The sequence below is a fragment of the Lissotriton helveticus genome, chromosome 9, assembly GCF_964261635.1.
Source record: "Lissotriton helveticus chromosome 9, aLisHel1.1, whole genome shotgun sequence".
NCBI classification, from domain to species: domain Eukaryota; kingdom Metazoa; phylum Chordata; class Amphibia; order Caudata; family Salamandridae; genus Lissotriton; species Lissotriton helveticus.
The window spans coordinates 139,409,902-139,554,080 of NC_136070.1; positions in this window are offsets into that span (position 1 = coordinate 139,409,902).

Sequence of the window (144,179 nt, forward strand, 5' to 3'; positions counted from 1 at the left end):
TGGAGCTGCCTCCCAGGATTATACCAGGTAAACATCTCCTGCAGGGGGATAGGACCCTGGCCATGTACTGCCCTGTATACAATGCAGAGAGATTTAAAACAGATTCTCCCCTTAATAGGCAGCCAATGAAGATCTCTCAGAGCCAATGTCGTGGAGGACCTACGCTGTCTGTTTAGCACCAACTTTGCTGCCATAGACTGGACTCTCTGCAACCCCTTCACAATGTATTGTGGTGCCCCCAAATACAGAAGGTTGTAGTAGTCCAGTCTACTCAGGATTATACTTCTCACCTCGAGAGATCGAGTATCTTTTGGAAGTAGCGGAAGAACCTTCCATAACATGCGTAACAGGGAGAGGCAGACACTGGCAGTTTTGTTAGCCCGTGATTCCATTTGGAGATTATCATCCACCATGACCCCCAAATTACGCACCACTTTAGCCACGGTCAGGGGTTCATCCTCAGGGGTGAGTTTGAACACCACCGATAGATATCCAGACATTCTGGTGGCAGGACAGTACACCACCTCTGTTTTCCTCCCATTAAACTGTAGGGAATTTTTCCTGAGCCAGCCAGCAGTCTGGCGCATACACTCCTGGAAGGTGTCCATAGATACCGCTTGTTTCCCCTCCAGGGAAAACACCAGTTGGGTATCATCTGCATAGTTGCCCAGGTCTACCCCATAAGATTTAATAATGGGGAAAAGAGGTCGCAAGTAGATATTAAAAAGAACTGGACTAATCGCAGAGCCCTGTGGCACCCCATGATGTACTGGGGACTTGCCGGAAGTGAACGGCGTCAAAGACACAGCCTGTGTCTTCCTGACAGATAGGATAGTAGCAAGTGCAAGACCCGTCCTTTAACCCCTACCCCTATGCTTTCCAGTCTCTCTGCTAACACTGTATGGCTCACCATGTCGAATGCGCCGTGACATGTCCAATAACACTAGGACAGAGGAATTCCCATTGTCAGCACGCATTCGTAGATTATCCATTACGGTTGCCAGGGCTGTCTCAGTGCCGTGTCCCGGATATGGCAGGAGGGAGATTTGTCTACAATTTGCTGGATTAGTAGGGGCCAGAGATGGTTTTTTAAGCAAGGGAGTCACTACTGCTTGCTTCCATACCTCTGGTACCTCTCCTTCCTCCAACGACTGACAACAGATCTTCCATAGCTAGGGGAAGGTTTCTTGACCAAATGCTTTCCAGATTTTATGTGGAAGAGGATCTAACGGGGAACCCAAAGACACACTTTGGGCAAGCTGGTTAAAAGAGTCCTCCATGGGGACTTGAAAGGTTTCCAGAGAGGTATCTACCTGAGATTCTACATCTAATTTCCAGGCAAAATTATCTGGACCACTGGGATGTAGTTCTCCAACAATTTTAATTATTTTTCCTTAGAAAAAAGTGGCAATCTCATCGCAGAGTTTCTGCGATGCGACCACCTTATTGCTCGTGCAAGCAGGACTAGATAGATCCCTAAAAATATTAAAAAGCGATTTTGTGCTGTTTGGAGCTTGTAAAATAGATTTGGCATAGAAATCTGCTTTGGCCCTTGCAATAGACTCCTTGTATTGGGCCTGTACTAATTTCAAAGCTTTCTTATCTGATTCTAAATAGGCCCTCCTCCATTTTCTCTCAGCCTTTTTGCATGCTACCCGTAACTGTTTTGACTCATCATTATACCAGGGGGCAGAATTTTTTTTCATGTTTTTGAGTCGTTTTACTGGAGCTATTAAATCGAGGGTTCCTGCTATATAATTACTATAAGTCTGATCATTTTCGCCTACAGAGACAGATATCTGGGAGTAATAATTGAAGCTATCTATAGGTAGTAAAGAAAGGATGGCAGCAGGAGGGGAGGTGGGGAGGAGTGGAATCCTGCACTATATTGTATTACTTACATGTGAAATAAGAGGACTACACTGGAAAACGAAAAATGTGTGCAGCATGCTTGTTATTGGTTGTACTGGAATTTGAATAAAAATAGAATTAAAACAATAAAATTCATGCATTGTTATGACTTGGGTTTTGTTGATTGGTGGTTTTACCCTGGTGATTCATGGCCACTGCAGCCTAAAGTGCACTTTTAAACTGCATATTGACTTTGCAAGATAAAACATTTTTTGCTGAGCAAAAAAATGATGAAGTTAAGCCCAGATCTCTGTACTGGGGGTGAGTGTTTGACATTGTTCAGCATTCCCTCCTTCAATTAGTTTTTTTGCATTTGTCACCCTAAGTGGGACGGGAATGCCCAAACGTGGGCCCTGTGCTCGCCATGCCATTGGATTCAAGCTATCCTGGCAGATGGGGGGTGAGACTCCAAAACTGGCCCTAGGATGCTGTTTCCGGTCCAGAGAGGGCATGGCCTGGCAGTTCTGACTGGATTGTTACTATGGGGCGCAGGTTCAAGACTGATTTGCATATGGTTATGTCCACACTGGGGTGGCATGGTGAGGGGGAAAAATATGGATTTAGGCCAAGATCTCTGTACTGGGGGTGAGTGTTTGACATTGTTCAGCATTCCATCCATCAATTGTTTTTATTTTTACTTTTATAAAGTTGGTATTTCCATGCCTAAAGTTTCTGGGGCCTTTTGTGATGACCAGCTGCCCCTGGACTGTTGAGGGCTCCCCACTGAGAAATGTATATGGTAATCAGACATTGGACAAAGGAGCTGGGTGTACAGGGCAGTAGGTCCTCCTGACAAGATGGTTGGGAAGGAGCTGTACTCTGCCATGATTACACATTAAAGGGATCTGCCCCTGCACACACAAAGGAACCTGATACCCAGCCTGCCTCTGCCTTTTTTTCAGTAGCCAGGAAGAATCCAAATCCTGTGAAAAGGGAAGAACTGACCAGAACCATTTTAGGGGTAGACAAATGGTTTGTCCCCCACCTACAGGAATTTTATTTTAATACTCAAAACTTAAAGAAAGGGCCCTGAGCTGAGAACATCTGGATGTGACTTACTCATCTAACTGATGTGTGATTCCACAAATAGCCTCTCGTGCGGTGCTTATTTTGTAAAATAATAAAAATAATATTAATGAATAAATAAATGCAAGGGCCCAAAATCTGCTTAGTAGGCGACTGCTTATGGTGCAAAATGCCAGGATTGGCGAATATCAGGGTTAACTTTTATTGATTCTCCCCCTCATGCTGCTTTCTTCTATTACCCTACATTTCCGGTTTCGCAATCTCACTCGAGCCTGTTCTTTTTCAGTCACAAAAAATGAGTGCCATGCATCCCACCAGCAACCACTAAACCACCAGCACAAATTAAGTTCTGGTTTTAAGTCACAGTAGTCCATTAATCTGAATGGACTAATTACGAGTTTAGGCATTGTTTTATGTAATTGCAAATTAGAGGCATGTTTTCCTATAGGTGGAAACATGATTATTATTAAATTAATTTATAATGCACATGAATCACCCCGGGAGGGTTATCTCGGTGTAGAGAAGGTTGAAGGCAACTGGAATCTGAGCATTAAAACAGCACTGTTTTGAGTAAGTGCCTAAACCTAAAATGATTAATGCACAAGCAAACTGCAATGGCAACTCATTCCAGTAGAGCGGGGCAAGGTATGAGAAAGACCTGCCCCCTGTTTGAGACTTTCTGACCATGGAAGGGTAAGTAGGGATTTGTCACTAGATCGTAGAAGTTTTACTGGGCTATAATTAATATGTTTAGCAAATAAATAGCTGGGACCTTTCCTCATCAGAGATTTATGAGTGAAGCAACAGATTCGCGAAAAAAGTTATTTTCTGAACTGGCAGCCAATGTGGTGAGCGCAAGAGGGTAAAAGACGCTGCCCCGGAAGGAAGATTACAAATGAGACAGGCTGCAGTGTTCTGAGCAACTTGCAGCTTGGATAGCAATGTCTCATTTGCTGAGGCCAAAAGTACATTGTCGTAATCAGACGGTTAATAACAAGAGCCTGGACCAAGGTTTTCCTTGCTTAAAGTGGGAAAAAAGAAAGGCTCTCCTCAGCAAGCATATCATATGAAAGCAGGTAACTATAATAGACAGAACCTGTTCTTTCATGGAGAGAGATTAATCAAATCAGATTCCCAAGTTCTTGACTACCTGTTTGGGAGTCGGGCCTAATTCTATGGGCCACAAATCGGGCGCCCAGAGCTGTTGGGCCTTACCAAACAACATCATCTCTGTTTTGCTGGTGTTCAGCTAGAGGCAATTCTCCGTGTTCTAAGCAGTTATAGCTTTCATCCTGGCAGAAAAGCTATCTTTCACTTTGGTCAGATCTTTGTCAAAGGAGATTATAAACTGTGTATTGTCAGCATAAGACTGTTTTTCGAAGTCGAAGACTATGACAATCTTGACAAGGGGAGCAACATTCACAATAATACATTTAAAAATCGGTTTATCACAGGCAATGTGAAAAGCAAACGTAATGTTTTCGGACTGAAGCAGCTCGTCACCACCCCCACTCACAGAGCAGGACACACCCTCGACCCCATCATCGCAGGAGGGACAAACATCAATTTCAGCCACCCCACGCAGCCCCTCTGGATGGACCACCACTGCTTACACTTCACCTTCAACACCACCAACGCCCCCAGTCGCGCCCTGCGCCCCCCACGTAGGAACTGGAACAAGATCACAGAGGAACACATCAATACCACCCTCCTCCTAAACCCCCCCTGCGCCACGACCAACGCCAACTCCGCAGCCAAAGAACTCCACCGCTGAATCTCCAGCTGCGCCGACAAGCTTGCACCCCTCTGCCAACCTGGCAAACAATGCCCCCTGATTGCCGCCTGGTACACCACCGAACTCCAAGAAGCCAAGCGCTTCTGCAGATGCCTCGATAAAACCTGGCGGAACCGGAACACCCACGGAGAACATGCACAGCTACAGTAACGCCCTGAAGGGATACCACCAGCGGATAAGAGACACCAAGCGAACTTTCATCGGAAACAAAATCCACACCAATGCAAAAACACTTTTCGACCTCATACAGCAGTTCACCAAACCTCCCAGTGAAGCCACAGACATCACACCATCCCAAAAACTCTGCAACAAACTCAGCTTCTACTTCCATCTGAAAATCAAGGCCCACGCTCTTCAACATCTACATGGCCTCCCTTGTCGCCATCGTCCGACAGCATGGGCTCAGCATAGTATCATACGCCGACGACACCCAGCTCATCCTCTCCCTCACGAAGAACCCCGAAGACACCAGACTCTGCTTCCAGGAAGGAATGAAGGATGTCGCAGCCTGCATGAAAAATAGCTGCCTGAAGCCTAACTCGGAGAAGACTGAGGTCCTCATCCTTGGACCCTCTACCTCTGCCTGGGACAACACGTGGTGGCCCTCCGCCCTCTGGAGCCCACCCACCCCTACCGACCACACACAGAACCTCAGCATGATCCTGGACTCCTCCCTCACCATGACTTACCAGATCAACTCTATCGCCTCCACCAGCTTCAACTGCCTTCTCATCCTCTGCTAGACCTTCAAATGGATACCCCCCGATTGCAGAAAGGCCATCACCCATGCACTCATAACCAGCCTACTGGAATACGGCAACGCACTCTATGCCGGAATCAACAGAACTCTCCTACACAAGCTCCAAACTATCCAGAACACCGCAGCCAGACTTGTCCTTGGGACCCCACTGCACGTACAAATGACCCAACACCTACGAGACCTCCACTGGCTCCCAGTCGAGAAGAGAGTAACCTTCAAACTGCTCACCCACGCCTACAAGTCCCTCCACAACATCGGACCCAAATACCTCAACGAGAGAGTCTCCTTCCACGTACCCGAAAGGAACCTCCGTTCCGCCGACTCGGCCATGGCAGAGACCCCCTGGATCCGCAGAAACAGAATAGGTGGAAGAGCCTTCTCCTACGGCACAGCCAAGGCCTGGAAGGGGCTCCCAGTTAACATCAGACGCTTCCCCAACCTGCACACCTTCAGGAGGAACCTCAATACCTAGCTCTTCAAATGATCCAGAGCTGCATTCCCACACACCCTGCCCCAGCGCCTTCAGACCCTCACGGGTGATTAGCACGCTTTACAAACCCCTGATTGGTTGATTGATTGTTCTCCTGCCAGATTCCTTTTAGGGTCTATCATTGCCAGATGCACAGCTCCCGAATATTCTTGTAGGCTGAACTTTGCCTTTTATAAAAGATAAAGCTGTCCCAGGGTCGACAGCATGTTTTTGTTGAACTCCCTTTTACTCCTTTCAGAATCTCCCAATAATTCTCTGCCAACCCAGATGTCTTGCTTAGCCAGGTTTAAAGATGCTACATAATGATTTAAGGTTTTCTGTCTTCTCTGGTTTGCAAGGTTGAAAACATTGGCTAGGGAATGGCTTCTAATTGCCCAATTTGGTCTGAGCAGAAAATAACGCAGCCTCACCCATTTCTGGGATCTTACAACAAAGGTGCAACAAGTTGACTTGATCTTTGTAAACACTGTCAGCATCAGACATAAAGAAAGAAAACCATCTTAAATTGTCCTCCTGCCATCCTTTTGTTACTGCCCCCATCCGAGAAGGTTGGAACCACTTGGAGGTGAGGCCAAGATATTTCTCGTTTTCTGTGGTGACAAAGTTATGTTATGTTATGTTAAGTGCGTTTTGTAAAGCGCGCTGACACCGAAGCTTCCTGGCGCTGATAGACAGAATAGATGAGGGGGGAGCAGAGTTGGCGAGATCTAACCAGAGGTGGGGAAGAGGTGGGTTTTCAACATTTTCCTAAAGGTCAGGAGGGAAAGGGAGGATTTAATGGGGAGAGGGAGAAGGTTCCAGAGTGCGGGAGCCAGGTGAGAAAAGCGGCGACCGCCGAATCTCTTGGTTTTGCTCTTGGGGGTGATCAGCAGATCTCGGTGAGCTGATCGAAGATTGCGTGTGGGACAGTGAGGGCGAATGAGGGATTTTAAGAAAGCGGGACCAGGGCAGTGAAGTGCTTTAAAGGTGAGGCATGCCACCTTGAAGGCAACCCTACGATCGACTGGGAGCCAATGAAGGCACGTAAGCAGAGGCTTAGCTGATTGCCATCTGGGAGTGCCATGAATCAGGCGGGCCGCCTGGTTCTGGACAACTTGGAGGCGTTGCATAAGATACTGCGGTAGGCCGTGGTAGATGGCATTAGAAAAATCCAAGCGGGAGAGTACCAATGAGATGACAGTTTGGGTGAGTGCCGCCGGGGGAAGAAGGTAGCGGACTTTGCGGATCCTCCGGAGTTGGTACATACAGGAGGAAACCACCGCTCCAACTTGAGCTCTGAGGGAGAGTTCGGTGTCAATGATGACACCCAAACTCTTTACTGTTTTTACAGGGGTGGGGGGGGGTCCAAACTCTGGCAGCCAGAACTGTGGACCCCAGTAAGCTTGACTGAGCCCAGGAAGGAGAGCTCAGTTTTACCGGGGTTCAACTTCAGTTGGTTCTGGTTCATCCAGAGTTGGATGTGAATCATGGCTCCGTGAAAGGTTTTAACAGCGTGTGGTGAGTTGAGGGAGAAAATAATTTGCAGATCGTCAGCATAATTATAGGTGACGATGTCCCATTTCGAGAGTGACTGAATGAGTGGCCGGAGATAAATATTGAAGAGGAGTGGGGAAAGGGAAGATCCCTGGGGGACACCACAGGACGTGGGGGTTTGTTTAGCGGTGTAGGGGCCCAGATGGACCGCCTGTGTTCTTCCCGTAAGGAAGGATTTGATCCATTCAAGAGCAACGCCCCGGATGCCTGCCTGCTCGACACAGTGGAGAAGGATGTTATGATCCACCGTGTCGAACGCGGCCGACAAATCCAGTAGGACGAGGGCCTGGGGAATTCCCGCGTCCGCGCCGCTCCTGAGTGTATCAAGGACTGCCAGAATAACGGCTTCAGTGGAATGAGCAGGTCTGAAGCCGGCCTGATTCGGCTCGAGATAGCAGGAGGTTTCTATGAAGCTGGACAGGCAGCGGGTAACATGGGCTTCCATGAGTTTGGAAAAATAAGGAAGGAGTGAAATGGGGCGATAATTTGACGGCTCCGACATGTCCGCCCCTGGTTTTTTTAGGAGAGGTACCAGAATGGCATCCTTAAAGGCAGTAGGACAGATGCCACTGCAGAGAGATCTGTTCATTAGATGTAAAACACTATCTGGTAGGTTGAGACAGATACTCCGCAGGACAGAAGGTGGGCAGCAATCATTCGGAGAACCAGATTTCACACGAATGGCTAATTCTGACAAGGAGGTGGAATCTAGAGCAGGGAAGGAAGTGAGGGTCAAAGGGTTGTGAGAGGAATTATCCGGTAGTGGCGGTTGGGGAAGTGGAGGGATAGATTTTTGATTTTTGAGATTTTTTCTACGAAAAAGGAGTTCAGAGTATCATAGGCCTCCTGAGTGGGGGTCTGGGCAGGAAGGGTTCTGTCATCTGTGGTTAACTCATTCAGAACTCTGAATACCTCCTTAGATTTATCAGTTGCCTGGGAGATCCTGTTGGCGAAGTGTTCCATTTTGGCAGAACGGATAGCTGTTTTGAAATCTTTACGTGCGGCCAGATAGGATTGTTTGGCTGAGTCCGAATAGTCATGTCTCCAGGTGCGTTCTAACTGGCGTGTTTTTAATTTCCGGGCTTTAAGATCGTCGGAGAACCACCTGTGAGAATTCCGATGTCTAGTACAGGGGAATTTGACTAGGGGGGCAAATCGGTCGCTAGCCGACTCTAGCCAGGAGGCAGTATCTCGTTCTAGTCCGTCGATGTCGTTAAAATCGTGGATGACTGGGCATGAGTCAGCCAGGGCGATGAGGAAGCCCTGGGAGTCGTATGAGCTCCATTTACGGGAAAAGCCACCAGCCATCAGAGGGACAGGAGTCTGACCGTCAACTGTGATGATGGTATCCACTAAGTAGTGATCAGACCAGGCACATGGAGATATGTCTGGTGGGGACAGTGCCAGATTGCAGGTCCAGATCTGGTCCAAAATGTGTCCCTTGATATGGGTGGGTTGAGAGACCTGTTGGACGAGGTTCAAATCTCTCAGAATCTCAAACAGCTCGGTGGCATGAGGGCCAGCATTGGTGTCACCAAACCAGTAGTTTAGGTCCCCAAAGATAGCGAAGCGGGAGTGCAATGTGAGGAGAGAAGACAATTGATCATTCATAGTGGAGGAAAAGGATGGCATAGGGTGTGGGGGCCGATATAGTAGGAGGAAGGTAAGAGGGCCAGTATTCGTTTGCACACTAATGAGGAGATTCTCCACCTCAGGGAGGGGGAGAGAATAGGAGGAAATGGAATTAAGGCGTTTGGATATGATGGCCGCTACCCCACCACCGGGCCGGTCGCCAGGTCGGTCGGCGTGGAGAATGTAGTAGTCAGGGGGGAGAGCCGCCAAAATATCTGGTAAAGATTCTGGAGTAAGCCACGTCTCCGTGAGTAGGAGGATATCGGGATTGGAGCTGGAGAGCAGAATGAAAATGTCCTCAGAATGTTTTATTAGCGAGCGAGTATTCAGGTATGATACCCTAATAGATGTGGAGTTCCTAGTCGACGTGGTTAAAGATGGGCATCCGCCGACAAGGGATTGGTCAAGACGCGAGATACCAGCAGCAGAGATGTGCTGCAAGACCATAGAAGATGGTAGTGTGGCAGAACTCTGTAAATCTCTAAGTGCTTGGGGGGAGTATCTGATGAAATGGTCAGCATGGCGTGCCCTATGGCCCGTCCTGGCGCGGACGGGCGCAGACGGGCTTGCCTTTGGCGCGCCACCGGCGCGCCGCCGCGTGGAAGGCACATGATATAAGTAGGAAGAAGCAGAAGGGGGTGTGGCCTAATTGTCGAGGGGGTGTGGCCTGACCAGGCTTCCCCACAGTGATGATGTCACCAGGAATGGCGGCCCGCGACAGCGTTTAGATCGGCTGTGCAGGGGAAGTGCTAGCGAGGGTAGGTGAAAACAGTTAAAATCACAAAAAGAAATACAATTTTAAAATAAAACTCGTTGCTCCCGGCTTTCCGCCTCAGGAGTTCTTTCTATCTGTAAGCGCTCAGTGTCCATCAACAGTGTTTCCCAGGTGTGAAATAAGCTATGCACATTTGTCCCTCGCCCACTAAGGGCCTGGTCGTAAGCTTCTGCTGACATTTTCTGCTGTACTACTTTTTAACTCCAGGATTATGAACCTTATGTTTCAACACTCATTTCCATAATTCACAGGAGTCTGAGGAGAGCTCCTGAGAGCTACCTCTTTCTCCCTGTTTGTGGATCTACAATGTGGTGGTCATGGCATTGACCCTCTTGATGAGAACTTGTGTCCCTCAAATCAACAAAATGAAAGAAGTCAATGTGCAACTGTGATAGTTGCACAGGTTGTGGGGATAAGAGATCATTCATGTTCAAGGGTTTCCAGGTGAGTGACCCAACCTCAAAGGGGGCATCCATTATGATGAATTGTTCATGGTTCGCAATTAATTGACATCTTTTTAGGATCCTGTCTACAGGCAGTGCTTAATTTTAACCAGTGGTTTACGGTGCTAAATTGTCAATGAGGTGCACTTCTGACAGTCAGCCACATGGTGGCGCTGTCTCTCTAATTTAGAGATGAGCACAATAGTTTTTTATTAATTCAATTTACATTAAAAATGACTTAAACATGCTGCACAAGGCATTCTTATAGCTTTGGTGGCCTGAAATAGTCTGAATTGCCACACTTGTGGGAGTGTGATGGTTAGTTCTTGTGTTGGTACCATCAGTGGCAGCGCTTGCATGGGCAATGGGTGGTGCTACTGTAGAGGGCTCCTGACGAGGGCGCTGGCTCTTTTTCCCCCCCACAAATTCAGTACTGCCTAAAAGCCCATTATTTGTGAACAGCTTTCATGCTTAAAGTGTTGATGATGAACCTTCCCATTCACCTGTGGTTTGCATCTATTGACTAGTTGAAGTTCTTGTAGAGCAATCATGCAGATGACAATCTGAAATCATAACTGCATTGAGTTATAGCTGCATTTATATAGCGCTTAGTTGATAAGTTCCTCCGGTTATGGCAGACGCAGGTAGGTGAGAATGCCTAACGCTCCCATGGGCCACTGTTACCTATAGCGTATGCCTGCGTACTTCCATAGAGGCCCTTCCCTCCACTACTTAAGGATGGATTTATGCCCAGATCTCTGGATTGGGGTGAATCTATGGCATTGATTGGCACTCTGTCCATCAAATTGATATTTTTCCATTTGTCACCCTGAGTGGGACGGATACACCCAGACGTGGGTCCTGTGCTCTCCATGCCACTGGAGTCAAGCTATCCTGGCTGAAGAGGGGTGAAACCCCTAAACCGGTCCTAGGATGCTTCTTTCCAGTCCAGGTAGGACCTGGCCTGGCAGTTCGGGCTGGACTGTTCCCATTGGGCACAGGGTCAAGACTGATTTGCATATGGCTGGGTTCAAACTGGAATGGCATGGTGAGCAATAAACGATGGATTTAGGGCCCAGATACCTGTATTGGGGTGAATGTATGACATTGTTCTGCATTCTGTCAATCAATTCTTATTTTTACATTTGTCACCCCGTGTGGGATGGGTATGCCCAGACGTGTGTCCCGTGCTCTCCATGCCACTGGAGTCAAGCTATCCTGGCTTAAGAAGGGTGAAACCCCGAAACCGGTCCTAGGATGCTTGTTTCCAGTCCAGGGAGGACCTGGCCTGGAAGTTCTGGCTGGACTGTTCACATTGGGCACAGGGTCAAGACTGATTTGCATATGGCTGAGTTCAAACTGGAATGGCATGGTGAGCAAAAAAACGATGGATTTAGGCCTAGATCGCTGTACTGGGGTGAATGTATGACATTGTTCTGCATTCTGCCCATCAATTGGTATTTTGTGCACGAGTAGAGATAGAAGGCATGCTTTGCAAATGAGCCTGTTTCACCCAGAGGCATCAGAGAGGAAGCTCACAATAAATTCTGGATAAAGCTGTTGAGGCAGATGATCTATAAAGTCACCCCAGGAATGATGGGTGAGTGACCTACAGGCATGCAGCCTGGGAAAAATCTTTATAGAGTCCACCCTAGAGCTGCAGGTCAGCAAACTACAGGTTTGCAGAAGTTACAGACAACCAAATTACATTTTCTACAGTGTCCACCAAGAGCAGAAGATGAGCAACCAACAGGCAGACAGACAAGGCAAATTATTGAAAGAGTCCTTCCATGAGAGTCACAGATTAAGCAATAGTCATGCACAGGAGAAGAGTAGCCTTACTGCAGGCTCTATAGACTCTACCAAGAGGGAAAGAGTAACAACCCACAGTCATACAGTTGTTACATGCATTAATAGTATTCCATTCAGGAGTGATGGAAGAGTAACCAACCACCAGCATACAAAGAGAAAGCCAAGCCATGGTAAATGCTCTGGGAGGCTATCAAAGAGTGACAGAGGAGCTGCCCATGAAATGCACTGGATACAAGCAGTCACAGCAGAAGATCCAACTATCTCCACCAAGAGCAGCAGGTGAGCGACCCTCGGCCATGTACTAGATGCAGGCAACGTGGGTAGCATGCTCTACAACATCCCACCAGGAGCAAACCTAAGAGGTAATTGGGGTCCTGAGTGACAGTGCTGGTAGAAGGTAATACTGTGGGTATATACCAGTAGGTTAAAAGAACTGAAGAGGAGAAAGGGTTTTGAGAAGGATTGTGTTGGGGGAAGTGAGGATGCAAGGGTACTGGTCCCATGTCCAAACTGTCTCTTACTGGCCAAAATGGGAAGATACCACAAGAAGACACCCAAACCTCTCAGTCTTCACATAGATGTACAGGCTGTAAACCCTGGGAGGAGGGATTAAGTAGGTCATGAACATTAACAAGGAGCCAGGTCACCAGCACCCTTATGTCACCAGGAAGGGAAGATTCACATAGCGGTGGAACAACTCTAAGAAAAAGTGTGAGAAAACGGGTACCCTTTGAGGGAGAGAAAGGGGTATTCAGCAAGCCTACACATTGACCATCAAAGCAGAAAAATAAACACAATTGTACAAAGCAATAAACATTGATAGTGCAGATGGAGCTGCCCTTAAGAGCTTAACAACTCTAAGAAAAAGTGTGAGAAAACGGGTACCCTTTGAGGGAGAGAAAGGGGTATTCAGCAAGCCTACACATTGACCATCAAAGCAGAAAAATAAACACAATTGTACAAAGCAATAAACATTGATAGTGCAGATGGAGCTGCCCTTAAGAGCAATTTTTACCTAACAGGCAAGGGGAAAGGTGTCCAAATCATGGATACAGGGCCTCCTGAAAACCTGTTACCTTGTCCTCTGGTGTGTCCTCGGTCACGGCACACCAATCGGCTCCATGATATCATGAGATCTAGAATTTCCTTGTGGCTCCTCCCTGTGCAGTGGCGCGGTCCAGTGAATTCAGACCTACTTTTGTTGTTGTTGCTGCTCCAGTGTTAGGATGCTCTTCTCCTTGGCCTATGTTCTATTTTGGACAGAGAAGTGCACTTTACTCTTTGACTGGCCTATTACTGCTCCTCTGGGCTAGATTGTATAAAGTGATACGTCGCTGTGTGGGATTGGGCCGGACTCTGCCTCACACGATGGTGTCAATGAGTCTGAGGATTCTGCCTGGTCATTTTTAATTACTCAAGTAGTCTCATGTGCATGTTTGCTAAAAAATAAATCACCTCTGTCAGATGAAATGTCCGTAATACTTGGTCATAATTGAGACATGCCACTAAAGGAGGACCATCTTTTTGTTGATCTGATGAAATCATCCAGTGTGCAGTATGTTCAGGCCTGACCTGGGGCCATGGTTCGCTGCAAGCTTACTGCCTTAGAAGCTGTTCTCTGCCCTTTGTTGCTAGTCGTAGGTTAAGAATGCAAGAAAATTGCTCAGTTTGTTCTACAGCTCCATTTCACATTTCAACAAGCTGTCTGTCAGCTTGACCACCTTGATGGTAGGGAAGATCTTTTTCATCACTTTCTTTTTGAACCATCTACTTGATTCCCGGTCAGGAGGAAGTGATCATGATGCTGTTGAGGTCACTTAGCAGAGTGTGACAATCATGGCCAAAATGGCTTGTGACTTGACATAGATTTCTGAATCTGGGCTTACTATTCACTTTTTATAAAGTGCTGCTAGCAAGCCACAGAAGTTATGGAGGTCAACACATTAAGATTCGTTCACAAGACTTTATCATGACAGGAGGAATTTAGCTGCTTTTGCAAATGGGTATTGCTGACTATAACAAGTAGGTGAGCCTTAAGAAAGCGCTCTTTTTTTTTTATTGAAATTTTTTGTCAGCACTTAGAGCACACAAAATACAATTTAAATACATCAACTGCAGTACATATAAATACAAATGAACATACCGGAAGGGACGAAGGCAGCCGACACAAATAGAAATAATAATATGGGATCCTAAATCATTCAAATTTATACAATCGTAAGTCTTATCATATATTATTGCAAATAATTACATTAACGACTACTAAGATCCCAGCCATATAGCAATTGGTTGCCATAACTGGCTTCCTTGTTTCTTTTTCCGGTTGCCCTTGGTTCTATAAAGCGCCATCTCCAAACGATATGTTGAAAGTAGCCTAGTTTGCCAGATAACGAAGGATGGAGGATTGGCATCGAGCCTCTGTGATGTAATACACAAACGATACAGAGCCATACAAACCCTCCTCTGCAGCCGTCAGCACATTTATTTTATTTTTATTTTATTTACAAACTTATACCGCGCTAGGACTCGACTCCCGAAGGAGTATCTCCGCGCCTCTGGCATCATCTGTGAGCAAAGAAACCCAAACATGTAGCAGTCCTCCCTAAATGGATGACCTAGTACTGAAAGAGAAAAGTTTTTAATTTTTTCCTAAAAGGAAGGCGTTCTCTGCATAGTCTGATTTCCATGGGGAGATCATTCCACAACTTCGGGCCAGCCACTGACAAGGCCCTACCCCCTTGTCTTGTCTTCTTAAACCTGGGAACACATAGCAATTGTTGATCTCCTGATCTAAGAGATCTGGAGGGGACATATAAATTAAACTTTTTGGTCAGGTAGTCGGGGCCTTTCCCTGTGAGACATTTGTGAATGACACAGCATATTTTAAACATCACCCTTTGTTTCACTGAAAGCCAGTGAAGTTTGGTTAACAAAGGTTTAGATGGAGTACGAGCAGGGACATTAAGAACAAGGCGTGCAGCGGTGTTTTGCACAACTTGTAATCTCGCAATAATCCCCTCGTTGGCGGCTAGCAGCAATCCATTACAATAATCTAATCTACTCAACACGAGCGACTGTACCAGAGTTCTTCTGGTGGTTTCAGGGAGCAGGGGGAACACTTTCCGGAGAAGCCCAATAACATGGAAACAGGAGCCGACCACTTGATTTCCATGTTGTTTCAAGGCAAGCTCCTGATCCAATTTTACTCCAAGATCTTTTACAACCTGTTTGGGCTCAGGGACTGGGCCAAGGTCTTGAGGCCACCAGTCAGGAGTCCACAGGCGTTTAGCTTCCCCGAAGAGCATCACCTCCGTTTTAGAAACATTGCACTGCAAGAAGTTTGATGCCATCCAGTGGGCCACCTCTTTCATCCCCCTAGCAAAGGAGTTTCGCACTTCAGGTGTCAGTGTTTTAAACGGAAAGAGGAGTTGAGTATCGTCCGCGTACGATACCGGGATGAAGCCGTGGGATCTCATGATGTTAACCAGGGGGGCCACGTAGATGTTAAATAACGTGGGGCACAAACAGGAGCCCTGTGGCACCCCCTTTGAGATCTCCACCTCCTCCGACCGATACGGACCCAAGATGACACTTTGGGTACGCTTTGTGAGAAAACTCCTTAGCCAGGCCAGCGCCTTGCCTTCCAGCCTGATGTCAATTAATCTGGAGGTCATGATGTCATATGACACAGTGTCAAACGCCGCTGACAGATCTAAAAGCACCAGCATAACGGAAAAACCTCTATCGTGTAGCATGTGAAGATCGTCAGCGACGGACAGCAAGGCAGTCTCGGTGCTGTGCCTCGGCCTAAACCCAGACTGGGAGGGATCTAGCCCCCCTGCACCTTCGATATAATTTGACAAGTGCCGATTAACAAACTTCTCAGTAAGCTTCCCTAATAGAGGGAGAAGTGAGATTGGTCTCAGGTTTGTCAATTCAGTCAAAGGGATGGTGTTGTTTTTCCTCAGAGGTCTCACCAGTGCATGCTTCCAATCCGGGGGAACTTCCCCTGTACTCAAGGACAGGTTAACTATGTGTCGAATTCCGGCACCCAAATCATTAGCCAATAATGGCATGATGCGTGCCGGGATGATATCTGAAGGGCACCCGCTCTTTATTTGAGTAGTTAAGGCAATTGCCTCCTCCGTTGATATGGGAGGAAATTCTGCAAGCTTACTAACGCAGTTCATTTGTACTCCAATGGGTGACTGAGCAATGTTGTCAGCTGTGGCCATGTTATTACTATTGTTCTTGGAGGCTAATATGTTATCATATATACCCTCAATCTTTCTAGTGAAGAACTGAGAGATATTGTTGCAAAGTTCCTGGGATGCTATCTCCACGGTCTCACAAGCAGCAGGCTTAGTAAAGGTTTGTAGTACTTGATATAAACTTTTGCATTTTTACCTGCTGCTAATAGTTGGGCTGCTATATGATGTTTTCGTGCAGCCCGAATGGCTTTATGATAGCTTTTTAGGGAAATCCTATGGTTTTCCTTGTCCTCAGTCTTGCGAGTAACCCTCCATAGTTTTTCTAACTTTCTCATAGTTAGTTTTAATTGTCTCAAGTCATCCGTATACCAGACTTCTTGTTTGGGAGCGGGTCGGGGTTTAAATGTTCTCAAGGGTACAACATAGTTTATAGCCACTGTCACCGCTTCATCAAACTTACGCAGTGCAGTGGTAACATTGCCCCCACATTCATCCCAACTGGGTTCAATGTATTTGCCCCTAAAACCCTCTGGTGTTAGTTTGTGCCAGGGTCTCCTGATGTCTGCCATCACCCTCTGAGTAGCCTTTGGTTTATAGTTGGTGCGAGTGTAGAAACTAATGATGAAATGGTCTGTCCATTCCACCTGGGTAGGAGGCATACATTTTATAGCAGTTGAATTGATAAACACTAAGTCCAGTGTGTGGCCTGCAGAGTGTGTGGGCCCCTGATTTATCTTTTTTAGCCCCAGTGTACCCAGGTCGGTTAATAAAGTCTGAGCCTCAGCACAATTGGCAATTTCACTGTGGACGTTAAAATCCCCTACGAGGATGAAATCCGAGTTCGCCTGCACATGGGGTGCCAAAGCTTCAACAAGTTGAATAGAAAAATTCTCACTCGGGCCTGGGGGGCGATAAACTAAGGCCCCCTTCCTGGTTTCCCTTGAACTAGGATTAATTGTAAAAATCAGGAGCTCCATCTGGGGAGTACACATTGTCTCAGTAATGATAACATCCATCTCCTGTTTGAACACAATGGCTATCCCCCCTCCTGTTTTAATTGGGCGGTCCATCCTCACCATTTTATACCCTAGCGGTACCCCCAGTGTTATGGCCGAGACAGTATGTGGCTTCAGCCATGTCTCAGTGAGAAAGCATAGAAGTGGTCTCTCAGATGTTATGAGATCCCATACCTGAGTTGCATGTCTAGCTAAAGAGCAGATGTTACACAATAAGCTCTTACAGTTTAGGGTGGGCCCTTAGGTGGAGTGTCAATCGGTCCTGCAGGATGTATAATAGGGACCAGCAACCGAGACCCTAGCTGACTTGGTCCGGTTTCAGCGCAGATGGAAAATTGCTCATGACACACCCAGCAAGAAAAAGGCCCCTCTAGGTTATTTCCCACCTTGTGAGTGCATAGTATAGGAGTGTACCTACCAATATCCAATAGTGTCTGGCTGGTATATGTAAGTCTGCTACAGGAGGATATCTCCTGACGAGAGATGCAGTCCGCCATAGCCCTCTGCCCCTGGTCCCGTCCGGTCACGGACGGGCGCAGACGGGCTAGTCTTCGGCTCGTCTTAGGCGCTGGATTAGGCGCCACACTGCGCGTCAACACTGCGCGTTGTAGCCGACGACTTGCTTTATACCCCTCGAGTAGGGGAGAGCTAGAGCGCTAACCACTCGCCTACCTGAATGTGCCTGGCTCTGCCCCGCCTTCCGCACCCGTGATTGGATGGAGGGTCGGACCGGGCGTGCAGGCACAGGTCGAGCTACCGTAGGAGCTGGTCCCTCAATGCGTTTCCTTGCCATCCTTGCCATCCGAAAATAACCAGTGTAGGGGAAAGTTGTACTGGGATTCCCAGACTACCCGAAATAAAAGTCTGTATGTCACTTACAAAATTAATTAATTTAGGGCAGTTAAAGAACATATGGACGGCATCAGCAGCGTACTGACCACATCGATTACAGCTGTTACCCCTTCCCGTATTCCATTTTGCTAGTTTCCCCGGCGTATAGTAAAGCTCAAAAATTGCCATATAGTGCTGGCTCTTCAAAGGGCCATTAAACAATACAGTGATTGAGATTTCTATACTTCTAGTCAAGTTAGCCCCTTCAATACCTAATTTGTTAGCCCATTTTATCTCCTGAAGTTCTAAATCATCTTTGAGCATATTTATAAATAAATGATAAAGGGGAGACATTTTACATCTAGATTTGAGTAACTCAACAATCTCTATTTTTTGTAGAGTGATTGCTTTTTGATTTTTTTTCCACTCGCAGTAGCTACGCAACTGTAGATATTTGAAAAAGTCCCCTCGGGGTACCTTATATTTACTCTCTATATTTTCAAAAGAAACAAATTGTGATCCTGAGAATAAATCCCCTAGAAAACAAATTCCTAAATTAAACCATCTTTTCATCACAGAATCACTAAAAATTATTGGTAAAAAAGTACAATCCTGAAGTGGGGTGTAGATGTTCAAATTCGGGCCAATACCCAACCTCTTTTTCGTTTTCCTCCAAATTACATATGCGGCTAATACCGGCTTGAACCTAGTTTTTTTGAAGTAGCTGGGCTCGATAATACGATTTATACACTGCTTAGATTCTTGTCCCAGAAGCATCTCATAGATTGAAGGTGCGGCGTAGTCAGGAGTTGGGTCTATAGGTAGCAGTAATACCCCCATATTTTGTAGAATTGAAATCCAATGATATAATTGAAAATCTGGTATCCCCCAACCTCCTCTTTCACGAGGCAAAGTACATCTATTAATGGCACGCCGGGCACGATGATAGCTCCTGAGAAACCTTGAACACATTCTCTCAATACGAGAGAAAAAAGCAGAAGGTATTAAAAAAGGAATGGCTCGAAAAATATATAAAAATTTCGGAAAAATAAGCATTTTAATAACATTGCTACGGCCAAACCGAGAGAGATAAAGATTGTTAATTCTTTGCAATGTTTTATTAGAAGACGAAATAATCGGGTCAAGATTTTTAGCAACTATATCCTCAACGTTTGCTGTAATTTTTATACCTAAATATGTAGCCTCTGAGCAAAAAACCGCATTCACAGGTCGACCAGCCGATGAATGGATCACCTGGGTTTTTGCAACGTTTAATTTGTACCCAGAACAGCGCCCAAAAATTTCAGCCGCTTGAGCAATTCGAGGGAGGGCCTCTGAAAAATTTGCAGTAACGATGGCAATATCGTCCGCGTATGCGTAGACTTTATAACATAATGTTCTAATCTGAACCGGTTTAGTACAATTATCTGCCTCCATTATAGTAAAATAAGGGTCAATATATAACGCAAACAAAAGCGGAGAGCAGGGGCACCCCTGTCTCGTCCCCCTAGCTATCACGACCTGCTTAGAAACCTCACCCCCTACCCGGATTGTCGCTGTCGGGTGATTGTATAACGTTTGTATTGCCTTTATAAACTCAGCAGGAAACCCCTTCCAGGCCAAAACTGCCCATAAAAACCGCCAGGTGACCCTGTCGAATGCCTTTTCGGCATCCAACAGGGACACTCCAACGGATGAATTGCTGCTCTGAGCCCAATCCAAAATAGTAATTATTCTACGAATATGATCCGTAGTATCTCTACGTTGAATAAACCCGTGTTGACGGGGTGACACTAATCCAGAAATCAAATCATTAAGCCAGTTAGCAAGAATTTTGGAATATATCTTATTATCTGCGTTTAGTAATGAAATGGGCCGATATGAGCCCATTTCTGTTGCACTTTTCCCTTTCTTTTTAAAATTAACTATGGTGGCCTCAGACCATGAATCAGGTGCCCTACCAAAAAAAGCCTGTTGACAGACTGCCAACAACTCCTTCTGAATTACGTTCCGAAACGTCCTATAAAATTCTAAAGGGATGGAGTCCGGACCCATCGCCTTCCCCTGTGCTAATCCCAAAAGCGCGGACTCGACTTCATCCCAATCCGGGGGTATGGATAAAAGTACCCGATGATGTTCTGACAAAATGTTAGTAACTAGAGGAGAGAGATATTCTGACTCCTCCTCCCCTGTCCTACCGACTTGCGCTCATTATATAGCGACTGATAACTTTCATGAAATGCGTGAAGTATCCCTGGTTTGGCCTCTTGTAGCCTACCATTCATATCTATGATTTTAACAATATCGCTATACATAGCCTTCTCCCTCAACCTCTTTGCCAAAAATCTCCCAGTATTTTCACTATACTCATATGCCTCTTCCTTATATTGTGTGTATTTCTCCGCTATTTGTTGTGCAATATTAGCATAAACCAAAGTCCGCGTAACTGTAAGGTCTTGCTGTGCCTTTTGGATTAACTCTAAATCTCCACCCTGAGATATTGCATCAGCTAATTTATGTTCTTCCAAAACAACCTCAGCAAAATCCTGTTGGTATTTGATCATCCTTTGTTTATATTTGAATTTAGAGTAGCCGAGCGATTTAAAAGTATCCCAAACTACCTCTTGAGAGGCCGTACCTTCGTTTATATAAAAAAATTCACGTATACGTTTTCCCATTAGTTGACAATAATCTTCATCACTCAATAGTTTTCTATCAAAAGTCCACGTCCTTGGGGAAGCCCTCTGAACCGACTCCAAAGTTAATTCTAAAATCATAGGATTGTGGTCAGAGACCAGTTTCGGATAAATAACTAAATTAACCTTGGTCAACAAACCGGCAGAAATAAGAAAATAATCTAAGCGAACGAACTTAGTATGTGGAGCAGGAAAAAACGTATATCCAGGGCTTTAAGGATATAAAACGTGCCAAGCATCATAAAGGCCTTGTTCTACCATTAACCCCCGCAGGGCACCATACGTTAATGTCTTTCTTCCAGTATACCTATGGTTTGATCTAATATTTAGGTCTGCTGGGATATTTATATTCAAATCGCCACATAGTATCACAGGTTGCAGTCTTTGAGCTAATTCAACATTTATGAAATAAAACAATTCCGCGTCGTCCAGATTTGGACCATAAATATTACACAGAGTGAACGTGCTGAGATCAACCTTAATCGTACCTATTACCCAGCGCCCCCATTTATCTGCAGCAAAGTCTCTACATGTACCTAATCCACGTTTCATCAGTATGGCAACCCCTCTTTTTATCCCAGTTTGCCTAGAACAAACAACCAGTTGCATGCCCAAATTCTTCAAAATATCCCTCTTTAGCCATGGCACATGTGTCTCTTGGAGACATAATATATCAATTTGCATTATTTGTACAATTTTTGCCAACATTTGTTGCTTTTTAACATTATTCAAGCCGGATATATTCAACGAACAAATTGTAATCTTTTTATCCATCATAGAAATGACAGTTCACCTCTGAATTAACAACGATAAATAATACCTCATCCAATCTTAGAACTTGAAAATCTACAAAATCTACAAAATACCAACAAATGTTACTCATCTGTGTCTCCACACACTGCTTGTGCTCTAGTGCTGACTTTTCGGCCACCCACCACCAATCCCCACCCCCCCCCCACCCTTCCCACCGACTCCCTCCCAGCAACCCCAAACCCCCCACTCTTGAACCCCCCCCCACACATGAGGTCCAGGGAACAATAGTCCCTGCATAATATGGAATACCGTGCCTCCTCCATCCGGATCCGTCCGGAAAGCCTAATCCATTTCTCACAGAATAACTCTTACAGAAAAGCAACAAGGTAGATACACCAAGATAAAAAAGAATAGAAAATAGGAAGCAGATATAGGGTATAAGACACTTAATTCTTCTAGAATGTGACTCTAAAGTGTAGTTTGTTGATCATTCCTATCATGACCCACTACGAATAGATTGCAGAAATTCTTTGGCCTTAACCTCTGAAAAAAAAAATTTGTTTGCCCTTTATACAATACTTTCAGTTTAGCCGGGTTCTGCAAATATACCGCAGCCCCTTTACTCTGAAATTCAGGCATCAATTGACGGAGATGCCAACGTTTAGACACCGTTGCTGCACAGAAATCAGGTCTTACAAAAAAGCTACAGCCTTTAGCCGAAGCTTTCTTGTCTGGGCGAGCACGAGCATAAATATCTTCCCTTGCCAAGAAATTATTAAAGCAGACTAAGATGGCACGAGGAAGAATTTCTCCTGACTGTTGACCTTGTTTCTTAACAAAGGGAAAACGATGGGCCCTTTGGATTTCTTTTGACCAATCCCATGTTTTTAACTCAGGGAATGCCTCCTGTAAGAGTTCAGCCACAAATTTCCGTGTGTCCAAGCCTTCTTTCTTTTCAGGCACCCCCAAAAATCGCAAGTTGTTCCGGCGGCTATAATTTTCCAGTTCCATGATTTTATTAGTAAGATTATCCCTGTGACCCTTAACTAAGTCCAATTCCGCTTTCTGGGCATCTAGCTCGTCTTCCAAGACGGAGATTCTAGTCTCCGTTTCCGTTACCCTGTCCGCCGTCTCTGCACAGGTCTTGATTACCTTCCTTACAGCATTTTTTACTTTACAGCAAGTAGCCTGTGTCCGTAAGTTCTCGGCCTTACTTTCTTCCCTATGTATCATCATGGTTTCATATATCGTTGCTAATGTTATCTCTTGTGGGACGTTTCTATCCAAATTAGTATCCTGAGGATCTGCGGCCCTAGCCGTAGCTTTATCTTTAGATTTCCCAACAGGATCACCTCCTTTACCACTATGAAGCTGGTGGGGTCGCTTCACTCGCTTCTTAACGGTTGCGCTACTTAAGTTCAAGGAGGTCAGACTTGGCCGTGAATCCTCAGGTGAAGAGCTTCCCTCACAAGAATCCGCCTAATCTTTATTGATATTCAGACACTCATCTGAGGAATGATCCGACATAGAATAAAACTTTTCTCCGGGTTCGACACTTTTTTTTTTCCAAAACCGTATTTATTAGAAGTTCAAGCAAATCAAGTGTACAGCTCTCCAAGAGCAGGAGAGCACGTCAATATGCAAATTACAGCAGAATATACGTATGGCTCAAACCTTTGACTAACCCCTACCCGCCCCATTATCCCCCCCACAACTGCAACAGTCCCAACTACCCACCCCTTATCCCACCCTAACCCGACGCACGTGATCACAATCAGCTGCAGTATACAAGAGGAAACACACTAGGTGTCTTGGAACTTTCCTGGCCCGAGGTCTCAATCATCGGACAGAGCATCATCCGTGTCAGCGGGAGGATCCAATGTCAGGTCTCTATAGTCCGCCCACCGCTTCCAGATCTTGTAATGTTTCCGAGGGCAGCCCCTGGCTTCAAACACTGGCTTTTCCAGCCCCATGAGGAAGTCTAAGCCCGCCTTCCAAGCGTTAAGCGGGGGGGTGCGGTCACTCTTCCAGGCCCTCGCCAGATCCCTCTTGGCCACAACAAGGCCTAACAGAAGGAGATGGCGCTTATAAATGTTACCACCCACTTGATCCAGGATATGAAGAAGACCCAACCTAGGTGTACGAGGTAGCTCCCATCCCAGCACCTCCGACAGGCAGTCCCACACTCCACCCCAGAACCGGACCAGGCCCACACACGACCACACAGTATGCACCAATGTGCCTCTCTCAGCCCCACAGCGCAGGCAATCAGGGGAAGCAATCAGGCCCGCCCTCCACAGTCTCTCTCTAGTGTAATAGGCCCGATGTAAGTATTTATATTGTATGAATCGCAGCCGCACTGCTATAGCTGCGCCCCGGGGGGACTCCAACGCCTCTCTCCAGTCATCCTCATCCAGCGGACCAACATCCACCTCCCAAGAGGCCTTCAGCGACACCAGGGAAGAGGAGCAGTGAGCGACCAGTGTTTGGTAGATTTGAGACTTTTTTATCCCCTAGGTCTCCCATGAAAAGCTTAGCCTCCACGGGGCTAAAGTCTGGAAGCTGGTCCAGCTCCACCAGACTCGGCGCCAGAGCATGACGAAGCTGTAGGTACTTAAAAAACTGGGTCTTGGGCATCGCAAATTCGGCGCTGAGCGCTTCAAAGGATTTAAGGGTAGTCCCGGTAAGTATATGACCAAGCGACGAGATCCCTATGGAATCCCAGCCACCAAACCCCTGCAGGGAAGCCAGTGCAGGGAGCCGCCCGTTGTTCCACAGCGGAGTTTCGGCCGTCAGCCGTCCCCACCAGCCCATTCGACGCAGTGCCTGCCTCCATATCAGGAAGACCACTTGAGTCGCATGCGGCAGCGACTTCCGCCGCCTTGCCGAATACAAGAGGGTATGGAGCGTGGCATCTCCCATCAGAAAATGTTCTAGGGCATACGCCGGATCGTCACGGCCACCGTACCACCACTCATTTAAGACCAGCAAATGAGAGGCTTGATAGTAGGACAATATGTCAGAGGTCGCGAGACCTCCACAGTATGTGGACAAAAAGCAGGTCCGCAGTGCCACCCTAGAAGCACCCCCGGCCCACAGAAACCGGCCCAATAAGGAGTTTACACGCCGGAACCACTGCGGGTCCACTCTGTACGGATGGTTTTGTAGCTGATACAGCAGTCTAGGGAGGGCCACCATCTTAAAAATAGCAGATCTGCCATAGATATTCAGAGGCATGCGCGACCACGTTTTGACGTCGGATTGAACCCTGTCCCACACCGGTTGTATGTTACGCTCCCACGCAATATCGGCAGACTCCGACAGGAAGACTCCGAGATATTTCAGGCCACCAATCGCCACCTGCAGATCCACTGCCCAAGGAGACACTTCGCGCCGGCCTCCTAGTATCCAGAGAGTCGATTTACGCGGGTTAAGGTAGAGTCCCGAGACGTCCCCGAAAATGCGCATTATCTCCAAAATACGCGGGCCTGAACGATCAAGGACTGTCAAAAAGAAAAGAACATCATCCGCATACAGTGCGATTCTGTCCGTGAGGCTCGCACTCCATACAAAGCCACGAAGCTGCGTGTCAATGCGCACCCAGGCAGCCAGCGGCTCCATGACTAGCGCAAAGAGATACGGGGACAGGGGGCACCCCTGCCGGGTCCCCCTAGCAATCGGGAATTTCTCCGAAATGGCGCCCGAGACACGTACCGAGTCTGTGATGTCGGTGTACAACAGTTTGACATACGAGACAAAAACCGGACCTAAGTTGAGGCGTGGTAACAGAGCAAAGAGGTACGTCCAGCTGACAGAATCAAACGCTCTGTCGATGTCTGCCAGTAGGAGCGCCGCCCGCTCCCCAGTCGCCCCCATCGCACCCACCGCCACCTGTGCCCGTCTGATATTGTGCCTTGTCGCTCTGCCCGGCATAAAGCCCGCCTGATCCGGGTGGACCAGCTCTGCAACATACGGGAGAAGACGATTCGCCAACGCCTTAGCCAATAATTTGGCCTCAAAATTAATAAGGGAAATCGGGCGATACGACTCGTGTCTGTCAGGGGGCCTGCCCGGTTTCAGGAACACCACTATTTCAGCCTGACGCCAGTCATCCGGCAAGCTACCACCCTCCCGCGCCGCCTCCAAAGCCTGCCGATAGTGCGGTCCCAGCTGCAAATGAAATTTCTTGTAGAATTCACTGGGAAAGCCACTCGGTCCAGGCGCCTTGCCCGTGTTAAGTTGCCCTAGCGCGTCGCCCAGTTCCTCCGCCGACAGGGGAAGGTCTAGAGCTGTCCTGGCCTCATCCGATATCACCCGGGGGGGGAGGTCAGCTATGAATTTGTCAATTGCCTCCAGCGGGAGACAATCACGCGAAGCGTATTGTACCCTATAATAGTCGGCAAAACTCGTCGCAAGCGCAGCAGGGTCCGTCATGGCAATCCCCTCCCCGTCGGTAAGGCCCGGCAGAGAGATCGGCTGTTGTCACCCCACTGGTACACCCTACTCCGCGTGGCCAGCCAGGCTTGCCGAGCCTCGTCCAGCAGGATCGAAGCATAGGATCGCTGTGCCTGGAGAAGCAGCCTGAGCGCCACATCGCCTGCATCTCCACTACACTGCCCCTCCAAAGCTCTCACCGCAGCCGCAGCCGCTACAGTGGCCTCCTGACGCTTCCGACGGGCGGCAGCACACCAGGCGATGTCCACGCCCCGCAGCGTGGGTTTCATGGCCTCCCAGACCGTCACGCTGTCCATGCCTTCGGTCAAATTCTCCCGCCAATATTGGGCTATCGCACCGCGCATGTGGGTCGTATATTCTGTCCGTTGGAGATGCCACGAAGACATCCGCCAACGGAACGGCTGATGGGATTTACACAGTGCAATCCGCACTGCGACTGGGGAATGGTCCGACAATCCTCGAGGTTGGATCACGGCCTGCTTCACCCTATCGAGGAAGGCCCCGGGTACAAACACACAGTCCAACCGGGAAAAGGAGCCATGCACTGCCGACACATACGTGTATTCACGTGTCCTGGCATGTAGATGTCGCCATGCATCCACCCAACCTAGCCCATCGCTCATCGCTCTCAGACGTGTAGGGGTAGGCGCCCCCGCGGCCACCTGCATTCTCTGCCTGTCCAGACTCACATCCATCACATCATTCCAGTCACCCCCTATTACAGCCAGGCAGTCCGGGATATCGGCCCACAATTCAAACAGGCGCTCCGCCAGAGACCACTGCAAGGGAGGGGGAGCATACACACTGCCGAACACCACAGGTTCCACACCAATCATGCCCCTGACAAACACAAACCGACCCTGGGGATCAAGCCAATGGCGCTCGTGAGTATAAGACAAGCGTCGATGAATGAGGACAGCCACCCCTCTCGACCCTCTGGTAAAGCCTGCATGGAACACCTGGGTATAACCAAAACGTTGTAGACTCAGTACCTTCGTCCCTAACATGTGTGTTTCCTGCAACAACATGACATCCGCCGAGTCCCTCTTACCCCAGCGCAGTACTGCTCCCCTTTTAATTTTGTCCAGCATTCCCCTAACATTCCAACTAAGAATCCTCATGGAGCCACTAACAGGCGCCGTCTCCGGGGAATCACCCATAGTCTCGGTGGGAGAGCATCTGGAAACCCTCGGACCTAGCCCAAGCACCTTGCAGCACAAAAATCACAGCAGCAAAAATCACGTGCATCCCCACCCAACTACCCTGCACCCCCCCCACTCCGTTCCCCAGCACAACATCCCCAACTACCAAACCCCCGCCTATCCCCCCTCCCCCACCCCTATACCTCATGAAACAGTGAAGTACCTGTCGCGGCATAGAGAGCCCCGGGCCCAAAACAGAGCGCCCAAGGCCCCCCAGGCCAATGGATCCCCTCACACACCCCAACTAACTGTACCTCCCCTTAGGGCCCCCCTCGAACACGGGAGGAGTAGGCCGCCCATGAGTCAGCACCCCGAACCCCATTACTCACATGTGGCCCACCGCTTAAGCGCAGCGGGACAGAACTACTACAAACATCACGCCCCCCCCTGTGTGTCCAGCCACGGCCTAGGCCACTCCACACCATGCGCCAGCCCATCAAGCAGTAGTGTCACCCCTATGGCCACCAGCCAAGGCGAGAGTCGAACGACGCTCAGGAGACAAGAGGGGGCCTTACGATCCTCAGGTCCCAGTCCCAGACTGAGCAGTATCCGACTGTGCACCATCCAGCAGGTCACCCCCGGATTGGGAGCGGCGCCGCGACCTAGACTTCCCGCGTCTCCTGCTCCTGCTGGAGGATTCGCCTCTCTCCGGCGATGACCCACGCGATGCTCCGGAGTTCAGGCCCGGCTGGGCATTCGGTCGGATCCTGACAGTCTCATCCGTCCAGTTAAACACCGCCTCCGGGGTGTCAAAGAAGTGGGTCTTGGAATGAAATACAACACGCAGACGAGCAGGGTACAACAGTGAATACTGAATTTTCAGTCCACGTAACTTGGCTTTCGCATCTTGGAAGGATCGGCGCTGCTGCTGCACCAGCCTGGTATAGTCCGGGAAAATCATAATCCTGTGACCCTCGAACGACAAGTCCTCCTTCGCTCTTGCTTCCCTAAGAATAACGTCCCGGTCATGAAAGTTGAGGATCTTGGCGATGACTGGACGTGGTCGCTCTCCCGCCGGCGGTTTCTGCGCCAGGGCCCTATGGGCGCGTTCCACTACAAAGCAGCGTGATAGAACGTCCGGGGGAAGCCAACTCTCCAACCAGTGCGTCAAGAACACATCCATGGACCCCTTCTCACAATCCTCTGGAAATCCCACAAAGCGCAGATTGTTCCTTCGCGCCCTCCCTTCCGCATCCTCGACCCGGAGTGCCAGCCCCTTTTGAATCCTGGCCATGTCCTCCACTTTTTTCTTTAGGGTCACCACATCATCTTCCACCCCGGTAATCCGAGTCTCGGTTTCGGTGATGCGGGCCACAGCATTGCGGAGATCTTGACGCAGCAGCATGACATCGGCTCCAACCGCACCTATTTTGGCATCAAGCATGTCTCTGGATTGCGTAATGGCGGCCATTAGGGCCGCATTATCAGGACCTGTGCCCTGGCCACCCCCGGAGGCCCCGGATCCCCCACCGGGTCCCGTGAATTTATCAATCGGCCCATGCTTGGCAGAACCAGTGCCGCCCCCACCTCTCGTCATGGTTAGTGGTAGGGAAGAGGGCCTCTCAGCCACTGCGGTGGGTCCCTCGTCGACAATAATTCAACAGCAGTGTCCACTCTGTGGGCCAAGGAAACACCGTCAGGGCCTGAACGCCGTCCCCAATGAGCACCCCCAGATCACGGGCACCGCAGCCACACTCCGGGCGGCCAGCCCCGGCTGGAGCGCTAACAGGACAGCCCCGTCACTTGCTCAGGGCCTCCAAGATCTCTGTTCGGACCGCACCCAGGACCTGCGAGCCAGTATAGTTTCAAGTATAGTTTCAAGACACTGGGGCGTCCTGGCCACCCCACACCTCACTCGTGACCACAGCAGGAAACGATGCAGGGTAGGCACTCTGGTCTCCAAGCTGGATAGCCCTGATCACCCCTCGGGCCACACGTCTTGTCGCGGCGCCTCAACGCAGGTCCACCAGGGGGGAGGAGGAGAGGGGGGGGCACTCACAGTTCGTCGCGGACCGTCTGTGGAAGACCTCCAGGCACCACTCGGACAGTAGGCTCGTCCCTCCAGGCGTGTACGTGAGCCCCACTGAACAGCACTATGCAGCGTCGTCTATGCACCATCCGTCCACCTCACCAGCCAGCACCGTGAAATCTGTCCCAGCACACCAAAGTGGACGCGGCGCTCGCCACATCACCATTTGTGGGGGGGGGGGGCCACACTCACTGTTCGTCGGGTCCCGCCGCGGGTCGGCACCAGCGCGTGCAAGCCTCGCCCGGGGCACCTCTCCCTTTATGTCAGCTTGCTCCGGTGTATTCCGCGTGCCCCAATGGCAGCCAGGGGATTCCTCCGGTCTGGCAATCCGGGCCGGGCCCCCAAAGACCCCCCCCCGAGCACAGCGTCCCTCAGCAGTCACCACATCACCATTTGTGGGGGGGGGGGCCAACACTCACTGTTCGTCGGGTCCCGCCGCGGGTCGGCACCAGGTCCACTCCGGGTCACCCGGCACCCCCAATGCGGCACAGGCCCCTCCAGGCCAGTCTACAGGGCCCCCGGTCACAGCTCCGGCAACCCCCGGATCGGGGAAGACAGCAGGCCAGGCAGGGCGCACCACTGGCCCCTCGGTCCCCGGGGCCCCCAGGCGCCTGCACCTCCGGGCCAAGGATCTGTGTAGATGACTCCAGGCGGGGGCCGCCAAACTCGAGGCCCCGGCTCCTCCAAGGCCAGGTAGGCCGCAGCTCCTCCGATGCGCTCGCCAGCACAAGCCCTCCTCGTCTGCTCGGCGTGGAAAGGCAGGGGAGCCCGTGGTGGCCCGCCCGCCGCAGGCAGCGCCGGATCGTGGCAAGAAAGCGGCGCCGCGGACCCAGGACGAGCTCTCCGGTCCGGGTGCGCCAAAATCGAGGCCCCGGCTTGACTGACCGGCACTAGGCCGCCCGCTGCTCCAGCTCGCCACACCGCCTGGAAAGGTCACGGCACGCCAGTCCCGGCACCGGATGGCACCCTGAGTCGTCCGCTACCTGTGCCCCAGCCGTGATGTGCTTTTTGGGTCCGGGGGCCAGGAGAAATGTTAGGATAATCGTCGGGCCGGCGGGAGCTCTAGGAAGCCACGTCCGCCATGATCGCCCGCTAAGCCACGCCCCCGGGTTCGACACTTTTACTCATTGGCTGAATAAATGATTCAGGCATGCTGTTTACTAAGTCAGGTTCTTCCATCCCATTATCATTACAAGTTTCCTGAATCTGAGTCTGTGGGAGAGATTGAGCAATTCCTGTAATAGATGTTGATTCCAGCAAAACTACATCTCCCTCGTTTCAATGATAGGTACAGTGTTCGGCTCGATGTCATTTATCCACAATTCTTTCATGGTGTCAACTACTTGAGTTGCTCAGATATAATTATAGCAGAGTCAGCTGTTAGCGTAGAGTCTGGCGTCCTAGCAGCAGGGGTATTATTCGTATTTATATTTAATGAGCCCATAGGGAGTATTCCCTCTGTAGAAATATGCAAGGCAGCGTTCTTAACAGTCTGTCGCTCAAACATTACAACTAAATTTTGTGATGGTATACGTGCAGGGAGATTATTCTTAGACCCAGCATTACTTTTCTGTAAAGTCTTTAAAGAACATACCTGGGCAGTTTCGCGCTCACCTCCGGCGCTGTTAGACACGACAAGTCCCGTATCAATATTCTCAGCAGCAGTGCCAGCCTCGATAGATTTTCCAAACTCCTGACCTATATTGCGCTGATTTCCATTCTTTACACTGCGGGTTAGGACAGTAGTTTGTGTTTTCGCCGGTTTAGGTGGCAGCTCTCAGTGTGGTTTGCGGCCCCCCTGGTGTCTCCCACTTGCTTGTCAGCCACATTGGCCCCCCTCCTGCACTTGTTCTTGCATTCCGGCGGCTGCTCAGAAGACGGGGTCTGTCCAGAGATACCCCATTGTTCCAATCAACGCCAGCACCCTCCTGCAAACATAAGCAGCCTAAGGCTCAAGGATCAAGATCAAGCCTTCAAGTCCCCGGTGAGTGCGTGCGCTCAATACCACAGTTTGCTCCAATTGCTCCAGGGCGGGGAGGCATTTGATCAGCGAGTGCCTCTGAGGCACCACAGGGGCACTGCTGCATATTGCTGCATACTGCCACCCACCGATGAGATCTGAATTGAGGGGGACCTGTCTCCCCCTCAATTAATTACTTCCTACCTCCTGGCCAGGAAGCAGCTAATATGGATAGTAGCTGCCCTGCCATCCCCTACTCCGCTGTGGTGGAGCGTAACAACGTCCACATCCAAGCACATTCAACCCTGCAATGAGGTCAGGGAAAACTAGGAAATTGCAAATTAAACCCCTACTCCAAAATACAAGGCGAGAGTCCTCTTGTGACAACTTGGACATGGCGGAAGCCCCACCCTTGGACACACTTCAGACCAGTGCGATACAAGGACATGCTCAGCTACCACTAATCCATCCCCAGATCCTCCCCGGCATTTATGCCTTACCTACACCGTTGGGGCCATTATCCTCTGTCAGTTCCAATCTTCCTGATCCAAAACCTGGTACAGCAAACCCTGTGGGTACCTCCCCCAAAAGAGTGACATTGAGGGACTTCTTAAAAAATGCTGCAGCAACAAAAAAGTCAGGTCCAACCCCATATATCCCGTATAGTACTGTGTTGGAAACTACTCAGGCCCACCATCCTCCAGACCGGAATCTAAAACGAGTAGATGCCACGATTCAACGATTCACGATGGCCCCCTTAGGTTGGGCCTTAGTCCGCCTCCATCTACACCCCCATTAAATACCTTAACAAAGGACGAATATTCTGCTCTAAATTGTATTGAGTGCTGTTCATCATCACCATCACAGGGATCAGACGTGTTCCACCACGACCAGTTACCAGCTAATGTAGAGACTACCTTAGTCTCGCTCCTAAACACTTCTTTAAGGGAGGATGATCAGCCCTTAACCAACATAAGCTTGCCTCCAACTTTAATACCAATTGTACAGACCATGATCACAGCTATTTATGAGCAAGTTGGGAGCAAACCAGCATTAATCGCCCAAACTGAACAACAGATAGGGTCAACTCTACGTAAGGTCCAATTATCACCCACAAAAACTATACTGGACCAATTCGATCAGTGTAACCGTATGGGCTCCCCAATTAGCAGTCCGAACATCATAAATTCATTTGACCTATCCTTTTTCAATGTCGATCGTAATAAGCCACCTGCCCTTGAGAGTTGCTGTTTGAATAACGAGAACATTCTTGGGTCTCAACCTTTGCAAACCCTCCAATCAACAGTCTCAGCGTCAAATTGTCATTGTGACAAACTGGACCTGCAGGTGGATCTTTTAAACACACTCGCTGTGTTCACAGCCGGGATTAACCAAAAACTAGAGGGTCTTAATACTCTGATCACAAAAGCACAATCTAAAGCACACTTAGCACAGGTGGTATGCTGTTGCTCTTCGATAATCAACAGCCTCTCCTTGTTACCCGAATTTCTCTCGTCAGTTTTAAACGAAGTCAAGAAATTCACGTTATCAGGGCAGACCTGTATTCCATCACAGGATCATTGTTCACCCGTGGTAACTGACTTAGCCGTTCAGAAGTCAAACAACAGGAATCAAGGCCTCAACAGCAACGAAGCCCTATTAGAACTCTCGATGAGAGTCAAGCAAACAGCTCTTGGCGCCTTCAATCCTATACTTGAATTTTAAAATGCCAATACAACAAGCTCCTTAATCCACCAATCTTCAACAGCTAACACGAATCCGAACATCTTAAAATTAGACCAGGTGATCCCGCTAAAGAACACATCCTCAACTGACAAAAAGGGACCCAAGTGTACCCGCATAGCTGCGGGTAAAGTAGTTAACGTGGTACAAACTCACAGGATGAGTAAGCGGGAAAAATAAAGAACCCGGAAAAATCGCAACAGACAAGTAGCCGAAAGCCGAAATACAATAAGTCATAATTTAAGAAAAATACCTCTATTTTATCACTGGACTCGACAAATACAACTAGTACCATTAGCAGCCAGTCTCCGGCTCATCAATCAACCCTTATAAAAAAAAACACATCAACAAACAACCTACAACTTGCATCAAACACTTGGTCCGAGCAAAGTGAAGTTCTTAAGCCTACTCCCCAAACAATGCCAAAGAGAGGCCAACCCCCATCTCACGTGGAGATTGAAGCAGACTAGGTGTGACCGTCATTCACAAATCATAACTCAATGGCTACCCCTGGCGCAAGCACATCTACCCTGATAACAGCAGGCAAGCCGAGATCAGGGAAAAAGCAGCAGGGTTTAGATTACCCTTCAGGTAACCTCAGCCATGATGTAGAGGAAAGGCTTCTATCAACTCCAACTATGATACCGGATCCTGCCACCAAGTGTAAAACCATCCTTAATAAAGCCACCCCAAACTTTTTCAGCAGTAAAACCATCTTTAATAAAGTGACTCTATCTAGGGCCCAAGTTGTGGAACTCCCTTCCTCTGAACATTCGTTCCGAGGACTGCTATGCTCACTTTCGTAAAGCTGTTAAGACCTGGCTTTTTAATCAATAATTGAGTTTTATTTGTGCCTTTGCTAGCTGAAATTTCTTAGCGCCGGGAAACCCTGTCGGGTAGCTGTTGCGCTTTAAAAGCTCAATAAATAAAAATAAATAAATAAATAAACCCTTCCAGCGATGATATAGGCCCTTTGCAAAGATCTTTTGGAAACCAATGGAGACCAGACCACACTTCAAAGTCATCAGAGCTTACCATCACTCCCATAGAGAGACACTTGCCAATTGAAGGGACCCAGACCAAACTGTTGTTAGTCCCAGAGTACATTTCCCAAGGCCCGCACAACATCCTAAATCGTGGGAACATTCTTAGACTCTTTAAATCAATACCAGAACTAAGCAAAATGGAATCTGGTGATATAATATCAATTGAATTTGAACCTATTAGCAGCAACCGATTAATCGAAATAACTTTGATAACTTTGGCAACCGAAGCAATAAAAGAACTGGTACAATCACATATAGAGCAATTTAACAGCTGGGGCATAAACCTAGTAATACCCAGCGACCTCCGGTACCCTTCAATCCTAGCTAGCGCTTCGGCTCCTTCCAGTCAACCAGCAAATCCACCATTTTCAATATTATCAAAGTAGCTCTCCAGCAGAGCTTGGCAAGCCAGCCACAGAGAGCCAATCCACTGTAAAGCCCGACTGTGCCTGGTTGCCAGGGGCCCTGTTCCGAGACTATAAAGACTGAAATATTATTCACTCTAGTCTGTCAATATGCTCCTGGAACATCAATGGCCTTGATATGAAACTTCAATCCCCCGACAGTCTAGAATTCCTGAAAAGATACAACATCACAGTTGTCCAGGAAACCTGGTCAGTAACAAGTACCCCCATAGAAGGTTATCTTGAATTTAGGCCATCAGCAACAAGAGCGCACAAGCACGGTCGACCACGAGGCAGCCTTTTGATCTATGTCGCCTGTAAATTATCTTTAAACATCAATTTGTTAGAATTTAATGAAGATTGGATCACTGGCATTAGAATCGGTAGCTGAAATTCGGCCAGACAATTGCTTTTACTTAACAGTTACGTTGCACCTCACTTCAGCGAGAAAAAGGCCAAATTCGATCGACTGATTGGAATCACGTCCAACCTGATAAGAGAACATGGTACAGTCCCATGATTAATCTCTGGAGAATTTAATACTAATCATATTCAAGCATCCCAGAGGGAGACAATGAAATACTACCTGCCGTACCATCATACCTAGTGCCCCCACTTAAACCAGGGGGCATCAGGCCGAGCAAACTGTGCAAATACGCTGTCTTACAACTTAACAGCTTGGGTTACACCGTATTGAATGGGAGGTTTTCTACGGATTCTCCACCAGCCTGGACATGAACTAATGGTCACACCTATTCATTTCTTGACTACATGTTAAGTAACTTTGAAATGCTCCCCCTTTTTTTTCTTTTTCTTTATTAGTATTTATGTCAGCAGACTGCCAGAAAAGACAAAAGAAGACAATCCAACACGTTAAAATCAGATTATGGCCATGTTCCCCAATCTCTTATTACAGCATTATGCCATTTAAACACAATAAATCATAAATTCATGAATTTAAATCCATTTTGACAGAGGAGACCACAGTTTCTGACCCATAAGCTTCTCGTTCCTTTTGATTTATATACCACAATCTCCAAATGATATGTAGTCAATAATCTAGCTTGACAGTTATTCAAAACTGGTGGATCTATGTCAAGCCACTGAGTTGTTATACGTAATCGAAAGATAGACATTCAAATAAATATAAAGCCTTCCTCTGCTGCGGTCCTAGGTCTAGCTGAGCTTTCTTGTAGACCCAGGATGACCAGTTCCGCCGAGAGTTGCATCCGGATACCTAGACTGACATTCAAAAAATATTCGACATCCTTAACCGCATGCGTGCGGGCGGAATTCCGCCCGTACGCTGGGTTTTGCGGAATCGCACTTTACGTGACGAGCTGGGCTCGTCATGAGCGTGCGAGGAGGCTACGCCATGACGAGCCCAGCTCGTCATGAGCGTCGAAGGGGTTAATAAATTGACTCAATTTAGGACACTGGAAAAACATATGAACAGCATCCGCAGCGATTAACCCACACCGATTGCAATTATTCCCTCTTGTAGATTTCCACTTGGCTAGTTTTGCGGGAGTATAATATAAATCAAATATGTATATAAAGTGTTGGCTCTTTAACGAGCCACTAATTATAACTTTTATGGATAATTCAATTATTCTACCCATGTCTACTTTGTCCACCCCCAATTTTTTTTGCCATTTGTCCTCCCAGGTCGACAAATCATCCCCTAAATTTTCAACCATTAATTGGTAAATGGGACCTATTCTCAATCTTGATCGAATTGCTTCTAGAATCTTAACCTTAGTGAATGAGATTTGATCTTGAATTATTTTCTGCTCTAAAAAGCTACGTAAGTGAAGATATTAAAAAAATTCTGTTCGAGCTAAATCATATTTCTGCTGCAGAAACAAAAAAAGAGGCTATCTGGTTCCCTTGAAATAGATCTCCCAATTGGCGTATACCTGCTCGGTGCCATCTCACCATGACCTGATCTCTAAACACATCTGGTAATAAAGGACAGTTATTTAATGGAGTATAATAATTTAGGTTTGGGTACAGGCCAATTCTCTTTTTATTTTTCTCCAAATTTCAAAAAAGTCAAAATGATTTTAAATTTGGGCTTTTTATAATAACTCGGCTCAATTGTACGCACTAAACATTGTCGGGCCTCTTCGCCCAGTACCATCTCGTATATTGAGGGGCTAACTAACTCTTCAATTCTTACGTCCTGCAAAAGCAAGACGCCCATGTGTTGCAAAAGAGCTGTCCACTAGTATAGACGGAAATTGGGTATCCCCCACCCTCCTCTGGCCCTAGGTAATATACACAATTTCATGGCTCTCCTAGACCTATGGTAACTCCAGAGAAACCTAGAACAAATTCTATCGATTCGGGCAAAAAAAGATGTAGGAAAGAGCAGAGGGATTGTGTGAAATAAATACAAAAATTTTGGAAAAATAAGCATTTTTAAAACATTACTAAGCCCATAAAGAGATAGATGAAGATTGTTCAGCCTTTCTAACGTCGTGTTTACTGAAGCTATAATTGGATCGAGATTCAGCCAGACAATATCATCTATTTTCGCTTAGATTTTAATGCCCAAATATGTGGCTTCCGATTCAAAATTCATATCCTTTGGGCACCCTGCTTCTGAATGGAATAACTGTGTCTTAGTGACATTTAATTTATACCCCGAGTGCCCCCCAAATTTGTTGGCTGCTTCCACTATCTTAGGTAAGGCAGTTTTGATGTCTGACGTTGCAATTGCAATATCATCTGCGTATGCAAATAACTTATACGCTACATTATGAATCCAAACTGGTTTAATTCCAACGTTGTTTTCTAAACTATTTAAAAAGGGCTCAATGTACAAAGCAAATAACAAGGGGGGACAGGGACACCCTTGTATCGTCCCCCTTGTTATTGCTATGTTTCCAGAGAGTTTACCTGAAATGCGGATTGAGGCCTTTGGCTGAATATACAGAGCTTGTATTGCCTTAGTAAATTCCACAGGGAATCCCTTCCAGGCTAAGACTGACCATAACATCCTCCAGGAAACCCTGTCAAATGCTTTTTCTGCATCTAACAGGGCTACCGCAACAGGGGAATTAGTGGCTTGCGACCAGTCCAGCATGGAAATGATTCTTTTGACATGATCAGTTGTATCTCGTTTTATAATAAACCCATGCTGTCTTTTAAAAATTAAACTAGGCATGAGACCATTTAGCCTGTTAGCTATTATCTTTGAATAAATCTTACTGTTGGCGTTTAGGAGCGAAATCGGTCTATACCACCCCATATCAGTATCCTTCTTACCTTTTTTCTTAAAAATTACTATAATTGCTTCAGACCATGAGTCTGGGGGGTTGCCCAAGAAAGATTGTTGACACACTTCTATTAACTCTTTTTTAAGTAGCTTTCTAAAGGTGCGATAAAACTCAAGTGGTATGCTCTCAGGACCCATAGCCTTACCTGAAGCTAGATCTAATAAAGCAGCTTCTAATTCTTCCCAGGTTATAGGTGCAGACAGCATTGTTTTTTGCATATCTGTAAGTTCAACAGTCTCTAAATCTCTCAAGTATTCCCCTTCTCCATAGCCTGATGCCTCATCCGCCGGTTCACTATATAGGGCTTGATAAAACCTTTGAAAGGTTTCTAAGACGCCCTCCTTGATTTCTTGCAACACACCATTTGTGTCAAGGATCTTAGGGATATCATTAAAAACTGCTTTCTGCCTTAGCCTTTTTGCCAAAAATCTACTGTTTTTTTCACTAAATTCATACGATTCTTCTTTATGTTGAATATATTTTAACGCAATTTTATCAGCAATATTAGCATACACTGTAGCTCTTTTGATAGTAAGACCTCTTTGGGCCGCAGCTACATCCTGACCAAGTCTGATCATCTCAGCTAACTTATGCTCAGCTAACATGACCATTTTAGAGTCGTTTCTATGTTTAACCAGTAATTTTTTATGTCGTGCGTTCGAAAAGCTAAGGGTTTCTCCCCTAATTGTAGCTTTTAGGGTATCCCAGAATATCTTATTCGAGGCAGTTCCTTTATTGAATTTAAAAAACTCCTGTATCACCTTAGCCATAAATTGACAGTAATCTTCATCCAATAAAAGATTTCTTTCAAAAGACCATGCCAGATTTCCCTCTCCCATCTGTGAGCCCAGCATAACATCAAGTATTAAGGGATTATGGTCAGATATGAGTTTGGGCAGAATCTCTAAATTAACCTTTCCTATAAATTGCAAAATAATCTAAACAAACAAATGTACTATGCGGGCCAAAAAAAAAGTATAACCTGGCTCATCTGCATGTAATGAGTTCCAAACATCATTGAGCCCATGATCTAAAATTAGCTCTGGTAAAGCATAAATATCTGCTGCTTTCTGCCAATATACAACGTGTTCTTTCTTATGTCCAAATTAACCTCCAGATGGATATTCAAATCGCCACACATGACCACTGGTTGGGGCCATTGGGCCAATTCGATGCTTAAAAGTTTCATGAGCTCAGAATCGTCCAAATTCGGACCATATACAGTACACAGCATAACTCTATGCTGACCAATCTTAAGTTCACTGATTGCCCAACGACCCCATTTATCTTCCAGATGCTTTATGCATAAACCAAGGCCCCGTTTCATAATAGCTACCCCTCTCTTAATCCCTGTTTGTTTAGAACAAGCAACCAGTTCTAACCCTACATTTTTTAAACATCCCCTCTTAGCCCATGCAATGTGAGTTTCCTGCAAGCATAATATATCGATACATGATAGCTGAACAATTTTAGCTAGTACATCCTCTTTTCTTTGAATCATTGAGCCCACAGATATTGAGCGTGCAGATCTTTAATCTCCTATCCATATTTCAAAAATAAAAAATACCCGACAGATAGAAACGAAATAGATAACATATCCTTTAGCATTTTTATATGATCAATCTTTACGTGATACCTTTTGAAAAAAGAGCCAACCTGCATAAACATCATGGCTACTGCTGACTTTTCGCCCCCCCTCCACCCACACCCCACCACCTTCACCGACCTTTCCCCCCCACCCCCCTCCCAATGTCCCCTATCCTCCGCCCTCCCCACCCTCCCCTCCCAACCCACCATATGAGGCACAAGGACTATCAGTCCCTGAAAATATGGAGTGCCGCTGCCCCACCCTTACTGGGTAGGAAAGAGAAAATCATAATTTTCTTAAATCACAAATATAACAAATTCCCCTAAGCAGTTACCCATGCAGCGAGGACAAATAGAGTCATTAGATACTTAAACAATCAATACGTATAAGGACAACAAAAATTCTTTGGCCTCAATCTCAGAAAAGAAAAACCTGGTCTGACCCTTTGCTATAACCTTTAGCTTGGTCGGGTTTTGGAGATATACTGTTACCCCTTTTTCTTGAAACCCAGGTATGAGCTGACGAAGCTGCCAACGCTTAGTTACTGTTGCCTGACAAAAATCAGGCCTAACAAAAAAATTACAATCTTTCGCAGTCTCTTTTTAGCGGGCCTAGCTAATTCAAAAACTGCTTCTCTAGCAAGGAAATTATTAAATCACACGAGAATAGCTCTTGGACGGTCTTCCTCTCCTTGCCTAGCTCTTCTCACAGTGAATGGAAACCTGTGAGCTCTTTGTATTTCAATTGTCCAATCCCAGAGAGTCAATTCTGGGAAAGCCTCAGCAAAAAGTTCGCAGGCAAATTTCCGGACATCCGATTCTTCCTTTTTCTCTGGGATACCTAAAATGCGCAGATTGTTTCATCGTGCTTGGTTCTCCAACTCGGAAAGTTTAGAGCTAACATCATCCCGATGAGCTCTGATAGATTTTATTTCCTTTTTCTGAGCGGCCAAATCGTCTTCTAATGTTGAGATTCTAGACTCTGCTTCGGTTACTCTGAGGGCCGTATCAGAGCAAATTTTGATCACTCGACGAACAGCGTTCTGCACCTTACGGCATGTTGCTTGAGTGCGAGAGTTCTCTGACTTTATTTCTGCTCTGTGCTCCATCATAGTATTATAGATCATAAACAGGGTTATCTCATGAACCGGGGTCTCTTCCACAGGTCTCAACCCAGCATCAAGCCTTGAAGTTTCTTCCGATTCTGGTCTCACCAACGTATTCTCTAGAATCTCTGGAGACTTTAATACTAATCATATTCAAGCATCCCAGAGGGAGACAATGAAATACTACCTTCCGTGCCATCATACCTAGTGCCCCCACTTAAACCAGCGGGCATCAGGCCGAGCAAACTGGGCGAATAAGCTGTCTTACAACTTAACAGCTTGGGTTACACCGTATTGAATGGGAGGTTTTCTACGGATTCTCCACCAGCCTGGACATGAACTAATGGTCACACCTACTCATTTATTGACTACATGTTAAGTATCTTTGAAATGCTCCTCTTAATAGAGAACTTCCATATTGCATCACCGGGCGTCCGCGATTGACGCCCTCAAATAATAGGATTATCCTTTAATGTTACCCATCACATGGCAGTCGTTCCCACTGCAATCGGCACATGTACAGAGAACCTTAAAAGATTGAAATGGACTGGTCATCTAATCCGCACAATAATGGATAAATGCAGAACTCTCCTAGGCGAATGGTGCAGAGCGGAAGTTGTCCCAATAAAAGTATGGAAGCTTCTTGTTCAACAATTACTGGGCCAATTTTGTCCTCAGTACGTATATTTTCAAAACCCGAACAAACACCCATTACAGCTGAGACAAAAAAACAAAAGACCAAACGCAATTCTGCAATACGCCTCGCTAGGAAACACCAGGGAGATGTTCATGCATTCTCTAACTACAAGCAAGCTCAGAAAGCATTTAGAATATCCATCAACAGGGATAAACAAAAAGCAGCCGATCAGTTCAGGTTGAAATTAGTCCACACCAGTAAAAACTCCAATCATAAACCTTTTTGGTCACTGGTGAACTGGAGGACATTAGGCGTAACTGGGCAATGCAGTGCAAATATAAGTGAAGCTGAATGGGCCCTTTTTTAACAGAGCATTTTAAAGACCACAACAATGGAAGGGATCAATTGAATATCATCTCATCATCGGAAACAGCGAGTAATGGCACATTAACCACGCACGATAAACCTGACGCTCCCACTTCCGTTATCAATACCGTAGAAACTGCGATTCAGCAAGACTCTGTTTTCAAAGTCCCAGTTCGTCCATGAAGTCATGCAACAAAATATTGTTCGCTGTATCAGAAATGCCCGGTCGGACGGGGCTCCAGGTCCTAACGGGCTTCTGCAGGCACTGTTTAAAGCCGACTCCATGCTTTGGTCTGAACATCTGGCTCCTTTATTTTTGCACTGCAGACACACCCATAACATACCAGAATCGTGGAAAGGAGCCATAATTCACCCTATTTTTAAAGGAGGCAGGAGAGCCGATCCAAAAAACTACAGGATGATAGCACTCCTAGATGTAGACTCCAAATACTACGCCAGCCTCCTGTTGGAAGACCTGTCGTCCTGGGCGTTAAAACTCAGCGGCTGCCTTTTAATCAGACTGGCTTTGTGGCCAAATCAGGTATTACTAGCAACCTATTGGCCCTATCGGTACTTACGGAGAAAGCAGCATTCTCAAAAAGGTTACTGCATTGCCGTTTTGTTGATTTTAAAGCTCCCTTTGATCGGGTGCCTAGGGACCTGTTATGGCACAAATTACAAAAATGGGGAATACCCAGTGATCTGTTAAAGTCTATAATCCAACTCCATCCAAATAGTTGGATTCGCATCAAGATGGGTAAGGGGGTCACATTTTTCAAGAAAAATACAGACTTCCTGTGGGGTTAAACAAGGATGCATGATGGCCCCCGTACCTATTCAACCTCTTCATTTCAGATCTATCCCATCTATTACACAAAGTCAATTCTCATCCACCCCAACTCGGTGGAGTCCGAATCAGTAATTTGCTTTATGCCGACAACCTTGTTTTATTCAGCCATTCGAAGGTCGGGTTACAGAGACTCCTTGACCAGCTGCTTTCTTTTACATCAAGTAATGCTCTGGAACTAAATCTTTCAAAAACTAACCCCCAGATTCATCATTGTCCCATTTTGCGAGTCCTTAATAGCGATTATTAAGGAATCGCTATTAAAGACTTGCAAAACTGGATTCATGTAGAAATCGCAAAAAAAATCGCGATTTCTACAGCTTCCTTATTTGCGATTAGCAAATTGCTAATCGCAAATAAGTAATAACTCCCCATTCATTCCTATGGGCCCAAGGGTGCCAGGGGCGTCCAAAGGACACCCTGTAGCACCCCTGAAATGCAAATGTAGACTGATGTTGCGCACACACATGTCCAAAGGACATGTGTGTGTGTGTAACATACAACTTACAAAATTGCACTAAAGTGCATTTTTCTAAGTTTTCGCTATTTACCACCAAGTCAGACTTCGCGGTAAATAGCGGCCAAAAATTGCGAATTTGCAAATTTTAAAAGGTTCATGAATAGCATTTAAGGAATCTCAAATTGAGATTCCTTAAATGCGATCGCAATTTGAAAAATCGCAATTATTTGCGATTTTTCAAAATGCGAGTTCATGAACCATTGATGAATCTCAAATGCCATTTTTGCGGGCGCAAACGGCCGAATTTTGCGATTCGCACCATTTGCGCTCGCAAACATGCTTGATGAATCTACCTGTAAAGCTATTATCTTTGGGAATCGAAAGTGGTAAAAATGGCGGGTGGTTCTTCAATGGTAAAAAAATTGAAACTGTGACATCGTACAAATATTTGAGATATTTTGTGGCCATTGTTTGGTAACATTTTTATTTCTTGGATAGTCTACAACCCCTTTTCATAGAAATGTGCAGAAATGACCAAACATCTGATTGTTTTAACAAAATTAATTAAAAAATAGGATCTGCTTTTGAAGCTCATTGGCAGGAATGCAGACAAAGACTATTTCAGGGTTTGGGAAAATATCTTTTAAAAAAGTACCTTATTTTTTCAGTTTCTAACATTCAAAACTGAAAGATAAATGTAATTAAATAAGAACAAACCCTGGAACAAAAACACAGGAGCCTCACAAAGAAGGCATTAGAAGTCTTTACTTAAACTATCTCACAATAGCCATACAGATTAATTTAGTTTTAACAGCGAACCATTAATTTATTCTTAATTAAATATAAAGTGTGTAAATGTTTAAGTGATGAATCATTGGCTTACCAGGAGGATCAAGAACAAATAGTAAGTAATGTGGAATGATGGTCAGGCATTTTGTGGCCATTGTTTGCTTACATTTGTAATGGCTTAGATAGTCTACAATTCCTATTTATAGTAAAGGTGCAAAAGGACCAAACAACTGATTGTTTTAACGAAAATAATTAAAAAAAAACAAGAACCTCTTGATCGGGAATGCAGGCAAAGAATATGTATGGGTTGGGGGAAATATTGGCATAGTATTCTTTCTGTTTCTAACATTCACAACTGAAAGGTAAATGTAATCAAAAAAAGAGAAAACCTGGAATAAAAACACAGGAGTCCCACAAAGAAAGCAAACGCAGGGTCACAACGCCATTTTCATTGCTGGAGTTTTTCCCACTAATTTTAATATGAAACGGAGCTGATAGACACAAATCCAAGAACAGCCTTATTGTCATCAAAGAATGAAGGAGAGGGGCACACGAAGACAGAGATAAACTGGGGGAGGAGGAGGTGGGATAAATGGAGAGATGAAAAGCCTAAATATGTTTTTTTTAAAAAGCAAAGTAAGGAGTGGGCAGGGGGTTTGTTTAAAAAGGGGTATGATATTTAAAGTAAAATGAAGGTGCAAAACAGGAAGATGGTGATCTATTTGCAAACATGGGGGATAATTTCACATAAAAAACGTTTTTGTTTTTTTCGCATTTGCCTGGTTGGGTTCAGCAACGCAGACATTGCAATGTGAAATGTGAACAAAAATGTTGAGAGGTTTGTCAGGCTAGCATTTGTTTGGTCACGTGATCAGTAAGGCAACACAAAAAAAACTGTAAATCAAGTATAATTGGGTTTTAACCTACAAATTGCCAACACGTTTAACCTTAACCACTTTGGATCCAATACATGAAGACAGCAAGCAATCTCATACCAAACTGAAGTTAGAGGGGCAGCTGGTTCTGTTCTATGCATCCTTGAGTATAAAGGGCGATTCATTGTTCTAAGCGTGTGAAAAAGGTTTTTCTTTAAAAATAATCATTAGTTGCATCTTAGTAAGGTTCAATGGTCAAATCAAATCAAATCAAACCAAACATTTCTAGAGCGCGCTTCTCACCCGCAAGGGTCTCAATGGTGATAGAGCTGGCTAGTACAAGTACCTGGAAGTAATTGTTTCTAGTAGACGTTTTTGCAGAATGTACATTATTTCAGTCTGTTCTAAAGCACTATTGCCACATCATTGAGATTTAATATAGCTTATGTCAGCATTCTCTGGCCTTGTACTAGGAGCCGATGAAGCAACATTAACAGTTGTGTTTTCATTTGGTGAAGATGCTTGCATATAACTCTTAACAAAAACTAATCTCTAGGCGTGCCAGGATATGGTGTCTTCTCTATATTTCCAGCGCTCACGTTTGTTTCGCAAATTTTTTCACCCATCACCTCTCACAGACTTGAAGGACCTGGTTCAATCGAATGCAATGTAAGGAGGCATGCCTGTGAATCTATTACCTCTAGAAAGGTTGCCCAAATTGCATTTTATGGAGCAGCTGCTGTAAGATTTTAAACGCTTGAAGGTAAGAGCCTGATTGCAGAGAGATAGGTTGTGTTTGAAGGCATGCCACTGTAGTTAGGCCTGCGATCATTTATCTATTAGCATACAACCTTTGTGAATGTTCTTTTTATGAGATTGTAAAAAGAAATTTCTCCCTCAGCAGCATGTCTTTGTTTGAGGGACCTATTGGGTTTTGAGAGTTACTGTCCTTTTTCCATTTTAAATATAGTACAGCAAACAATTTGAGGCAATTTCTAAAGGGGATGTGCATACACAGATCCAAAACCTCTTATTTAGGCACGTCTTCTGTAGGCTTTGATTCTAGACTGAAATTGCTTACATTAGGAGTATATGATCATTGGTCAATCCTAACCAATAAAAAATGGAAGTGGAGACGTTTACTCCATCTCCCGCCATTAGGCTTTTCTGCCTTTTCTTGAGGCTGGGGTATGTACCACAAAGTTATCAAATATTTTTTTCCAACTTTATAGGATTTATTTACTATGTATATAGTGATATTGGATCTGCTGAATATGCCTTCAAATTAATTTTTTCGGTTGCCTTGGCAGTTGCTCGCCACATGAACAAATCGTGCATTAATATTGATATCAAATAGGGATGCAAATGTTAACTGCACGTGGTATTTTAATTTATAATGTGATTTTATTTTGAAAACTGCAGGTTGAGAACCAGTTTGGCAGCAGTGTTTTGGATGGTTTGAAGTTTATGTGTGATGTGGGCTTCTATTCCTTAGTAGAGTGTGTTGCCGTAGTCTAACCTCCTCATGATCAGAGCCGGGTTCATGGTCTTTCTGATGCCCACGCGGGGAGCCATTTACAGATCTTTCTGAGCATGCGGAGGATGTTGAAGCAGGCAGATGTGACGGCATTGATTTGGGGTTTCATGGACAGTTCTGTGTCCAGAATGATGCCCAGGTTTTCAGCCCTCTCGATGGGGGTCAGGGTGGGTCCCAATTCGGTGGGCCACCAGGTGGTGTTCCAGTGGGAGTTGACGACCAATCTTTGAAGAATATAATGCGGAGTCTGACTTGAGAGTATTCAAACTCATTACCTCCATATCACTACATTTGCCTTCAGTCATTTTGTTACTAAGTAGCTATGATCACAATTACTCCATCCTACATCTTCTACTGTCTTGTTTTCTTCTTGCCTGCGGATCATACATAATGTGCCTCACTTATCCAGGTTCAAGCTTCTCTTCGGATGCACATTGTTCCTTTCCCCTATTTCTCTACTTTCCTTACCTTTTCATTCTCCTTCCTGACCTTGTCATTTAGTTCATCTACAAAATTGCTCTCATCTTGACTAATTTTGCAAGTTAGTTCATGTGCATTGATGTTAGTAAGGTGGCGTTTGTTAATGGGGTAAAGAATTACTTCATATACTCAGGCTTGTTCATTCACTTAAATGTTTTAGAACAACGATAAAGCATGCCTTGTCGCCCAAGATACAGGTTAGAATCTCTAGTAAATGGTACATTTTCTAAATGAGATTTATCATTTGAATAATTTTTTTTTATTGTAGTCTTGTTGTAGAACAAATTCATAAATACACTGCAGGAAAACACATAGAAAGTGAGGCAGGGGAAAATAGGCCACACCATCGTTTGCAGAAGCTGGAAGAAAGGAGCACACAAAGCAGTTGTGAACATTCATAATTTTTGTTTATTCAGACATTAGAACATACACATTTTAATTGAAAACAGTCAGGACTTGGGGAATATGGGAATGTCTACTCACAGGGGGTTCCTTATTAAATAATAATAATAATAATAAAGACATTTGTGAAGCGCATGGTTACGCCATCTCGGCGTGTGCCCGCGCTAAGTGAGAGGGAGGAGCAGTACACCTCAAACAAAGGCCAATACATGCTGCCGGAGAATAGATAGGTTTTAAGCAACTTTCTGAACTTGATCTCAGAGCTTTCCAGCCTGAGTTTTTGAGGGAGTTTGTTCCAATTCTGAGCGGCCCGGACCCTAAAAGAACGACCCCCCCATCCTGGCCTTCTTTACCGTAGGGATCTCCAATAGCCCGGTGCCAGTAGACCTCAGAGACCTCCTTGGCGCATATCTGGTGATCAAGTCACTCAGATAGGATGGACCAGCATTATTAAGAATACGGTGACAAGTGCATAGTGCCTTAAACATGACTCTTTCTTTCACTGGTAGCCAGCTGGGTGTCGTCCGCATAGGAGAACACCCCAACTCCATAGCCCTGTACTATCTCTGCCAGCGGCGACATATATAAATTAAACAAAGTGGGACTCAGGGCAACAAAGTGGGACTCAGGGCAGCAACAATGCTAGTAGCAGCAACAATGCAAGTAGTGTTAACTTCCTTCGGCAAAGAATCCCCCCCCCCCCCCCCCCCCCAACTGATAGAGGTTTAGCACCCACACGACTACCACACACAGCTATGGCAACTACCAAAATTACCAAGACAATTTTGCAGGATTCCTGCGCCATTCTCATCTTGTACCAGATCTAGTGAGGATTAGTACTAGTACCAAGGTATGTTAATCTTCTTACTCCTACCCTATAGTCACTGCCCTGTCTCAGGAACTACAGTAATCGTTCCTACATCAGCTAGATGCCTAGGGGACCTTTAGTCCTCTGACTGTTGCCTTGTCTTACCAATTTGTTCTTCAACTCGTCAAAAACATCTCTTCGGGTTTATCTCCTGATTAAAAAAACTCAGGTCACTGATGTTCATCAGTATCTGTCTTGCAGACAGTTTGCACAAAGTAAATACAGCAGGCCTGAGTATTTTCTATTAACCCTGCTTTCCCTCCTCGGTCTTTTAGGCTCTATCCGTTCCATGTCGTTGTCACTAAATTCGGACTATTCCTGGATCGCTTATTCTTCTGTCCCTCTAAGTTCATTGATACTCTGATCTTTCATAGCATTCTCTTTTGTCTGAGTCCTGTCTTTCGCCAGCTGTCTGCGAATGCACCTTTCTTCAGCAGTACTACTTATTTCCAACTCATGGGCAACTGGATTGCCTTCAGAAGCAGAGTCCTCTGTTACTGTCTCTCCAACTCTACTGTCAGTCTCTGAAGCAGTTGTTCCAGGCTGTTCAGTCTTGGTTTTCCGAGTGTGTCTGTCTTTTCTGCACATATGCAGTCTTGATTTGGAGTCTTGATCTTCGGTGACGGTAGACTCTAGTTCTCTCTTTGCTCTTGAGGTTGCTTCTGTTCTGCTGCAGGGCTTGAGGTAGTGTAGTGTAGTTCCTACATTCCCAATAGGCTCTGTGCATTGGAATAATATATCCTATAGATTTGACGTAGGACTGAGGTCGACTAGGTCTCTATCGAATATATTAGACTTAATTGTGAGTGCCAGGTAGCTCAGAGGTCACTAGAAACTTTCTCGAGTTCACAAGAAGGGATTAGTTTCTGACAACCGCCTAAACATGACAGCTTTGTTTTCCCAAGAATAAACTGATCTTCGGAGTCGTGGAAACAATAAATTGATATTTCACTCAGTCAATCGTGCATGCTTTGTTTCACCAGAGGTGCAGAGAAATAGATAGACGGGCGTTTTCAATAAAAGGATTTATTGAACAGTCTTCTTTCTCAAGCATAAGAAATTAACTGCTACAATCGTAAGACTGGTTGCAAAATATAATGCATACAGTAAAAAGAGTAGAATAAAATAATACTGTAAGAGCATTGTATGGTTCCTAAACCATAGGTAAATACATGCATAAATAACAGAGGCTAAAAGTACTCAACTGGTGCTTCTAAAATACGCCTACCCCGATGTACCTAACCTAAGCTTAGTACGAGGGAAGAAGTAAGTGAGGTGTAGCATAAATGTAGTATTCTTTTGCCAAGAATCTGTCCAAGATTTCTCTTAGGGTCTAATCAGCTCCGTACCTTGATGTGGAATGAAGAAGGTCAGGCTCAGGACTCTATTTCCCAACAACCCGCAAGGGTAGCGTGGAAACACTGGAGCTGGATTTCTTGGCAGGAGAAAAGACAGCGTCTCTCTCAGTGTGTCTGCTGGAGGGTCGGCTTCCTTCGGCACTTGCAGTAGCAGGGCGCGTCGGGCAAGTAGATAGTCGAACTGCTCCAAACCACTGTGTGTTTGCTATGGCAAGTGTGGGCATATTTGTACCTTGAAGGTACAAAGTTTGACGTAAGGGTGGACATAATAACGTCATCAAAGAGTCTCAGTTCTTTGAAAACTCCATGAGTTCTTGGACAAGTCAGTTTTCGAGCAAGGGGAAAGCCCTAGCTGCTGAAGCCGAGTTTTCCCAGAAATCGTTGTGGATTTTCGGAACTAGTGGAAGTAGCCCTGCCGTATTTGGACTGCATGACCTATGTCTAAATATGGTTATGATTCTCATGCCTATATAAGGATATGGTGATTTATACCTATATAAGGGCATGAATCGGGAAAATTACAATAGGGTCCTAAAATGTTATACAACAGTGGACCATCATCCTAAATCCTCAGAGGTGTGAGACTCTTCAAATGGAGGTGGATTCGGGAGTTGGTAGAGGACAGGTCTCCATCTTCCTCTGCTCGTCTCAGCCGATTAAGATGGGATGAGTGTACCCAATTCAGCAGACCGGCACCCTGACCAGCTGTATTGACCATTAGGATGACCTAGTAAGGGCCACTCCAGCGTTCTTCGAAGTATGACTTGCGGTCATGCGGTTTGACATGAACCCAGTCCCCATGGTTCACATCATGATATAAAACAGCACTCATGGATGGGGTGACAAGATCAACCTGATGAGACACACAACACATCAGCCAGGCCATTGCAATACTCAAGTACCAAGTCATCTATAATGTTCAGCAGGGCAGCCGCTTGCACTGAAGGGATTCTCATGGCTCTCTGCATTAGAACTTCAAAGAGATGGGAGGGAATCCTTTCCTCCTGCACGGAGTTCTTCAAATGCTCATGAGTACCAGGGAAGGACGTCAGGCCATTCGAGAGACTTGGAGGTGGATGCCTTGGCCAATTTTACTTTGATAGTCCTATTTACCGTCTTTAGCACTCCAGACACTTCTGTCCTGTAACTGCAATGGAGTCTCTGGTCAGTCCCTAGGATGGTGCATAGCAACTGTATCACTAAATTCTTAAAGTGACTCCCTTGATCTAATTTGAGGTAAACTGGCATGCCAAATCGAGGATCAACTCCCTCAATAGTAACTTGGCAACAGCCAAGCTTTCACATCTCCTGGTGGTATACGTCATTAGAACTTCAAAGGGGTGGGAGGGAATCCTTTCCTCCTGCACGGAGTTTTTCAAATGCTCATGAGTACCAGGGAAGGGCATCAGGCCATTCGAAAGACTTGGAGGTGCATGCCTTGGCCAATTTTACTTTGATAGCCCTACTTACCGTCTTTAGCACTCCAGACACTTCTGGCCTGTAACTGCAATGGAATCTCTGGTCAGTCCCTAGGATGGTGCTTAGCAACTGTATCACTAAATTCTTAAAGTGACTCCCTTGAGGTGAACTGGCATGCCAAATCGAGGGATCAACTCCCTCAATAGTAACTTGGCAACAGTCAGGCTTTCACATCTCCTGGTGGTATACGTATCAACCCAGTGAGAAAACAAGCAAACGATAACCAATTTATAACTTAACTGGTTGCATCGGGCATCCCCATGAAGTCAATCTAGAGATGATTGAAAAGGCTATATGATTTACCTATGACACTCAAGGGTACCACAACCTTTTTGCCAAGATTCTGTTTCTGGCACACAATGCACTGTTGGCATATGCTCTCGGCTAGATTATGGAAATGGGGGGTTGAACCAATAATACTTGAAGGTCAGTACCATACCATCTCAACCTACATGGGTTGGACCGTGCATGTGTCTCATCAAGGCGGTTAACGGTCAGGGAGAACACTTACCATCGCTTGACACGCAAACGTCGCTAGCATCTTTGGTGCTCTCTGCCTTTTCCCACCTTTTCTCAATGGTGGGGGCTTCACGTTATAACTCCCTCAATTTGTTGAAAGTGTGCACTGTGTTTAAAAACATATTCACAACTGTCTCTCACTTACTACATGCTTAACAGAAGTGGAATGTGCTGGTCTCAAGAGCGCAACAGTGGGCCATTTCGTCACCACTATCTGTTGTGGACTAGACAGAAGTATGCACTTTAATAAATGATATAAGCCTTTTGTTATAGTAATGTATAAAGAGGTGTCTAACATTGTTGACAGAAAAACCTTAGCTTTGTAAACAGCCCCTCCTGCTGCCTTTATTTATCACTGCGCCCTTATTTTCATAGAATGCATTTTTATTATCATTCCAGTGATGTCATGAATACTGTGTTTTTCTATCTTTGGCATTCTCCTACTTGCGTTACATTTGCTAAACAATAAGTCTAAATGTTGAAAACACGATTAGTGTGATGCACGCTTGATTTATATTATGTTCTGCAATGTGATTATGAAGCCTATGTAAATATATTCATAATGTCTTATCTAAATGCTGACTGCCTAATTTTTACATTGGCTTGCTACTGATTTCTCAGAGTTTCAGGAAGTTTGACAATTACATGTCTCGTTTGTGTTATTCAAAAGAACGCAGTCTCTTAAAAATAAAATGATTGAAAGGCCATTAGGTCACTTTCTGTTAAGAGTTTTTAACAACAATGGGATTATGTTATAAAAGTCGTGCACAGAAGGTAGAGAGGAGTCTTCACACCATGTGACACTGGGACAGTTCGTGCAGAATTGTACCTCCTATTCCCATTGAAGCTACTGGGATGGGAGGCACTCATTCTTCCCTTGCTAATTTATCAATGAAGCTGGCCTCGTGAGATTAGATTAGCAGACCATGCCATTCTATTGAGCATAGAATTTCATTGTTCAAATAGTTATGTGGGAGTGTACCATTGTTTAAACTCAAAATAGGTTTTATTTTCAGTGTGCCTAAAATTAGAATAGTGCTTAAGTAACAGAATGAGGGTAGTATTGCTATAGTATAATGAAAACAATCATATAGCAGTGGTATCTATTAATCATGCTTTTAGCAACCTTTGCTGCTGTCATATTTGTCTTCCTTGTGGTTACAATTCATATTGTATGTAGTAGATCAGGATTTTGATCTTAAAATAAATATTTAAAATGTATCCTATGTGTTCTACTGTTCTTGAGTGTGTTATTCCTTAATGAAAGAGGATCTGGGGTTCCATTGATAGTTCCTGTAACATCTCATCAGATTAATCATTAGCTAGAACACATCTTGCTCAAAGATGGCTCAGTGGGTTTGAGTCCAGGATCTATATAGATCTTTTTCTGAACTCACGGTATTCAACTTTGGCCCTCAAAAGAGTGGGAGTGGTAAACCAGAATTCTCACCCAGCCCACACGTGAAGTCGTGACTGATCCAGACATCCTTGCCAGGAAATATTTGGGCAGAGCTCAGGACATCACATAGATATAAGGATCCTATACTCAACTAAGTTTCCAACTGATCAGTGTGAAAACCCGTAGGAGCCCTGATGAAGTTCTCCCATGGAGAACGAAACGCGTTGGCTGGAATCTAAAGCTTTGATATTGACTGAACAATAAAGACATTTTGTAAATCTTACTTCTGCTATCTAGACTTTATAATTCCGCGCACGCCCATCAAATTATAACTTAAGGATCTGGAGCACAGAGGCATCAATAGATGTTTGATGCCAGGGCTTGCTGCGTGGGACCTGTACACCTATCAAAACTGGTGTGAGGTGCAGAAAATTGTAGTCAAACGTCTTTTCTTGTTTTCACGCATGCTCCCCTTATACCTGGATGACATCTGACAGGTTGCCTTGGTGATGGGCCCCATGAGACCTCAGGTTCCACTGCAGAGTCTGCATACACCACTTGACAAAGTGGACAACCAGGGTGCATGGGGTCAAAAAGCCTTAGAGCTTCTCTCACCGAGATCCAGAACCAAGGCTGAATCATCAAGATCATAGCCCAAATGTCCAGGATGCATGGTGGAGCAAAGGCCCTGAACTGCACCGTGTACATAACATCTCCTATGAAAAGTAGCCTCTGTGAAGGGGTCAGGTGTGACTTCAGCTTGTTCAACGATGTCAAAAGGTTTGCTGTCATCTGGAGGTGGTCTATGTCTGACTGTGAAGAGCCCACCCAACTAGTTTTCAATGAAGGAGAAAACTGGTATCCCCAACCTCCGAAGATGGGTAGCGACTGTCGCCATCGGTTTTGGGAACACCTGAGGGTTGCTGGTAAGACTGAGGGAGAGCACAGCAAACTGAAATTGCTCCTGACAGACCTTGAACCGTACGTAACGCTTGTAAGACTGCAAGCCTAGCACATAAAAATATGCGTCCTGCAGGGCCGAAGCAACCATCCAGTCGCACGGATCAAGAACAGGCACAACTTGGGCCAGCGTAAGCATTTTGAACTTTTCAGATGGCATAGATCTAAAATAGGGTGAAGGCCTCTGTCCATCGTCATCACGAGAAAATAGCAGGAATAAGAACTGATGCCTATTTCCAAGGCTAGCACCCTATTGCTGGCCCACTGGCAAGAAGAGCCTGCACCTCTTACAGCAGGATGGACAGATGCTCAGCCGAAAGCTGCTCTGATGTGGGAGGAAGTTAAAGTGGGTTGGAAATCTTTTTTTTTTTAAATATTTTTATTCTTGTTTGCCGGCTGACAAAAAAAAAAAAAACAGAGAAAGACAGAAAATATACATAAATAAATGGTTTCATACATGTACATAGAGACATCAGAGTATATATGTTGTGAACCAAATAATTTGATATATGGGGACAGTATAAGAGTTCCTGTTACAAGATCAAACTATAGACAAATTCAACTTTGTAAGGAGAAAAGAAACAAAAAAATAGATTTAGCAATTATGCGACATTTAGATATTATTTTACTCTAGAAAAGTACCCCAGTTTCTATTAAATTTAATCAGTGAGCGTGTTCCCCTGAGATTAGCTAGGGCTAGCTCCATGGCGTGTATCTCTGTTACTAGTGTCCACCACTTCCAGACCGTCGGGGGTTCCAAATCAATCCAAGCCCTAGCCAAGGTTAGTTTGGCACAGGAAATAAGTATGGTGGCTAAGGCTGATTGTGAAGGTGGGAAAGGATTAAAATCTAGTAGAACCGAGGCCGCCGTAATGGTAGGTAGCGAGATATTTTTTAGTCTAAGAACATTCTGTATATCCCCCCAGAAGGTCTTGAGCTTGGGGCAGGAATACAACATATGTACTAGATTGGCTGCCTCGGTTAGACATTTAGGGCATTTAGTGCGGTTACTAAAAGAGGGTTGGAAATCAATGGAAGTAAGTGGCCCTGCTGGGCAAGCTGGAGGACCGATCTGTCGAAAGTAATGGCCTGCCACCCAGGTACAAAATGTTTGATCATACCTCCTGCACGATAGATGTGTGCCAATTAGGGTAAACTAAAAAAAAAGATTCTGATGCATGATGTTTGCTTGATCCTGGTCAACGAAGGACTGGGGTGACTAGTCCTAGGGTGACTGGGCCCGGAGGTGTCTAGGTCAGCCCTCTGGAATAGCCTCAGAAGGGTGGGCTGCTGAGGAAACTAGAAGTCTGGAGTTGAAAGGTCCATGGAACACGTTGAGGCTCTGCTTTCTAAAAAGTGTTTGAGGACAGAATCGGTTGTCCACCTGAACCGCCCTTCATCATCTGGGATCCTACATTCCATGAAGGCAAGAATGTATACCCACAGTAGACTGGCAGTTGTATCAGCCTAATCTAACCTGTGTGTGAGAAGTTGGCCTGATATATGATGTTTCCAATTCTGGAACCACCTTGTATCAGTCCAAACAACCCTTATGGTGTCTGGTTGTAAGTCAACCTTATTACCAGCAACCAGCTGCTAATCTGTGGAACACCCTGCCTCAGGACATCAGAACATGTCCCACTCTGCTCCAATTTCGCAAGAAACTGAAAACATGGCTGTTTACTAAATAAGTTTCATTCATGGGGCACTGGGTTCGAGCATTTAATTTAAGTATCACCTGTAGCTTGCAAATTAACTAGCGCCAAGACACCTTCGGGTATATGTTGCGCTTTATAAATGTCAATAAAGAAATAAATAAATAAATAAATTAGACAAGCTATCCTAGGGGTAGCATGGACTAAGCAGCCTAAAGGCTTAATTTAAGAGGTTGTGTTAAGCGAGCTGTTTTACCACATACAATCCTGTAATATCAAATGAAAGGACACCACACAAGTATATATTATAAAAATATATGTATTTATTACTAAAAACAATCCCCAGTATTCTTTATGAATAAAGGGGCACAAGCGTTAAATCAAAAGCACAGTACAACATACAAAGTTGCACAATTTTGGATGAGGCCAAGGGGCCACTCAAACCATATACTAAAAAAATGGTATAAGAGAGACCATTCGATCAGTGGTTAGGCCTAGGGCCTAGGGAATCGCTGGGAGCAGTCGGGACAAGCAATGCTGAAGTCGGGAAAAGCCCGCGGGATTCGGGTGCAGTGCAGAAAGTGCACGCATGCACCAATGTTAACCAATGGTGCGTAAAAGTTACAAAGTTAGAGTTTAAGGACACTTCCGCTGAACCTAGGGGAACAAAACTTAAGACACAGACCCTAGAGGTGTGTACCAGTGTGGGAACACCGGCGTTGCAATGTTACCTCACCCACAGGAAGTGGGTGCACAGGGTCGAAGTTGAGTCGGGTTTCGTCACGCAGGCTCTTGGTGCTTGGAGCTGAAAGGGCTGCAGGCGGGGTGAAAGAGAAGTGTCCGGTGGAGTCCAAGGGTGGACTCAAGTCGAAAAGTACCTGAAAGCAGAGGGGACAGAGTCTGGGTCACTCAGCAGTGACCAGGGTGGAACCAGGATGGAACCAGGCAATGTCGGGCGCAATCAGGTGGTTGTCGAGGAGCTTCTCTCCGCTGTCACGTGGGCTCTGGGGCATCTACGAAGTCCAGGAGCAGGTCACGATCTGTCCCACGCAGGCTCTCGCCGTCGGCTTCAAGATTGGAGCAAACAACACTTGGCAAAAGCAATCCACGCGAAACCGGAAGATTGCTTCTCACTCGAACCAGGAGGGTCAGAGTGGGGGCTCCTTTTCAGGGGAGCTGGTGCAAATCTGGAGCAACCAGAATCGCAAGTCGAATTTCAAGTTTCGTCGGCACAGGGACCACAAGCCAGCTGGCAAGTGACCGGACCAACGCGTTGAGCCAAAAGAAGCAGAAGGGCCCCACGCAGCACTCGTCAAGTGTGGAGGGCTGAACTTCGTTGCAAGAGTGGCTCAGGGTTGGGGCTTCTCAAACCCCGTTGTACAGCTTCGAGGGTCACTCGTGGGCTGCACGGTCAGCATCTTGTGGTCTTTCCAAGATGGCGTGCCCCACGCTTCCGGTCGCCTCCACGGGTCTCAGCTCTGCAGGGACGGTGGATCGGGCTGTTAGAAGGCAGGCAAGCTTGATCTCGTCGATCTCTGTCGCTTGAGTTCCGGCGGGAACTGCAACAAAGCAGACGTGGAGGGCTGGATGGTGCCTGTTTGCACAGGGTGGTCACTCCTTGACCACAAGGGAGATTCTTCAGTCTTCTACGTTGAGTAGGATGTCGAAGGGTCCAGAGTTTCATTTCTTATGTTTCATCAGGATAATCTGAAGTGCATTGGCACTGCTCCCACTCTTATTCGAATCTGGGGGGCTGGATTACCTGCTAGGTCCCCTCCTATGGGTGGGACCCAGGAAGTGGGTGGATACACCCCCTTCCTTTGATCCTGGCCGCGCTGGGACGGGGGCTGGAGTGCCCCAGAACCGGTTTGGCCGGATTATGCAAGGGGCAACTTGTGCTCCCCAGGCAGTGTCTGGTTTCTTTCAAACCTCCCTGCTACAATCCACTATCTCCTGTCTGGGGGGTTGTAACACCGCCCTGCGACAGGAAACCCTTTGTCCAGGCCCCTTGGGCTGAGTTTCGGTCAGTTTCAGGGGGTCAGACTCGTGTCTGTGGCAGAAGCATCCATTTTGTGGATCTGAGGCCCTTTTAGAAATTAACCGCATTTAAGTAAAGTAACATATCTTACCCCTCTAGAGGGGTGGAATGCTATCCCCGTCGCCAGAACTGGCGAGGGGATAGTATTCCAAATCGTATGACACCTTACACGACATGTTTTGATAAAGCCAAACCAGAGTTGCTATATAACCGCGAGGATTATAATGCACTTAAGAGTATTTGGTATGGCATTATCCTGAAACAGCTTAGGGATTTGTTCCCGACGGCTGCAGACAGGCTCAGCTCATGCTAGAGCTCCATCTCACATTAAACCACGCACTCTGCCTCCAGGATTGCTAAGGCCTGCCATAGGAGTGGCTCACAGGTTTATATGTGTCCAGAGAAAGGTTTAGATATAGGTATACTATATCTAAGCAAGGGGTGATTACACCACCTTGCCCCAGCTGAGTGATCAGCCAGTTGTGTCAATTTAAGAACCAGCCAGGGGTGGCAAAAGATATGCTGCAGCCCCTGGTAGGCCTTGGTGGCACCTATGCCCTGGGCACCTATAGTGCATAGTACAGTGGCTGACAAGGAGTCCATTTCCAATTGTGGTATGTACCTATAGCACATGTATCAGTAATTTAGAGGGAGAACAGCAGGCTGGGGGTCTGATTAGCAGGCCCACAGCCTTGTGGAAAAGTACATTTTGCCATGTTCTGTGTCCCTACGTGTCATCCATCATATGTTATGTGTGCATGATCAATATGCATATGTACTCCTCATGTCTGATTAATGACGCAATTACAGTTGTGTCCACCTCTAGTATGCCAGTTTCCAGTCCCCGTGAATACTACGAATATCAGGCCTATGTAAAGTAATGTTGCCACGTTTCTCAGTGTGCACGTTATTCCATTATAAAGTCCCCGTTTCCAGGCCTCAACAGGGCCCGGACACTAGATTCAGCTCCTGTCTCCTGAAGTCCTCGCTGAGGAGCGATACAGCCCCCACCTGTATCCTCGACCTTTCACTTACTTCCTGCCTCGCCGTGCCCGGTGCAGCTTGGCTCTGCCTCTGAGTCTGCCAAGACTATGTTATGATTCCAGCTATCAGTTCAGTCCTCCTTCTCTGCATTCCTAAGCTACTGAACTGCATCAATAGTTTCCGTCATTGTCTAGCCTTCTCGTCTCCACTTTAGAGAAATACTGTATTTAATGGTCATTTAATATTCTTCATCACGCACTACATGTAGAATAATGCATGCTCCAGTCTTAAAGTCCGTTAGTTTCTCCCCTCCTGACTCTTAGTTTATATCAACATGTTCCCTAAACATCAGATACTAGATAGAGTTTAGGTACATGTCGCTCAGACCCTCCAGACTTTAGTCTCTGCTCCTAGCACAGAGTTCATAGCCCCCAGCTTCTCCTAGTGACACGTCATTGTCAGTTTGCGCGCTCCACCAGGTTAGAGGTCCCGGCTCCTTAGGTAGCCCCCTCCAATGTTTCCGCCCCATTCATGACATATTCTGTTACGTCTGCACCACATGTCTATGTATACGCCCAGTTACACCTACTTTTACTCTTATCTTTCGCGACTGCTACGCGTCACGCCTTCTGCTCCACCCACTGCTACGCCTACTGCAATGTAATGCTATGTGTTTGCGTTTTGTATATAAGCTCATGTATTGTTATTAAAAGTTAGCGCGCTCATCCCAGACCCAGCCCCAGCAGCTGCTGGGCCCCTGTTCCTATGCAGGTTGTCCTGTTCCTGTCCTTATGCTGTATTAAAACCTGCAAAACTCCTACTACCTCGAATCTTGACTCTTATTTATTGAGCTATCTGTTATGATATATGTCTAGTCAAAAATAGGGTATTATTTATTTATTTACCACATAATGGCGCCCGAATAGGGACTTGCCCTTTCCCCACGCGTCGGTGAAGCCACGCCGACCCCCTGACCCTCTGCAGTCGTGACGGAACTCTTCTGCGCAGTGGCAGATATTTCTGCTCAAGTATCCCTCAGGCCCACGGAGGAGACGGAGGAGGCGGTCCAGCATCCAAACGAGACGGTGGAGGAACGCGGCGAGTCCCGACCAGAGCCCAAGCCAAGAGTCCAAGGTCCGAGGTATCCGGAGGCCCACCCGTAACTGAAGTCCGAAGTTCGTCGTCCGTCGTCGTAGCAGTCCAGTCCAGTCCAAGGCCTTCCGTTCTTGCTGCCCGGTGAGTACCATTGCTGGGGTAGTATCTAGACAGGGTCAATCTAAATTGACTCTGGTCCGTGGGTAGGTGGTACCCAGGCCCACAAACGAAGTGTTCACCTAGGTGGATACGGGTCTTGATGCGTCCCTTTATGGGACCGGTATGTTCCGTACTGTTTCAGCAGTGCATCCAGTAACTCTAGTCTGTTCCGTTCTCGAGAAATTCTTGTGTTTCTGTTCTCAGTATTCCAGGTAATATTTCTGTCTGAACTGTAATGTTATGATGTTGTTCAATGTATTTCCAATGTCGTGGTATGCCTGAATTGTTTTCCCAATTGTTATTGTTCCTCGTCTATTGTATTGTGTTCCGATTCAAGTTTACAATGTCTCTCTTTTCGAGATTACGTCAGTTAAAAACTAGAAAGGGTTTGTTAGAAGAAGCAGTTCCTGTCCCGCCTAGGGACAGTCCAGGTCACTTTATGTATCAGAAACATGGCATAAGCGCCATATTATATCTAGATTTATGGGTAGATTATACCAAACAGTTAGAAGAAAAGTATAGATGGCCCGTATCGGGTACATGGGATGCCGAGTGCATCATGCGAGTAGAAGAAGCATTATGGAAAAAGAAAGCCAGACAGTCACAGAAAGACGCCATCGAGTTATGGCGCAAAGAAGCTCATAGAAGAACCGAAAAAGAAATCAGAAAGTCAGAACTAAGTAGAGAATCCCAAGAACGAGCCCAAGAAAGAGAATTAATCGAAATAGGTGAACGAGTCAAAGCCGAACAGTCAGACAGACAGAGGCATGCCCTTATTAAGGGTATGTATCCTCTTCTTGCTGAGGGCTTGCCAAAAGCGACCCCAGAGGCATCCAGTAATTTCCCGCCACCATTAGTTCCGACCAAGCTACGTCACAAACAGACCGCAGCTGATATTTTTATTTCGTCCTATTTGGACGACACAGTCCCCGAATATGCAAATCCTGTTCGCGCTCCGCCAGTCCCTGTAAATCAGGTAATTCCTGCTCCTCCAGACACCGGGGTGCCTTTAACAGCCCCCCCGGGTCAGCCCGCCATACAAGTCCAGCCCACGTTACAATTACCGACCCTGCCAGGACGAAAAGCATCAGTTGATGATTCTAGTTTAGGGGCCGCAGGGGGAGGTCTTCCTCAAACCCCGCCGCCATACAAGCGTTTATCAGCACTCGAATTACATGCTCAAGCATCACAGCGTACTCCTAAAAGTAATAAGTCTGTTGCAGAAATCAGGCAAACCCTTGGCGAATGTGTCTATGACCCAGTTCCAGGCGAGTTTAATATGGTTTTATATTCCGTACGCGTAAGGAGGGTGACCGAGTATCTAGTCACCTTGCCGAATATGAAAGAAGATCTAGACAGAATATATCGTTTCATCCGTACAGGGGATGATCCAGAAAGTATTAGTAATGCCATGTCTCAAAGGAAAGCCGAGATTCAGCGCATGATATTAAAGTTCTTAATTAACTGTCTAATAAGAGAACAAGATTACCCGTCTAAAGATCCAGCCGAAATGAAAACTCTGACAAAGTGGAGTGATAATATAGCCGAAGGAAAGCACAATACCATTAGTGCCATGGAAAGTATGTACAAGAAAATCCGTAGAGAGATAATAAAGATACACGAACAGCGTAAAGCAGCACAAGTAAGCGAGAAAGAAAGTACCTCTGATCCTGAAGAGGAAGACGACGAGAATACTGCCAGAATAGCGTATGTAGGAAAATCTAGATTTCCAGATCGCCATTTGCGTCTAGAACACAAGTCTATTTTCCATCATCCAGCACCAGAACAAGGTTCCCTAGAACAAGTATTCCAAGCTACCGATCACATTCTAAAATCACGAATTGGTTATAGTGAGTTAAGTACTATGCATGAACAAGAAATAGCCCGATCAGCAGTCAGATGGATTACTGATTCTACCACTTTTCCAGACGAAATAGTGGCACAAATGTTTCTGAAAATGCCCCCAGCCGAACAGCGACTGGTGGGTATGTATATGATTCAGCACCTCATTACTCTGTATGAGGGTCAGCACTCTGATCCAGGTCCGTTACATGATGTCCTGAACGAGTTACTCCAGTACAGATGGAGAGGTCTAGGTACCGATTTAATTAGTGTCATTCTAGAACAACGTCACAAATATAGAACGTTCTTGAACCCGCATTTTGTTCATGTCTCACCCCCAGAAAGTAAATCATTCTACATAGACAGACAGAATCCGTTACGAGAAGTCCACCCAGTCAGAGGAACGGGTGGCGAAATGCAGCGAGTGTTTGTCTACACTCCAATCACAAAGATGGAACTCCTTGAAATGAAGAAATTAATTCCCTGTCATGACAAAGATCCAGCAGGGTTCCATAGAGAATTAAAAGACATGCTCCGTATGGGAGAATACACTTACCCAGATATCATTAAAATGTTAAAGGTCCTGTTGCCCGCAGGGGTGTATGAAAAGCTAAAGGAAAAAGAATGGGAGGTGGGAGAGAAAAAGATCGATTGGACAGTTCTAGAAGCTGAAGACAAGGCACGAGTACCAGGTACCGGTCTTGGAGATAAATGTAAAGAATTACCAGAATTATTGATTCAAGTTTTACCTAGATTATTAACAACTAGAAAAGAAGACTGGGATGCAATCTCAGCCTGTAAACAGAAGCAAGATGAAGATATTAGTGATTTTTATTCTAGATTTGAAAAATGTTTCAGTATCAACAGTGGTCTCAAGACAAGTAGTGAGTCATACCCTCACCTTTTTGTTACTAAATTAGTCGAGAATTCAAGTCCACCAATTAAAAACCGAGTTCTGAAAGTCGAAAGCACCTGGCAAGCTAATACTCCGTCCCAGATGCTCCAGATGCTCCAGTATCACCAGAATAGAATCAGGGAAGAGCAAGAACACGAGAGAAAACGTATGAAAGACACGAAAATGAAAGTACTAGTTGCACAATCTGTTCCTCAAGACAGTCAGAAGAGGGGTCCGAATCAAGCCAGTCATCCTGCAGCTCCCGTTAAAGGGAACTGCAATTATTGTAAACAGCCAGGTCATTTTATAAATGAGTGTGCAGTTCTGAAACACAACATAGCTACTGGTAAGACTAAAGAAAGACCACGTCCGCCTAGACAAGAACAAGTTTCACAGATTCCTCAGTCACAGAATACACCACAGACAGTTACAGCACCGCAGCCTATTGCTGCAACACAGCATGTTACATCGCAGATGTACCAATATGCACAGTCTGAGTATCCAGAGTACCAGCCATATTCATGAAACAGCCTAGAGAGGGAGGTAGGCTTGCCTCTCATCGAGATACCTGTAGATCAAGAAGGTCCCTATGTTCACAGTCAAGTATTAGGGAAAGACAGAAAGTTTTTGATTGATACAGGGGCAAGTAGGACCACAATTAGTCATGCCGAAGTTCCAGGGGCTCCGCTCTCAGGCTCAAGAAATGTTTCCCTTGGATTTTCAGGAAAGCCTATCGTAAACGAGATTTCAAAGCCAGTTACTCTAGAAGTAGGTCCATTGTCCCGTACTACTGATCTGTTACTTACTAAGTCATGTCCAGAAAACCTATTAGGCATTAAGACACTGAAAGAATTAGGTGCAGTCATATGTTGTTCCCCAGAGGGAATACGTCTGTTCCTACGTGACTTTAAGGGTCACTATGTAGTACGAGATTTTGATTCAAGACTGTCTAATGTTCCGCAGCACTTATGGGCGCAAGGTCCAACTGATGTAGGTTACATGCAAATCACACCCTATCGTGTGACTCTCAAACTAGGTGTAGTGTTACCCCGAATCAGACAGTACAGATTGCCACCCGAGGCTGTAGCAGCCTTATCCAAAATTATTGACGAGCTCATCGCTCAAGGAGTGGTTGTAGAAACTGACTCCAATGTATGTAACTCTCCGATCATTCCAGTCATGAAACGTACTGATCCAAATGCACCCCCAGTATATCGATTAGTGATCGACCTACGAGAACTTAACAAATGTATTATTCCTCAGTACCCAGTTGTCCCAGACATCTCTTCCCTATTGACAGCCATTGATTCCGAAGCCACGTTCTTCACAGTAATCGACCTCAAGAACACATTTTTTAGTGTTCCTATTCATCCAGACAGCCAGTTTCTTTTCGGATTTTGTTTAAATGGAAGGAGCTATATGTTCACACGCGCTCCTCAAGGTTTCACAGAAAGCCCTAGTATTTACAGTCAAGCACTTAAAAGACAACTAGACAATATTCATATGCCAACTGACACTGCCCTGCTCCAGTATGTCGATGATCTATTGATCACAGCCCGTTCTGAACGTGATTGCGAGCGAGCGTCACTGACGGTTCTGTATTTCCTAGCCGAGATGGGGCACAAGGTGTCCCCTTCGAAGCTTCAATTCTGTGTCCAGCAAGTGGTATACTTAGGACACTTGCTGTCCAAGAGGGGTAGGCAGTTGACACCAGACCGCATCCAGTTAATAGCGAGTCTTCCCCAGCCCAGAACCCAGAAGGAGGTACGTGCCTTTATCGGCCTTACTTCTTATTGTAGACAATGGATTCCCCAGTATGCATTTCTAGCCAAGCCACTGATACAGTTAACGACACAGGAGGCAGCCGTATCGACTGTCCTCCCTTGGACATCTGAACATACACTTAGTTTCAACGAGTTAAAGAAAGCCCTATGCCAAGCCCCAGTTCTAGCTACACCGAACTACAATAAGCCTTTTACACTTTTCGTTACTGAACGCGAAGGTACAGCATTATCTGTTCTCACACAAGATCAAGCAGGACAATACAAGCCCTGTGCTTATTTTTCTAGCACATTAGATCCAGTCGCCCAGGCATTGCCTGCGTGCCTCAAGTCAGTTGCAGCCACAGCACTAGCTATCAGACAAAGTGATTCCATAGTCTTAGGACACTCCCTGACAGTACAAGTCCCACATTCCGTGGAAGTTCTTTTAAACCGAACACAAACTCAGCACTTGACAATTGCACGTTTAACAGGTTATGAATTGACATTGTTTCAACCACACATAGAAATTAGACGCTGCAATGTCCTGAATCCTGCTACACTGTTACCATCAGTTAATTCAAATCCTGACCCACATGACTGTGTGGAAGTAGTTAACATTACGACAAAGCCAAGACAAGACCTGACAGACATTCCGTTGCCAGATCCTGACCTGACACTTTATGTGGATGGTTCATGTATGAGGACTAGTACAGGAGAACTAGTCGCCGCGTATGCAGTGACTACTGACACCGAAGTTATTGAAACACACCGTATTGATACCCTGTCCGCTCAAGCAGCAGAGCTAGTTGCTCTGACACAAGCCTGCATGCACGCCAAGAACCTGAGAGTTAATGTTTACACAGATTCACGTTACGCATTTGGAGTCGTACACGACTTCGGAGTGCTCTGGCAGGAGAGAGGTTTCATGACTTCTCATGGAACCAAGATTCAGCATGGTCTCCTTATTCAAGCTCTGTTAGATGCCATACATTTACCGACATCCATTGCTATCATGAAATGCAAAGCACATACGAAAGTTACTGACATTATTTCTCAAGGTAACGATCTAGCAGATCGCACAGCCAAGCTTACAGCACAGACTCTAGACATTCCAGTTAACATGACACACACTCCAGATCCGACTACATGTATGACAGTTAAGGACCCTACACAAGATGTCATAGATATCCAGTTACATGCTACTCCCGAAGAAATCAAGAAATGGTCCGAACAAGGAGGGGTCCAGACAGATCAAGGATGGTTAACGAAGGGTAGAGCCACATGGTTTCTCCCCGACTCTATGGTTCAAGTCATCATTAATACCGCACATAGTCCAGCACATTTAGGAGAAAAAGCTATGTTAGACAGTATCCAGAACATTTGGTTCAACAAGCATTTACGAGCTGCAGCCAAGCAAAAAGTCCGTACCTGTATGATATGTTGTCAGTTTAATCCAGGTAAAAGTGTCCCGGTGGAACAAGGTGGTTTCCAGCCTCCTGACCACCCTTTTGAAGTCCTCCAGATGGATTATATTCAGATGGAGCGATGTCGAGGTTTCAAGTATGTCCTTGTAGTTGTATGCGCTTTGTCCAGAGGGACAGAAGCATATCCAGTCCCAGATTACACAGCCGCGACCACTGCCAAGCAGTTGGTTCGTGAGTTTTTCCCTCGATATGGACTCCCTAGAGTCGTATATTCTGATAACGGTCAGCCATTCTCATCTGAGTTGATGAAGCACGTTTCCCTGTTGTTAGGGTACCAGTGGAAGTTTCATTGTGTACGCCATCCTGAAGCAGCCGGTCTAGTCGAGAGACATAATCAAACTCTAAAAATCCGCATCGCCAAAGTATGTAAAGATAAGGGTGTGGACTGGCTAGTAGCTTTGCCAGTCGCTTTGTTTTATATGCGCATGGTCGCACATTCCAGATCAGGTCTGTCCCCGTATGAGGTTGTATTCGGCCGCCCCCCTAACATGTGGGGTACTCCTAGACCCCGAAGTATTACTGATGTTTCATGTAATATGCTGACAGATTACCTAGCTTCCTTGATGTCTGCCCTCAACTCATGTCGTTCACAGGTTGCCGCCGCATTTCCAGACAATACCGAGGTGGCACCGCACGAAATCGTTCCAGGTTCGATGGTGATGGTCCGAAACTTTGACAGATCAAGTCCGCTGGAGCCTCGATGGAAAGAGCCCCGTCAGGTCCTCCTCACCACCCGTACAGCCGTGAAGTTGGAAGGCCGAAAAGGATGGATACACCTTTCTCACGTTAAACTTTTTAAAGGACTGAAACCGGTCTCTAAAAACATTTCCCAGGATATCAAGACTTGCCAGAACATTGTTCCTAAGGACTGTCCCGCAAAAGACATTGCTACAACCCCTCCCCTGTTAGAGAAAACTCCGCAGCAGGAGTATAAGCATAAACTACGGTCTAGTAAAATAAGTCAGTCAGTTTGATTGTATAAGTCCTCCCCTAGGTGAAACGGTTAGACTGTTTCTGACATGTATAAAATAGACCCCCATAGTGAGAGAGTTAGTAAAAACTCAAACCGATGTATCGTTTTTCTAAGTTTCATATTATTCATCAGCATTATGATTTCCTGCACCAGTTATGCCTTTTTCCTATATTTTCCAGTTCCTCATGTAAATAAGTCTGCTAATGTTACAGTAGAGCACACGTTTAGTGATCTGCCTCCTCACGAATATTCCTACCGCCTCGCTATGCGTAATAACTCATTTATCCGCATGTTACATTACTCACACCAGACCAGCAATGCCACTAATTGTTGGGTGTGTGGTCGACTCCCCCCTTTCCAGACACCGAAGGGAGTTCTGCCACTTTTTCCTTATCCATTCTCACATAATGGTTCGTGTGGAGCATGGTCCACGTTAACGTCATCCTCAACAGATATGTCTTTTCTTAACAGTACATGTTTTCCAGACAAGCAAGGTCTCCCCCACAGAACCGGGTTAGATCTAGAAAATGAAGTATATAATTTAGGTAACTATTCTTCGAATTTTATGGTCCTGAATGTTCAGTCTGATACTACTTCAGACTCACCCGCTATTTCAGTATTACCAGTCAAAGGTGAATTATGTGTCCGTAATTATGGTTCTGTACATGTAGGACATAGTGATTGTACTACTATTGTCAAGTATAGTGACAGTGGGAAATCTATTTTTAAAGCTTCACGTCATTCTTATTTTGTTTGTGGTCAAACCGCATATGTTCGTCTGCCCCTCGATTGGGAGGGAACCTGTTACATTGCCTTCCTACTGCCACCAGTTTTTCTAGCCCCACCTGACTACCATAGGAATTCCTTCCTAGTACATACTAGACACAAGAGAAACCTCCCGATTGTCGATTATACTGAAACTGCTGCAGAGCAATTCATTGATATTGATAAAGGTGTGTTCCCTTATTTAGGCACAGTTGTAAACAGTAAGTTAATCCGTAGGTTAACAAGAACCCTTGAAGCTGTAGTAGATGAGACTACCTCTGCTCTAGGTAACTTAACTGAAGAGCAATCCTTTATGAGAATTGTCGTTTTACAGAATCGTCTCGTCCTTGACGTCATACTGGCCGATAGGGGCGGGGCCTGTAGAGTCATCGGATCTAGGTGCTGCATTTTCATTCCAAATAACGCGCCGTCTGTTTATTCAGCTATAACCAGACTCCATAAAATTGCCCATCTGTTACACCAAGATCCAGGCACCTGGACATGGTCCGGTTGGTTCTGGAATATAATTTCCGCATGGGGATGGAAAATATTGTCCTTTCTAGGTATCGCAGTAGCGATCATATTCAGCTGCTGCCTCTGTATACAATGTGGCCCTGCGATTTGCGGCATTTGTGCTACCTCTTGTATTCCTAGTCCCAAGCCCCGTCCTAAATCCCGTTCCAAGAAAATTCGAGACGAGCAAATGGTACTGTATGAAATGATAGATGGTATCATGAATATTGATGTTTCCTGATGGAAACGTAGTGACAAGGAGGGAATGTGGAAAAGTAAATTTTGCCATGTTCTGTGTCCCTACGTGTCATCCATCATATGTTATGTGTGCATGATCAATATGCATATGTACTCCTCATGTCTGATTAATGACGCAATTACAGTTGTGTCCACCTCTAGTATGCCAGTTTCCAGTCCCCGTGAATACTACGAATATCAGGCCTATGTAAAGTAATGTTGCCACGTTTCTCAGTGTGCACGTTATTCCATTATAAAGTCCCCGTTTCCAGGCCTCAACAGGGCCCGGACACTAGATTCAGCTCCTGTCTCCTGAAGTCCTCGCTGAGGAGCGATACAGCCCCCACCTGTATCCTCGACCTTTCACTTACTTCCTGCCTCGCCGTGCCCGGTGCAGCTTGGCTCTGCCTCTGAGTCTGCCAAGACTATGTTATGATTCCAGCTATCAGTTCAGTCCTCCTTCTCTGCATTCCTAAGCTACTGAACTGCATCAATAGTTTCCGTCATTGTCTAGCCTTCTCGTCTCCACTTTAGAGAAATACTGTATTTAATGGTCATTTAATATTCTTCATCACGCACTACATGTAGAATAATGCATGCTCCAGTCTTAAAGTCCGTTAGTTTCTCCCCTCCTGACTCTTAGTTTATATCAACATGTTCCCTAAACATCAGATACTAGATAGAGTTTAGGTACATGTCGCTCCGACCCTCCAGACTTTAGTCTCTGCTCCTAGCACAGAGTTCATAGCCCCCAGCTTCTCCTAGTGACACGTCATTGTCAGTTTGCGCGCTCCACCAGGTTAGAGGTCCCGGCTCCTTAGGTAGCCCCCTCCAATGTTTCCGCCCCATTCATGACATATTCTGTTACGTCTGCACCACATGTCTATGTATACGCCCAGTTACACCTACTTTTACTCTTATCTTTCGCGACTGCTACGCGTCACGCCTTCTGCTCCACCCACTGCTACGCCTACTGCAATGTAATGCTATGTGTTTGCGTTTTGTATATAAGCTCATGTATTGTTATTAAAAGTTAGCGCGCTCATCCCAGACCCAGCCCCAGCAGCTGCTGGGCCCCTGTTCCTATGCAGGTTGTCCTGTTCCTGTCCTTATGCTGTATTAAAACCTGCAAAACTCCTACTACCTCGAATCTTGACTCTTATTTATTGAGCTATCTGTTATGATATATGTCTAGTCAAAAATAGGGTATTATTTATTTATTTACCACAGCCTCAGTAGTCTAAAACCAGTGAAGCAAAAAGCAAAAATTTGGGGTGACCATAGGATAGCAGACCCTACTCTCCTACACAACCCCCCCCCCCCAAACGCAGGGACATTAAACTAACCTTGACCAGATAAGTCTTCATGTTCTAAGTGGAAGTACCTGGAGAGACCATCTGCATTACCATGGTCAGTCCCTGGGTGGTGCTCCACTGTAAAGTCCATCCCCTGTAGGGAAATGGACCACCTGAGCAGTTTGGGATTTTCACCCTTCATCTGATTGAGCCACAAGAGGGGCTTATGGTCTGTCTGAACTAGGAAGTGAGTTCCAAACAAGTAGGACCTCAACTTCTTCAGGGCCCAAACCACAGCAAAGGCCTCCCTCTCAATGGCTGACCAACGTTTCTCCCTGGGGGTCAGCCTTCTGCTAATGAAAGCAATGGGCTGGTCTTGACCATCTTGATTAAGTTGTGAGAGCACAGCTCCCACCCCCAACTCAGAAGCATCTGTCTGTACAATGAACTGTTTGGAGTAGTCAGGACTCTTCAGGATAGGTGCAGAGCACATGGCCTTCTTCAGGTCATCAAATGCCTTCTGACAGCTAACTGTCCACTGAACCTTTTTTGGCATCTTCTTGGATGTCAAGTCATTTAATGGTGTCACAATGGACCCATAGTTTTTCACAAACTTTCTGTAATACCCAGTCAGGCCCAAGAAGGCTCTGACTTGTGTCTGGGTAACTGGAGGAGGCCAGTCCTGTATGGTCTGGATTTTGCTCTCCAGTGGTTGAACCTGACCTCCACCTACTAGGTGGCCCAGGTACACAACCTTACTCTGCCCTATCTGGCACTTTGTAGCCTTGATAGTCAGGCCTGCCTTTTGCAGGGCCTCCAGAACCTTCTTCAGGTGGATCAGGTGATCCTCCCAGGTGGAGCGAAAGACAGCAATATCATCTAGATATGCTGCACAAAAGTCATCCAACCCAGCAAGGACTTGATTCACCAACCTTTGGAAGGTGGCAGGTGCATTCTTCAAACCAAAGGGCATCACCACAAACTGATAATGCCCACTGGGGGTAGAGAATGCTGTCTTGGCTTTTGACTCCTCAGCTAGTCTGATTTGCCAGTAGCCAGCTGTCAAATCAAATGTGCTCAGAAACTTGGCAGAAGCCAATCTGTCAATGAGCTCATCTGCTCTTGGAATGGGATGTGCATCTGTCCTAGTGACAGCATTGAGACCTCTGTAGTCCACACAAAACCTCATTTCTCTCTTTCCATCTTGGGTATGAGGTTTTGGCACAAGGACTACTGGGCTGGCCCATGGGCTCTCTGGTGGCTCAATCACTCCAAGCTCCAACATCTTTTGCACCTCAGCCTTGATACAATCCCTGACATGGTCAGGTTGCCTGTAGATCTTATTCTTGACAGGCAGACTGTCACCAGTGTCCACCTCATGGGTGCACCAGTTTGTCTGGCTGGGTGTGAGTGAAAACAAGTGTCTGTGGGCTTGCAAAACTTGTCTGCAGTCCATCTGCTGCTGGTCAGTGAGGCTGCCTGCCAAGGCTACTCCATCAACTGAACCATCATCAGGGTTCTGAGAAAGCAGGTCTGGGAGAGGGTCACTCTCTTCCTCCTGTTCCCCATCTGTGGCCATGAGCAAGCTCATGTCCTCCCTGTCCACAAATGCTTTCAAACGATTCACATGGAGCACCCTGTGGGGGCTCCTAGGGGTTCCAAAGTCAACCAGGTAGGTGACTTCTCCCTTCTTTTCAATGATAGGGTAGGGTCCAGTCCATTTGTCCTGGAGTGCTGCTGGGGCCACTGGGTCCAACACCCACACCTTCTGCCCTGGCTGGAACTCAACCAGAACAGCCTTTTGGTCATGCCAAGCTTTCTGTAATTCTTGGCTAGCCTCCAGGTTTTTGGATGCTCTTTCCATATACTCAGCCATCCTGGAGCGGAGACCAAGTACATAGTCCACTACATCTAGCTTAGGCTTTTTGAGAGGTAACTCCCATCCTTCCTTCACCAAACATAGTGGACCCCTCACAGGGTGGCCAAACAAAAGTTCAAAAGGGCTGTAGCCAACCCCCTTCTGTGGGACCTCTCTGTAAGCAAAGAGCAAGCAGGGTAAAAGAATGTCCCATTTCCGCCTAAGCTTCTCTGGTAATCCTTTTATCATTCCCTTCAGGGTCTTGTTGAATCTCTCCACAAGCCCATTGCACTGTGGGTGATCGGGTGTGGTAAACTTGTAGTTTACTTCACATTCCTTCCACATTGCTTTTAGATAACTAGACATGAAGTTAGTACCTCTGTCTGATAATACCTCCTTTGGAAAGTCCACTCTTGAGAAAACTGCAATGAGGGCTTTTGCCACCACAGGTGCTGTGGTGGTCCTCAGGGGAATTGCTTCTGGGTACCTGGTGGCATGATCCACTACCACCAGTATAAATCTGTTCCCAGATGCTGTTTGAGGATCCATGGGACCCACAATGTCTATTCCAACACGTTCAAAGGGTACCCCCACCACAGGTAGTGGTATAAGGGGGGCCTTTGTTGTGCCACCTGACTTACCACTGGCTTGGCAAGTGACACAGGAGCGACAAAACTCCTTGACATTTTCTGACATATGAGGCTAGTGAAAGTGTGAAACAAGCCTGTCCCACGTTTTGTTCTGGCCTAAGTGTCCTGCAAGGGGAATATCATGGGCCAAGGTAAGAAGGAAACCCCTAAACTTCTGAGGTATGACCAACCTCCTGGCTGTACCAGGCTTGGGGTCTCTAGCCTCTGAGTAAAGGAGTCCATCATCCCAATACACAGTATGGGTACCTTGGGCATCCCCAGCAGCCTCAGCAGCAGCTTGCTGTCTGAGGGGTTCAAGTGAAGGGCAATCTAATTGAGCCTGCCTCAGGTCTGCCCTTGAGGGTCCCCCTGTCCCCAGAAACTCAACCTGGTCAGGTTCAAGTTCCTCAGAGACAGTCTCCTCTTGGACTGCAGAATCAGTTTCCTGTGAAACCTGATCCTCAACCTGGGGCAAGGTGGAAGGCTCAGCCTTTCCTCTCTTGCTCCTTCTCTTGGGTTGTGGATGGTCTATTGTTTCAAGATCCACCACTGGTTCAGGAAGGCACTTCTTAGCCTGAGACCTTGTCACTGCAAGGACATGAGCTGAAATCCCTAGCATTTCTGCATGAGTCCTGTACTCCACTTCTGACCAAACTGAGCTTTCAAGATCATTGCCTAACAGACAGTCTACTGGAAGGTCTGCACTCACAACAACTTTCTTTAGGCCATTTACCCCTCCCCAGGAGAAGTTCACAACTGCCACACTATGGGAAGTAGTGGAGTTGCTTGCATTGGTCACTAGGTAACTTTCACCTAGTACAATCTGTCCAGGGTCCACAAAGTCATGTGTCACCATTGTGACACTGGCACATGTGTCCCTGTAGGCCTGAGCCAGTTTCTCATTGATTAAAGGCGTCTGCCTATATTTGCCCAGGTTACTTGGACTCACTGTAGTGGACAAAGCTAAGTCCACATCTTATAGGAGAACTGCCTGAGTAGGGATTCTGACTAGGCCAGATCCTACTTCAGTACCCAGGGTTAACCCTACTACACCCTTTGGCTGTGTTCCACCACTGCTTACTGAACTAGGGGGTGCAGGTGCTTTAGGAGCTGCAGTGGTGGGGACTGGATTTGTCTTGGTGCATTCACTGCCCCAGTGTGAAACTGATTTGCAGTTATTACACCAAGGCTTCTTTGGGCCATTCTTCTTCTTCTTTTTGTTTCCATTTTGGGAACCACCCTCCTTATTACTATTTTGGGGGCCTGAAGACTTCTGGTCCTTTTCTTTATCTTTCTGATTTCCACCCTTCTGGTCTGTTTTCTTCTGGTCACCACCTTGGTTCTGGGGTTTCTGCTTAATCCTTGTTCTGACCCATTTGTCTGCCTTCTTTCCCAATTATTGGGGAGATGTCAGATCAGAGTCAATAAGGTATTGATGCAACAGCTGGTTTGTACAGTTATTAAGGATCTGTTCTCTCATGATAAGATTGTACAATCCTGTATAGTCTGAAACTTTACTTCCCTGCAACCAACCCTCCAGAGCCTTAGTGGCACAATCTACAAAATCAGTCCAGTCTTGAGTCTGTGTTTTTTTGGGTGTCTCTGAACAACAACCTGTATTGCTCAGTGGTTAGGCCAAACCCTTCAATAAGAGCACTCTTCAAGACAGAGTAGTTTTTGGCATCCTCAGGTCTAACTGTGAGGAGCCTGTCCCTCCCTTTCTCCGAAAAGGAGTACCATAAAATTGCAGCCCACTGATCCTGAGGAACCTGCTGTACCATGCAGGCTCTCTCAAGAGCAGTCATCCATTTGTGGATGTCATCCCCTTCCTTGTAGGGGGCCACAATTTTTGTCAGGTTTCTATTATCATAGCTCCTGTCTTTTTCTCTAGGAATATTGCTGCCACCAGTGACATCTAAGCCACACAATTTCTGCTCTCTTGCCAAGGCAAGTCTAGCTTGAGCCAGGGCTACCTCCTCCCTCTCTATTTGTAGTTTGACAGCTCAGACCCTGGCCTTATGCTCTATCTTTTGTGAGGCAGTCATGCCTCTCTGAGATTCCCTTGAGGCACTAGAAATATGAGAGTCCCCTGATGGAGATCTCACTCTTCTGTTACCTGGGAGAATGCTCTGGTGGGATCTGGGGAGGTGCTGGCCCTCTCCATTTCCCAGTAGGTTTAAGTTGGCCTGGTTAAGCCTGGCAACTACAACCTGGTTAACCCCTTGATCCTGATCTTCAGGGTCATCTACCTCTGAGTCCTCCTCCTCTTCTACCTCCTCTTCTTCCTCCTCTGGGGTGGTCTCAGTAGCTGTGGGGTCCACTCCCTCTCCTGATTCTAAGGGAACTGCATTTGCCTTTTCCAAGTCATCCTGTTCTAGAATGGCTATCAGGGAAGGACTGGTGGGACTTCTGCCCCTTTTTAACCCTATTGAGATGCACAAGGCAACCAAGTCTTTGTGGGTTAGTTTGTCATAGCTGGAAGTTGCCTGGGTAAGGTCAACTGTCACAGGAACAGACCCTGAGGCTTTTCCTGTGTCAGACATGATTCTAGTGTGGTGTAAGTGATGCACCTACCTACACTAAGTGTTTCTCTACTGTACCTTGCTAGTGAGTTGTAGGGTGTGCTAATCCCTTTAATCTACAACTACTAAGTTCAGTAGAACTTAAATATGCTAAGCTTTTGATTTATATGTACCTAGAGGTACTTGATGTGATCTTTCAATTTGATAAAAAGATTGCAATGGTAAAACAAACAGCAAGCTCAAATCCCACCGCTGCCACCAATGTGAGAAGTTGGCCTGATATATGATGTTTCCAATTCTGGAACCACCTTGTATCAGTCCAAACAACCCTTATGGTGTCTGGTTGTAAGTCAACCTTATTAGACAAGCTATCCTAGGGGTAGCATGGACTAAGCAGCCTAAAGGCTTAACTTAAGAGGTCGTGTTAAGCGAGCTGTTTTACCACATACAATCCTGTAATATCAAATGAAAGGACACCACACAAGTATATATTATAAAAATATATGTATTTATTACTAAAAACAATCCCCAGTATTCTTTATGAATAAAGGGGCACAAGCGTTAAATCAAAAGCACAGTATAACATACAAAGTTGCACAATTTTGGATGAGGCCAAGGGGCCACTCAAACCATATACTAAAAAAATGGTATAAGAGAGACCATTCGATCAGTGGTTAGGCCTAGGGCCTAGGGAATCGCTGGGAGCAGTCGGGACAAGCAATGCTGAAGTCGGGAAAAGCCCGCGGGATTCGGGTGCAGTGCAGAAAGTGCACGCATGCACCAATGTTAACCAATGGTGCGTAAAAGTTACAAAGTTAGAGTTTAAGGACACTTCCGCTGAACCTAGGGGAACAAAACTTAAGACACAGACCCTAGAGGTGTGTACCAGTGTGGGAACACCGGCGTTGCAATGTTACCTCACCCACAGGAAGTGGGTGCACAGGGTCGAAGTTGAGTCGGGTTTCGTCACGCAGGCTCTTAGTGCTTGGAGCTGAAAGGGCTGCAGGCGGGGTGAAAGAGAAGTGTCCGGTGGAGTCCAAGGGTGGACTCAAGTCGAAAAGTACCTGAAAGCAGAGGGCACAGAGTCTGGGTCACTCAGCAGTGACCAGGGTGGAACCAGGATGGAACCAGGCAATGTCGGGCGGAATCAGGTGGTTGTCGAGGAGCTTCTCTCCGCTGTCACGTGGGCTCTGGGGCATCTACGAAGTCCAGGAGCAGGTCACAATCTGTCCCACGCAGGCTCTCGCCGTCGGCGCTGTTGGCTTCAAGATTGGAGCAAACAACACTTGGCAAAAGCAATCCACGCGAAACCGGAGGATTGCTTCTCACTCGAACCAGGAGGGTCAGAATGGGGGCTCCTTTTCAGGGGAGCTGGTGCAAATCTGGAGCAACCAGAATCGCAAGTCGAATTTCAAGTTTCGTTGGCACAGGGACCACAAGCCAGCTGGCAAGTGACCGGACCAACGCGTTGAGCCAAAAGAAGCAGAAGGGCCCCACGCAGCACTCGTCGAGTGTGGAGGGCTGAACTTCGGTGCAAGAGTGGCTCAGGGTTGGGGCTTCTCAAACCCCATTGTACAGCTTCGAGGGTCACTCGTGGGCTGCACGGTCAGCGTCTCGTGGTCTTTCCAAGATGGCGTGCCCCACGCTTCCTGTCGCATCCACGGGTCTCAGCTCTGCAGGGACTGTGGATCGGGCTGTTAGAAGGCAGGCAAGCTTGATCTCGTTGATCTCTGTCGCTCGAGGTCCGGCGGGAACTGCAACAAAGCAGACGTCGAAGGCTGGATGGTGCCTGTTTGCACAGGGTGGTCACTTCTTGACCACAAGGGATATTCTTCAGTCTTCTACGTTGAGTAGGATGTCGAAGGGTCCAGAGTTTCGTTTCTTATGTTTCATCAGGATAATCTGAAGTGCATTGGCACTGCTCCCACTCTTATTCGAATCTCGGGGGCTGGATTACCTGCTAGGTCCCCTCCTATGGGTGGGACCCAGGAAGTGGGTGGATACACCCCCTTCCTTTGATCCTGGCCGCGCTGGGACGGGGGCTGGAGTGCCCCAGAACCGGTTTGGCCGGATTATGCAAGGGGCAGCCTTGTGCTCCCCAGGCAGTGTCTGGTTTCTTTCAAACCTCCCTGCTACAATCCACTATCTCCTGTCTGGGGGGTTGTAACACCGCCCTGCGACAGGAAACCCTTTGTCCAGGCCCCTTGGGCTGAGTTTCGGTCAGCTTCAGGGGGTCAGACTCATGTCTGTGGCAGAAGCATCCATTTTGTGGATCTGAGGCCCTTTTAGAAATTAACCGCATTTAAGTAAAGTAACATGTCTTACCCCTCTAGAGGGGTGGAATGCTATCCCCGTCGCCAGAACTGGCGAGGGGATAGTATTCCAAATCGTATGACACCTTACACGACATGTTTTGATAAAGCCAAACCAGAGTTGCTATATAACCGTGAGGATTATAATGCACTTAAGAGTATATGGTATGGCATTATCCTGAAACAGCTTAGGGATTTGTTCCCGACGGCTGCAGACAGGCTCAGCTCATGCTAGAGCTCCATCTCACATTAAACCACGCACTCTGCCTCCAGGATTGCTAAGGCCTGCCATAAGAGTGGCTCACAGGTTTATATGTGTCCAGAGATAGGTTTAGATATAGGTATACTATATCTAAGCAAGGGGTGATTACACCACCTTGCCCCAGCTGAGTGATCAGCCAGTTGTGTCAATTTAAGAACCAGCCAGGGGTGGCAAAAGATATGCTGCAGCCCCTGGTAGGCCTTGGTGGCACCTATGCCCTGGGCACCTATAGTGCATAGTACAGGGGCTGACAAGGAGTCCATTTCCAATTGTGGTATGTACCTATAGCACATGTATCAGTAATTTAGAGAGAGAACAGCAGGCTGGGGGTCTGATTAGCAGGCCCACAGCCTCAGTAGTCTAAAACCAGTGAAGCAAAAAGCAAAAATTTGGGGTGACCATAGGATAGCAGACCCTACTCTCCTACACTGTGGGTCCCAGTGATCGAGGTGATGTATGGGGGTGTAAAAGGTATCGACTAAATAGCAGTGCAGAAATATAGTGAAAAAAATATTAATGAGTGATAAGACGTGGGTCTGTGAATAAAATTGGATAATGAAGGGGTGAGAAACTTTTAATATGCACCTCTTCAATCCCGAATCTAAAAAGGAGTGCGAAAATAGTAGTGTCAACAAATAACTACTAATGAGAATGTAAGGTCAACATGTTTCTGCAGACAGACGGAGCCAAAAGGTATCCTGCTGCTTCATCAGGACCATTAGCGCTACTGCTATATATATTAAAAGGATATCACCTGATTGTGACTTGAATCATCCTTCTCCTTGCTTTCATGGTTCAGTCAGTATATGAAGTTCCAAAAAAGAAACACAGACAAAGAAACAGAAAAGAGACACATCACAGTTAGTCTAAATTCATTTGTAGCCTTGTGTGCCATCAGAGGCACCGCTTCTATTTCGAGCGTATATTGCAACTTTGTGTCCCAAGAACACACATGCGCTCAAGCTTGCACCACCGGTCAAACTCACTCACCTATTTGGAAGGAGAGGACTGCTCCACCTCACCTGGCTGCAGCGCAGGTAAATAGAGCACCGCTCTAGTAAACAAATGTAAAACAGGATCACATTAGGCACAAGAATTGTCAAATTAAAATAACTGCCCTGACACCAAATCGTTGTGGAGACTCAATATAGATCACTGTTTTTCAGTTCGTAAAAACTCAGCCACGTGACTCAAGCTGATCATCAATCATGGATTTTATTAGTATATATATGGGCTACCTGTAGTCTTGTTTTCAATTTATGGACAAACCCTTTTGTGGTATCTGAGCTACTCTTTCGAAAAAACCACTATAGCACGGGAGACGTGCCCACTATCAGTAAACATGCAAATGAATCACTTGCGCCGGTACCACTGTCATCATAGAGCAGCACCATACACTCTCAACTGAATTCGCATTTTAAATAGGTGAGTGGGAGACCGGCTCCGACTATGTACTGGAGCAGAATGCTCAGATGGAATCACTAGCGTTGCTCTTTCTCACAAGGTTAAAGGCCGCATGCATTTGACTGAGCGTATATTTATAAAAATTGTCTCCTCGGATGTTTTAAGTCCTGATGAATTGCGCTTTATTTTTCATTTTGCAACTCTGTCAGGTTCACTCCCAGAAACCCCATCAGTCCAAATTTCCAACCCTCTTAGCGCCCACACTCACCTGCCCGTCGGTACTCCAGACGTCCCTCTGGGCTGTCTTGGGGTGGTACTGGCGCGGCAGCGAAACTGGAGTTTTAAACTGTTTCTTCGATCCGGGCGCCATGCTCCCGTCACGTGTCGCGCGTCACTATCATGCGTCATTGTGGGGCTTATGGGTAATGTAGTTCTTTTTACTACAGGTCCCGTGAGGATACCGATAATGCAAAGTACTATGCGTATTTTTCAGCAAAAACTTAGAATTGCTTCTATTCCCTTCTACGATATCTCTCATCACGGGAGTAAGCAACCGAGTAAAAGACGATCGAGATGTTTTAACAAGCACCATAGAATGTTCCTCGGGCGATATTCAAAAATAACTTTATTGACAAACAGACTCCCTTAGTCGAGCGTTGTAATAGTTTACACAACGCGACCATGCGGTCAAGTGATATTCAGGGGAACAATATGCTGATCCCTGCCATGATACAAGGGTTTAGAATAAAAGTGACTTTGTTCGTGCATGAGATGATTATGTAATTGTTCTACCCTTTCTATTCGTAGTCATAGGTATACATAGTTCATATACATATATAATATATTCGGCGTGTTATCTGTGTAAATAGATTCCACTATTTTCGCTCTTCTGGTGCCCGAATAGTAGTCTGTGTGCAGCAAAATCGCTGTCTGGTGTTCTGCGTATAGGTAGATGCTTGCCTGGCCGTATGTTGACACAGAATTGTAGTGATTTGTCCAGGGATTAAATCCGTGTTCACACTCTGCACTTTACTCTGACAGGGGTGTAGTTTGTTTGCTGGAGGCTCAATATTCAGCCTGCATCATCCCCAGCACATACTCCTCCTTAGGCCATCAGTCTGTCCATCACCATTGTCTGTGTCCCTTTATGCTGGAACCGTACAAGAATGGTCGGTGCCACAAGCAAAATTGTATTTTGCTGCTGCTGGTGGAGTGCTCCCTATCCACAACGAATAAAAGCACTTTTATTACTTGGTGGTCTCCTAATTCCTTACCTCACCCAATCTTGCTAAGTGCATGCTGCATGCCTGTATGCTTGCTGTTTGTAATTGTGTTAGGCGTACATTCATTGGTGGATGCTTGTAAGTTGTCTTAGCACATGCCTGTCGGTTTGTGAGCTTAAGTGTCTGAACTGTGAAGGTATACCTGCATATCTTGTTGGGTCATGGGGAATAAGTGCTTGTAGGCCCCGGTATCTGCACGTCACTGTGAATTTGCAAATGAACTATGCATGGACTAGACAAATTCGAAATGTGTTGGTTTTAGCCAATGCCTATTAAAACACACAATGCAGTTAATCGTGTAGCAAAAACATGCTGCAGATAAAAATAAGGATACGTTATTAGTCGGTTAAAATACACTAACAATTAGTTGAAATTACCCTCAATCCAATTTGGCTAATTCGTTGGCCACAGGTGTGGGGGTAGGGCTAATAAATATTGTCTGCCACGAACTACCAATTACCACACGAGTTAGTAATAGTCGAGATACGTCCTACACTTACTGCAAGCCTAAATGTACATCAGGGTCGCTTGTCGATCCACTAGGTTTGCTTAACAATTAGCTGTGGAGTGTATGAATGTATATGAACTATGTATACCTATGACTACGAATAGAAAGGGTAGAACAATTAAAAATTTGCAAACATTCGTGACAAGAATTTTCAATTCTATTAAGGACACGGAGGCGAGGATTATGCTTTCTCCATTTCTTTACTACACAGTAGCCAATAGAAATACAGTAAAGAAAATAGAAACTACAACACCCATGAACACCTGGGCTACCATAGAGACTGTATCCCTATATAAACCGGATAGAGGATATCACTTCCTCTTTCTTTGCGTAACAGTTAATCAGAAAAAAGTGAAAAGTCAACTCAAGTGATCCGGAGCCATCCAGCAGGAGACATCCCAAGTCCAAAGGAAGGCGAAACAGGTGAAGGAAATCCAAGACACCAAGTAGTCGGAAGACTCTGTAAACAGCCACAAAACTGGAAACCAACAGTGAAGGCCAAAGAAAACAAGATGGACTGCAGAACATCCTCACTTCTGATCAGATCCTGAAAGAAAAGTCAGAGCCGTAACACACCATCCCAAAACCAAGGAACTCCAAGGTATAAAGGGTAGGGAAGAAACATTGCAGTAAAAGAAACCAGAACAATGGCATAACATATACAAGCATACAGTAAAATATGCAGATAAAATACATGGGTGGGATAATCCTCGCCTCCGTGTCCTTAATAGAATTGAAAATTCTTGTCACGAATGTTTGCAAATTTTTAATTCTATGGCAGGACAGGAGGCTCAGATTATGCTTGTTCAAAGCTGAGCCACCACGACAGATGCAATATCAACAATTGGCTTGAAATAAAACGTTTTGAAAACAGAATCGGAAGACCAATCAGCGGCCTTCATAATATCAGTCAAAGTCACTCCAACAGAAAAGGCTTTAGATGCCATGGCTCTCCGAGCAGAATGGGCTCCGAAAATGGAGACATCAATTCCAGCTTCAGACATAAGACAACGCACCCAACGCGCCAAGGTAGCCGGCGCCACAGGCTTAAAGGGCTTTTGTAAAGCAATCAATAACTGACCAGACAAGTCCTGCCGAAAAGGAGCAGTACTCACCTCATAATCCTTTATGCATTGTACAACACATAATTTGGAATTGTGCGGAAAATCAGGATACGTGACAGAGGAGGTATTACATTTAGTACGCCTAGAGATGGTGAAAGTGATACCATCCGGAGAGAAAGATCGACCCGCCAAATCTAAGGCTCGAACATCCGAAACCCGTTTGCAGGACACCAAACATAAAAGCATTGTCAACTTCGCTGAAAACTGTTTCCGAGACAAGGAAGCGTTAGCAGGCCAAGACTCCAGAAAACGTAAAACAACGGAAACATCCCATAGGGTCACATACTTGGACAAGGCAGTTTTACCAGCTGTATACCCCGCAGAAGTTTAGAAATTAAGGGATGTTCCCCCACAGGTTTCCCAGCAACCAAGTCATGGCCCGCAGAAATCGCAGAGCGAAAAGAATTGACCGTCCTGTAAGCAAGACCTGAAGAGGCCAGAGAAGCGAGAAAATTCACCACTACAGTAACAGCCGCTGAAGCGGGATCCAAATCCCGTTCAGAACACCAGTTACCCCATCGTCGCCAAGCGGAGACATAACGCTTGTGGGTATTGGGGGCCCAGGCCTCTCCGATAAACTTTGCAGCGTCTCCAGATAATCCCGAGACCTGCCAGCGTTCCCCGAAATTCGCCACGCTACCAACCGGAGCTGTCCTGACAGAATTAGAGGATGAGGGTTGAGCAGGGGATCCAACAACAGGTTCCTCTTCTGAGGAAGAAGGAGCGGCGTCGAGCAACTCATCTCCATCAGAACCGGAAACCAAGCTTGAGCCCTCCACAGAGGAGTTATCAGAATGATTTCCGACAGAAAGAGCTTTGTCCGAGCCAACACCCGCGGAATCATTGCGAATGGGGGAAACGCATAACAGAGGTGATGAGGCCATTGCTGCAGAAAAGCATCCGTGGCCAGAGCCTCCGGATCCGGACGCCAACTGTAAAACTTGGGCAGTTGAGCATTGAGTCGGGAAGCAAACAGATCTATCAACGGACGACCCCAAATGCGGGAGAGACTCCGAAACACCCTGGGGTGAAGCCTCCAATCGCTGAAGTCTAGCAGATGGCGAGAGTGCCAATCGGCCACCTGATTGTCGCGACCCGGGAGATACTCTGCAATAAGAGTGATCTTCCGCTGGAGGCAATAATGCCAGAAATCTTTGGCGATCTCCGCCAAGAGTCTCGATCTTGTCGCCCCTAGTTTGTTGACGTACGGAACCGCAGAAATGTTGTCCATGCGGAGGAGTATGCAACAATTTGTCGCCTGCGGGGCAAGACAACGGATCGCAAATGAGCCCGCCAGGAGCTCCAGACAATTTATATGAAGATCCAATTCCTCGCGCGACCAACGACCTCCCGTCGTCACCGACCCGCAACGGGCTCCCCAACCCCGAAGACTGGCATCCGATTCCAGAACGACATCCGGGGTAGACCCGAAGAGGGCTTTCCCGTTCCAAGCCTCCATGTGTTGAAGCCACCATAGCATCTCTGATTTGGCTTCCTCCGAAAGAGGAACCAGATCGGAATAACTCAGTCCTTTCTGTAAATGTCTGATCTTGAGCCGTTGAAGGGCCCGATAATGCAATGGACCCGGAAAAATTGCCTGAATGGAAGATGCCAGAAGGCCGACAATCCGGGCAATCGATCTCAACGACACATTCTGTTCGGACAATAGTGATTTCAACTCCCTCTTGATGGACCAGATCTTCTGGGATGGCAGAAGGAGCTGACAAGAGATCGAATCCACCAGAAATCCCAAGAATTCGATCGACTGAGTGGGAAGCAAAAGAGATTTTTGAGGATTCACTAGAAATCCGAGAGATTGCAAAAGGTCTACCGTCCACTGCAAGTGTGTTTGCAACTGAAGCGGACATTGAGCCATCAGCAGAATGTCGTTGAGGTAAATTATTAGACGAACACCGCGCGCCCTCAGAGATTCCACAACCGGCCGAAGAAGCTTCGTGAAGCACCAAGGTGCCGACGATAGGCCGAATGGGAGTACCGTGTACTCGTACCATATTCCCAACCACTGAAACTGGAGATACCTGCGATGTGGTTGAAACATCGGGACCGACAAGTACGCGTCCTTCAAGTCCAGGCGAACCATCCAATCGCCCTCGCGAAGAAGATCCCTGAGTAGATGGATACCTTCCATCTTGAAGTGGCGATAGACCACCCCGCCGTTGAAGTCCCGGAGATTGAGAACTAATCGTGCTCCGCCCCCTTTCTTCTGCACTAGGAAGACGTTGCTCACAAACCCCTGAGGATGGCGGGTTGTCCGAACCACAGCCCCTTTTGCTAGAAGAGATGTGATTTCCTCGGAGAGAATCTTTTGATCTTGAAGGGAAAAATGAAGGGGAGTAGGAAGACGAGACTGACAGGGGGGGCCGTAAAACTCTATTCTGTATCCCTGAACTGTTTGCAACACCCAAGCATCGCTGGAGATCACGCACCAGTTCTCTAGAAAAAAACGAAGTCTGCCCCCCAGAACAACCTCTGAATAAGGAATTATTCTCACCTGAATTGGAGTACTCCTGTCTTCCTCCTTGATTTCTGCCAAAACCTCCTTTATTGCCTTGCCCACGACCTTTGCGGGAGGGGTAAACATTGGCCTTTGAATTGGAAGAAGATTGATTTCCTCCCTGTTGGGACTGGTTGCCACGTTGCTGGCCAGAACCTCGGCCGAACGAACGTCCCCTAGAACGTCCGGCCCGCCCAAAAACCGGACGGAAAGCCCTCCGAAGAGAATTCTGCGCCTTATCCAGGCCACTGAAAGTTGCCACAAACTTTGTTAGCTCTTTAAGAAAAGGCTGTCCGAACAACAGACCCTGAGCCAAATGACCCGATTCCGAAGAGGCTAATTCTGTCAGCTTCGGATCCATCTTCAAAAGAATGGACCGCCTACGCTCCGTGGACAGGGCACAATTGGCGTTTCCCAACATGCATATTGCACGTTGTGCCCAACCAATCAAATCTTCAGGGTCAATTGAGGAATTAGTCTCCTTTGCGAGATACCCCAGATCCAGCAATTTGGTCAGAGGACCAAGTAAATCCAGAAGCTTATCCTGGCATATACGCCAGGAACGGTCAATACCCTTTGAGGGATCTTTGGTAAACTTCTTGAGATAGGTCAGAATTGTGGGATTCACCTCCGGAGTACAAGCAAGCTTGTCTGCCAAATCTGGCCGGGGACATTCAGAGCACAGACGAGTGCGCACCTCTTGATCAAATGGGACTCTGATATGGTCCTGAACATATTCAGCAACTTCAATGGAAGGGAGCCAGGATTTAGAGTTAGGGTGGACAATGTCCGCCGGTTCAAAAGTTAACACTGGAGGTCTGGACGGAGCGTCCACATAGTGCTCCTTCCGGGCTTTTTTGGCAGGGGGAGGCACATAAGGATTTGAAGAAGAAGAAGATGAATCATCCGTGTCTTCAGGAGTTTGAGACGCCGTAGCAGAACGTTTAGAAATACTGGTGGACTGCAAAGTTTTCGCCAATTTAGAAAAATCTTGAGCATGCGGATTTTTGGGAGATTTAGTCGTTGACTTCGAAGAGGTAGAAGGAAGCCAACCCTGTTGGGTGGCATAATCCGTCAAATGATGTTTGAGAGGGCCAATAGCACGAACCAGCGCCGTTTTAACTGATTGTTGCACCCCTTGGTCAAGGGCGGTCACCAAAGTGTCCGCAAAGGACTCCTGGTCATTTTCGGCCTCATAATAGTCGTCCTCCTCTTCACCATACTCAGCCATGGTGATAGAAGCACAAAATTAAACGTCAAAAGGACAAAAAACAAGAAAGAATAATAAATTCACTCTGAAAGCCCACAGAGGAGAACGCCAGTTGCCAAAATAAAATTGCACCCACACAGGGGGAGTGACAGAAAAACCCCAAGCAAGCCCTGAAGTAATGAAGAGTAAGTAAAACGTGGAGGGAACCGGCTTGCAAAAGAACATGCCACTCTAGGCTAAAAGCCTCTATTAATTTTCCAACCCCCACTCGTAATTGGGCAGGGGCGTCAGTTTGGGGCTCCCTGGCAGGCCGTGGGCGAAATGCTTTTCAAATACGTCGCCTCAGGCGTGTCTTCCACCGCACTTCAAGCGGAGCGTCATAGAGGGCTTCCGCGCATGCGCAGAAGCCCGCCTGCACAATTCAGGAAGGAGCGTGACGCGACTGAAGCGCGCGACCTCCAGAGCCCCGTTCCCACTCCACCTAATGTAAACACGGGCACGGAGCGCCCGAGTCTATCGAGAGACGACCCGCGCTCTCAGTAACCTAAACACCGCAAGCCGGAGCAGCGCAACAGAGCATAACCGGTACCGGTAAAAAGCATTAACAAACAGGTGAGCGCCTAGCGAGCGCAAGCTAAACAAACATTAACAAAGCGCATGAAGCAAGCGCTAAGCGGTAGTTGTCAAAGCACATATCATAAACAAAGCATATAGTATGAACAAGATAGAAAACTTAACTCGGCTGCGAAGCAGCAAAGAAAGAGGAAGTGATATCCTCTATCCGGTTTATATAGGGATACAGTCTCTATGGTAGCCCAGGTGTTCATGGGTGTTGTAGTTTCGATTTTCTTTACTGTATTTCTATTGGCTGCTGTGTAGTAAAGAAATGGAGAAAGCATAATCTGAGCCTCCTGTCCTGCCATAGAATTACATAATCATCTCATGCACGAACAAAGTCACTTTTATTCTAAACCCTTGTATCATGGCAGGGATCAGCGTATTGTTCCCCTGAATATCACTTGACCGCATGGTCACGTTGTGTAAACTATTACAACTCTCGACTAAGGGAGTCTGTTTGTCAATAAAGTTATTTTTGAATATCGACCGAGGAACATTCTATGGTGCTTGTTAAAACATCTCGATCGTCTTTTACTCGGTTGCTTACTCCCGTGATGAGAGATATCGTAGAAGGGAATAGAAGCAATTCTAAGTTTTTGCTGAAAATACGCATAGTACTTTGCATTATCGGTATCCTCACGGGACCTGTAGTGAAAAGAACTACATTACCCATAAGCCCCACAATGACGCATGATAGTGACGCGCGACACGTGACAGGAGCATGGCGAAGAAGAAACAGTTTAAAACTCCAGTTTCGCTGCCGCGCCGGTACCTCTCCAAGACAGCCCAGAGGGACGTCTGGAGTACCGACGGGCAGGTAAGTGTGGGCGCTAAGAGGGTTGGAAATTTGGACTGATGGTGTTTCTGGGAGTGAACCTGACAGAGTTGCGAAATGAAAAATAAAGCGCAAACTATCAGGACTTAAAACATCCGTCAAATGCATGCGGCCTTTAACCTTGTGAGAATGAGCAACGCTAGTGATTCCATCTGAGCATTCTGCTCCAGTACATAGTCAGAGCCGGTCTCCCACTCACCTATTTAAAATGCGAATTCAGTTGAGAGTGTATGGTGCTGCTCTATGATGACAGTGGTACCGGCGCAAGTGATTCGTTTGCATGTTTACTGATAGTGGGCTCGTCTCCCGTGCTATAGTGGTTTTTTCGAAAGAGTAGCTCAGATACCACAAAAGGGTTTGTCCATAAATTGAAAACAAGACTACAGGCAGCCCATATATATACTAATAAAATCCATGATTGATGATCAGCTTGAGTCACGTGGCTGAGTTTTTACGAACTGAAAAACAGTGATCTACATTGAGTCTCCACAACAATTTGGTGTCAGGGCAGTTATTTTAATTTGACAATTCTTGTGCCTAATGTGATCCTGTTTTACATTTGTTTACTAGAGCGGTGCTCTATTTACCTGCGCAGCAGCCAGGTGAGGTGGAGCAGTCCTCTCCTTCCAAATAGGTGAGTGAGTTTGACCGGTGGTGCAAGCTTGAGCGCATGTGTGTTCTTGGGACACAAAGTTGCAATATACGCTCGAAATAGAAGCGGTGCCTCTGATGGCACACAAGGCTACAAATGAATTTAGACTAACTGTGATGTGTCTCTTTTCTGTTTTTTTGTCTGTGTGTCTTTTTTGGAACTTCATATACTGACTGAACCATGAAAGCAAGGAGAAGGATGATTCAAGTCACAATCAGGTGATATCCTTTTAATATATATAGCAGTAGCGCTAATGGTCCTGATGAAGCAGCAGGATACCTTTTGGCTCCGTCTGTCTGCAGAAACATGTTGACCTTAAATTCTCATTAGTAGTTATTTGTTGACACTACTATTTTTACACTCCTTTTTAGATTTGGGATTGAAGAGGTGCATATTAAAAGTTTCTCACCCCTTCATTATCCAATTTTATTCACAGACACATCTTATCACTCATTATTATTTTTTTCACTATATTTCTGCACTGCTATTTAGTCGATACCTTTTACACCACCATACATCACCTCGATCACTGGGACCCACAGGTTAGATTAGGCTGATACATCTGCCAGTCCACTGTGGGTATACATTCTTGCCTTCATGGAATGAAGGATACCAGATGATGAAGGGCGGTTCAGGTCGACAACTGATGGGAACACTTTTTTCCCCCAATGAATGAATACCCTAGGTGATTTTCTTAGGGGTTTAGTCGATGACTTAATTCCTTCTTCTATTTACACAGACATCTAATTTGTAGTTCCTTTTTGATTGACCCTCTGCTACTTGTTTGTTGGTAGAATTGTCATAATAGGGGTAGTAGCATTGTTTGGTCGTTAAACATCCCCTGGGACCCTTCCCCCCCGTCTTTGTGTTTATGAGGACAGAATCACCATTTCATCAATGAGTCGAGACCGATCAAAAGGCATGCCCATTAGAGATACTTGTATGTCTCAAGAAAAGCCACTAAAACTTTATAATTATAAATAAATAAAATAAATACCCTAATCAGTCAGTAGTATCCAGGTGAGCCCTAATGACATTTACTAGCATCCTGGATATCTTGAATGATTTGAGGAAAAAATACATGAAACTATGAGACTGCAGGCAAGCTCTTGTTGACCAGGTCCCAAAGGGCATTTGTATATCTGACTAAGAGGTAAACAGCATTGACTGATCTCAACTCCATAAGGCGAAAGAGAACATTGCTGGTGGAAGCTTGCAGAACCAAACTCTAAGGAGTCATATGTTGAGTAACTAAGTCTGGTCACCGGCACAGGTTTGTGGCATTTGGCCACCTTCCTGTTCACCATGGACAAGAGCAAGGCTTCCTTAAATGAAGCAATGACTCGGGGGAGGCTGGCCAATGCAAAACCTCAGTGAGAACATGTGTTTTGAATTCAACTGAAGGCAGCTGTGGGTCCAAGACCTCAGCTGCTCATCTAATCACTATGGCAAATGATACTCCCAGTTGGGGGTTCATTGGGCGAACACATCCTTGAAGGGGAGGAATCCAGCCCACACGCCTCCTGCAGGCTATATCCATATGTATCATCATAGGGTCAGAGTAAATCATCCCCATCAGCGCTGTTGTGATTATCAGGTTGATCAGAGTCAAATAGGGGAAGGAGGCTTTGAGCAAGTGTTTTGTCTGAATCAGAACAAATGGGAATCTGGGATGGCTAAAGGTACACAGACTGCGCTGAGAATGGATCCACTAGCAGTAACCAGACTGGAGGCCCCTGGGAATCCTTGGAGCCCGAAGACAATCCAGCAAGAGCGGGAAGAGTGACAAATATGCTCAACATGACCTCCTTAAAGGCCTCAACCTTTTGTGCTATCGCCAATGGCATGGGAAATTCAGGGTACGAAAACAATAAGGAGATGAGGGTCCTAGGGGATGTTTACCGACCATGCATTGCTACCAACCCTACCATAACAGTTACAACAACAACAAGCATTTGCAATGCAATAGGTCTCGCATTAGGAAAGGTTGAGCTATTGGTCTTGTAAATGACAATTTTTTTATTTATGTGTTGGTTTTGAAAATAGCTAAATTAATAGCTTTGTCATTTACAATGCCAATAGTTAACTTTCGCAAATGTGACACCTATAACCGTGATGCTGTGGTGGTACTGAGTGGTGCTGTGGTGCTGCTGAGTGATGCTGTGGTGGTGCTGAGTGGTGCGGTGGTGGTGCTGAGTGATGCTGTGGTGGTGCTGTGGTGGTGCTGAGTGATGCTGTGATGGTGCTGAGTGGTGCTGTGGTGGTGCTGAGTGGTGCAGTGGTGGTGCTGAGTGGTGCTGTGGTGGCGCTGAGTGATGCTGTGGTGGTGCTGAGTGGTGCTGAGTGATGCTGTGGTGGTGCTGAGTGATGCTGTGGTGGCGACGAGTGATGCTGTGGCGTTTAGTGATGCTGTGGTAGTGCATAGTGATGTTGTGGTGCCCAGCCGCGGCCCGTGGAGGGAGTTACGGTGGGGCAGGGAGGCGGGGAGGGGGAGGGGCAGGGTGGAGGGTGCTAAAAACCGGCATATGGATAATTGCAGGTAAGTACACAATTTAATTAATAAAACGAAATTCGTAGCGCGCACAGCATCGCAAAATGCGATGCTGTGCGCGCTACGAATTTCGTTTTATTAATTAAATTGTATACTTACCTGCAATTATCCATATGCCGGTTTTTAGCACCCTCCACCCTGCCCCTCCTCCTCCCCGCCTCCCTGCCCCACCGTAACTCCCTCCACGGGCCGCGGCTGGTGGTGCCCCTGAGTGATGCTGTGGTGGTGCTGAGTGATGCTGTGGTGATGCGATAGATAGAGTGAGTGCGATAGAGTGAGGGCGATAGATAGAGGGAGGGCGATAGATAGATTGAGGGCGATAGATAGATTGAGGGCGATAGATAGATTGAGGGCGATAGATAGATTGAGGGCGATAGATAGATTGAGGGCGATAGATAGATTGAGGGCGATAGATAGATTGAGGGCGATATATAGATTGAGGGCGATAGATAGATTGAGGGCGATAGATAGATTGAGGTCGATAGATAGATTGAGGGCGATAGATAGATAGAGTGAGGGCGATAGATAGATTGAGGGCGATAGATAGATAGATAGATTGAGGGCGATAGATAGATAGAGTGAGGGCGCTAGATAGACAGATAAAGTGAGGGCAATCGATAGATATATAGATAGATAGAGTGATGGCGATATATAGTGAGTGCGATAGATAGACAGATAGAGTGAGGGCGCTAGACAGATAGATAGAGTGAGGGCGATAGATAGATAGAGGGAGATAGATAGATAGATAGATAGATAGATAGATAGATAGATAGATAGATAGATAGATAGATAGAGTGAGTGAGTGTGATAGATAGAGTGAATGCGATAGAAAGATTGATAGAGTGAGGGGCGATAGATAGAGTGAGGGTGATAGATAGATAGATTGATAGAGTGAGGGGTGATAGATAGAGTGAGGGGCGATAGATAGAGTGAGGGGGGATAGAGTGAGGGGCGATAGAGTAAGGGGCGATAGATAGAGTGAGGGCGATGGATAGATAGATGGATAGATAGATGGATAGATAGATGGATAGATGGTTAAAGAGATAGATAGATGGATAGATAGATGGATGGATAGATAGATGGATAGATATAGTGTGAGGGCAATAGATAGATAGATAGAGTGAGGGCAATAGATAGATAGAGTGAGGGCGATAGATAGATAGAGAGATAGAGTGAGGGCGATAGATAGATAGGGTGAGGGCGATAGAGTGAGGGCGATAGATAGATAGATAGAGTGGGGGCAATAGATAGATAGATAGATCGAGTGAGGGCGATAGATAGAGTGAGGGCAATAGATAGATAGGATAGATAGATAGAGTGAGGGCGATAGATAGATAGAGTGAGGGTGATAGATACAGTGAGTGCGATAGATAAATAGATAGATGGTTGTGTGTGGTTGTGTGGTTGTGGTTGTGTGTGTTGTGTGTGGTTGTGGTTGTGTGTGTGTGGTTGTGTGTGTGTGGTTGTGTGTGGGGTTGTGTGTGTTATGTTTGGGGTTGTGTTTGGGGTTGTGTGTGGTTGTGTGTTGTGTTTGTGTTGTGTGTGGTTGAGTGTGGTTGTGTGTGGTAGAGTGTGGTTGTGTGTGTGTGCTTGTGGTTGTGTGGTTGTGTGTGTGTGGGTGTGTGTTTGTGTGTGTGGTTGTGTGTGTGTAGTTGTGTGTTGGTGTAGTTGTTTGTGTGTGGGGGTTGTGTGTGGGGGGGTTGTATCTGTATGGGATTGTGTGTGTTTGGGGTTATGTGTGTGGTTGTGGGTTGTGTGTGTGGGGGGGGTGTGGTGAGGGTGTGGTTGGGGTGTGTGTGGGGTGGGGGGGTGTGGGGTGTGGGTGAGGGGTTGTTTGTGTGGGGGGTTGTGTGTGGGGGGGTTGTTTGTGTGGGGGGTGGTGTGTGGGGGGGTTGTGTGTGGGGGGGCTGTGTGTGGGGGGTTGTGTGTGTGGGTGGGTGGGGGTGTGTGTGGGGTGTGTGTGTGTGGTTGAACGGAAATGCTTAATCAGGAGAAAAGGGCAACGTGGCAAAAGGGTGGATGACAAGCAGGTCAATGTGAGCAGAAGAGCAAGGGTTTCCTTAGCAATGATGTTTCTTTGAGTTCATCACGCTGTCAGCAGTGACGTGCGTGGCGCCGGATGTATTTTGTTAGTAAAGTGAAAAGAGCAGCAGCAACGGCTTAGCGAGAGAACCAGATATCGCCCCGGGATGCTATTAGGTGGTGCCGGTAGGAGATATATGCAGCGAGCGCCCAAGGGTATATTTATTAGTGAGCAAGTAATTGAGAGCAGACACGAAACAGTGACTTCATGGGTTTCATACAAGCAACGTTTTAGATTAGAACATGAAAATGGGATTAAAAAAATCGTTAAATGTATTTTCTCCATTGATTTATTTAAAAGCGGAGGCAATTTTGGACGGGAGTGAACGCTAAATTGTAAGTACATTTTTAAGCCTATTTCAGAAGATTCCACTGCGACTCACTTGCAACTCGTGCACACACCGTCCTGCCTTGTCTTAAAAAAACAACCTGTTTTTCGACGCGAGGTTAGGTAGTCTTTCAGATCCAAAATATCCTTTTGTTTAAACTTTCTGAAAATTAAACGTGTTGCAAACTCAAGTGCTATATAAGCCAGAAGTGGTCGACAAGAGTGCAGTCGTTTAGAACATACAAGGAAAGTTTGGCTGTGCTGGATAAAATTCACCAAGCCAAGTGCATGCATTCAGATTAGGTATACTGCGCGTCTTGAAGTGCCTCACCCCAAACAGGCACTAAACATCAGAGTGTGTAGTGTTGTACTCAAATCTCTCAAATCCTAGTGCCACCGTGTTCGTGCGGCCCGCAGTTTTCTCGAGTCTTCCACCAGCGCAATGGAAAGCGGGAGTTATCTCTGCAGATGCAGGAGAGTGGAAAGGGTCTCCCCCGGGCCTTTATCTGGGTCGCCAGCTGTTCCACACGAACGCCGTGCCCGATAAGTGCCACAGCTGTGACATGAGCAGACACCAGTCGGTGCATCGAAGGGGTTCTCCCTTTACACTCGCCAGAGCATGACGTCACCGACGTGCAGAATATGGAAATACTGGGCGCCCTCGAAACATACTTAGAAGGCGCGTGTGCTCTGACGAATATTCACACACGCACAAAATGAATACTTCGAGCCAACTGATGGATAATCAGGCGATTCTCTTAAAGGCACTAAATGTAAGAGACCTTTTTAGACGAGGGCTTCAAATAGTTTAAAAGGTTTGACATTCTCGGCGGTATGCCGATATCAACACAGACAACACAGTGAGTACTCGAGTGTGTGCTCTGTGTTGACTGGAAACCGGTATATCGCCGAAAACGTAAAACCTTCTCATTTGACGCCCTCATTAAAAAATCTAGCTGCGTTGTCCCTCAGGGATCAATATTACCCATGTTTCTCTGCAATCAAAGCGCATGTGCTGTTGATCAGTGAGTGTCCATTCACGCGCATGCTATATGGCACAGGGTTTATCCTTCCATTATAGAGAGCCACAGTTTAAAAAAAACGGAAGTCAGGCACTTTTGCCTGAGACGGGGGCGGGGCCTGCAATCCAGCAGGAAGTCCCGCCCGCCGCCACAGCCGCCGCCGCCGAGGAAGAAGTGGAGCGATGAGACACTGAACATGCCGAAAGAGCCCGGTAAGTGGTGGGGATGGGGGTCACGCGCGTGTGTATGAGTCTGGAGTGCGTGTGTGTGACTGTGGGGGAGGGGGGGGTGTGTGAGCGAGTGTCTGCCGTGTGCCTGCGTGTGCATGCGCTCGCCTGTGTGTGCGCATGCAGAGGGGTGGGGGGTGGGGGGTGGGGGCTGCCTATATGTGAAGCGCTCTGATACTTGATTCGGTTCAGGGCTGGGAAATAAAAAAAAAAAAAAAAAAAAATGAGTTACTCTGCGCATGCGCGGGTGAGACGCGCGCTCCCGCGGTGAAAACCGCGAAGGAAACGCTCGTGTCAGATTGGTGTCCACTCTCCCAATAACGGGCAACATTAGGTCTGAAGCAGACTCTCTCAATGCTCACGCATTGAGAGTACGTCTGCTCGACCTAAAAAGGAGCAATGGGTCAAAGGGAAAATTAACTAACTACGTATCTGCAAAGGAGAGAATAATCCTAACTAATAAAGTGTACTAGTGAAAACACGCATAGGGTATTCCTTCTTTGTGAAAAACTTCCCATCAGAAGAATGGGCGGAAGGGAGGCTCTACTTACGCTACCTCCAGCTCAGAAGATGGGTCAACGGACTCTGATTCATCCAACCCCGGACATGCACAAAATAGGTATAGAGGGAAAGGAAACAACAGGAGAAATTGGAAAGGCTTCAATCAGAGTTTTGGTCAACCTTCCTTTCCACCATGGTGGCAACCGGCCCCCTGGGGACCTGGAGTCCCCGCCTATCCTCCATCAGTAGGGCCCTACGATCCTCAACAGTGTTATCCTGATTTCAACCAACATCCTTTTTTAGGGTCTGGTCGAGGGAGGACGAGGGGGCGACGGCGGACACAGCAACAGGGCCAGGTCCAGTGGAATCTTCCTCCACAAACGATGGACCTGAGGAATGGGAAGAACATATCCCAGGTACAAGCAGGGACGTCAGCAGGACCAGCCTCGTAATCAACTTAAGCTCCCATGTGCTGACTGACATTGAGGAACAGGTCCTAAACCGAGGGCTGGGTTTTGTGAGTACCAATACTGGAGACCCATTTCTCACACAGATTGAGATGGGCAAATTCTTTCGCAAAATCCGGTTACACTTTTTGTTCTCCAATAGAAACGGAGATATTTCAGACACTCTGACCACTGATGAAAACACGGGTCTTAAGAGACCTTCTACTTTCAACCACCCTACCACTGTAGGCCTTCCAGCAAAGGTGCTGGCTTTTGAGGAAGCAGTAGATCATGACCTTAGGGGACTCTTTCAACAACATCAAAAACCCTTCATCAATCTCTGCAGAAGAGATCCGGAGGCTTTGAAAGGCATGACTAACAATGAATCATTGGTGGTCAAGCCTGCGGATAAGGGTGGGGCTATAGTGCTCTTAGACTCCGACACCTATCGTGATGAGTGTTGACGACAACTTAACGACACGAAGTCCTACCGGAAGTTGACAAAGGATCCCACTGAGAGGCTCTCAATCGAGATTGGGCACATTGTGGAGGAGGCTTTGTCAGAAGGTTGGCTCACCGCAAAGGAGGCCCAATACTTATGCGCAGTAAATCCAGTAATGCCATACTTCTACGTACTGCCTAAAGTACATAAAACCCAACGGCCACCCCCTGTACGCCCCATTATATCGGGCATAGGTTCATTGCTTGAACCGTTGTCAACTTTTGTTGACTTCTTCCTCAAACCAATGGTGAGGTGATAGGTTTCATTTCTCCATGCCCCGCCCACTGCATACATTATGCTTATGAGTTAGCAGAATGTGTCTAACTACTGATATATTCATTTATGCATTTACGTTTATATTCTTCTATTAGTTATTCATTTATGCGTGTGACATTATTTCAGTTTTCTTAGCTTGGCCTGTGTGCCACCATTTTTGAAGCATTTCTCTCTGCGTGCGAGTTGCACTTGCTCATCCCCCTCCCGTAGGAATAGGAATATTCCACATGTCAGCAGTTTTGTCTCTCAGCTCACTGTGACTGAAACTACTAGCGAAACCCCTTATCACTCTGTTCTCATGTGCTGGAGATGCTAAGGCCTGGCTCCGTGTTCTTGGAGCCAGAAGAGAGAATGTTGCAATTCCAGGTGCAGATGCCTCTTGTATGAGGCCATTGTTTATCCTCTCCGGGGTCCAGTACTTTTCCAGTATGGGCGTGTTTTACTCTGCCTCTTTGTATTATAATGTGTTACTGTGATGATATGAGTCAGTCCTCTCGGCACACTCTTAGAGAGTGAGGTCAGACAGGGCCCTCTCATATGGGAGTTTGTGGCCTAATAAAATTGCTTGTTTATTCTTCTCCACTGTCCGGCTGACTTATTATTAGGTAACTATAGGTGAGTGTGGTAAGTCACTGAGGTGGATTTGAGCCACGCTTATCAGATGGCGCCCGAATAGGGACTCCGTGATAAGGATCTTTCTCACCCGTAAGTGGGTAGCAGAAGGCCGGGGACCCTCTGGTCGGCACGGTGGGTCTGGGTACCCACTTTGATGCCGAGCTTGTTTCTCGCAGCGCTGCCCCACCCTGCTGATCGGGAGAGGTCCTGGTTCATGATCCTGCACCGGAGTCCAGAAGGCGGAACCTTGGAGCTGACCGTGTTGGTCCCAGCAGCCGGCGGTGGAGAACGGTGGATGTCGGTTCTGCGAGCAGAAGGTGAGTGGTCCGACTGTTGATTGAGGGAGCTGGGATGCTCCATGAGACCGGTGTGTCTCTGGTGATTGGAGGAGCCGGTGTGCTCCTGGGGCTAGTGTGCTCCGGGGAACTCAGAGTGCTAGTGGCGCTCTGACAGACTATTGGTGATGAGGGTTTTGGGTGGATGTCTGTTTTAGAGCATCCGACCGGGTGGTACTGAGACTGGAGTGTGGCTCACCACGGTTAAATACTGGGAAAGGACCCAAACCCCTAGTGTGAGTGGTTTGATGGAAGAGTCCCAGATCTTCCGGGGTAAAGTGCGCAATGGTCTGCAGTGCCGCCCAGGTGGCGGATGTGTCCTCCAACCTCAGAACAGTTAGTGTACTGTTCGGTCTGCGGTAGGGTCCAGGTTCCCCAGGACTTGGTCGACGGGCCTTGTCCCATTATGGTAACACGTGTTTGGCAGGGATTCAATGCATAGGACGTGTGTGTGCGTGTGTGGTTGTGTGTGGAGATAGTTGTTTGGTTCTTTTGTGCCTGGGTATGTGTGGGTTCTTTGGCGGTATCTGATTGAGTGAGTTTGGTGGTGTTTGATTGAGTGTGCAAGATGCCGTGTTTCACTAAGTTGCAATGTTTTAGGTGTTGCTGCAGTTCAACTGATGTCAGATTGGCCAAGAGCCAACACGCTCCTGTAGAAGACTCTTGATTTTGTTTAATATTTCTGATGCAGTTAAGATAGATCACTTGCAAGAGAGATTGTTTGCTAGGCACTGCTGTCAGAGCATGTTTGATTCCTAAGGTTGTGGCAGAAAGAGGAAATTTTAGTTTTAAAAGAAGACAAAATATGTACATTTAAAGTTGCTTTTAGTGGCTCAGTGAGCCAATGTGAGCAGTGATTAAGAGGATGGGTATGTATTTCATGTAACATGTTTTATTTTTTTATAATTGGTTTGGGTTGAGAGCAGTCTGTGGGCTGCCTTTTGGTTGTGTAAATGTTTGTTTGCATGAAGTGAGTGCGTCTTGTTGCATAAGTTAGATTGTCTGGTCCTTGTGAGCTATCTGAGATGGGTGTGCCTGACTATCAGTGTGTTTTTCGTGTAGTTTAAAAGTGCATGCAGGGCTGTGCTCTATGGAAAAAGAATTTGGTTTCTTCCATTTCCTCAATTTGTGAACAGTAGAAGATGGAGAAAAAGGGATTTGATTACCAGTAATAAGAATGTACATTAATAGAATGTAGGAAGAAGAGTAAAGTTAGAAAGAAGAGAAAAAATGAAGAAAGAGAAATGTATGTGCCAAAATAGTGTTAATTATTGAATGTTAGAAAGAGTTAGGAAGGCTTATTGGCTTTGTCAGCGCCAGACCGACGAGACGAGCGCGAGGCAGATTTGACCTTGGTGGTGAATGCCAGGGGAGGCGGAAGGCTGGCTAGCAGCCCAGAATTCTTAGCAGACGGTGAAAGTGAAATGCAGTTATTTAGTTAGTTTTAAACATGACTTGTTGAATGAATGTGTTTCAGCCCACAATTTAGAATAACAGTGTGGGAATCTTATTAGGTTCTGGAAGGGTTGAGTGAAGGGGAGAGAGTGTGGGCAGAGCTGGGAAGATTATTTACAATAGAAATATAGATGCTAGTAACATAGCACAGTAGATGTGACCTTGTGTGATGACCACATTCCAATGGGTTCGCAGAAGCACCGAGAGAGCGAGAGGGGAGTGCAGGCAGAAGATTATGGGGGGGGGGGGCTAGGAGACTCTGCTCCTGGCACAGAAAGCAGATATACACAGTTGGAGCCAGCATCAGCGAGTCTGCATAATTATGAGGGTTTAGACTGAAGTATAATGCAGTTGTTCAGAACACATGTGATTTAGAATGAGGAACAAAATTATGAATAACTTTTAACAGGTTATTCCGTTTGGACATAGAGAATTACACTTTAACATGGCCTAGTCTGAGAAAAGAAGGATTGTTTTGAGAAAAAATTAATTTACTAAATATGTTAGTGAGTGTTACTCCTATTGTTTGAATGGTATTCAGTAAGTGATTGATTTGTGTGCAGTTTAATGGCAAAAAGAAAAGAGAGATTTATTGGTTGTCTGCCGTGTTCTAGTTCAATAATACTTGAGTTGGGGGGTCCCTGATTGGCATACTGATTAGTGTCTTTGCTAGTGGATACCAGTGGAGAGTACTGATGATGCGAGGGCAGGTAAAAATATTGATTGTGTTGCTCATAGGAGCGGCCTGGTGGGAATGTATATATGTGTGTAATGTCTATATGTGTGTAACAGTATTTGTATGCAGTTTGTCCATGGGACACCATTTGGGCCCAGTGCCCCACCCGCTGAGTGTGCAAACGTCTGCTAGTGTGCACTGGAGTATTTAGTATGTTCTGGAGGTGAGAATATGGCGCCCTTTTGTTTAAAGTTAAGGAATGGCATTGGTTATAAGGGGGCTCATTTACACAGCGAAAGATGATTGTGCAGAAATATTTGGTATTTTAATAACAAGAATGAAAAATTTTACGCAAATATGGAAATTCCTGGCTCATGACAAGTGAATGAGGTGAACGTAAATGTATATCTTTTCCCTTTTTGATGCTGCATTAAATGCCATTACCAGATTGTCATGTGATTTTCAATGCTGCTAAATGTTTTATATTCTTGGCTGACGGTTAAAGAGGTTAGAAATGGTTCTTGTCTAAGACAGCAGACAGGGTTTTCAGAATGGAAAGTGAACGGTGAATTGGTATGAATGAGCTCCAAGCATACGTTTTACGGTAAGTATTTTTGGAAGGTATTTTTACTAAGTGGTTGCTTTTTTTTGTCCAATATTTTCTGTGTTGTTGTTTCTTTTGTGTGTGTGTTTTGATTTGTTTCGTTTCAGGGCAATGGGAAATATTTTTATCTGCGTGTTACGGTGAGTATTGATGCAGCTTTGTGCTGGACAGATTACGTGTGCACTGACACCGCATGATGCATGATATGCATGAGAAAAAAAATATAGTCCTTTCAGTAACTAATATTGTGTTTTCCCTTTTGTGGCCTTTGTGCTATTGTGTGTTTTATGTTTTCTTTGGCTTATTGTGCATTGCTTGCTCTGTTCTGCGTGGATGGTATGCTGATCGATCTTAAGCTTGATAAATTAAGTAGGCCAGCACGCTGGGTTTTGGGCCACAGGCTCACTGTGCAGGAAATGCATGGCATCGTGTTGTGTGTCACAGCTCATTTGCATGCGTTACAGTGAATTTTCTATGCTTTCTGTGCTTCACACAGCAAGTATACCTGCTGCCTTGGTATGCTTGTTTTTATTTTCTGTATGTCTCTGTATTGTATTATTTTGATAATTCTATTATTGATACTAGAACAAGCTCCTCTATGGGGAATTTGTTCTGGTCCCTAAATTTCACAGACAACACTTCAGCAGTGTATGTCTATTTGGTTAAAAGGGGTATGGAGGGAAAATACGAGAGTTCTACGATGTACTCATGGTGTTGTGTCACAAACTTGACCATTACCTAAGTAATTTTTGTTCATTTATAGATTTTCCTTTTGCGCCATTTCCCTAATGAATGTCGCATAGTGCCTAGTTATGGGGAACTTCAGCTGTATCCCAGTTCCATTCCCTTTTCCTTACTACTCTTCCTCAGATACGTTGTATTAGATATTAATAGGCACACATATCATTTTATGGCAATGACATTTCTAGATGTGCTAAAAGATGTTCTAGCCCTCTCAAAAGTGCTATGTATCCCCTAGAATTTTGTTTATGCTCAGGGCTACACCCAGTGGTTGATGGTATTGACCGAAGTGAAATATTTTTCAGATTTCCTTCTGTCAAAATGGGGTAGGAAGCTAGCTCCCCGCTAGCTCTCATATACATTAAAACTAGGTAACATGTGTATTGCTCCCTCCTGTCCTGGTTTGATTTAAAAGGGGAATTAGACGTGGGTAGTTTTGTTCTACAAGTGTTGGGTAAACTGAGAGTTTTTATTAGAGAATTATTTTAATTGGATAGGGATGAAAGGAAGGGAACAGCCCAATCAGTCAATCAATCATAACACTTGTATAGCGCGCTACTCACCCGGGAGGGTCCCAAGGCGCTTGGGGGGAAGGGGTCCGCTACTGCTCGAACAGCCAGGTCTTGAGTTGCCTCCTGACTAGTGTTTCCTTATTTGACCTTTGAAGGGAACAATAGGTCGGTACCTTTGTGTCACATTCCTAGGTAACAACACCATTATTGTGCAGCACTAAGTAAAGGTGTACAAGTCTCTTATCAGTTAGCCGGTATAGTTGAGCTGATATTCCTTATTAGAGCTGGTGAACAGGTTTTCCCCTAAATAAAATGTTACATGGTCTAAATAGTGAGAAAGGTGAAAAGATGCTTGTGTGATCCTCAGCAGAAATATTTTTAGAAATGAAAGATTTGTAGAAGTTAATTTCCTGCTGCCTCTATAATATGTGAGCATGGTCATGAGCAAAAATATAGTTGTTTTGAGTAAAGACAAAGAATATTAGAAGTGTTTGAAGTTTTGCACCACAGTGAAGGTTCATAAAGTAGACGCTGTGTGCTCGCTATAGGAAGAGTGGTTTGAACTTCCCTTTTTGCTGTTTCTCAAGTGCAAATGGGGGAATACAACATGTCTGTTTTGTTTTATTTTTTCTCTTCTCTTAGAATTCAATAAATGCATACGTCCATCTACAGGTAATACAGCGAAAAGTCAGATATGTAATGTATTACCTATTGTCAGTGCACAAATTTATTGATAGGTACAATGTGTTCACCTTCAAATTGACATGGGTAAAGCAATATGAAAGCACAGAATAGACCTCATTTGGTTTCTTTGAATTTGAATTTTATTCATATGCCTTGTCTAAAGATCTTTGTTCTATTCATCAGCAGGTAGCAGACACACTGAAGCCGCTGCCTGAGGGGCCCGGCCACAACATCAACCCAGGGGACTGGGTTGTGGTGAAGAAATACCAGCAGAAGTCCTGTTTGGAGCCTAGATGGTCCGAGCCAAGGTTGGTGCTCCTCACCATCCGCACCGCACTTCGAGTGGAGGGTCGGAAGGAGTGGACGCATGCCTCCCATATGAAGAAAGTTCCCCTTCCTTTACCCTATGATGCGTGGGTCCGAGGTGGCGTCGCAGATCACGAGACGGAGCGCGTTCCTCGACATCTCCCCTTCTCTGATGCTTTACTGACCGAGGAGGAACACAACGAGAACGCGCGGAAGCCAGCCCTGAGTACAAGTAGCGAGGCTTCTTTTGGTCACAGTGCTCAAACGACGGAAGCCACCTCTTTTCAAAGTGATCCCCCAATTCTGTTCTCAGACCCCGAAGTGCGAGGGAGCACTCGCTATAACTTGCGGCCCAGGAAAGAGAGGCGAAAGAACTGAGCACTGGAAGAAGGGCTGAGGTAGGGATTAGGAGTGGACTATATTGAACAGGTTAGCCTAGTGATAGGGATGGACTGCTGAAAGAGCCCTGGTGCACTATTGAGACACTGCTGAATGGGACGCTAGAGTTGTGTGTGGGTCCAGGTTCAGTGCTCCTGAGTCGCTGCAGTTGTGCGACTCCGTCGAGGGATTAGGGTTTGCGAGACTGAAAGCCTGCCTATGAGGCTTTAACGGACATAGGGAGAAGAGCCCTTTGAAGGGTGAAGCACCCCTCTGGCCGGGTTTGGAGTGTCTGGAACTTTTAGTAGAGCCCCTAGTGTCTGGAACTTTTAGGATATCCCCTGGTCTGTTCATTAGGTGAAATGTATCCCTTTGGCCGTCCTATCCCCGAAGAGGAGCAGCCCCTGCGGCTCCTTGTCCAGATGTCCCTGATCATTTTGGTTCTCATGGTCTACAAATTTAATATTGAGTTTTTTTGTATCCTAACTGTTGCTTTCATATTTCTCTTTAGAGAATTAGTTTCTTGTTGCTTGACACATACCTTCATGAGTATTATTTTAACGCCACCTGAGAATATCGTTGGTACTCTAGATCCTCACGAAGAGGAGCACTGGGAAGTTCATTAGGATGATGTAGTATTCAAATGTTGCACCTGACACATGTTATTCATAGAACAGCAAAACAATTATTGGGTGTGTGGGTCATTGCCTTCATACACACACACAGGGGTGGAAAATTGTTGCTTGTATTCTTGCCCTATGGAAGTAGCTGTGAGGGTTAGTATACTTTGAGTGGTTTAGTAATACACATTTCTCAGCCTGATAAAATATTTACTCCAAGGATGTTAGATATAGGTCCTAGCTGATAATGCAAGTGAGCCCTCAGTATTGGATTCAATAGGGTGTTTTCCTTGATAATGACAGTTTGATCTTGTAGAAGCCAACAGTCAGGTTGTAGGCATAGAGCTGTGTGTATGTACTGTCACCGAATAAAAGTTTATAACCCCAAAAAAAAAAAAAATGACAGTTTGATCTTATTCACATTAATTCCTGCTCATGACTTAAAGTGTGATGTATTTAGATTAGTCAAAAAGGAGGGTGCCTCACACCCAGAGAATAATTATTGTCTTAGTAGGTATTGCAGGGGTTGTTCTTTTACTTGTTGCCTCTGCATTTCCTGCCCTATAGTATGCTGCACTACTTCTGTGACCATGACCATGCTGTGTATAATGTGACAGATTGCTGGGTCTGTGGGTTACTCCTTTCAGCTGCAAATCAGAAGGACAGGTTACTGGCACTTCCCTTGACACCTGTGAATAGCTGCGTGGGCTGGTACATTTTGATTGGTAGGGTGAAATTCTTTCAACAGCCTGATTTCCTGACTCCCCGACTGGGTTGTAGGAAATGTAGGTGTATTACTGACTTGCTGCCTCTGTGTTTATTGCCTTCCCCCTTGTTGCTCCATGTGTGCCAGCAATATACGAGTTTCCAGAAGGCCAACAAGACCACATCCTGTTTCCAATGCTATTGAACTTCATGAAATTCACTGGCTAATGCTTATTGACGATGATATTTTTGATCAGTATAGTGTCTTGGCCCTTAGAATTTGATGTAAAGGCTCTCCTTTTAGTTAATAAAGTTAGCCACAGTCTGCTAAAAGGAGGGTCTGATAGGTTTCATTTCTCCATGCCCCGCCCACTGCATACATTATGCTTATGAGTTAGCAGAATGTGTCTAACTACTGATATATTCATTTATGCATTTACGTTTATATTCTTCTATTAGTTATTCATTTATGCGTGTGACATTATTTCAGTTTTCTTAGCTTGGCCTGTGTGCCACCATTTTTTAAGCATTTCTCTCTGCGTGCGAGTTGCACTTGCTCATCCCCCTCCCGTAGGAATAGGAATATTCCACATGTCAGCAGTTTTGTCTCTCAGCTCACTGTGACTGAAACTACTAGCGAAACCCCTTATCACTCTGTTCTCATGTGCTGGAGATGCTAAGGCCTGGCTCCGTGTTCTTGGAGCCAGAAGAGAGAATGTTGCAATTCCAGGTGCAGATGCCTCTTGTATGAGGCCATTGTTTATCCTCTCCGGGGTCCAGTACTTTTCCAGTATGGGCGTGTTTTACTCTGCCTCTTTGTATTATAATGTGTTACTGTGATGATATGAGTCAGTCCTCTCGGCACACTCTTAGAGAGTGAGGTCAGACAGGGCCTTCTCATATGGGAGTTTGTGGCCTAATAAAATTGCTTGTTTATTCTTCTCCACTGTCCGGCTGACTTATTATTAGGTAACTATAGGTGAGTGTGGTAAGTCACTCAGGTGGATTTGAGCCACGCTTATCAGAGGGAGATGCCAACCTTTTTGAAAGACACCAAAGATGTGCTCAGGATCCTACCAGATGTTGAGTATGATAGTGATCTAGATCTACTTGTACCTTTTGACGTAGAGAGTCTTCATACGTCTATACCCCAGACCAAAACATTGGAGGTCGTAGAAAGTCTGTTATCAACTAGGGATCTTCACTCTATCACACCAGTCACTCTAATTATGACCCTGGCATCACTGGCAATGACTGAAAACTTTTTTCAGTTTGAGGACTCTGTCTACCTGCAGATTAGCGGGACTAGTATGGGCAGCGTTTTTGCCCCTAGTCTCGCTAATCTGTACGTACACAGGTTTGAACAAGATCATATCCTCACCGACACCAACCCCTACCTTGGGTGTCCGCGCCTCTGGAAACGTTACATAGATGACGTGCTGGTCGTGTGGCGGGGTACAGTGGAGGACCTGATAAACTTCCATTCATGGTTGAATGGGAGAAAACAGTTTCTAAAGTTCACCATCGAATACCACAAACAACAGATAGCATTTCTGGACCTTTTGATTACCTCTACACCAACTGGCTTGCAAACAGCGGTATACCGTAAGCCTATGGCCAGAAATTCTCTACTGAGCTATCAAAGCTGTCACCCGAAAGCACTCCGGGATAATTTGCCCTATGGGCAATTCCTGCTCCACCAAATCTGCCTTTGAAAAACATGCTAAGACTCTAGAAGCAAATTTAGCAGAGAAAAAGTACCCCAAACAATTGATTCGCAGGTCCAAGAAAAGGGCTTCTAACAATAATAGAGATAGCCTGTTGGAGTTGTTACCTTCTAAACAGAAACAGGATAGGATTACGTGTGTGAACACATTCTGCACTCAATCCAATCAGATCCAAAAAATCATTAGGAGACACTGGGCTATTCTCAACACCGGAACAGACACACTACCGCCTCCTCTGTTTGTATTCAAAAGAGGACAAAACCTGAAGGACCAACTGGTACATACAAGACCTAAAGTGACTATTCCGCGGGCGGTAGGGACGCTCTGGGATATGCCAGCCGTCACAGGCCACCTTCCCTGTGGCAACTGTGCAGCCTGCCCCCAAACTTTGAAAACATCTAGCATCGACATTGGCACCAATCGCCCATGGGAACGACGGTTCACAAATTGCAACAGTCAGAACCTTGTGTATTTAATCACCTGCCCCTGCAATCTGAAATATGTGGGGATGACCACACGCAAAATAAAGGTGCGCATTTCTGAGCACAAGAGCTCAATTAGGTGTCACAAGCAGGCCACCAGGCTGACAAATCTTTTCATAGAGGTAGGACACCTGCCCACTGACTTGAGATGGACAGTAATAGAGCAACCATTGATTCCAACCCACGTAACAAACATCAGTAGCTTCTTATTTAAAAGAAGCAGAAGTGGGTGTATAATCTCAATTCAGACAAAAACGGGCTCAATGAAGATATCCCATGGATGTCGTTATGATTCAACTCATCTGTGGATAATCATACATGCATTGGTTGGGCTACACGGATATTCTTTGTGTATCTGTTTATGCTCTTTCACCTGTGCTTTTGCCCGTAAAGAGTCTAACGCCAAGTGACTAGGTCTGAAATACATGTATACCATCGTAACCAACACTGCTTTGCACTTTAGCATCCTTTTTTATATACAACACTCTAGGGAAGAATGAATATCCTGCCATGTATGAATCGTATACTTACTGGGTAGGATTTATAAAAATAAAAAAAATTCGAGCAAGAGCAGAGTATAGATGACTCTTTTTTGCATGCTGGGAATGAGTCCGGTGCTGCCGAGAATACGAGCTAATGTCTTGCCCTATTTACCTTGTGGGCGGTATTTTTCTGAATAATAAGCAGAGTAGAAACGATCTAGACACTGCTGTGTATTCGGAGACATATGCTGTTAAGATTGTGTTGCCCAAAAGAACTGTTGAAAACTATGATAATACAGCGGGCGCTGCTAATTATTTAAAATAAACCTTTTGCTGAATATTATTCTACCGGCAAGAGGACAGTAATATTTTAGAGATTGCCGTCACTCTGTTTGTACGACATTTAATTTAAGTGACATGCACTGGTTATTTTGCCCATATGTGGTAGATTACAAGACCCAGATGTACTGACTACGCGAGGGTGGAGGATGAATATAACTACAATACCCAGAAGTCCTTGCGTGACGCAGGGTAATGACGTGTATGCCGCGACTAGCAAGCTAAGCGTGAACAAGAACTGGTTCAAATGCCTGATACTGCACCGCATCGGTACCTCCCCAAGACAGCCCAGAAGGACGTCTGGAGTACCGACGGGAAGGTGAGTGTAGGCACAGTTAGGAACCTGGATCGATAGACGCTGACATTGATTCTAGCCTGTGTGTCAAATGGGGGACTTTGTTGCTCTGCTGATTGGCTGTACCGGCGTGGAGGGATTGTTTTAACCAAACGCTCTCTCGTATAAGTCTGCCGACCCGGTAATCTTTATTCAGGATAACGGATAATTGTGGGGGGACATGGAACCCATGATTGTAAAGAACGAGATAATGCTGCAGCGTCTGGAAAGGGTTGTGGACATGTGGCATGTACGTGCACTGCGCTGCTGTTCGGCGATTATTAGAAGTACATAAAGCTAAACTCGCACCGACAAGGCATGCCAGTTTTTTTTTTTTTTTTTTGAAGACCTTTATTTGCATCATTAGGATAAACATGTGCGGGCCTACAACCAATCCGGCCGGCCACAAGTCAAAGACGATCAAAGAAATCAAAATAAGCGACACAAGGCCAGTTGGCAGGCAAGCAAACATAATTAAACAATGCTAGAAATGGGATAAGCGGCAATAACGGCCCAATATCAGGATCAATGAGGTCCATTTTATGGTAAGGGGACAAGGCTCATGACTGACTCACAAACAAGGGATAACCCAGAAACAGGAATACACCCATGCTGAAACGAAAGGAGGGGGGGGGGGGCTTTAGGGGGGAGGAGGATGTAAGGGCACGAGTCGATCGCAGCACAAAATAAACGTAAAATATAGTGGAGAAGCATACAAGTGCTACCAAGATCTTATGTCCCCCACCCAATAACACGCTAACAGAGGCAAGGGGAACGGATAAACTGTACGAACCGAACCCACTTCTAACAATACGAGCCTGGGAAAAAGGGGGGGGGGGAAAGGGGATAGGGAAGGGGAAGGGGGGAAAAATAGGGGGGGAAACAAAGGGGAGGAAGCCAAAAAGGGGGGGGGACAGAAAGGGGGGGGAAAGGAAGGAGAAAGAGCAAAACAAAGAAATATAAAAGGAGAAACACAACCGTGCAAGATGGGCGCCACCCCGGGCCAGGCAACCCGCGGTTAATAGTACAGAAGAAAGTGGAGAGCTGGCGAAAAGAAGGGCATGGCAGTCACGACGAAGCATCGAAACCGATAAAAGTGGCATAGCAACAGACCCCAACCCACTCATGCCTGAGAAGCGAGGACAGAAGCGGCGCCGCTATAAAGGAATAGAAAAGGGCCATAGAACCAAAAGAAAACATCTGAAAGACCCCACCTACCCGTCCCACCCCGCACCCCTGCAGAAGGCTACGGCCTACCCTCCAAACAGCGTGCCTGTCGCCCTAATCCGAAACCCGAAATATAGTGAAAAAAGAAAGTAGAGAAAAAAGACAAAAAAAGGAGGAGAGGAAATAAAAAACAAAAATAAATGTGAGGGAGGAGCTAGAGGATATGAGCAAACACATTCGGCCGCGACCCTCCCCCGACCAACAAATGAATAAGCATCAAGTCAATACTACATCTTCACATACAGCAAAAATCACAGGGAGGGGGAGGAGGAAGAGATTGTAACGATTCACCGTATCAGGGAGTACATACATCAGTGCAACGGGCAGGTAAACCAGCAAACTATCATGTCGTACAACTCACCCCAAACCCTTCCTAACCACGAAACCAACCCAATAAAGGAGAATGTGGAGCGGACCACCCAGCACAAAATAATCGTAATGTTGTCCAGAGTCACGGCAATGATATAAATCAGGGAGAGCCTTCGTACAGAGGGAATACAAAAAGTCAATAAAGCAAGTCAATTGTAGTAGCAACGACAGGGCAAGCAAAGGCAAGCCGGAGTCCAGATGCGCAATTCGACAATACAAAGGTACCCCTCCAGGACAAAAGTTCGAATCCAACGAAGCGGGATCAAACAGCGGCCCACCATAAGTCCCAGGTACCCGGGAAGGAGCAGATCTCCGCGGCGTGTGGAAGTCCTCGAAATCCAGGCGGTGAGAAGGCAGAGGGTCAAAAGTCACCGGCCCATCAGTCGGCCGAAGAATAACAACAACAACTCCTGGCGCAGCCGAAGGGGGCGAAGCAATGGCGGCATCAGGACGATAGGGGTGCATGGAAGAGCGGCGGCCCAAAATGGCGGCGAGCCGCATGGGGTCGGCAGAGGCACCGGGGGCCAAGACAGCGTACAATGACATCAAGGCGTCCAGGACATCTCCGGGCGTGGGCGCTCGAGTACACACCCAGGCCTCCGCACAGTCCAGCCGGTAAGGAGCGCCGATGCAGAGCGGAGCATCCCCCGCGTTGTCGGTAGCCATGTTGTGAGTTTCGCCGCCCCCCACTCCACCGTGGGCCCCCAAACAGTTCCCAAATGGAGGACTTTACAGACCTCCGGAGGCTCCCAACAACGGCCTCACCGGCACAGGATGGGCGAGCGCCCGACGGGGGGGGGGTGTCCCCTCCGAACAGTGGCAGGCCCCACAGGCGAGAGCCAGGCGCGGGGTTCAGGGCCGCCGGACAGGACAAAGGCGAAGGGACCCCTTCACACGGTCAGCCCCCAACACATCCCGTCCCCCTCCAGCCGCACGGCCCAGTCGTCGGGGCCGGTTCAGGATCTCCGGGGCACACGCATAACGGTTCCCACCAGTGGCTCACTTTCGCGGCCGGGGCCGGCAATCTCTTCTCCGCCGGTCGGGTCCCGCAGGCGAGGTCCCTGTCTCGGGTGCCCGGAGGCCCCAATCTCACCGAGGGCACAGCTGTGGACCCACAGCACACAGGAACCTCCGGACCAGACGGTGAGTAAGAGTGGATCTTTAAGTTTCAAATTCTGTATTGAAGTATCGTAGCAGTGCAGGATAGTCGAGGTTAGCCGGAGGGCCGACGGAGCCGAGCTAAAAGGCGGCCATTCCGTCCTCGAGCTAAGCTCCTCCCCCCAGGCATGCCAGTTTTAAAACATTCCATCAGGAGAGCGGACAGTGACTGTATGCTGGTGGGTGTGTTACGGTATTTTCCTGAACAACTGAGTAATTAAGGTTTTCGCAGAAATGCCGAACCAAACAGAGACTTGAGGCATCTTAACGTGTACGCCTTTAAAGACTAAAATAATCCTCATATCAACGTACGTTGAGAGAATTGCAAGCTATGAGCGCTAACGAGGACTAGTATCAAGCTAAGTCATATGGATGATAGCCTCCGCACTGTTTGTGGTCTGGGACAGTTGTGTGAAGTTAGTCCTCTGGATGTATTATACTAAAATACCTTTCTTTTAACTTTTATTTTTATTTTTTCTGTCCACCAGAGCGGTGCTCCTAATTACCTGAGCTGTGGCCAGGTGAGGGGGGCTTTTCTCTCCTGCCACATAGGTGAGTGAGTTTGTACATGATGTGTACGCGAGAGAACATTTGTCTTAATGGACATAAGGGAGATATATTATCTGCCCTAAGCCATTTTACTGGATAAAAATGATCGGTATCCGGTAATTGAACCATGACTAACTGGAATGTGTTTGTCTTTCTATGTATCTGCATGTTTGTTTCCTGGTCACCGGGCATACTATGGACCATGAAGTCAGGAGAAGGATGACCTGATTAACACAGGTGATAAAAACTCTTTTTACACTTTAATATTTGAGCAGTAGCGGTAATGGTCCTGATGAAGCAGCAGGATACCTTTTGGCTCCACTTAGTCTGCAGAAACATGTTGACCTAACATAATTCATAGTAGTTATTTGTTTACACTACTATCATCGCACTCTTTTATTGATTTGGGAGTGAAGAGGTGCATATTAAAGGTTCCTTACCCCTTCACTATCCAATTTTATCTATTGTTACACACATACTTCCACTTCTTAAGTTTTTCACAGTTTTGCACTGCTCTACAGTTGTCACCCTACACCTTTATACACCATAGAATTCACCTAAATTTAACATCAGACCAGGGGGAGTGGCAAGGATGTCCGAGTGTGGTAGGTCAATCAAGCACGGGGCCCAATGGGCAGCAGCCAGATTCCACTCACATAAACCCTTTAAATTTCAATAACCAGAGGCTTAAGCTCCAGGGAGAAGGGGTGAGTTTGTGCTACATCACACAAAAAAAAAACAATCCACCTATGAGCTGCAGTTAACCCCAAGGTACACAGCAAAAGGCCCATTTGACATCTTGAACAGGTCCAACATTGTCCGCCTCTTTGGCCATATTGCCTCGCTGGCCCAAATCACCTCAGAAAATATTGAGTGAGTGATATTCAAGAGATTGGAGATAGACACTCATGACGATTCCACCATAATTGGACTTGCGAGTCAGCAAGTCCAACAGGCTGTCCTCAAGGAACCAACACTGTTTGCTGAATGGGGCATTGACGTCGCTGCTCCAAGAACACTGAAATATCCACACGTCCTGTTGCCGCAACAGGACGCACACGAACCGTCATCTATTCTTAAAGGCATAAGGCACACCCGCCCAGAAATAGGGGCGAAATCAGGGCGGGCAAAAACCCCGCTAAAAATTAAAATCCAGCAAAACGACGGACAACGGAGCGTGCAGCGGCATTTCCAGACATCGGATCATCTGGAGGCCACATGGAGACAGTGTCCCTAACCTAATAAACAGCCATGTAAAAAATGCCTGCTCAAATCCACTCAGGGGCCTAGTCCGCGAGTTATCCATTATTTCATGGAATATTGCGGGGGTGAGTAACATCTTTAGGGACATAACTACACCTGAATACCTCGCACAAGGGGACATACTGTGTATTCAGGAAACCTGGGCAAGGGCAACGACCGCCATTGGTGGCTTTTACGAACATTTTAAACCAGCGACCAAAAGGACAATCTTTGGACGCCCGTCAGGGGGTCTCTCTATCTACGTAAGTCATGCGTGCAAAATTAACACAACTGAATTAAAGTTGGAGTCTCCTGATCTTCAAGCCATCCTAATCAGTGGGTTGTCATCGGGTCAAAAATCTCGCCCCCTCCTAATAATTAATTGCTATTTCAACCCAATTAAGTATCAACCCTCCCAGGCCATGGAATCACTTATTTCAATTTTGGAAGATCTTTTAATAAATTGGAAGGACCAAGACGTAATAATCGCGGGCGACTTCAATCACAGAGGCCTGGGTTTAATTCCGGAGGCTCCATCAAGCAAGAAGTCAGCCTTACTGACTGAATTTCTCGCAAACTTTAAGCTGCAATCCATCCATGGAATACAAAAAAAGACCCAACCTGAATGGACCACCATCCCGACTTTTAGAAATGTCTCTACTATAGACTACATCTTTATCAACGAAGGGCTTGCCCACAATCTTTGCAACTTCACAGTGGACGACAGAGAGGAAAGCGACCATAGGCCCCTCCGCGCCACATTCTGTGGTTCTGAAAATCTGGACCCTGTTATCATCCCGATATCGAGGTCCAATACCCGTGTCACAAAATATCAACGTACCATGACGAATTTGGTGTCAGCGAACCGATAATGATTAGGGCATCAATCCCATGCATTTGCGTCATAATCGAGGGTCGCCAACACCCCCAAATCGTAGTTTCCGTCCCTTCCCCTTAGACTCCATTTTGTGAACGGCATCCATCTTACGTCTTGCCCTCATGATAAGTCAATTAAAGGTCGAGCTTGATCTAAAAGGACACGTCCTCCTTCCCTGACTTCCCCCTGACCTATCCCAACCGACTCCACTGCCTTTAGCCAAACCTGTCTGGGCAGCCCCTCGCCCAGTGGCCAAATGCGATAGCATCGATACATAACATTCCCCAAACCATTCACTACATACAAACCATGCTTTCTACAAACACACACCTGTCCTGTTCCCTGTTTATGGCCAGTTTTATGACTAGGAGGTGCCTTCCTTTATTAGGGTTTCATCGATATCTGATGGGAGTTCCGGGCTTGGCAGAGTAATCTATCACACATTGGACATCTAAAATACGGGCTTGCCTACATGACTTCGCTCTTTTGTATTATTGTAGAAATATGTGTATAGCCATATCATAAACTCAAGAATTCTCGCTTGCAGCTATTATTTCTGTATATAAGGAGAAGGCTGGTTCTGTAAAAACGAACAGTCTCCTGAGAACACATGACCCGTGTTTGTCATGCTTCTAGGACACCTGTTACTTGGTAGCTATCAATAAAACTCGATCTCTGACTCGACTAGAAGACTCCGTGTTTCTGTGGTCCGGAACAGGGAGAACTCAGAGGTCTTCGGGTGTTATCCCCTGGCACCAAACGGGTTCCTAAAAACCTGTTACCTCAATTCAATCTGGCGCGGGTACAAGCAGAATTACAAGTAGTTATTGGAACTACCACGGGGGAGGAACATCACAAAGTGCTTAAAAGAATAAAATGGTCAACCAATCTCTGTCATAGCCTGCTTGACTATGTAGCTAGAAGGGAGGAAGAACCTAACCCAGTTCAAACTAAGAACATCATTCACCTCTGGGAAACTCTGACCTCCGACTTATTGGAACGCCTGGGCAATAATCATCACTCAAGAAGTCGCCAATTCCACTCTGATCCTTGCCGTGCAACATCGTGGTGCCTGTCACAGTGTAAGCGTGCTCTAAATAAGGCAATCAGGGCACAAAAGAAAGGCACTCATTTGTCAGGGAGATACTCCATTGCTGCTCTGCGAACAGACTATAAAAAGAAAGTCTGGGCCCACAAAAAACGGCAGACTGAACAGAATTGGTTGACCGTGTTCTCGTTAATTAAAGGAAATGACAATAGCAAGCTTTGGCGTTTCATTTACAGTCTGACCCCCAGAGGAGAGCAAAAGGAAAACAGTGTTGCAGGGAAAGCGTGGGAACAGTATGCCAAAGGGTTGTATACCTGCGAGTCAAATCAGGCCACTGCAGGAAGCCGTGCATGGTCCAAGGTGGCGGCGGAAATTATCGAACCCGAAAGAGCTACGTCAGAAGGCGTAAATTCGACCTGCACCAGATTGTTCACAGAAATGGAGGTACTAAAGTGCATCAAGGCCATTAGAACTGATGGCGCTCCAGGCCCAAATGGGATTCCGGCCCAGGTTCTGAAAACTGCCTCAGCCTTTTTTGCATCCAGACTCACCCCTTTATTTAACCATTCTTTTGCCACGGCAATGTTGCCATCCTCTTGGAAAGGTTCTATTCTATTCCCCATCCATAAAAAGGGGGACCACACGAACCCGGCCAATTATACGCTTATAGCTCTACTCGACGTAGAAGCAAAGATATATGCCCGCCTTCTTCTCAGGGATCTGGAGGACTGGGTGGACAAGAATGGCATTCTTCCGCCCACACAGACTGGCTTTAGGGCTCATAGTTCCACTCTTGACAACATCTTAGCCCTTTCCTACCTTGCGAAGAAGGCCAATACGAGGAACAAACCGCCCCTGTTCTGCTGTTTCATAGACTACTCCACAGCCTTTGACCGAGTGAACAGGGGTCGGCTCTGGGCAAAACTTGACTCGTGGGGGCTACCACAGGCTCTGCTAAAAGCTATAAAAGCGCTCTATGAGGGCACCTGGGTTAAGGTGAAGCTAAGCCCCACAATAACAACTGCAAGAATTGAAACCAACTCGGGCCTCAAGCAGGGGTGCGTCTTGGCCCCCATGCTTTTCAACTTGTATACTGCGGACATGGGGACAGCTCTGAAAGATGCCAACTTAGCACCTCCAAAACTGGGGGGGCTCGTCTTGGGAACACTCCAGTATGCAGACGACACGGTGATCATGGACCACACTAGGGTGCGGCTCCAAAGAGCCTTAAGCAGTTTGGCATTATACAATAAGTCAAATGACTTAAGGATCAACGTGGGCAAGACCAAAATCTTCATTTTTGGCAAATACCCCCACAAAAAAGAAGCGTCATGGTCTCTGGGAGAGCACCGTATCGTCACTGCCCCATCCTACAACTATTTGGGCACCTGGGTATCTGAGAGTGCCTCTGCAGCCAAACATCTGAAGGAGCTGAAACCTAAAATTGACAAAACCATTCTGTCACTAAGACGCTTATGCCACCGCTTGGACAGTCCCTCAGCAGAACCAATATTGACAGTGCTCCGGGCAAAACTGATCCCTGCCATTGCATATGGGCACATAGCCTACCCTGGTGCATTTGACAAAATGGTCAACGCGGCCCAGGCGAAAGCCTATAAGATGGTGCTACAGGCCCCTAGATACGCAAGGAACACTAGATTAAGGCTAGAAATAGGCCTTAAGCGACCTGAGCTGGTATTACTGGGGGACCTTTTAAAACTCTACATTAGAGTATTGAAAGCACCAGAACATTCGCTAAAGTACTCCCTAAAATCAATCTTTGATGAGGTGGGCTCCCCCTGGTACTCAAAGATAGGACAAGCTATTGCAGCATTGAAAATCGAAAGAAGGAGTTTGAACCTGCACGAAATTCCTTTCTCAGCTTGGGCCCAAGCAGTCAAGCAACAAGTCCGGATCATCTCCTTTGGTCTTGACCTAGCATCTCTTCGGCAAAATCCACTAACTCAGGCCCTGGACAAATCATATATTCCAGGTAAACCCCAACCTTACCTGCAAGATCCAGTATCCACCTACGCGAGAAAGAACATTTTGTACTTTCGACTTTTGGCCCTCAGGATCATGGACTTCAACCCCAAATGGGCCCGTACGGATGGCACCTTGGCCTGTCGTCTATGCAATTACCGTAGAGAATCCTGGCTACACTTGCTGTGCTGCTGCACAAAGCTGGCCAATGACCGCCATCGCTTGCTGCTCCCGATTTTACGGAACACGGATTATAGAACTTGCAGAGAGGCTTCGGACTGGTGCCTCTCAGTCTCCACGACCTGTTTGATAGCCAGAGTTGGGAAATTTATATACCAGGTAAAAATGGCACTCGACTCCCACTTAACGGCATTGTCGGCAAAGTAACCGGAAGCCTTCCGCCCCAGTTATCCAACCTGGGCTGGTTTAAAGATCTACGAAGAATCCATCTTTCGTTAACAGCCCCTGGTACATGAATTGACTCTACCGAACTTTCATGTGCCTCCCCTTATCAGCTGGGAAACACATGTACAACCTATACATTACTCCTTTTAAAAAGACCTCTGTTTTGGACAGCTTATCAGGATTAATATGTTAGTTTTTTAACTTAAAGTGATTTTCATTGTTATGTTTGGATGGAACTTGGGTGAGGGGTGAGTTGGGACGTTCACAAAGCTTTTTATTTTTTATACTGTAAAGACTTTAAGTAATCATGCAGTTTATTAATAAATAAATAAATAAATAGTCTTCATAATAAAAAAAAAATAAAAAAAAAATAGTCTTCCATAGAATTCACTGGGTCTCACAGGTCAGATCAGGCGAATACATCTGTCTAGCTGCTGTGGGTATACTATCTTACCTTCGGGAGTGAAGGATCCCAGATGATGAACAAATTCAGGGTACAACATGGACAGTTGAGGAATCAGCTCCACGATCAAGGAGCAGAAGCCAGATCGAGTGGCACCTTGATGCACTACTGACATCCCTAGTATTCAGCTAATCAAACTAATAGATCAAAACAACAATCAAACTAATCCAACAATTCTTGTAAATTACTACACGCAACCTAAAATCAAGGAAAAAAAGTTAAAGAACGTGATATTGTGCAAAGTCATCACGGACTTACGCTCCACTGAACCATTATCCAACATAATAATCACTGGTGACTTTAATTCCAACCTGATCCTAACACCGGAAGAGGATGATAAACTATCAACTGATAATTCCTACTGGGGTGTTCCCCAACAGATACAAGGTGGTGCAGGAATACGGAAGGATAGACAAGCAATCCAATTATTGACTGAATTAGAGTTTCTTGGGCTGCGTGTACTGAATGGGAGGTTCCCGGAAGACCAACCCCCCAGTAAAACGTACTTTGGTCCTTTCTCTCAATCCACCTTGGACTTTACAATGGTTAGTCTCTCAATTTTCCCTCTGGTGATCAGCTTTCAAATCGAGTTTACCATGTTGAGTGACCACGCAATGCAACATACCATATTTAACCTCAACAAGGAAAGATTGCAACCGTCATATATATTAGAAGGTCAGCTAAATTCTGTCAATTTGAAATGCATAAATTGGTCCAACACAAATGAACACGAGTGGTATTCTACAATGAAGGATACATTGACAGAGATTGGGAATGCCTCAATAAATGCGATCCAAGGATGGTCCCTTTTTCTGTTAAAACTAAAACAAAAAATGAAGTTGTCTTTTATGAATTACGGCATTGATGGACCACTGAAAAAACACCCGAAAGAGCTACAAGATCTGAGAAGACAACTTCGAAAAGCCCAAAAGAAGTTACAGTCGGCAGACCATGGTACAATTCAATGGGCCAGCTTCCGTGCACAAAGAAAAGAATATAAATATAAGATCTGGGAACTTAAAAGGTCAACAAACGACAGCTTTTGGTCAAAACTAATTTTCAGTTCAAAACTACAGAACACAAATACATTTTAGCAAACTATAAATCAGTTAACAAGACCCTGTAACGTCTTAACTTCAAATGTGCAGGAATCGGAGTGGGCATCGTTCCTCTCTACAAAATTTACGGCCACCACGACAAAAATTCAAAGTAGTGACCTTTGTCCAAAAATTCAAAATAAAATATGCCCCGCAGAATATCTAGGGAGTCAATCGTTGACCAGCAAAAATTGTAACGTATTGAGTACAGACCATTAATCAAACGGGGTTCAGGAAGGGGATTGGAACTACTGCAAACATCCTATCCATCACTATGATTGCGGAGAAGTGCATGAGTAGTAAACAGGATCTGAATATGTGTTATATCGATCTTCAGGCGGCGTTTGACAGTGTCGACCGTAATTTATTGTGGTCGAAACTGAGAGCATGGGCTATTCCGGAGAGTATTATAAGGGGTTTGCTGCTATTTTATTCGGATACCTGGTCGCAAGTAAAAATAGGTGACGGCACACGGCTGTCGAGAAAAGTCCTTACAACGATTGGTCTCAAACAGGGATGTGTTCTTGCGCCTCATTTATTTAATCTCTTCATCTCGGATCTTTCAGGGAAACTGAATAATTGCAATGCTCATCCGCCGAAACTAGGTGATTTACAGCTCACCCATCTGGCCTACGCCGATGATATAGTGCTTATGAGCCTAACGAAGGTGGGTCTAACCAGATTAGTAAACAAACTCTCGGTTTACCTGTTGGCAAACAAACTGGCCTTAAACATCTCAAAAACCAAAACCATGTTGATAACCAACCGCCGTGGATCACATCACGATATTTGGTTAAAAGGAAAACCACTAGAGAAAGTTTCAGCATACAAACATTTGGGTTTCTACCTAGACGATAAGCTCAATTTAAAAGAACAGAAGAAATATCTGACTCAAAGAGCGGGAGCCCTGATATTTGGACTAAGTACCTTGACAAAAAAACTGGAAGGTCCATCACTTAAACCCTTATTAACTGTGATGGCCAACAAAGTTCTCCCAACCTTGACCTATGCAAGTGTGGCAATGCATGGAAAGGACGCGGACCTTCTGAACAGTTTAACAACTAAAATTTATAAAAAGGTTCTACGACTACCCAGCATGACATCACCAGCGCAAATGCGACTCGAATTTGGATTAAAAAACGAAGCTCTGGGCAGATTATACTCATACATTAAGGTGTCAATAATAATCTTAATACCTACCTATGGCAAGAGCTTAAATCCCCCAAAAAATCCAAAGCCAATCAATTCCTCACGCATGCCTTGGAGGCAACCTGTTCAAAAACCCTATGGGATATAAGTTTGTCATTTGTGGTACTAAAACAGATCTTAAATAAAGCGGCTAAACTTCATTCATTGTTTTGGACAAAGACATTTATTCCCATCGTTCACACTCTTGGGCCGTAATAAATGGCTATAAGACATTGACACCAGCACTGTACTTGGAAACAACTTATTCTATTTTTATTAAGAGGAAGCTGATGTCATTGAGATTTGGTAATTTTCCGACATTAGCCGAGGAACCTGCCTGGAAACATCAAGCAGCTGTCTCATGTCGTCTGTGTGGCAGCCCTAAAGAAGACTTAATACACATAATCTGTCATTGTAAGATGCTGTCTAAGGAACTGACATATTATTTAAAGCAAAGTTTTCGGATCAAGAGGCTACGAACATGCAGATCTGCCATTATTGGATGCCTGGACATAACTGCTCCTCGAATACATTGTAAGCTGGTGAAGTTCTTGCAGGCATTTGAGAAACGCCTTAAATAACATGAAGATTTTTAATGTTAATGATTTGAACTTTTTGACATAGTGATGCAAATATTAGTAGGAAAATTATTGAGTTTTACCTTCAGTTTTTATTATAAGACATTTTACTACTTATTTTAATGATAATCTTATAAAAAAAAATTCTTTTATAATGGTCGTGCGATATATACCAAATTGTTATGGTTTTAATTAACTGAACAATAAAGTTTATATTTCAAAAATTAAAAAAAAAATTACTGACATCTCTTTGGAAAGAGTGGCAGGATTGGGTTGAGTCCTGCTTTGACATTTGCTTTTGTCTTAAATTTCAATTTGGACTCACCCACCGACCTCGATCATGAAGAGGACCAGGCGCGAGAGCAGCCTTAAGAGCAGTAATGAATCCACGCCCTGACCTTGGAGCAGGATTTGCACGAGATCCGTGACTATGTGTTCATGATATGCAGCTACGTTTTATAGTCCTAGATCGCCTTCATACTCATTAGGGCACACTTTGCATGACTTGGAATCGTCCCCCGAGCCCAAACATCAGACACACCTTCTGCGGGTCCAACAACATCCGTTTCCGGCAGTTACGGATCGACTTTTAACCCTGTAGTCTTCAGTGGGGACATCATTCCTTGCATACTGGAAAGAATTTAGCAAGAAAATAACTAACAACTAACAAAAAGGGATCACAGCTCCAGATCCTTGATTGAAGGCGCAGAAAGAAAGGAACAGATGACAGTGCATAGGGGTTATGACTATATGCTGCTCAGCTCTGTTACTTCTGGGGGAGAACAAGTTGAACGAATAGATTCACAACCCCACCTAGCAGCACACTGGTATACTGCTGTAAAACCATTCCAATCCAATCTAATAGTGAGGTAATACTCTAATGCGAGGAATCTGCAGTTGAAAGTATCCATCAAAATGCTATTTCTTGATTGTCAAGTACAGTTGTGGAGCTCCTCACGGAGCGCACGCTGAACAATTGCACCTGGCCATCGGCATCTGCTAAGCAATAGACCTTATAGACTACCCAAAGTTTAAACTCGCTTGCTGAATGGCAAATATTTGGATAGTTCACTGTTAGACCATGCCACAATACCAGTGAATATGGTGGTGGGTGCATACACAGTTCCACTATGCCAACAAGGAGATTTAGATTCAACTGGTTGAGAGATTTGTCCTTCAGCACAAAACCAAGGGAAACAATACTTTGTTGATAAGCCTCACATCAAACAAGGGTGTAGAACTGAAGGGTGTTTCAAAGAGAACATTGGGTTTTGTATAGTTATCTCACAGGGACTGGGAACCCATTACTGCTTGAGACAGATGCCCAGGGCAGTAGACTTATCCACAACAAACCTTTAGACAATTCCCTATAAACTCCCAAAAGGGTCCCTGTAGGTAAGTAACTGACGACAAATTGGTGAGACATAGTGGGCAACCTAGGCTTGGTTTGTGAATAGAAAGAGTGCCTTCCCCATATGATGCATGCAATTAGTATCCAGGCAGGTGCAACCTTTCCGTAGTACCTCTGCATGCAACAAGGTGGTACCATACGGCTCCGCATGGATGCTGTTGCCTTCAAGAAGAGATGTGTGTGCCCTATATAGGCACCACTGTCGCACGCTGACATCAATTGCTTTCAAGATATTTCTCGCCCCCATACGCAGATTCCCAAAAGTGAATTGATAGACCAGTGTCCAGATTCCTAAATGTGGGACCTTATTTATGGGTAGAGTCCAATCACAGAACAGGGAGGTTGGGAGGGTTAGGTATCCGCGGCTAGATAATCTGATACAGACATCTAGCCGCAGATTCCTTAATTTGTGAATTCTCCCCAGGCATCAGAATGGATCCGGAAAGTTTTCCCCAGCAGTACCTCTGCGGACCAGGGGCGGCGACACATGGCTCTACACGATGTCTCCGGATATGACGTCAACAGGGCCCAAAAAGTCCCCTCTGGCGCGCCATCAGTTTTTTCTTTTTCCACGCTGCAAGCAGATCTGAAGTAGCGTATCTCTAGGCATTTTCGACCTGCTGTGACGAGCTTTCTCATCTGAGACAGTGTGCTAAATTCCTTATGCCCTCTGGGTTTACATCATGTGGGTCCTGGGTTCGCCATATGTCGAGTACGGACCCATATCCTATCTGTATGTGGTGCTTGGGTGAGCATCACGACGCAGATGAGTGTGACGCCTGCCAGCAGTTGAAACTGAAAACCCTGCGGGAACGGTGTATGAAACTTCTGACGGCGCAGTTGTCGCGGACCTCAAACTTCTCATGGCATCGATCATCCTCCTGATCCAGGGGTCGTCCCCTTGAACGCCGCTCTTCTCCCACTGGTCAACAGCAGCGGTCCCAGTCTCTGACTACCTCTCATGGTAAGCGGTGTCATAAGAAATCGAAGTCCCGGGCCTCTGTGACGACTTTGACTCGTGGGAACAATGGCTCCGCTACTTCTGCTCGGGCAACGCTCCTGCACCTCCCACCCTTTCCTGGAGCCAGGGCCACCTGTTATCAGATGCAGGAGTACCATCAGGCTCTTCATCTTGTCTTTGGGCCCTCGTCTCCCTATGGAGCGCCTGCGCGCCCCAAGGAGGTCGTAGGTGCAGTATCTGCCATCACCGATGGGTTCACCCTTGGTGGCAGTTCGAGTCTCGGACACAGAGACGTAGGTGCTCGGTCTTTCGGGACCCCCACCAGTGACGTCAGTCGACTCCGACGTGATGTTGTTTCCCCACTGGCGCTGATTTCCACAATGCCAGAAGACTCCGAGCCGGAGTCGGTGCACAACCGCACAGTGCGCTTTATGCGTGTCAACTTCATCTCAGCTCCTTACATCAAAGCCAACATCGACCAATGTTTTTCTCCCTTCCCAGCCGGACGTTGGTTCGGCGTCGGGTTGGCACCGTCCGACGCCGGTTACGGAAACATCTTCAACACCGATGGTTTCTTTGAGGGTTTCACAAGTGCAATTGGGGGAAGAATGTGAGATACCCCCCTTGGAGCAGCAAATACTTGTGGCTTCTCCTATGTTGGACAGCTGGATTGCTCAGTTGGGTAAAGTCAGCAGGCTAAATTCATCCCCTGCTTCATCTCGGTCATCGCCTCCTGGCATTGCCTCAGAAGCCAGTTCTCCATTGGAGAAGTTTAGAGAAGAGTGGTTGATGTATTACATCTCGCTCTGCCTACTGTGGAGAACGCTACAGACTCTCATGGAGGTCCTTCACCCCGGCCAGTCGGGAGTTGAACCAGTTGCCTTTTGCAAGGCATTGTCTGATATTTTTATTGGGGGCATGGGCAAAGCCTGAGTCAGGCGTACCAGTCGACCGTACTATTGGCCACAGGGGATCTTGCTTGCCTTATACGACAGCCGACCCACTGCAGCTTCACGGTACAGACCATTATGGCATCCCCTGAGGTGGTGAACCTTCCCCACTCCCCCTTGATAAGGAGTCCAGGAGGCAGGATTCGTGCGGAAAATGCATTTTTTCCCTCTTCTAGTGCAGCATTACGCATCATCAACACTATTTGCGTACTCAGATGTTTTCTCCTTGCCTTGTGGAACTCCTTGGCACAGCTTTCCCAGAAGCTAACAAGGACGAGTTGGCCTAATTGATTGTCGATATTCCTAGTTTTCCTTCTGCTGAACCGCACGGCTATGCCGTGATCTACCTTTCCTAGTTCTTGCCTCTTAGTCGTTATGAGAGGTGCTCCCCTTGCCTTACGACTGCTGAGCGATCCTTGTATGAACTTCTGTTCTATATGTACTTTCAATTTCATGGTTGCCCATCCAATGGGGAATGCCTTCTTCTCTGTCTTGAGGGAGTCTTTCTTTTGGGTATTCCGTTGGTGGTGGAATACTTAGTCATCCTGTTGTCTCTGTCTAAATATTGGTACGTGCTTAGGCCAAGCGTATTCTTTCATATTTTTTCCCTTGAGAAATGCATAACTGTGGATATTCTTCTAGCATGGAATGTTGCCTTGTGCTCTGGCCTATTCTGTTCTGGGAGGGTCTTTCCCTCCACCCCCTGCCTTTTGTATGGTTGGTACTCTGGTGTTGTCAATGTGCCTTAAGCGTTATCATATTTTTTGGGCTGCGGCATGCCTCATCTGATTAGGTGTACTGCTAAGCCAGTGTCTAGTGTTTCATAGGCTTTCGGCCATGTCGTGTACATTTTTCGGTTTTAAAAAAAAAGAGAGAAATACTTACTAAATAAGTAAATAGGAGAACGAGGTGAAAGATAGAGACTGAAATGTTCTCCATGTTAGAAACAATCTTGAGGTCTGTCTCGTTCTAGGGCCTTACCGTACTTGAGTTAAAGGGGTTTGTGTATGGTGGTCCTCCTTTTATTGATCTTATTAGGGCAGAAGCCCTATGGTTTCTAATTGCTCTTATCAAGGCAGGAGCCTTAGGGTTTCCACTGTCCCCATTAGTGTACTTCGGGTTCACATTCGGCACCCTGATGGCCATCAGGTAATGTGTGTCTTTTCGTTTTTCCCCAGCCTTGGTTTTACTTTGCCGTAATTTCCTGACTCTCTTCTTGAGACCAGGCGCTGTGCTCAGAGGCAGTGTTGGTCTATCGATGTATCTTTTTCACCCACCAGGTGGTGGAGATTTGTTTCATTTTCTTGTGCTTGGACAAATTCCATTGCACTTTTTCTTCAGACCGTGGCTCTTCTTTCCACTTAACAACCTGTTTTGGTTCCTTTAGTGGCCATTTTCATTTATCTAAAGATGAATGTCATTCTCCGGTTATTCGGCCTGGTGGCTCAGTACTTTATTATGCACATTGCAAACTTCTCTGCCCCTTCCAGGTGTCTTCCAGCCACTTTCCGGTGAGGCCAATTCGCCTCAAGTTTAATTGGATCCATGTATATCTTCCTTGGAGTTGGGTTACCACAGGCATTGTACATCGGTACTTCTCTGCCTGAGAAAACATGCTCATTGCTCTTGGGGTATATTCCGTTTTTGCATTTTTTTTTATCTTTACCACCTTTTGAAGAGGTCCCCTCTTCCTTATCCTTTCCCACTGCGGTGTGACAGAGTTTCTCGATCAACTGGTCCTCCTGGACCTCTTGTGGGATTGGTTCGCAGACCCTCCACCAAGAATTTATGGCTATGGTTTCTAATTCACAAGTTAAGGAATCTGCAGCTAGATGGCTCTATCAGATAAACAAGTCACTTACCTTCAGTAACGATATATCTGGTAGAGACAGTCTAGCCACAGATTCCTAAATGTCCCACCCATCCTCCCCGCTCTGCGATTGACCTTAAGGTCTAGTCTTGGGGTCTTCAGTCTCTCACTCCCTGATTGACTGACTGTTGGCGGGGAAGTGGCTTCACTTTTTCCTTATTCTGCATTCCCTTTTTTGTTTGTTGTAAAGTTCTTTCCTCTTTTTAGCAAACTGTCTCTATGGCCAGTTTCTATGTGTCTCCCCATTCCCTGCAGAAAGTTACACAGAAGAACCAGACATCAGTGTGCCCGAGGGGACTTTCCTGGCTCCGTTGATGTCATATCCGGGGACGACGTTGTGTGGAGCTATGTGGCGCCGCCCCTCAGCATGCAGAGGTACTGAAAGGAAAAGTTTCCAGATCCAGTCTTACGCATGAGGAGAATTCACAAGTTAAGGAATCTGCGACTAGACTGTGTCTCTACCAGATACATCGTTACCGAAGGTAAGTAACATGTTCTTCTCTACCAGAAAGAGCGTTATCGAAGCAAAGTAACTTGTTCTGATAGAGACTTCTATCTAGCTGCAGATTCCTCACCTTTTGAATTATTCCCAAAGCAGTACCTATGGGAGGTAGCCTGTGAATGGACTACAGCCATTAAGTCCTGCAGAACTGAGCAGGTGAAGTGCCCTTCTCCGTGGACTATGCTGTCCAGACAATAGCGTTTTGTGAACATATGAAGGGATGCCCACTTAGCTGCCTAACAGATGTCTAGGACATGAACTCTGCATGCTAATGCAGTGGTAGCATCTTTGGCCCTGGTGGAAGGAGCTTGCAAGTCTTCTGGAGGCTGTTTCTTTGCCAGTACATAGCAGATATTAATGCAGAGTGCAATCCAGCGGGAGATGTTATCCATAAACAAATCGTGACGGCGTCTGTGGAAAATGCTTAACGTAGCACTATAGAGCAGGCAGGAACACGTTTATTTTGGCAGGCAAATGGTGACTAATGTTTAGGCACAACTTTGCGCTACTCTAACGGGTGCGGTTGCAGTCACTGAGCACAATGAATGGGTGTGTTCACTACAGGAATGATTATCTTCGATTGATATGACACTACACTGAGCTTTATGGCAATGTGTAGGACGAATAATGGGAGCTACTTTAAGCTCTAGCAATACTTATTAGGGTAAATGCTATCTAAATTTATACATTAATAAGTAGGCTATAAATATGAGAATGAAGCCTTTGTGCACTTTATACAATGATAACGCAAAATATAACAATACCTTTAAAATAAATTTCTCACACTACAGATCGCGTTTTAAATCCTGAGGACAACCCTTGATTTTAAGAACGCCGTGGTAAATAGCATTTGGGGCACGGCTACAGCGATTTTTCGAAGTGACAGGAAAGAGGTGGTGAGTGTATACCAGCTCTTGCGCAAACAATAAAGACAGAATACAGTATTACAGAATATGGAGTTATTTTGACATCATGTCTTTCATAGATATACAGCACCTGAACTTAGACCGGTGGCTCCTCCATGGCGGTGTACTTTTTAAATTTATAAACATACAGGTACATTTGGCGATGGAGCCGCTGGCAGCTCAGGCAAGATCGGGCGCCGTGTATGACGGGATAGCGCAGGGACCTGAGTCGCACTACATATCACTATACGCCGATGATCTGTTGTTGTACCTGGCAGATCCTGGGCGAGCTCTAGAAGGTGCGGTGGACATGCTGAGTAGATTCGGGAGGCTGTCAGGCCTCAGGGTGAACTGGACCAAGACCTGTGTATTCTCATTACGGAAGACTACGATCTGCCCACAGCTTACAAGAAAGGTGGTGTGGGAACCCTCCTGTTTCACCTACTTGGGGGCGCGCATCTACCATGAGGCAGCGGGCCTCTTGGAGGGGAACGTGGAGCACTGTAATCGTGCGCTGAAGGGTTGCATGGCCTTCTGGGCCTCCCTCCCTCTATCCGTGTTGGGTCGGGTGGCACTGTTGAAGATGGTGGCACTCCCGCGGCTACTCTATTATTTTCGAACGCTACCGGTATGGATCCCGCAGAGGATCTTTAGAGAGTTGAAGACATTGGTGACCGGCTTCCTTTGGGGCCACGGACGGCGCAGGGTAGCACTGACTACTCTGACAAGGTCCAAGACCGAGGGGGGGATGACCGTCCCCGACTTTGAGTTATATTATCTGGCAGCGCAACTCCAGGTTTTAACACAGAATGTAGCCAGGGAATTCAGGGGTCCTGATCACGACCGGGGGATTGGCATCCAGAGACATGTTTTGTCTTATATCATAATGCAACAGAAACTGGATGTGAAGGCTCTTACGATGGAGGAAAGGACGCTTAAACTGTGTTGGAATAGGAGCCTGAAGAGGGCAAGGAAAAACCGGCCATACGCACCGGAGATACCGCTGGGAATGTTGACCGCGCTACCACACGGGGCGATTGGTCCCAATTGTTGACGTGGGAGGAGCTGGGCCTGCAGATGGTGGGAGACCTCTATATGGATGGGACGCTAGTCCCGTACCAGACGTTACAGGAGCAATTTGGCTTACCAGATGGAACCTTCCTACTGCATGCGGCAGTGGTGGCAGCGATGCAGAGATATTGGGGGGGCGGGGGGGCTGACAGAGCCGGAGGTGACCATGGCATGCCAATATGTGGTAATGGCCGCGGGCACCGTCAAAGCTGTGACTTGCCTCCATACCAGAATGTTGAATGAGGGACTGGCGCCCTTGTTGGCGCTAAAGTCGCGATGGGAGGTCAGCATAGGTAAACCCATACCAGACACCATCCGGAGCCAAGTGTTGCATCGGACCTGGAAGGGAACGAGGAACGCGCGATTTCAGCAGGTGCATTTTTTCATTGTCCATAGGGCGTACTTGACCCCGGAGAGGTTGAGACGGCACTTCCAGGTGCTTGACGCCGTGTGCCCGAGATGCTTGGTGCCAGAGGTAGATCTAGATCACCTGCTGTGGGGATGCCCGAAGTTGGGGGAGTACTGGCCGGAAGTGGGGGAACTCCTGAATGCTGTCACGGACAGGGAGATAGACTTTGATATGGCAGCGTGCCTGCTCCTCTGGTTCCCGCATACTAGGAAGACTAAAATAACGAGCAAATTTATTGATTTGGGGATCATGCTGGCACAACGTGAAATAACCTGGCATTGGAAGTCCAAGGAAGGCCCGTCAGTGAGGAGATGGAGGAATGAGCTGTTGAAGTGGGCGGGCTGCGAGAGTGTGCTCAGGATGCGTCAGGCAACTAGGACTGGCAATGAGAAATGTCTGGAGCTGGCGAGGTCCTGGGAGTTAGTGGTACAGGCGTGACGGACGATGCAGAGGGAGAGTAGAGATAGGATGGAATTCCATGTGGATCGAATGTTTGTGTGAGGATCCTGGTGGGTGGCGTACCTCAGCGCTAGGAAGGATTGTGGGTGCCCGCATTAGCAGCAGTTGTGGGGGGAGGAGGGCGGGGGGGTGTTCGTGGGGTGGGTGGTTCAGCACCGCGAAGCAGTTTATTAGATCCAGATGGCCCAGGGAGGAGATGGACAGGAATTGCTGGGAGCGAACGAGGGTGCAGCCTGGGGCTCGACGGTGCAGGGGGGGGGATGGGTGTTGTGGGGTAAAAGCAGATGCTACACGACATAACTGACCTGACGCCCGGACAGGGCACACACTGAGGCATCTACCGGAGAATGGAAATTCGAAGCGCCGCCCAGCCTCCGGGATGTGGGCTAACGGGCTGTGTACTGTACTTCTGTCATGTTAACTGTCGGGATGCCACAAGTGTACTGGTTGGCCTATTGAGTGATTTTGTCTCTAATTCTGCAATAAAAATATATTTATAAAAAAAAAAAAACATACAGGTACTGTTGTTATTTGTTCTTTTATATTAGAGTACCTAGAATCAAGATGTAAGGTCACCCATAGTATTAATTTCTTTCTTGATTATCTTATTTAGAAATTGAACTCACTATACCACGTAGACGTATCGGTGCGGGTATACTCTCAACTGAGCATATTCAGACGAAGACGCAATATTGCAAAGTGTCTCCTAATAAACCCAGAAAATTGATAATTAAGGTAAGAGACATAGCAACTTTATGTTACTGTGTCTCTCCAAGTAACAGAATATAGGATTCTGTGAATAGGTGACAGAGGAGGGAACCACATACAACCACACTATGAACTGAAAATATAGGGGCGAAAAGTGTAAAGGTCTAAATGTGTTATGTAAACTAGCTAAATGGTTTTTGATATAACAATGAACATATAGAAATGAATGGAACCATAGATGTTTTTAGATAAACAGAACATGTTAAGTTTAGGTACTTGTAGAAAACTTTAAATTGTAATGTTGTCTGATTGGTAATTGTGTGTCTCTTTATAGAGACACAGTCCTGAAGAAGGTGTCTATTATCAACACCGAAACGCTGCGTCGACATTTGTTCTCTTGAACAATTTTAACATATGGATGTGTAATCTTTGTTTTTATATTTATTGATTTTTTTAAATGTCTATATGTAATTGTTATTGCACAATAATGTAATTGTATGAAACAGAATAAACATATTTTTTAATTTTCTAACCACACTCTTGCCACAGACATTTTTTATTCGTACACTTACTGTTTTGTTAGAATTGTGTTTAGGTATTGTGTTTACAAATTGCTAATACCATTGATTTAAATACCTTATTGTTAGTCCCTTTTGATATGAGTAAGTTCATACTTTTGTGGTTGTGAGGTTGACCCAAAAAACAGGCAAGTCCTATGGTGGATGCACAGTATCTTTTGGACCAACGTAGTAATCCATTAGATACATGCTCTAGGGACATCATAGATCTTTTTGAGTATCTTTCCCCTGGTCCCAACATAGTCAATTCAGGGGGCCTCCTGATTTTTTCTTTGCTAGTCTTGGGGTCTTCAGTCTCTCACTCCCTGATTGACTGACTGTTGGCGGGGGAGTGGCTTCACTTTTTCCTTATTCTGCATTCCCTTTTTTGTTTGTTGTAAAGTTCTTTCCTCTTTTTAGCAAGCTGTCTCTATGGCCAGTTTCTATGTGTCTCCGCATTCCCCGCAGAAAGTTTCACAGAAGAAGCTGACATCAGTGTGCCCGAGGGGACTTTCATGGCTCCGTTGACTTCATATCCGGGGACGACGTTGTGCGGAGCTATGTGGCGCCGCCCCTCAGCATGCAGAGGTACTGAAAGGAAAAGTTTCCAGATCCAGTCTTACGCATGAGGAGAATTCACAAGTTAAGGAATCTGCGACTAGACTGTGTCTCTACCAGATACATCGTTACCGAAGGTAAGTAACTTGTTCTTCTCTACCAGAAAGAGTGTTATCGAAGCAACTTGTTCTGATGGAGACTCCTATCTAGCTGCAGATTCCTCACCTTTTGAATTAATCCCAAAGCAGTACCTATGGGAGGTAGCCTGTGAATGGACTACAGCCATTAAGTCCTGCAGAACTGAGCAGGTGAAGTGCCCTTCTCCGTGGACTATGCTGTCCAGACAATAGCGTTTTGTGAACATATGAAGGGATGCCCACTTAGCTGCTTAACAGATGTCTAGGACATGAACTCTGCATGCTAATGCAGTAGTAGCAGCTTTGGCCCTGGTGGAAGGAGCTCGAAAGTCTTCTGGAGGCTGTTTCTTTGCCAGTGCATAGCAGATATTAATGCAGAGTGCAATCCAGTGGGAGCTGTTATACTTCTGCACAGCCTTGCATTTTTTGTCCCAAAACCCCACAAAGAGCTGATCATCCACCCGGCGTTCTTTGTTATGATTGATGTAGAAACTGAGAACTCTTTTGGGGTCCAAGCATAGAGGTGTGAGGCAGAGCATACAACGCTAGCAGGGTGATGGCTTGACGGACATAGAACGGCGCTACGACTTTCGGTAGAAAGGAGGTTCTTGTTCACAGAACCAGCTTATCAAGGAAAAAGGTTGTGTACGTACACACAGAGCCTGATCCCACTCATATGCCGTGCAGAGGTGATGGCAATCAGACACAGTTTTTATGATAAGAAGATGCTGCCTGCTTGAACGTACATACTACATAAGTAAGGACAATATTGAGGTTCCATTAGGGCATCACAAATGAAGAGGGAAAAATTTATTGTAGCTCTTACAAAAACGCCATCACAACTGGTGATGTAAACAAAGAGCACTGCTCAGACAACTGAAAGAAGGCCTAGATGGGTAAAACAATTCCCAACTGCGCCCATAGCAGGGCCTTACTGGTTGAGTACCCAAACAAATAACAAAATATCGGACATTTTGGCCTTGTGGAGTTCAACCAGGCAAGTGCTGCAGCAGATAACAAATTTGGCTCAACGACAGACGTATACAGTTTTCATCGAAGGATGCCTGGCTGCCAAGATGACATCAGTCAGCTCCAGAGAAAGTTCAAAGGTGTTCAGCTGTCACTGTTCAATCACAGCTCCAGAGAAAGTTCAAAGGTGTTCAGCTGTCACTGTTCAATCTCCATGCGAAGACCCAGGTGCAGACCCCTGCCCTTTTGCTGCAACAACAGTTCCCCCCCAGAGTACATATGCTCAAGTCAGGGAGATCTAGATACAATACTCTCCATGCCCAATCCAGAGCCACCAGTAGGACTTAGACCCGGTCAGTCCTGATCTTCTTGAGAATTCGGGTCATGAGTGGTATCAGAAGAAAGGCATACAGGAGTCCCGAGTTCCACTTGGGGTGGAATGCATCTCCGAGCAAGAGATGACTTGGAAACACAAACATGAAAAGGTGCTGACATTGCAAGCACTTGTCGGTGGCAAATGGATCGATCCAAGGTTCTTCCCATTTGCGGAGGAGTCCTTGCACCACCTCTGGGTATAACTGCCACTCATGATCTGCTAGATGCAAATGGCAGAATTTGTCCATCCTGGCGTTCAGGGAACCCACCAGGTGGTTCGTCACCAGGAACATACAGTGGTGGTTCTGCCATTTTTTAGAGGCACAAAGCCTCCTCATACAGGGTGTGTGACCCCACACAGCCCAGTTTGTTGCAGTACCACACACGGCAGTGGTATGGTCTGTCTTCTGTATCTGAATCAGCCTCTCCTTGGAGTATTGCAAGTAGGATTTCAGCATTAAGCGGATGGCTCTCTATTACAGAAGATTGATATGGAGCTGGGACTCAGCTGGGGAGCAGAAGACTGATCTCCACCTCTCCCCAGTGGCCGCCCCAGCCGAGAAGCGATACATTGGTCAATTCCGTGTGGGGAAGGTAGAGGTCTCTACCGCTGACCCAGTCGCGGTCCAGTATCCACAATTGCAGATATTTTGCAGTCTCCAGAGTGGTTCTCTTGATGTTGGGCCAATTAGGACTTCTGATCCCACTGCAGAGTCTGCATTTGCCACCTGGTGGGCTTGACCAGCAGGGCGTAAGAGGCCTCAGCCCCAGAGTCGACATCACTGAAATCCAGAACAGAGGCTGAAAGATCAGAATCATAGCCAGAATGACCTGGAATCTTTCCCTGGGAAAGACATGAAACTGAACCATGTTCAGAATCGCTCTGATGAACGGGAGCATCTGAGAAGGAGTCAAGAGTGACTGTAGAAGGTTCATAGTGAACCCAAAATATGATTGGAAGTTTGCAGTAGCTTGGAAGTGGTTAACAACTGGCTAGGGCAAGCCTGCTTTCAACAGCTAGTCGAGGTAGGGGAAGACTGTCGCACCTACCCTCCAAACATGTGCTGCCACCAACATCAGTTTTGTGAACACCCGAGAGGCACTGGTGAGATCATATGGGAGCATAGCAAACTGAAAATGCTCCACTCTCACCATGAACCGCATGTAGCACGTAGGGGCCACCAGGACAGGAATACGGAAATAGGTGCCCTGCAAGTCCAAAGCCAGCATCTAGTCTCCAGGGTCGAGAGCAGACAAGACCTGGGCCAGGGTGAGCAGTTAGAACTTCTACTGGAGGAAAGCATTGAGAGGGTGCAGATCTAGAATAGGCCAAAGAAGTCCCTCCTTCTTGAGCACCAGAATGTAGTGGGAGCCTGGCTCCGCGACCAGACCACAGACAACATGACCGCCCTCAAACACGCCACCCGCAAGCACCACCAGCTTATCCGCACCACCAAGAAGAAATCACTGAAGGAACGACTGGACAACAACGCCCACGACAGCAAGGAACTTTTCAACATCGTCAAGGAGTTCTCCAACCCCAGCACCGACAACAACGACATCACTCCATCACAAGATCTCTGCGACTCTCTCGCCTCGTTCTTCCACCGCAAGATCGCCGACATCCACAACAGCTTCGACGCACCATCCACGCACCCTACCGTCGAACCAACGCCCCCCTCCGCACCTGGACCACGGTGACCACCGAAGACATAGCCCGCACGATGAACACCATCCACTCCGGATCTCCAACTGCCCCCTGCCCCCACCACGTCTTCAACAAGGCCGACTCCACCATCGCACCCCAACTCCGGAACGTCATCAACACCTCCTTCAACACCGCCACCTTCCCGGAAAGCTGGAAGCATGCCGAGCTCAGCGCCCTACTGAAGAAACCAACAGCGGACCCCACCGACCTCAAGAACTTCCGCCCCATCTCGCTCCTCCCTTTTCCTGCCAAAGTCATCGAGAAGACCGTCAACAGACAGCTTGCCTCCTTCCTCGAGACAAACGGATCCCTCGACCCCTCACAGTCCAGGTTCAGAGCCAACCACAGCACCGAGACCGCCCTCATCGCAGCCACCGACGACATCCGAACCCTGCTCGACAACGGGGAAACTGCGGCACTCATCCTCCTGGACCTCTCTGCAGCGTTCGACACTGTCTGCCACCGCACCCTAGTTCAACGCCTAAGCAACATCGGTATCCAAGAGAAGGCACTGGAGTGGATCATCTCGTTCCTCGCCGGAAGAACACAGAGAGTCCGCCTCCCCCGTTTCGATCCGAGGCCACCGAAGTCATCTGCGGCGTACCGCAAGGATCATCACTCAGCCCCACCCTCTTCAACGTCTACATGAGACCTCTTGCAGCCATCGCACGCCAGCACAACCTCAACATCATCTCCTACGCCGACGACACACAGCTGATCCTCTCCCTCACCAGAGACCCCGACACCGCCAGAACTAGCCTACACAAAGGGATGAAAGACGTAGCCAAATGGATGAAGAACAGCCGCCTGAAACTGAACTCAGACAAGACGGAAGTCCTCATGCTGGGACCATCGCCCTCCGCCTGGGACGACTCCTGGTGGCCCCCGCCCTGGGCACCACTCCCAAGCCAACAGACCACGCACGCAACCTGGGCTTCATCCTAGACTCCTCCCTCTCGAGACCAGACAAGTCAACGCCGTCTCCTCATCATGCTTCAACACCCTACGCATGCTCCGCAAGATCTTCCGGTGGATCCCGACTGAAACCAGGAAGACGGTCACCCAGGCACTCATCACCAGCAGAATGGACTACGGAAACACCCTCTATGCCAGAACCACAGCCAAGCTACAGAAAAGACTCCAACGCATCCAGAAAGCCTCCGCCCGACTCATCCTGGACATCCCCCGTCGCAGCCACATCTCCGGCCACCTGAAGGACCTGCACTGGCTCTCCGTCAGCAAGAGGATCACGTTCAGGCTCCTCACCCACGCACACAAGTCTCTCCACGACCTGGGCCCCAAGTACCTCAACGACCGCCTGACCTTCTACACGCCCACCCGGCATCTACCTTCTACAAGCCTCGCCCTCGCCACCGTACCTCGCATCCGAAGAGCCAACGCCGGAGATAGATCCTTCTCCTACCTGGCGGCCAAGACATGGAACTCCCTCCCAATCCACCTTCGGCTGACCCAGGACCATCTCGCCTTCAGGAAACAACTCAAGACCTGGCTATTCGAGCAATAGCGGACCCCTTCCCCCAAGCGCCTTGAGACCCTTCCGGGTGAGTAGTGCGCTATACAAATGTTATGATTGATTGATTGCTTGATAACATCCATGCCCTACTTCTGGCACTCGCACCCTCTAGACAGCCCCTTTGGCCAAAATGGCGTGCTATTTCTGTGGGAAAATCGAGAGATGGTCTTCCGTCAGTTGCTGGGATGACACGGTGCAATGGGGAAGAAAGGAAAGGTAGGGCATTATAACCCCTCTGGACGATCTGCAGGAACCACCTGACGCGATCACTTGCCAACTTGAATTGAATCGGGGGATTCCACATACAACCAGGTGGTCGTGACCTTGTAAGAGGAGACTAAAGAGGTTTGGCAGGTGGGGCTGTGGGGTGGTGTTGGTGGACTTAGCACCACGCTGACCTTGGCTGAGGGAATGGTGGGCATGGCCTCTCTTGCCAAACTACTGGGCTCCGTGCTGGGGAGGGACAGGCTGGTAGTAAAAAATTCCGCGTCTAAAGCCATAAAAGGAATGAGGAAATTATTAATGGCACGGATGTGTAGAAAGACTCGGAGACCAAACGGTAGCCTTACTCTGCTTGAAATGTTCAAGGGCCAAATCAGCTTTGTGCAAAAACAAGCTAGTCCCATCGAACAGCATGTCAATTAGGGAAGACTGGAAATCACCTGAGAACAAAGTTGATCGTAGCCATGAATGGCGACTAATGTCAACACTGGTGCCTATAAACGGTCCAACGGAGTCGGTGGTGTCCAGGCCACAAAGAATTGTTAACTTGGCTGTATCACACCATCGTGAATGGCCTGTGACAGAACAGGGAGAAAGTCTTCTGGAATACCTGGAAGGACTGGCGCACACAGTCTCAAAAGGCATGAATATAGCGACCCAGCAAACAGGAGGCATTAATAGACCAAAGGGCCAAACGGGCCGAGGAGAATAAGCATTTCTCGAAAGTCTCACTCTTTGATTCCCTATTGGAGAAGTGATAGGGAAATTGATGGGGTTGGTCTATTCAGTGGAAACTTGTACCACAAGACTCTCAGGTGAGGGGTGCTGCGACAAAAAGACCAAGTCACTTGAAGCAGGGCGATGGCATCTGGCAATTTGCCAATTAACAGGAGAACCAGTGCAGGCTTAGCCCAAGCCCCTTGTAGGGTATCCGTTAAGGCTTCATTAAAACATAGGAGAGGCTCAGAAGAATTCTGGACAGGCTGCAAGACTTCCATCAGGACATTTGTTTTCATCTCCATGATGAGGAGGTGGAGGCCTACGCATCACCATGGCATAGGTTTAGATTCTTCTGTGGCCTATCTAGAGGGAAGGAAAATGGTTGACTGGAAAAGTGTCTAGCTTCTTGCAGGCACTCACACCGATTGTCATTGGCATAGGGCGGGGTGAACTCTTCACCCTGGTCATAAGAGAGTGTAAATAGTATTGCCTGCCTTGTGGTAAGTGCAGAACCCTCTTTTGGAATCTATGGTGAAGTCAGTCATAAAGTTGGGAAGGACAATCTAGGCCACTTCTTCAGGCAGCTAAGTCGGCATCAATGTACCCAAGCCCAGAATGGGAATGGGCGCCAGGGGCGGTGTTGGTACTAGAGCTGGGGCAGAAGCGGCTCAGAGGGTCCAGTTGGCATAGAGGGTGAATCCGCCAACTGTAATCCAGGTGAAAGGTCTCTCGGCTCCATGGGGCCTGAAGGTGCGCTAGAGAAAGGTGGTAGAAATCTGAAGAGCCAGAGCATAGCTGAGTGAAACTCTTCGATCTGGGTGGCATGGCTGAACCTCCCGGAAACCTGGGTTGTACAGGTATCAACTGTGGAATCGGCTACGAAGGCTGACTTTGGGAGCAGGGCTGGGACCATTGGCGTTACCCACACTCTTCATCATGGGAGTGGGAATGGCGCAAACGAGTGGAACTCCGCTTTAACTTCTTATGCTTCTCGTGCTTTCCTGAGGATTTAGAGTACGAAGAAGACCTGCGTCAACAGCTGCTCTGCAGACTATGGGAGTGGGACCAGGAACAAGCTTTGGACTTGGAATGGGACTTGGAGCAGTCCAGGTGCTGTGTCGTCGTGCTTGGCTCGTAACGTTTTACCTTGTGTCCCCTGATGGCCTTCGGGTTCATTGATACACAGCCTCTGCAGGTCTTGGAGTTGTGGCTCGACCCTAGACATCACAGGCAAACTTGGTGGGGGGTCTGTCACAGACATCTGTTTGTGACGGTCCTTACAGGGCTTACAACCTGTCGTCTTGAGGAATGACATCCCTTGCACAATGTTAAAAAACCTCAGAGATGAGCAAATCTGTATAAAGAAGCCCGGAAAGAATGGAACAGACATCAGAGCACAGGGGTGGCACCTATAAAGGCCCCACACATTACTTCCAGAGCGGAATGGGCCTTCAGGGCTGAGCTGCATGGTCCCACCTTCTGGCCCGCAGAGGTACTATGGAAAAGTCCCTATCACAAATGAAAAACTGGATGAACAGACAAAATGACTGTAGACAATGACGCTCTGACATACTTCACTGGACAGGCCTTGCGGGAGAGGTATAATTATGGAAAAGCATTGAACAGTGATTTGGGCCACAAGCATTTACCTTTCATAAAGACGATGCCGATTAAGCAAATGACAATGATGCTCAACATAGTGGTTTGGTGTAGTCATTGTATAAATGCATTTGCTTACGCTGTACACGTACTTCGCCCCTAGATACATAGATGAATGTTGTGTAATAACTTATGTTCTTATTCAGCGATAAAATACCCGGGCATGGGAAAGTATGCAACAAATGTACCGACTACCTGCATTGTTGTTTTGGGAAGTATGGACCTTGTGTAATAATGAAATGCCAATAAAAAGATTTTACCCAAAAAAAAGAAAAAATGCTCTAGCCTACTAAATGATGAATTAGCTGGAGTGAGAGGAATCCGAGACTATGTGGCCATTGGGTGAAATCCATAATGCAGTACAATGATTTCATGTCCACCAATTATGGGAAATAATTCATGTGCATGACTTCAGCTCAGTGAAATGTCAGTTTTGGAACCATTTTGTACAATAAAAGCAGCCAAACCTGTGATGCAGATAATAAAGAAAACAAGCATTGGCATAGCCAAATAGGTCTCTCCTTTGGGACCTTATAAAAGTTTAGACAGAGCTATTGGCTTTGCCAATGGCTTTAAACTATAATGTAGAGCATTGTGGCTGCTGTGCAGCATGTTGAACAGTTAAAATAAAAAGTGTTAAGCATTTTTTTGTTACCTTATGTATACCCAAGAAGACATTATGTACAACTGAGCAACCCTATCAAAACATTAATTAACATAAAAAACTTAACCACCAAGACAATAGAACTCTGTGGACGTGTACTCGGAGGCCCTTGTAGCAGGCTGACAAACCTAGGACCGGCACTCCCAGTGCAGGCACAGTAGTAGAAGCCTTGGCTAGAGTGGACAGAGGCCTTAATCCTTCAGGTGGCTGCTGCTTCGCTAGAATATAGAATATTTTAATGCAGAGAAATACCCACAAAGAGATGCTTCATTTCTGCATTGTCTTGCCCTTTTTTGCTCTGGAAAAGCCTGCTGGATGGTTCCTGGTTCTCTCAGTGTTGAAATGGAGGACTCTCTTGGGATCCAAAGGATGGAATCTCTCCTTTGAAGGGTGAAGTGAGGTAAAAAAAAAGTTCAAAAGGTGATAGCCGGCCCTGCATGGAAAGATGTTGCCACTTTTGACAGAAATGCATCTAGAGTTCTCGGCATCAGTTTGTCTGGAAAAAGTTATGAGTAAGGTGGCGGAAAGTTCTGGCAACTCACTCATGTGCAGAGCAAACATTAAAGCAACTACAGAGACCAATTTCAGGATCAAGCGAAGTAGTGGACAACTGTGCATTGGCTCAAATGGGCTGCACATTAGAAAATTGATAACAAAATTCAAGCCCCAATGTGGCATCACAAAGTGCTTTGGTAGAAACATATGTTGTCAACCTTTAATAAATCTCAGGACAATAGGAGATTTAAACAAAGGTGACTGATCCAGCAGCTCTAAAAAGCTGCAAGAGACAATCAAGAGCCTTTAACATTACCCACCACAAGTCCTTGCTGGGCCAATCACAAAAAAACTTCATGCAGCTTAGCGTGTATTAGGTCCATCTGGCAATTGTCACACCAAGCCTCAAAATTGTCCAGCTCAGCAGACAGATTTAATAGATCAATGCCTGGCAGCTTGATCAGAGACAGATGCTGATGTCTAGAAGATCTGGATACCACACCTTCCTGGCCCAAGCTGAAGCCCCTAAAATAACTTGGGCCTGGCTAGTCTTCTTCAGAACTGGAGGCAGAAGTGGTAGAGGTGGGAAGGCATACAGGAGTCCTGAACTCCACTCAAGGCCGAATGCACCTCAGAGAGCTTTCTTGGGAACTCTAGCGTGCATAAATGCAGACTATATACGTTCTGAGCTGTAGCGAAAAGACCAAGCCAGGGGTCTTCCCGTTGCTGAACAACGCTCTGCACCACCTCCAGGTGTAACTTCCATTCAAGATCCACTAGGCATTGGCAACTGAATTGGTCTACTCTGGCAATAAGAGATACCACCAAGTGGTTGACAGCCAGAGAAATGCCCAGGTGAGTCAGCCCCTTATATAAGTGCAGCGCCTTCTTGCACGGGACCAGGTCTCCACTCTGCCCAGCTTCTTGCAGTACCACATGGAGGTTGTTATAGGTGCCTGAATTAGTCTCTCTTTGATAGATGATAGGAAGGCCTTCAACGCCAAATGGATAGTCGCCACCTCCAAAACTGATATGGAGGTGGGTTTCAACCAGAGAGCAGAGTCCTTTCCTAGAAGCTCAGTAGTGGTGCATTTGTGGATACTGTCAGCTATAAGTAGGGTAAGGAGGTGAGTTTGCCCCTGGCCAACCACGGTCTAGCAGACACCATTGCAGATATTTTGCAGACTCCTATGAGACCTGGATAGAATCCAGTAGGTTACCCTGGTGCTGTAACGCTTGGGACTTCAGATCCCAATGCAGAGTTCCCATGTGCTATTTGGTGTGGTTGACTAGCAGGACACCAATTGTCCCTACAGTTGCAATGCTATTCTCACTGAGATTCAAGGCACATGCTGAAACACTGGGATCGTAGCTCGATTGACCTTGACTCTCTGCTCCACGGAAAAGGCATAAAACTGCATCCAGAATAGCTCAGATGATTGGGAGCATCTGCAAAGGAATCAGGTTTGACTTGGGCACATTGATAGTAAACTTCAACGATGTTGGCAAGTTCACCGTCTTCTGAAGGTGGTCTCCGACTGCCTGAGACGAGCCCGCCTTGAACAACCTATCACTGAGGTAGGGGTAGACTGGTACACCCAGCCTCTGAAGGTACGTTGTGCCCACCCCTACCACTTTCATGAAAACTTGAGGGGTAAGGCCAAAAGGGAGCACTGCAAACCGAAAATGCTCCTGGCCCATTGTGAACTGCAGATAACATACTTGGGACTCCAGGACAGGAATATGGAAATAAACATCCTGCATGTCCAACGCGAATGTCCAGGATCTAAGGCAGACAGAACCTGGGCTAACATCTTAAATGTGTTCTTCCTTAGGTAGGCAATGCGGAAACTTAAAATAGGACAAAGGCCTTCATCCTTCAGTACAATGAAGTATCCAGAGTAAAACGCAGACCCTACTTCTGAGGCCAAACAGACCTGCACGTCCTGCTGCAAAACAGACGTATTCCTCCATCAGTTACACTGTTGGAAGGTGCGGCAGGGTAGAAAGAAATAGGTGGGTGTGGACCCATTGGACAATTTGGAGGAGATATAAGTCTGTAGTGGTGCTGTGGTGATTCTGAGGTGGTGCTGTGGTGATGCGGAGGTGATGCAGTGGTGGTGCGGAGGTGATGCAGTGGTGGTGCGGAGGTGATGCAGTGTTGGTGGTTCTGCGCTGGTGCTCAGGTGGTGCTGAGAGCCACCCTGAAGGCAATGTCTAATTGTGCCTTTTACATGGTGGGTGGGTGTCGAAAAGTGCGCACAGAAGCAGTTTTGAGATTATGGTCACCAGAGGGGTGAGGAAGTGAGCGGCATATTGTCTGCCCTGAACACTGTCTCAGGGACCTGCGGCCCAGGCCACAAAATACCTGGAAAGGTTTTTGTGCAGTGGCTTGATCTGGTGCTGGCAATATTGAAGACCCCTGGCAGGACCACAAAAAAGCCAAAACTACTGAATAAATTGCCTGGAATGGACAAACAGTCCGAAAGAATGTGCTGTGGCACAACTTTCTTTAAAGTTTGCGTTCTCACCAAAAAGACGAGCTATCAAATTGCATGTCCATTAAGGATACCTGGACATTCCCTGAGAAACCTGTAGACCTCATCCAGGCAAGGCATCGAAACACCACACTCGTGCCCATTACCTGATCAAAGCACTTTTTTGTGTCTAGGCCAGATCTGATCAATTTTGCTGCATCCTATCTGCAGTGTTTGGTTGGGCTAAAGATGCCTCCGGGTTCTATGGAACTAATGGCAGGATTTGACCAACCATATTCAAAAAAACGCCTGACTTTCTCAGACCCAGCAGCCAGCTGGCAATGACTAAGTAAAGCAGGGCTGGCAGAAAAGAACACAAGCTTGCCATATATCGCCATGCTTTTGGATTCATGGTCCGGATGGATAATGAAAAAGGTGTTAGGGGGATCACTGCTGGTGGAATCAGAAGGTTTGCTACAGGCTGCACTCCAGTGGGATAAGAACATGGCCATGATGGAAGCTGGCTCAGAGTCAAATATCACTATAGGTGAATTATTCTCTGCAGTTGGCACCACCATTGATGTGAAGGGAACTGGTGCAGGGAGTCGCACCAGAACCGAAGTCGCCACCGAAGCCAGTGCGAAATCTGAGGATTCAAGAGGCACAGACTGCACCAATGGTGACCCTACCAACGGTACAGTGAATGGACGCCTCTGCAGATACTTGGGCTCAAAGGCATGCCAGAGGGAAGCGGAAACATGCCAAATAATGAGCAGCATTGCTGATTTGCTGTGGTATCACTGACTGACCTGGATTGCAGCTCCATCCTACGCTCCGCAGTGCCTCCAGTGCAAAAGGCTGACCGGGATGCCCGCTGTGATGTAAAAATATATATACATGCGGAGCAATATTGTGTGACCTTGGAGGAAAGACTGGGAGCCTCCGACCACCACAAGAACCTGTTCTCCAGGTCTGATTTCACAGCTCCGTACCACAGCACCGGATCATCTCTCCGAATCGGAGTTGGTCACTCTCGATCATGGTCCCTGCTAAGAATCTACAAATACTCACATATCTACCCAGAACTACGAGGAACCTTTCATGTGTAGCGGCATGGGCTGCAGGTTTTTTCAATCAGCGAGACGTGCTCCGTAGCACACCTCAGTTCGCACAAAATGTCAGCCCCATAACTTTCCCTCAGCATAGATCAATACGCTTGGCGCTACCAAAATCCTTCAAGGACACGGACTGATATTGGGGGAACCCAAGGCCATTCCCAACATTGGCACGCGTGTCCGGCATATGACGAGGGTGGATCTTAATGCTCCGTATCTCTGCTCTCTCTGCAGTATCCTGCCTTGTGGTGAGCTCACGTCTGTCAGACCCACATTTTAGGCCTGGCCCGAGTTTGGAGCCTGCAAGTAGTCCTGGTAGGAGGAATAAAGACAAGGGCAAGCCCCACTATTAGAAGTGAGGCCTTTGCGTGGGGAATAATTCAGGGCTGCTATTACAACCATCTGTGGAATACAGTGCTGATTGCTGGGTCTAGTTGTAGCTTGCAACAATACTACCTTCCACCTAGGTGGATGCTTCTGGCTAAAGTCATGTTTCTCATCTAATGCATGCCTTCATCTCTATGGTCCTGTTACTCCGCCTCCTGTGACAGGTCTGGATCCCATGTACAGTGAGGTGCATTTACTATCCCTGCATAAATGTGTTCCAGGTGTCAGTTCTCAATACCCCTGCAAAGTGACACTGTTTGTCTGTAATCACACAGGGTCATTGGCTGACTGTGCACAATGGTCTGACACCGAGCGGGCTCATCAAGAGGGGGTGACATCTAAATATTGGGATACATACCTAATTGTGAACACACTTGAGTCCATCATTCTAACGACATACAAGAAGCCTGGAAATACCTTATCACTGCTGCTAACAGTGCAGTGCCCCAGACAAGTGGGCCACGTTTGAGAGGGCACACTCTTGCCCCTCCCATTGGGTAGGATTTGAATCACCAGCTTCAGACAGTCATGCAGTGGTACGCCGACCAGCTCAGTGTGACACAAGGAGCCTCATCGTGCAACAGACTATACTTACTATCGCTGCAAGTAGCGGCACTGCACTAAGTATTAAAGAATCCTTACTGAATACTTCTTTTGCAGCACATTGGCTTAGCTCTACAAGAATAAAAGATCTAGAAGTTAAACAAGCCTGAACTTCGGTAGGACCCACTCTCACAGCTGGGCACCTCACACTGTAGGTACCACTTCCTTATGAGAGCTACCAGTCTAATTATGCCAAGATGTCAGAGAGCAGAGATGGAAATATGAAGGACAGAGCTACTGAGGCAAACTTGAAGCAATCACCACGTATTCTGAAGTCACCAGTAAAAGACAGTCCAGACTCCTCCTCTACCCTATAAGCAATCCTTCTTTAACTCCTTACTATACATATTATAGCTCAGAGCACCAAAACTAACACAGATACACTTCAAGTCGAAGTGGCGAGGATCCACAAAGTTTTTAAAGATTTAACAATAAGAATGTCAAATGCTGAAACAAGAATAAGTACGGTGAAATACTTCGCAAATTTCCAAGCCAAGCATCTTCAAAATCTCAAGCGATCTATCTCCTCACTAAAGAGACCTCACAGAACAGGAAAACCGCAACCGGAGAAGCAACCTTTGCATCTTTGGGCTAAGGGGAAGGTATTGAAAACTCTGCCCTTTCGGTTGCCAATTTCTTAATAACTTGAATCCCAGAGGTCCTCCAGATTACCTTCAGTAAGGTCTTTGAAATTTAAAGAGACCATAGGGTTTCAACGTTCAAACCCAAAAACATATCCACTCTAAGACCTTTGAACTTCAAACCTTTATGCAATCAACACACAGAACAAATCTTGGCACATATGGGGAAGGCTCGGATGATACAGTGGCAAGATCACAAAATCTCCATTTTGCAGGACTATGCTAGAGAAACAAATGTTGGTAGGGGTTCCTGAACTTCAGGAAAAGGCTCATAGACTTGGAAATCCCTTTCTCATTTTCAGGCCCCTCGAAATTTTGAATAACTTTCAGAGGATGATACAGTGGCAAGATCACACAATCTCAATTTTGCAGGACTATGCTAGAGAAACAAATGTTGGTAGGGGTTCCTGAACTTCAGGAAAAGGCTCTTAGACTGGGAAATTACTTTTTCATTTTCAGGCCCCTCGAAATTTTGAATAACTTTCAGAGGACAGACCAATCTTCATCGAGCCAGCAGACATAGCAGCCTTCCTGGACAACCAATCTGAGTCTTGGATGGACTCTGACTCATCCTAGCACTTCCACTAGCCTTCGCAACCCCTGAACTGCCTGAAGCTGCCCACTTGTCAAAGCTGACTGCATAAATGTATCCTTTGGTTGTTATTTGGTTATCATTCATATTTCATGTTGCTCTTGAGGCATATTTGTTCTCTATTTTAGGACACATGCTGTTTGTTCTCTATTTAAGGACACAAGTCCCAATCTGCGTTAACACTGCCTTTTATGGCCTTTTGGTATATGTCTTCATACACAATGGTCAAACCTGACACAATCTCAGTAGTCCTATGCTCCCATTGTACTCATAAGCAAGTTTCTACTTACAAGGTCACCATTCACCCAGGTCAGTGGAGGCAATTACAAGTTTGACTGTTTTCCCACAGATACGGATCTGTACCTGTGATAACCTATCAGTCCAATCAGGCCACTTGGCTTAAGAGCCAGATTGTCTATAGCTCTATTAATGTATGGTTCTGCCTATGACTATTATGCCTTCCCTCCTGCCCTAAACATATGTTATCTGGTAATTTACAGTAACCCATCCCTACTGTAGTACAGTTGACACAGGTCACCCTTTGTATAGGGTGGACTTGAACGTCTGCAGCATCGGCTCTGTCTTTAGAAACACTTGCAGTTTTGGTTGCACAGAGCGCCACAGCTTTCTCCTTACATAGAAAATAGTCCCCATAGCAGCTGTGGCTAATAACATATCCCTCTGTATACCTTAGACAGGGTCACACTGTCTTTTACTGCCTAATCATCAGGAATACTAGGTAATAGGCTATGGTACAATTTAGGTATGCATGCTCTCCTGTCAGAAATATGCCTAATGTTAGTTACCTTACTAATGCTGCCTTCTGTCTTCCTTTAGTACCTCACTATTGGTATGATTAAGTATCAAGTACTATGTCTCGGTATGATATAGCCTGCCCCAAGATGTCTCCAATGTGAGCTGAAATTTGCTTGTGCTCAGCCTCTATGATAATTCCAATTCGAAGTGGATCATACTATCTTTTCCAGGGCTACATGTCAGGTGTTCCTCTATTCACAAGTGTTCCATTAAGATGCTTAAGGTTTGGGTACCATGTACACTAATAATTTACACTAAACCTATTATTCACCTGCCTCAGCATATCTTAATCCCCAGCAGGCCTTCCTTACTGGTCTCAGCTGCTTCACCCACATTATGACCATGAATTTTCCCAATCACCTCTTCTCTTACAGATATCATGTGGTGGGAAGGAGCCAGACATTTCTCTGGGACTCTCCAGAGATCCTGGGGGTAACCACAGTTTTTTGTCCTCTCCTAGTCCTTCTCCTCCTGTACCCTTTTCTAGTGGGATATCCGGCTCTTCAAAGAATCACCTACTTCCACCTAAGGCCTGTTTAATGCCCCCTACATCAAGATGTACAGCAGCAACCCAGAAATATTTCCAATGTCCTCATTGAACGTTGTTTCTCTGAACATCAGAGGGTTGAACCACCCTGTTAAAAGAACCAAAATCTTGGACTACTGCAAGGAGCTTGCGTGTAA